The sequence below is a fragment of the Trachemys scripta genome, chromosome 4 (genome assembly GCF_013100865.1).
Source record: "Trachemys scripta elegans isolate TJP31775 chromosome 4, CAS_Tse_1.0, whole genome shotgun sequence".
In the NCBI taxonomy this organism is placed as follows: Eukaryota; Metazoa; Chordata; order Testudines; family Emydidae; genus Trachemys; species Trachemys scripta.
Genome location: NC_048301.1, coordinates 49643177 through 49787355, shown reverse-complemented (window position 1 = coordinate 49787355; position 144179 = coordinate 49643177). Strand labels below are relative to the sequence as shown.

The 144179-nt window shown below is 42.0% G+C and overlaps 2 protein-coding genes across 3 annotated transcripts in view; both read left to right on the top strand.

The window, feature by feature from the left end:
* The first annotated feature begins 80422 nt into the window (after nucleotides 1-80422).
* G2E3 (G2/M-phase specific E3 ubiquitin protein ligase) lies at nucleotides 80423-132492 on the top strand. Of its 2 annotated transcripts, none has more exons than XM_034768731.1 (17): nucleotides 80423-80578; nucleotides 88096-88197; nucleotides 90157-90219; nucleotides 97098-97195; nucleotides 104795-104896; nucleotides 105850-105974; nucleotides 107359-107524; nucleotides 108260-108366; nucleotides 110144-110260; nucleotides 113063-113187; nucleotides 114913-115045; nucleotides 123312-123443; nucleotides 128894-129207; nucleotides 129946-130127; nucleotides 130468-130640; nucleotides 131598-131797; nucleotides 132098-132492. In XM_034768731.1, the coding sequence occupies exons 3-17, from the start codon at nucleotides 90183-90185 to the stop codon at nucleotides 132328-132330; spliced, it is 2244 nt and encodes a 747-aa protein (XP_034624622.1). In that variant the 5' UTR covers nucleotides 80423-80578; nucleotides 88096-88197; nucleotides 90157-90182; the 3' UTR covers nucleotides 132331-132492. The 2 variants fall into 2 exon arrangements, with proteins under 2 accessions (XP_034624622.1, XP_034624621.1); XM_034768730.1 differs by having other exon boundaries at nucleotides 123297-123443.
* A 6412-nt stretch (nucleotides 132493-138904) lies between these two features.
* Nucleotides 138905-144179, top strand: part of SCFD1 (sec1 family domain containing 1) — a 144494-nt gene continuing 139219 nt past the window's right edge. The window contains exons 1-2 of the mRNA XM_034768729.1: nucleotides 138905-139005; nucleotides 142862-142932. Of these exons, the coding sequence (XP_034624620.1) occupies nucleotides 138975-139005; nucleotides 142862-142932 (102 nt within the window). The 5' untranslated portion in view covers nucleotides 138905-138974. The remainder of the gene's footprint in view (nucleotides 139006-142861; nucleotides 142933-144179) is intronic.

The following is a 144179-nucleotide window of genomic DNA, read 5'->3' as shown; positions in this document are numbered from 1 at the left end:
GAGTAAGAAAAGTGTAAGTTTGATAAGAAGGAAACCAAATATTCAAGGTACCTTGTATGGAATGGGGAGATGTAGCTATTTCTAGATAGCACATAAGCAATGAAGAGACCTTGTTGTCCAGATTAGTCATAAATAGATGGTACTTTATATTTTTTATCTGGATATTATAGGTGCTTCACATCTCACATTGCTACCTGGCCATTCCTTTAACACAGGGGTGGAGAACCTATGGCCCGGCTGCTTCATTTCATCCGGCCCGTGGCAAGTCTCTGCACTGCGAGAAGCTCCAAGGATTGGTACTCGCCCCCACAGGACTGGAGCCGCAAGCGCCCAGTTCGAAGCTGGGGTTGGCAGGCCATTAAAAGTCTGGTTGGCTCCACGCAGCTCCTGGAAGCAATCAGCATGTCCCTGCGGCCCCTAGGCAGAGGGGGGATCAGGGAAGCTCTGAGCACTGCCTCTGTCCCCAGCACCGGCTCCGCAGCTCCCATTGGCCGGGAATCACAGCCAATGGGAGCTGCGGGGGTGGCATCTGCAGGCACGGGCAGCGTGCACCGCGCTGAGCCCCCTGGCTTCTCCACCTAGGGGCCAGACATGGCAGCCACTTCTGGAAGCAGCTACCACTTCTAGGTAGGCAGGGAGCCTGCCTTAGCCCCGCTGCACAGCCGACCGGGAGCCACCTGAGTTAAGTGCCATCTGGCCAGAGCCTGCACCCCGAACCTCTGCCTCAGGTCGGAATCACCTCCTGCACACTAACTCCCTCCCAGGCCCCACACCCCCACCCACACTCCAACCCCCTGGCCCAGCCCTGAGCCCCCTCCCGTACCCAAACAACCTCCCAGAGCCCATACCCTCAACCTCCTCCGGCACCCCAAGCCCCTCATCCTCAGCCCTACTCCAGAGCTCACACCCCCCACTGGAGCCCTCATCCCCTCCTCCACCCCAACCCTCTGTCCCAGCCCGGAACCCCCTCCTGCACCCTGAACTCCTCATTTCTGGCCCCACCATGGAGCCTAGTGGAAGCCCCGAGCCTCGCCCTCCAGGCCTGGGTGTGGCCTGTGACTGATTTTTCCTGTAGGTCAGTGGCCCCTGATAGAAAAAAGGTTCTCCACCCCTGTTTTAACATATCTAACCAAATAGAAGGTTCTGAAACAGGTCGACTGGAAGGCATAATGTGACATAACCTTTTCCACAATAAAAGGGATCCTATGCCAGTACCCAGAGCTTAGGTGCATTGACTTGATTCAAGAAATTCTTGTTCTGGACCAATGCTTCAGAAGTTGGTCCAAAACTTTGATGTTGATAAACGTACTGCTAATTATCTGCAAATCAGGTGACAGATGACTAATGGCTATAAAATGCACCTACATTATTTACATATGTATAAACGAAAGACAGAGTTGAAAATAATGTAGCCACATTTCCTGGTAAAAGAGAATACTTTCAATAACAGCAGAACAGAGTCAAAAAGGAATGATAAAGGCTTTCACCATGGGAGGAATTACTTCCTTAGCAGTAGTGAGATCCTTCCTAACATAATTTAAACATACCTAAATAAATGGCCTTATTTAGGAAAACCTTTGGCTATTCTACGGTTTCAGCATCTGTGTACCAGAAAGGAAGTGCCTTATGCATAATGGGTCCACTCTGCACAGCTATTCCCCTAAACTCCAGAGCCTGGCTCCTGAACACTTCTTCCTCTCAAAGCTAGGGATCTATGGTTGGATTCTTGTCACCTTTCTCTATTCCTGAAACTAAGGTATTTACTATAGGGTGTGGTGTATCTTTTCCTCTTGATGAAGAACCCACAGGATCTTGGCCAGGAAATCCACTATCCCCTCCATTCTAGAGTTCTTTGAGAATGGATTTGAGAAATGATTTTAAGTTACTTAGGATCCAAGCCTCTTCCCATCCCTATTCAGTCTCCTGTCACCTCCTGGAACCTAAACCTAGTGTTGAATACCTTCTGCTCAGACCCATTTAAACCCATACTTATGTTACTTTCCTACTGGCAGTTGCCTGGGCTGAGCAGTGGTCACTTCCTCGCTGTAGCATGTAGATGCTCATGTAGATTAACTTTTCTGGGTCACTGCCTTGCATTCAGTCCACATCTTTTCAAAACATTACCATCTGCTGATGAGGTCTTCAGTTGACAGGTCCTCACAGAATCCTTCTTTAACAGCACTGCCCTTTGGGGATAACTCCAAACACCTTATATTGACTAGTCTCCTTCCTCTTTCCTCCCAGTTTTTTCTATCCTGTAATTTCTACATAGCCTAACTTAGTTTCTCCATAGTTACTCCTCCTCTTCTTGGGTATGGTCATTGGTACTTGTTTGTACATACTGGTGACAATCACATCAAGGAAAACCATTTTTTTTCTCTTACCTCACTTATTGTTTTCTATGATGTGACATCACTAGTATGGGCACCCATCCAGGATGCCCCAGTAGGTGATTGGATTCAGGCAAAGTGGCTAGAGTAGTGTAGGCTAACCACACATTTTCTTTAGCTCTGGAATTGCTTAACTGGGAAAGCCTGTCATAAGGTGGAGCAACTGGGAGTTAAAATCCTGCATATGGATTGGCTACACTTGTCTGACAGACAAATGATGAGGACTCACCCATTTATCCATAGTCAAGTTTGTTTATAAACACAGACTTAAAACTTGCTAGTACATACATGAAAGCAAAATAGTAACATTCCTGCCAAGTCTAGAATTCAAGGTTTTGTTTCTTCTGCGACAGATGGAGTTTCCAACTAGTGCAGTGAATGTGTCAATGGGGTTATTACCCATCTGAGGAGAGACAGATAGACAGACTCTGGACACAGGGTTTTTCAAATAAAAGTTTTTCATTTTACTCTTTAAGTGAAAAATGTATTGAACTAAATCATACTAAATGTTACACAGATGACTATGTACAAGTTTTTGGATTTAATTGGTGAAATTTGCCAGTGCTGTCCATCTGCCTCCTCTAGGTTTTTCCTTATAACCTTAGGGAGCTGTCATGCTGATACTTACAAAATGTAATTTTGTCACATCAAAAATGTATCTGGGGCTATGATGAAAAGGTACTGTGAACAAGACCAATGACACTGAGCTACAGCAGGACAGAATAAAGCAGAAGGTTTGATAATGAGAGATTACACTTTCCAGCTATTCTTGAGGACCAGAGGGAGGGAATTATTTGGTTTATGCTGGCAGCAATTTCCCTACGCCATGTGAGATGACATACCTCAAGCTGTTGCAAATGTAGGCAGAGCAGCTACAAGCCATGGCTCTTGGTTGGATCTAGATTCCCTGGGGTATCAAATATATTGAAAAAGGCTCCTAAATAGGGACTGATCACTTAATTTGACTGTTTGAATGAAAGTCCCACATAGTCTTCAATCTCTAACACTTGTTCACAGCTCCCTTGAAGCTTAATAATCACTTCTAATATTTTTTTAAAAAATTAGATTAGCTGTTCATGGTTACAGTTTTATAACTGTAACATATCAAAAGTGTCAAACAGCACTTATGCAGTATTCCCTTTCTTGGATTCCATAAACCAGAACTGCAATAAACAAAGTTTAATGTCTCCCTGATGCATTTAAATTTCCTGAGATATATCAGCTTTCATAAACAGATGTTTTGTTTCCCTCGAGAGATTAATTTCCACCCATCAAAACTTACAGTAGAGAGACCCAAACTTTCCAAATAAATATTTGAACAGAGAAATGTTTGTATTAATAGGTTAGGTTTTTTTTAAAAAATAGCTCTTGATTTATCCTTTTTCTGCCATGAATTAGTGCTTAATTATGATGTTGCTGCACTTTTTCAGCACTACAATACCAGTAGCCTTTTGTCCTTCATGTCACTGCAAGAAAAATCCTTCAAGGATTTCAGTCCTAATGAACACGTAACACCTTTCTATTTATCTCAGTACAAAAACCTCTGTTCTTATGTATATTTAATATCAAACTTTTAAATGACTTTGTTTTACCTCTATATGCTCTGATTGATTATTGCTGCTAGCCTAAAAAATGCATACAAATCACAATGCTGAGAAGTGGTTTGTTTTTCAGATTTCAAATAGTGTAAATTTTATAATAAACTACTTTATAATTAAATATATTGTATTTCAATTTGAATCCAGTAAACCACTCCAAAAGGATAATGGCCTTAGATAAAATTAATGCTTCATTATATGCACCTAAAAATGTAATGCTTTTACAAAATTAATTACATTTAGATGGGTACCTTTGTAGACTACTCCAAGACTGCTCATACACTGGCATGACAATTAATCACCTAACTAGTTGTCATTGTATATTAATTAATTTTTAAAAGATCTAGGATTGCCTAACATTCTGACTATCTTTATGTTATTGCATCTCTTTGTAAACATCAATACATGTTAATGTAACATGTAAGCATGCACAGTTAGTCACTATGGTGAAAACACACATAAAAGATTGTGTCTTCACTGCTATGTATTTTATGTATTACTAAGGTAATGAAGAACAGCATCCAACTTCTCCCCCAGTTTACAGTCCCCTCACATCATTTGGTAAATTCACAAAAAAACAAGTTAGGAATGCTCAATGTTATTCATAGGCAAGTTATTTATATATTTAAGATACTCTGTAGAGAGTCATTGCTTACTATGTTGCTTTTAAGTGTCTGCTGAAGAGACCATAGTTGCAAAAGATTTTACTTCCCTTCAATTTGAAGCCATCCCAGTCACAAATGCATCATATTCTGCTACGGTTCATGAACAAAAGCAAACCCTTCTCTGATCTTACGTCTGAAGCAGATGTATGAAAACTATACAAGACCTAGGGCCATCAAGACTGCTTAATGTGACTGCCTATTCACAGGATGCAGAGCTACAAAGGAGGTGCCACTTTTACATATGCGCTTTTATTAATGTCTTTGCAACTGCAGCACTATACAGCTAAGACACTGCAGATGGAGAGGTAGCTATGGCTCTAGTTTAGATTGCCCAACACTTTACATTATCAAACCGCGTCTTCGGTTGCTTATAAATTTACCAAATTAAATATTAAGGATGAAATTTTCCATGTCAGGTTAAAGTTTTTGTTAAAGTTTAAGCTAAAACATTTCAACCATTTCTGAGAATGAGGTTAGTGGAAAAAAATTTTCCCAGTGTGGAAAAATTCTTACAATTTCTTTTATTGAGAAACTCTAGTGCCTCCATGCTTTGGAAGAGGGATTTAAGATTAGGCAGAGGTAGATGCCCTGGTTTCAGGAATGTGATTTTCACTAGTCCTGTGAAAATCCACCCAAATTTGGCCAGGTTATAAGCCTCTAAATATCACAGCTCACATATGCTAAGTAAAGGCTTGTTAGAGTTTGCTGCATTAAGAAGATTCTGTCTGCACTGAGCATGCTCCATTCCTATACAGCTCCTATACTCTAACCACATGGAGCACGCCCTATCATCACAGAATGATTGAGTATCCTCTAGCCCAGGGCTTTAGAAACTGAGCAGGACTTTTCCTGCAATTGCTTCTCCTGGCAGCCAAAGTGGCAACCGGATCTAAAAGGTGAAAAACTGTCTCTCCCGTGCTCTCAATGCTCCTCTTGCAGATCAGGCGGCATGGAGAAGAAGGAGGCTGTTGTCTGACTCAAATGCAGAAGGTTGAAAAGCAATATGGGTAAAGAGGCAGGAGCTTGGGTAGAAGGAAAATAGGAGCAGGCAGGGGAGTAGGCATAGAAAAGAGTATAACACACTCTTCTCCAGAACCTGGAATTGAACTCAGAACTCACCATTACTCTGCTGTCAGGAAACCCTCTAGTAGCTGGTCAACATAGAGGCTAACAGTCTATTACTTCTACCACTTACCTCTATTAGTTCAAGTACTAGAAGTTTGTGTTGTGGATCTAAAAGTCTGAACCCTGCAATAACCTGAATGGGGGTCAGTATAGTTCACATCATGCAATTATTATTTTTTCAGTTTGCGTTTGAAAAGACCGTTGGAAATTATTTTTTTCTAAAACCACTTAAAATAATGTTAAGGTTGCAAAGTCTAGCACTCAAAAGTTAAGAAAAGCCAAGGCAATCTTAATTCATCCTCATTTTGCATGTGCTTTGTGACAAAGTCTTTAATTGCATGATTGCCAGCTATTTTTTCCACATTGCACAGAATGGGCCATGCTCTGGGAATGAATCAGGGAAGGATAGTGAAGGAGATTGTTGTCTGTAAGACCAGGGCCGATGCAACCATTTAGGCAAACGAGGCGGCCGCCTAGGGCGCCTAGTGGTTGGGGGTGCCTAAAAGCCCGCTCAGGCGAGGAGGTGAAGTGGAGGTGAGCTGGGGCAGGGAGGGCACGGGGAGGGCCACCCACAATAACGGGGAGGGCGCACAGGTGAACCGCTCCCCGACCCAGCTCACCTCCACTCTGCCTCCTCTGCTGAGCACACAGCCCCCCTCTAAGTCTCCTCCAATCGGCGCCTCAAGCCTGCGAGGGGAGGAGAATTAGAGCGGTGCTAGCGTGCTCAGCGGAGGAGGCGGAGCCAAGGTGAGCTAGGGCGGGCTCCCCTAGCAGGGTTAGCTTCCGCGGTGGGGGTCTCCCCAGGCAGAGTTAGCTGCCGCGGGGGAGGGGGGGGCTCCCTGGGCAGGGTTAGCTTCCGTGGAGCTTGGGGGGAGTCTCCCCGGCCAGGGTTAGCTTCCGCGGGGGGCGGTCTCCCCGGGCAGGGTTAGCTTCCGCGGGGGGGGGGTCTCCCCGGGCAGGGTTAGCTGCCGCGGAGGGGGGGTAGCTGCTACGGGGGGGGGGCTCCCCGGGCACGGGGGGGGTGGCGGGCTCCCAGGGTTGGGGGCTGGGTTAGCTGCCATGGGGGGGGGGCGGGATTAGCTGGTGGGGGCCGCAAGGTGGAAGTTTTGCCTAGGGCGTGAAACTTCCTTGCACCAGCCCTGTGTAAGACCCCTGCCTCAGTAGTTATAAAAGTTGAAATGTGGGTAATATTTGAAGTATTGAGGATGGGTGGGCCTAGGTCCGCACAAAACTAAAGGGGGAGGAACCACAGGACCCAAGGATCAATTGAGTATGGGCGTTGGAATGTGTGTAGCAAATGAGGCAGAGACTTGCAGAAGCAGAAAGGAAGGTCTCATGGTAAATGTATTCAGTGCTGCCCTGGAAATTAGATTCTATCCCTGCCTCTGGCTGCCACATGTGATGCTAGGCAAGCACTTAAACAAAGCATTTCACAGGTAGCCACTAACTGTATTCCATGTTTTCTGGGTGCCTAATTTGAGACTTCTGTGGGCAGATTGGCAGAAGTGCTGAGTGCTCACAAATGCAACTGAAGTCACTTGGAGTTGTGCTTGAATATATAAAGTGCTCTGAAAAATCAGGCATTAGGTGTCTCAAATTGAGTACCCAAAATTTAGCAGACTCTTTTGATAATTTTGGCCTTAATTTCTTGCAAGGGCAATCTTAATTCTGATATTTCCTAACTGTTGAACGCTTGATTTTTCAGTCTTAACATTCTTTTAAAATAGTTGCTTTGAGGGGGGTGGATTGTATGCAGCTGTCTGTATGTAGCGACTGAGAATCAAATTCAGCAATGATGTTAGAAGAGGCAATGCTATTGACTCCAACTGCACCAAGACAGTTTATGCCAAGAGTGAATTTAGCCCTGTATTGTTAGAGTTGAATCTGGTAAAAGTTGATTTTTATTCACTGACTGTTATTCTTAGTCTAGTTAAACACAATTTCTGCCTGCATTTTACATCTCCTTTGATAAGCCTGAACAGATGCCATTTCCCCAGCCTCATCTAATGATCTTTCTGTTTTTGCTATTCCCATGTCCACTAAAAATGTGGGATGCTCACCTTCATCATTGCTTTTCTTCGTCATTACCAGTTCCTTGAACAGAGAACCACAATGGAACATACCTGGAAGATTTATCTCATACAGCAGACCTGAAACAGTTCAATTTAAAACTATCATCTAGCTCCCAACCATTCTTCACTTTTCTGTCTGGCCTGCATTTGTAGCCAACTATGATATAAATTAATGCTATTAATTAAAATAACTTCTAGCCTGTTTCCTGGGCATCAAAATGATACTTCTCACCAGGAAATGACAGGATTCAATTCAAGGTTTTAGTCCTCTTTATAATAAAAGTGTGACATCCAGGAGTGCTGGTAAGAGACTAAAAATTATTAACTGATCAAATCATATCAAAGGTTATGCCCCTGTTATATGGTTATACACCCAATACATGGCAGGGATCCAGCCATTAAAAATGCAGATAAAATATAATATCTCCCAAATACAACAACCACAAACTAATATAAAGACAAGGTGGGTGAGGTAATATCTTTTATTGGACCAACTTCTGTTGGTGAGAGAGACAAGCTTTCGAACTTACACAGAGCTCTTCTTCAACTCTGGGAAATGTGATCTGCTAGTAATATGAACATAATCATATTTTGTTGGAATTATTTAAATTCCACTGAGGTGAACTGTGGTCCATTGTCCATCACTAGTTAGGGTGACCATACATCCCATTCTGGCTGGGACAGGCCCCTTTTTAAGCCCTGTCCTGGATGTCCTGACATTTTTGGCAAAACTGGGCATTTGTCCTATTCGTTCTTACCAATTGATCATCAACTGGCAACAGCAAACTGGACAAATGCAGGGTGTGGAAGAATGTTTGCTGGAGAAAGCAGCCCCACATGGCGGGGTTTGGATGAATGGCAACACCAGCTTTGCACAGGGTGTTCCTCGGGCGAACGGCAGCAATGCCAGCCCTGCATGGGGGGCAGGAGGGGAGAGAGGAGGGATAGCCCTGTGTGGTGTCCCATTTTCACTTTGAAAAATATGGTCACCCTATCACTAGTTGTTCTGGAATAATGAAATGAGCAAAAGTGCACTTCAGTTTCTCAATAACACTGCGAGATGTTATGTCTTTCAAGAGCATTATTTCTGTATATGTGGAAAAATACTCCACTGCAATCAGGTAATTATGTCCTCTAAATTTGCATAAATCTGCACCTCATCTTTTCCAAGATCTGTCTGGCAAAGGTGTGTATACGCTATATGGTTCAGCTTTGTCTCTTGTGGTTATTTGCACTGGATTTCTCTTCAGAAGTCCAATATCTCCAAATTCTCCATCGAGTTCTTCCATCTTTCTCACACTGCAGCTGAGAAACTTGTTAGCCTTTGATCCTTTGATCACATGCACTTTATATGCAAAGCTAAAGCTTTTGTCTTTGTAAATTTGTTTCTATGGTGAACTGCCCATGCAGTTCAGAATACCTCCAGGGCTAGTCAAGGCTGTGTCAGGTGATTTCAGTTCTGGAGTGGTTGAAGGTAATTGTAAGTCCCTTCTGAGATGATGGTCACATCTGTTCCTGAGTCAATTTTAAAGTCAATAGTCCTTCCATGAATATTCAGTTTCACTCTCCATGCAGACTCAGTGTCATCACACACGATAGATCCCAGAAACAATGTTTTTTGATTGTAATATCAATCAACTCCCTGACTGCTTTGGTGTGGCAAACAGCTGAAAAATGTCCATATTTTGTCCATTTATTACATATTTCACCTTTAGCTGGATACACATCTTGAGGTATGAAATGTTCCACATCTTGTGTGTTTAGTCAGAAATTCTTTGTAGTTAGCCTGGGATTCCCTCATAGCCTCAGGGCTTTTATGGTAATGACTTTTAGCAATCATGCTGTTTCTGTGTACAGCTTCTAAGTTAGTTTCAGGTTTTTCAAGTTGCTCCTGACTTTTGTTCTGTTGTTGGACTAGATCAGATTGTTTTACTATCTGCATAGCTGTGAGTAAATTTAAGTCTGTTTTTAATTGTAGTTGCTGTGAGAGGTTCTTGTCTGTTAACCCAATAACCAGCCTGTCTTGTATTTTCATGTTTTTCAGTCCTAAAATCACAGTTTTCAGCCAATGCATGCGGAGCTCTTATAAAAGATTAATCATTTTCTCCTTGTTCTTGAATTCTGTGGTGAAAACATGCTCTTTCATAAAACACATTTCTCTGAGGTATAAAGTATGCATCAAACATAGCCATAACACTTTCATAGTAATCTTTGTAACTGTCTTCAGTAAAGGCAAAATATTTAAAGATATGCTCTGCCTGCTTCCCCATAGCATAAATTAAAGAAGATACCTGAATATCTCCAGTTTCCTGGTTGTTTTGTAGCAATGCAAAATCTTACAAAATACTGTTTCTAGCCTGTTTTAAGTTCTCTAGGGCACTGAAGAGGGACATGTTGGTGAGATCAGTCCTGCAACCTTTGCTGCTTTGTTCGCAACCTTTGTTGCTGTTTTCCTTCTGTTTCTGCTCTTCTCTGGCACCAGTTAGGATACCTTTACATCTGACATCATGGCATGTACCTCTTGTACATGGTAGGTTGCAAGGCTACTACTAGCAGGTCAGAGTCTTGTACCAGATATGAACTAGCTGCAAGGCTTTGTTCTCAGAGTGATACACCAGAGCTGTTCATTATAAGACCCTTTAATGCACTGCCAGGAATAGCTGTTGAGAACTTAAGTGAGATATGTTACACATGGCTCCACTTAGGGCTTGTCTATACTTACGCACTGGTTTGGCGGCAGGCAGTCGAACTTCTGGGTTCGATTTATCGCGTCTTGTCTATATCGATAAATCGAACCCAGAAATGCCCCCCGTCGACTCCGGTAATCCTGCTCGGCGTGAGGAGTACGCGGAGTCGACGGGGGAGCCTGCCTGCCGCATCTGGACCGTGGTAAGTTCGAACTAAGGTACGTCAACTTCAGCTATGTTATTCACGTAGCTGAAGTTGCGTACCTTAGTTCGAATTGCGGGGTTAGTGTAGACCAGGCCTTAGTGGCTGAACAGTTTGGCATTCCATTACAAGAGTATCATGCTTAAGAAGCTCATTAGATTTTGGCACGAAAGTTTTTGTCTTTCTGCCAATAAGTCTGTCAATTCTTGATTCTAATAAAGCATTCTGAGACGGGCTGCAACATTCATGTAGAAGAGGGAGGAGCAAGAACAGAGCAGGTAATAAAGACGTCTTTGGAATTAGTTCAGTCCACCTCCACAGATATACAATATAGGATTGTCTGCACGTGCTCCCTGCTGCCTCTGCTCCAACTTTTTCAGGCCGAGCAAAAAGTAGGAGGGTATATTCTGAACCTGGGAGTGTCAAGTGACAGAGGATTCAGAGCTGCAAAGAGGAGGAGATTTCAGCCTGAGGTTATACTACGAGTGTTTCTTAGCTGGTGCGGGGGAGTTGGAAGGAGCCGATAGAGACATGGGAGGTTTTGAAAGGTATTGAGTTTAGGAGGAGGGTTGATTGGGTTGGCAAAATTGAGTGCAGAAAGACTGGAGTTAATTGTAAGAGAATTTGTGGTGTGTGTGGTAGGATATGAGCTAGACTGGAAATGGATAGTGTGGGACTGGGAGATAACAGTGAAAGGGATACAGGGGTAGAGAGATCAAAACTGTTTTCTCCCACCCTGTCTTTTCTATAAAGGTCACAGTTTTTCATTCTGAAATGGGGAGTGGAAGAAAGTGTGTTCCTTTTTCTTCCTACTTCCCCACCAGCCTCCCTTACCCTCACCACACCACTTTCCTGAGACAGCCCTGAACACAACGTCCTAGTTTTTCTTTAAGTATGTAATCAGCCTGCAGGTGGAGAGAAGAAGGGTTCAGATTGTTAACTGCAGCCACATGACTTATTTGGCATCAGTTGCCACTGGACCCACTTTAAACATTTTAACCTGCTGAGCCAACCATATTGTGAGATAATTCCCAGAAGTGATCTTTTCAGCACTAGCCAATCCACCTGTTTCATTATTTTGATATTATTTACAGAAGTAATATTTCAGGCCCTTTTTCATCTCCATAATTTCTGCTCCTTGTTTCACTGGTATCAATCAATCTCAGTGGAAGTTCTTCCAATTTACAATGATGTAACTGATACCAAATTTGACATGTCATATCTTGGGAAAGTACTGATATCAAAGTACACTGACCTACCAGAACACTGCTATTCTTCAGACATCTAGGCAGCCTTATCAGTTTGGCTTATATCTAGTGTAATCAATGGTCCAGGTCATCCCTGAAATCCATATTACATATCCACATTACTGTATTTCTTTCTCTTTCATGTCAGCACCATGCATTCCTTCTTCACAAACCCATCTTTCCCTGTCATGGCAATAGCAATGGCAAGGAGGGCACAGACAGGTTGAAGCATATGTCCCTGGTCTCCCATGGATCCACTCGTGTCTACTAGGTTTCAGGATAGGCCTCACAACTTTTCCATTGGGAGGGAAGCAGCCCTCTCCCTCCTCAGTTGGGCAGAGGAAGAAAGGGGATCCTGACAGATTTCCTCCCCCCAGAGCCACAGCAGGTATAATCTAGCCCACTACTCTTTAAAACAGAAATTTCTCCCACAATGAGTAAGCCATAGGGTTTAGCTCCCTAGAACAGCCTTTGAAGAAAGTGCAGTGTGTTTCAATACAGCAGTGGTTCCCAAACTTGTTCCGCCGCTTGTGCAGGGAAAGCCCCTGGCGGGCTGGGCCGGTTTGTGTACCTGCCATGTCTGCAGGTTCGTCCGATCGCGGCTCCCAGTGGCCACGGTTCGCTACTCCAGGCCAATGAGAGCTGGAAGCGGCAGCCAGCACATCCCTCGGCCCGCACCGCTTCCCACAGCTCCCAGTGGCCGCGGCTCGTCACTCCAGGCCAAGCCCAGGTGATCGGCCGAACCTGTGGACACGGCAGGTACACAAACCAGCCCGGCCCACCAGGGGCTTTCTCTGCACAAGCAGCGGAACAAGTTTGGGAACCACTGCAATACAGTTTGCTTTCACGTAAACAATTTGTTTGTGACTCATACGTTGTCATCAATATGCCTTCTGTATAGGCTGTTGAAAATGCCATTGAGCCTTTATTTGTATTTGAATCACGTTTACCAAATGTTGAGATTTCATATGATAGTGAGGAGATTTGGAGGGCATGGGGAATGCAGACATTTTTTTCCATATGCAGGAAGAAAGAGCTCATCTATGTGCTCGATTACTGTGAAAAGTCAATGTGAAAGGCAAATAACAATTCCTGACAAACCTACCTCCTGTCTCTCTGTTTGCATCCTTCTAAAACATCACCTCTCCTCTCCATCAGGACTGGCACTCAGAGATACCAGATGGCAGCATCAAGATTGTAGCACCCTTTACTGTCCGCCCTTTACTGTCTGGTAAAAGTGTTGACATTTCTGCCTGCAATGAGAATTGAAAACATTTAAAAATATATGAAACATGAACAGTCAGTGTCTAAAATGTTGTTTACACAATTGCTAATGTGCTTCGACTTCAATAGAATGCTTGCTAGTTCTGCAGAACTCACAGCTGTGAACGGGACACCTTCTTCAGTTGTTTCTATTACATGATAAAAATAACCTCACTTTTCTCTCAATAACAATTCTATAGTGAGTTCATGGTAACCGTAAACGACACTGTTGCTACTGTAGTGAGTTTGCTGGCAGGAATTCCTGATCAACAAAGCTCTGAGAATGACATCTCTTGGAATGATCTCTAGGAAGCGCTGCCTCCTCCTCTGGGAGACTTTGTCATATTAGTCAGGATTAGGGTGGGAGTATGCTTCCCAATTTAAGTGGAAGTGAGAGAAAAGTCCAGTTGTTGTAGCAAATCCCTGATAGTCTTCTCCAGTTACTGGGGGCTCAGAACTTCAATGTGTTATTCTCTAGTTGTGCACTGATGTTTCAAAGCTAAGTTGTATACACGCTGCTTCTATCACTTAATGCAGCGCCAGTTTATGAGGACAAGTTTCATGGGAGATTTTTGGAAGCCCTGCCTGGAATACTGGAAACAGAGGCCTGACCCTGCAATGTGCTGAGCTTCTTCTGGAAAGTGTTGAACAACCTTAGCTCCCACTGGAGTTGAGTTGGGATGCTTGCAGGAGGTACTCCATCCCTCATGGCATTGGGCATTAGCCAGTCAAGGGTAAACACGGGTATGGAGTTTACCCACTTCTAATTTGGGGAATATGGAATTTAGTTTAGGTTAGTTTACCACTACATCACTAGCACTAGCTGGCTTGCAGTACAGAACTGATGTTTGTAGGGAGCATGCTAGATGAACTGCTTCTTCCTATGTACCCCCCTGCAGTTGACTCATGAAGCAGCCTCTCTTGTGATGGGTTTTTAAAACGACTTCTTTTATCATCTCAATCGTCATGCTGGGCATTTGTGGAAGTGAAATGAAAAAGGAAAACTTGCCTCCAGGTTTGGAACACTCGAAGTGCAGAAGTGTTTGGATCCAGGGTTTTGTCTCTGGCCCATCTCTAGTGCAAATCTGAAAAGGATTAAAAAAATATAGCAAAATATAAAACAATACACCCCAATAAGAAACATAGAAATTAATGTATATAACATTTAAAATGAATTTCCTAATATAAGAAATTCTCTACATAACATGTAACTTGCTTTAATATCAGCCTAGTAAGCAGTTTAGAGATGGTGGGAACTGTTTTACAGTGCATTTAAATTATGAGGCACAGTTTCTGTAAAAAGTAGTGTGCAACAGTTTTAAGATTTTTGCTTTTAGTATTTCCATTCTAACTATGAACAGAAACAATAATGATCAGAAATATGGTCACTAAAATTCATAGTTCTTAGGCAGAATATATATGGATGCAATTCGGTATTCTATCTCTGAGTGAGGATGATAGTCTCATTAATTAGTGGAAGAGAAATATCTGCATTTAAATTGATGGGGCTTGAGTATACTATTACACTGATATGTAATTCTGCTTTATGCTATTAAAATTGTCCCATTATATCTATTCCCACTTATTCTTTAAACCAGTATTTCATTTTACATTTGATTCTCCATTTTGCTACTCTTTTCTCTGTGAAATGCTTTTCATTGTAAGCAAGCTTTCTATTAAGAAGCTTTCTATTAATAACTAACATGGACCTTTAATCCCCAAAGTGTGGAGCAAGAGCAATTAAAAGGCAGTGGGACAACAAAATGTGAGACATAACATACAAATCCCTGGGATTATGAAATAATATATGCTGCTTAAAGTATTAGAACAGAAGAAGCACAAGTGTCTGAGAAATGAATACTAGTTTCTGCTTGCGTATCCTATTTTATTATGACAGGCCGTATTGTCCCAAGATGGAATATTGAAACAAGAATGAATGAGATAAATAGTGCAGGGGACAGTATATGATTTTTTTTCTAGGAAGTTGAAGCCTACCCATGTCTCGTGTGATTGGCCAACCATTTCATTCTAGAAAAAAAGCTGATTGGAAACAGTTTTCTCCCTCCCTTCCACTCTGATTGGTATCTAATCCAACCAGATACCATTCAGGTTTTTAATAGGTACAGCCTGTTGTTTAGTGCATTTAAAGGAACATGAATCCTATCCCTACCCTTTGTTGGGTTTTTCCCCACTTTATCCCAGTGAGAAACTGCATTTTTCTAATACACCAAAAGAATGAAAATAGTAGAGATTATTTTAAACAAAATATTACATAGATTTATTAAGTGCCTCCAAAATTTACCAGGGGCAATATGCTGTACAATACATTGTCTGATTTACCTCAGAAAAATTGAACACCACAGTATTTTTGGAGGGATCTCCCATTTTTTCTCAACGTCATTAAGAATTTGTGGAGAAAGAGTTGTTTATTAGATAGACCCTGTGGAAAATGAGAATCTGCGTCTTGGATATAGAGAAAAGAATTTAACTTTACCATGAAGAAGTTAATATAATACTTGATACAAAGGGCTGGAGTGAATATGTGGGGCACAAATGGTTTGTGTCAGTGCATGATGTTCCTGGATTTTGTTATTGTTCCTTCATGTTTTAAATGCTCTCATTTCATCATCTGGGCTGAGTGATACCATTAAGGAAACCTATTTTGAAAAAGTTCAGGGATCTGGTCCCTCTTTATTAGTAGTTTGATGACATCTAGTGGTAGTAGGGTATATAGCAAGTTTTACCTCCTAGTGAGCTGTAAAAACATGATCGCCACATTAGAAACAATCTAATCTTAGTTGTGGGGACAAGAAGACTGAAAAAAACAGAATGGTAGGGACTATTCTAAACGGGGGACAACAGCAGTATCTCCTCCCTTTTCACTTGATGCTAACTGAAAAACAGGGGATTTGTAGTAATTCTTTAGAATGTAAAGAAACTGATGTCCATGTACATTATTTCAACATACGACTCCTCTGGTAGTATCCATGGTGGAAGCTGTATTGGAGACCAGGCTCAGGGTTAGATGATACTGTGATAAAAACCCGTGTTTACTCTTCAGTCTCCACGGTTAGTACTATAGCATAATGCAGATAATGAGTCCACGTTTTCCAAGTATAAACAAGGCCATAGGGAGCCATACGTTACCAACTAAGATAGGTAAGAATTGTACAATGTGATAAGGAATGTTAGGTGCTGACAGGACAAAGCAGGAAATATGATGCTGTGGCTGTGTAATACTGAGGGAGTGCTAACCTGTCAGTGCTAGCTTCTCTGTTGCCTTCATTAGAATTTATGCAAGGGAGACTCAGAATCAGGCCCAATGAATGCAATAAAGTAAATTAAAGAAACAAGGCTGTGGGAGTTCTTTTTTCTTCCCTCAAAGAATTAGTGTTGAATAACGGTGCTTTGCTTGAATAGCCCTGTTTTCCACAACACGAACATTTTATTTTTAATAAATATTTATGGGGAGTTGGTGGGGGAGGAGGAGATAATATTTCGTTGATTAAAAAACCCTGTGATTCAATAAATGACATTAAGCTACTGTTTTTTGTGCTTTTCTTTCAATACTATGAATATTTAGTGTGTGTGTGTGCGTGCATATGTGTGTGTGCGAGACAGGTGGCAATGGGGTTGCTATGGCAATTACTTGTCACTAATGATAGGAGGGTAATTACTGCAGCAAATTCCCACATAGCTATTCAGCACACAAGTTAGACTATTTCCCCTGTTATATTCCCTCTGTACTTGCAAGATTATCTTTTTTTTCCCAGCAGACTATTCGCCAGATTCTTATCTCACTTATACTGCTGTAAACACTTGATTCTTAGCTCATTTACACTGGTGTAAATCAGGTGTATCTTTAGTGAACTAAATGGAGTTACACTAATGTAAAACTGATTTAGGTGAGCTCAGAATCAGGCCCTGTGAGAGAAAGGAAAGAAACTGATGGATCAGTGAAAAGTCAGCATAGACTCTATTCATTTATGGCAGTGGTGCTCAAACTTTTCCAGTCCCCCCTCACCTCCCGCTTACCATTAATGGAATCTGTCCACACCGCCCCTCCATTACTGTGCAGCCAAGGCTTCCTCAGCAACGCAGCTTGGGCTGAAGCTACTGAGCCGGTGATTGAACTGAGGATGGGGGAGGAGCTGGGGCTAGAAGCAAAGCTGGTCTGGGGGCAAAGAGGGAATGAGGGCAGAGCTGGTCTGGGGCCAGAGCAGGGGGCAGTGTAGAGCTGCAGCTGGGGGCAGAGTGGGGGTAATAGCAGAGCCGGACCTGGAGGCAGAGCAGGACTGGGGGCTGAACAGAGTTGGAGGTGAAGCTGGTCTGGGAGCAGATCAGGGCTGTGGCGCTCCCTTACCACACATTGTGAAGAGCTGGCCATGGCCCTGCTGCACATGCACACACACATATACGAATGTTCCTCTGCACCCCCCCCAAAGGGTGCATACCCCACACTTTGAAAACCACTGATTTATGTCACAATCCAATCTTTCCCCCTTTTTAAAGCTTTCAGAAAATGAAAAAACAATGTATAGCACATTTCTGAAGTAAGTTCAGTTAAAATTAGTTGTATATTTTCCACCTTCCCTTCCCCTCTGCTCGCTGTCCATCAAGATGTTTGCAGGTGGACAGCAGCTCATCACCTGATGTAAATCAGGAGTGGCTCCATTGCACTTAATCTTTAAATTATTTCCATCTCAAAGTGAACCTATGTTTGAAGCATTTCTAGAAAGAATAAGATACAGCTGCAAGTTTTTGTCTGAAATATATCACTGACTTTTTTGGTTTGCAGTATAAAGATGATTAGTCTAGTGGTCTCAAAAACAGAATATCAGTTTCACTGGGCCAGAGTGGTGCTTGGACTAGAGTTTGTTTCTTAATAGTGTCTTCTTTGCCATATTTTTACCTTTTACTAGTGAAAATAAAATCTGGCTGTCTACGTTTGATTGACTGGGGATAAAGTTATCAAGATGGAGCCTGGCCTTGAAGTCCCTTGTGCGTTCTGATATTCCCAGGTGACAGTGCTGTGTCAATCTGAAAGTATGCACACATACTTTTCTATTTTACCTAGATGAAGCCATGGCCATGGGTTTCATAACTAAGGCATTTCATAACTAAGCTTTCTATGCACAGAGGACTACCTACTGTGCCACTGTTAATAATGATATTTAGTGCTCATATCCATCTATTTCTTTCAGTCTCATTCTTTGAGAAATTTAAGATGTTGTCACTGTGAGATTATTGGTATTAAAGAAAGCAAACATCTATTTAACTAAATTCTTACCTGCCCTTCCACCTCTAAGGTACCAAACTCATTTTGTCCATGTGACATCTCTTATTGTTTATCCAGAGTTTCTTTTTTTAAGTAAGTGTAGAATTATGAAATGTTTATAAATAATTATTTGCTTCAGTGAATGTAATAAAGCTAAAAGGAAAAAAAATTGCAATTAGAATTTGCATAAATTCTTTGACCGTGATTGAAACATCTCAATTCATAACTGAAAGCAGGTCAGTGTTTTGGATAAAAGAAAGCTAAATCAATTTGTCTACTGTTGACCTTTCACATTAAAAAAAAATCATGGTGTAGCAACATGAGTAATTGGGTGTTTAAATAAATTAGAGATGTTCACAGAATTACTTCCCCTTTCTTTGTTTATGCCTCAAGTGCGCCTTTTGGAAATAGGAAGGTTGATTTATAATCTTCTTCAGATGTGTGAATCAGTAAATCTTGTGAGTCATTTGCTCCTCACAGATAGCCCTTAAATTCCCAAGGATTTCATAAGAAGCACTTCCTATTATTCTCACTAAAAAGCTGAAGCCTACTGCCAATTAAAATTCAGTGCACAAGGTGTCCGATAACCCTGATAATCAGTAAAAGCATGTCAGAGAGTGAGATGGTTCCTCCTGAATAAATAGAAATCTCAACAAGTAGTTAACTTTCAGTAGGAAGAGACTCATTACTGGGCTGGCTTGCTGCCTATTTCTGTCTGAAATGCTGATTAAAGAAATAACAACATATAGGACAAAGCTCAGTCCTGGCATAAGCAGTAGGGAAGGTAGTGGGAGATATATCAGCTTACGCCAAGGCTGAACTTGGCTCAGAAAGCTAATTAATAACCTGTTTCATCAATTTCAGTACACAGGAACGTTTAATTTTTCAAAAAAGCAGGGACACTGCTTGTTTTATTGCATCAGCACTTTGACTTCTGGTGAGATGAGTTCACATCCCAAAGGGACTTCAGATCAGCAGGGTAGCTGATTCCAGGGTAAAGAGAAAGAGAAAATGTGCAAACTTGGTGAAGCACACCACAAGCTCCAGCTTGCAAACCGCACAAACAGAGATTGCAGCCTGTCCAGCTCACAGGCTCTCACCTAATACAACATGCTGTAAGTTGTGAAGAAATGTGTTTAAGTATAAATAGTCTCTACTGGCTTCAGGAAGTAAAACTGTTCCCTTAGTTCAGTCAACACATTGCTTGCTGGGGAAGCTGAGAGGCCAATGTCCTAGACTCACCAGTGATTTCTCCCTATAAAATGAAAGTAGGCAATAATTGAGTGTATAATATTGTCTATTAGATGGTACATAAAGGCATGCATTGTATGCACATACTGTAGCTGTATAGAAAACATTCAGATTGAGCCTGCTTTTAGCCGGGTGCCTCATACAGTGGTAATTAAGGAGAACAGTATTTTGATTTGCTACTATTTGCAGTTCTGCAAGAAAAACAGGGTTTAGGCCATCTTGTGCTGTGCATTGTTGCCATGCTTAATCTTCTTATTCACTAGGAACAATTACAAGTAACACCTATGGGGAATTTAATTGCTTGGCTCCTTCTCCTACAGCAACTGTAATTATGGTGCAGTAGTATTTATAAAACAGAAACAAAAACAGGGCGTGGCTCTTTTGACTTTTACTAGGGCTTTAGCCCTGAGAGTCCCACAGTTGAACACCAGGCCTGTATCTCTCATGGCGAGAGGCCAAGCTAAATGAAATATTAAAATTATAGTAAAAACCTTAGCACTTACCTAGCACCTTCCATGTAAGGATGTTGTATGTATTTATCCTCACAACAGCACTGTGAATTAGCATGACATTCCCTATTTTCCAGATGAGGAAACTAAGCCACAGAAATGGGCTAGATCGTTTCCTTTTGGGGAGAAACCCACAGGAAGGCTCGGAGAAACTAATAAAATCTGTGGGCAAAAGAGGTTGAGCTTACAGTTTCCAATCTCAGGCAGAAGGGGCTCTGAAGGGGATAGAATGGGCAAGAGGCATGGTCTTTCAAACCCATGGACCTTGAAAAGATATGGGGAATGGATCCACAGAGGCAGGAGACATCCATATGGATTAGTGTTTGCTGCCATTGTTTGAGTCCCTCTCTGGCTGCAACGTAGCAGCAGTGGAGAGGTGATCTGTGGAAGGTGTGGTTACTGTAAGCAGCATTATGGCCTGCATGGAATTCTGTGGTCCCCTGCTTATATCCCTCCCACAAAGCCCTAAACCTATGAAGTTCTGGTGGAGAAGACTCTGCTTGACCCAGGGGAATGGTAGGATAACATGATAGACCTGCAGGTTGGCCCCTTTTGAGTCCCCAAAAGAGATGTCACATCAGAGTCCGCTTAGCTTAGAGAAGAGGAGAGATGATCCAGCTTTCATTGGCTTGCTCACTGTCACATAGAAAGTCTGAAATAGAACCTAGATCTCCCAACTTTGTTATGCACTTTAACCACATTGCTATTTTTGACAGCTAAATTAAAGCACTGATGGCACACCACAGATACGCATGTCTATGGTGTCTTTGTTGTTATCCCATGCCTCACTTGCAAATTAGCTTTACTTCATTTGTGGGCATTTTGATCTTAGTTATGTTGGGGTAAATTGACTTCAATTATATCCAGCTTTACACCATCGTTACTGAGATCAGAATCTGGGCGCATGGCAGAGTCCCAGAGGAAAACCAGAGCAGCTGTGAGGTGCAGGCAGACCCCAGAGGGAGGAAGAAATGCAACTCTCCCAGTAGATCATGGTAGATAGTGGCAGTGGCCAGGGGCAGTATCTGCAAGGGCAAGAAGAGCATGGAAAAAAGACAGGGAGATGGAGAGGCAAGTTATGGATGCTATCCTGAACCAGAATGCTCTCTGCCAAAATTGGTAGGCCTGCAGTCCTGTACTTTAGGATAGGTCATGTCCTTCAGCCCCTGGACTATAGTGACTACTGGGACCTGCAGCAGCTCCTCCGTATCCCCATAGCAATGCTACCAGCAGCCATTCCCCACTTGAACCAACTGCTGGGCACCAAGAACACTGGGAACCCAGCACTTCTGAGCCCTGCAGTGCCCCTCATAATTTTGAGTCGTGGCACTCAACTTCACAGCCCAGGCAGACAAGAAGAGGCAGAGGGAAGGTGTATAGTCAACCGTGACTTTAAGCTCCCCACACACATACACCCCATGTTCTGTTTGCAGGGGTCCTACTGTTGCACTTTAATTTTTCGTGGGCTAAAACCCACTTGTGGGTTTAGCCCACGAAAGCTTATGCTCAAATAAATTTGTTAGTCTCTAAGGTGCCACAAGTACTCCTCGTTCTTTTTGCTGATACAGACTAACACGGCTACCACTCTGAAACTTTAATTTTTGTTTGCACTGTTGCTTTAATTGGAGGTTTGTTTATATTTGGTTACTTAGTATCTTGTTTAGTTAAATGTTTTTTATAATATAAAAACATTATTTTTCCATTGGTGCAATTAAAACTTTATTTTTGGTTATGTTACTGTTCTTTCATAACGAAAACCATTTACAATCCATCCATTATGAGTCATCATTGCATTTAACTCAGAAAATCCTTTCAATAAAGCTGAAATAATTCATAGGGTTTTACAAAAGTACACAGGGAATGTTCCACTTCCACCACCCATGCACAGCGCCCCCTCTGCTTCCCCATGAGGTAACAGCCACACTTGTTCAGTCATGAGACTCAAAATATGAACAATAGGCATCCCTGACCGTATTTCCCCAGGTGCTAGCGTTTTCTGTGATAAGCCTTGCTGGCTGCTCAAATCGCCAAGCAAGTAGCTGAACCTCAGCCTCCCACCCATTGTTAAGGCTTCTCCCCTTGCTCTCACATATACTGTAAAGAACACAATATGTAATTAGAATGATCAGAACAATTTTTTTCCCTGCTACTTCCTACCTCTTCTGTCAACAGCCCCATTTGCCTTTCAAGGCCAACTGCACACTGGACTACCATTTTGCCACTACTTAGGTAATAGTTAAAATGTTCCTTCTAGCCAATCAGCCTCAGTGTGGCTTCATTAACCAGGACATCCGGGGATAAGCCAGGTCTCCCAGAATAACCAGTCCAACTTCCACACCTTTGATGTCCATGGTGATCCTAGGGGCAAACAGTCCTTTCTCCATTAATCTAAATAGAACCAATCCCCAAGAGATCCTCACATCATGGACTGTTCCAGACCACCCTCCATTTATTTCTGTAAAACTGCCACAGTGGTCAGCCTTTGAAGCAGCCTGGCAGGGTGGAGGGGGCAGATGATAGGTACATGTGTTCCATAAACTGTCCAATGCAGTTTGGAAACCCCATGCATGCAAAGCCATCAACAGTCTCTTGACCATTACCTAGCTTCACAGCCTGGTTAGACAGCAGATCTGCATGAAAACGTCTCCAACAGCTGATCTCCCCACGTCTAATTGGCTGGCTACAGCCCAGTAACATTCTGGGGCATCAGCCTCCAGATGGCAATGGTGACCTGCTTCTCCACAGGGTGTGGGGTACTGCATGTTGGTACGTTGTAACTGGAGCTCTGGGGTCAGTTCTGCACAGATCTCAAAAAAGATAGCCCTCCCCACCTTGAAATTCTCTGACCCCTACTGGTCATGCCTGCTCTGCATAATAATCCTGTCCCAGCAATCCATGCAGGTTTTCTGGGCCCATAAATAGTGCTGAACTGTTCAGCTGATCCAGGAACTAGGCCTCTAGTTCCGACAGTTCAACACTGTCTTTTTTCTCCCCCTTGTCCTGCTGCCGTCATGTCAGAGTGTTCTGCAGCTGCTGGAGGAGTTGCTGCTGCTACCATAGAATATTCTCCTGCTCCCACATCACCTGCTCAGTTCTGAAATGGGTGAAGTCCTATTCTGAAGTCACCCAGCTTTGACACTGTAACACAGCTCAAGCAGCCTCTGTGTATTTGCACTTGTCACCTTAGCATCGCAAAGCATTGCTGGGTCCACGCGAGCTGACAGCAATTTGAAAATGGCATGAGCCAGCCACAAAGGAAGCATGAATTAGAGACAGTGGAAACACGGGATTTTTTTTAAAAATTGAACTAACTGGCTTCCCACAATTCAAAGCCCAAACAGTCCCAGGATGCATGCTGCTTGGCAGTGAAGCAACAAACCATGAGATATACATACACACAGAACACGACTCCTTCTGTTAGCAGCAAGCTGCCACTGTCTGGTCACACAATACGAATTGAAGCAGAAACAGATATTCCATGTGCATGCTATTGGTGCGAGTTGCGTGTTGCAAATTACTTGATGCATACCAAAAACCTTCAGATTAAACCCCTTGTGTTGAAATACCATAATGTGGAAGTTCAAGATTGTGCCATAAAATTTGCTCTTGTTGTAGAAATAAAAAAAAACACTAGGTTGCTTTAGTTCCCTCTTCATTTTCATCAAGATGTTGCAAGCATTTTCATTGCTTCAGTACCTGGAAACCCTTCAAAACAGAACTTGGTGGGGGGGGGTATGAAACTCTCTTCCACATATATGCCCTTCTGACTGCACAAATAAATAAATGTGTGAAAGTGTGGTACAGATGGAAATCAGGGCCAATATTTTACAGAAAAGAGCAGCGTCTTTCCAAAGTGTGCATGAAATATATCAATAATGCTGATATTTTGTGAAGTAACCTTCAATCGCATGGTAGTTGACTCACTATTCACCATAGGTTACCTGTTCACTTTCAAAACCTGTTTTGCTCTCCTTTAAACATTGCTCAACATGACCAAATATGTGAGCCATAGATCACAAAAAGTCAACCCACACCTTCAATTTAATTATACAGTACTAGTAATACACATTTAAGATAACTACTAGCTTTTTTCTCTAAAGCCTATCAAATATCAAATAGTTTAGTCATGCCAGAGGAGGCATAATGCCATAATTGCATCTATGAACCTTTGTAACATTTAGACAATGCGCTGCAAAGGTTAAGATGTATAGTACATATAATTGCAGATCTGCTTCTCTGATTAACCTGAGGAATTTTATATAAGAGAGAAAAGTAACTAAGACAAAATGCATTTTCCTACTATCGTCATCAACTTATTTTGATATTGTCATCAACAAACTTGACAAGATCTTATTGAAAGTCAAGTTTACATTTTTGAGAGTTTTACATTCTTTGTCACTTTTAAAAGAAAACTCTCACCTACGTATTTTTAACCTCTTTCCAATGTTCCTACAGAAAAAGCAATAGAGCCTGATCCAAAGCCTGTTGAAGTTAATGGGAAAGCGCCCACTGACTTGAATGGGTCAGGCCCATATGGCACAAGAGTCAATGATAACATTTTCACAGGGAGAATGTCATTGTTTTCTGAATTAGCTACTCCCTACCACATTGAGTGGTGACAATAGCTAGTTGTCACCGCATTAGCAGCAATCAACCCTAAAGTTTCAACTACCCCTACCCATTGTGCAGCACCTAGAAACTATTAATGCTCCCCTACCTCTTTTTGTTTCTTTTTTAAAAAGGAGAATGCCCTCTGAACAACCTGGAAAACCTAAAAAATAAATGGAGATGGCAAATTCAAGTGATTCTCACTGAGGCCTGGTCTATACCTAAAACTTAGGTCAATTTGGTGTATCTTTGAGAATTTTTCACACCCCCAGAGATGTAGTTAAGCTGACCTAAACCATGGTGTAGACACCGCTAGGTTGCAAGAAGAATTTTTTTATCAGTCTCGTTACTGTCATTCAAGGGGATGGCTTTACCACAGCAACAGAAAATATCCATCTGTCACTGTAGTAAGGCCTATTGTACACAAAAACATTAGGTCGACATAACTCCATCACTCAGAGTGTGAATAATTCACACCTCTGAGCGTCATAGTTAAGACAACCTAAGTCCCCATGTAGATAGCTCTAGGTTGACATAAGAATTCTTCCATCAACCTAACTACCACCGCTCAGGGAGATGGATTTCCTATGCCAATGAGAGAATCCTTCCCATTGGCATAGGTAGTGCCTACACAGAAGCGCTAAAGAGGCGCGGCTGTATCGCTATAGCATTTTAGGTATAGACAAGCCCTAAATGTCTACACTAGTGCACTACATGCAGTACCAAGTCAAATGCCTTACAGAAGTCTATGTAGATTACATCAACACTATTACCTTTATTAACTACATTTGTAATCTCATTTTAAATAAAGTTACTTTGACAGGATCTATTTTCTATCAATCCATGTTGATTAGTATATTACTCTCCTTTAATTTGTTATTAATCAAGTCCCATATCAGCCACTCCAGGATTAATGTCAGACTGACAGGCCTATAATTACCCAGGTCAGCCCATTTATCCTTTATAAATATTGGCACAACATTAGCTTTCTTCTAGGCTTCTAGAACTTCCCCAGTGTTCCAATATTTATTGAAAATCAACATTAACAGTCCAGAGGGTTCCTCAGTCAGGTCTTTTAAACTCTTGGATTCAAGCTATCTGGACCTGCTGATTTAACAATGTATAACTTTAGTAGCTGCTATTTAACATCTTCCTGAGATACTAGTGGAATGGAAAGAGTGTTATCATATTATATCTGAACATCATCTGTTTTTTCCAAATATAAAACAGAACTATTTGTTGAACACTGCTGCCTTTTTTGCAATATTATTGATAATTCTACCATTTCTCATCTAATAATGGGCCAATACCAGTGTTAGGATTCATTTTGTTCCTAATATACTTTTAAAAGTTAACTCTGCTGGCTATGGATTTAGCCTGGTGTACCTTTGCTTCCCTTATCAGTTTTCTACAATTCCTAGCTTCTGATTTGTATTCATTACTATCAACATCCCCTTTCTTCCATTTGTTATATATTTTATTTTTAATGACTGCCTTCACTTCCCCTCTTCACCAGTTCATTTTTTTAACAAATATGGCCTTCTTCCTTGCTTGTGGAATTACGGCTTTTTGGACTTCTAGTAAAGTGTTCTTAAACCATTCCCAATTATCATTCACATTTTTCTGATGACATTCTTCCTCACAGCTGATTTGGTTCGTAATTGTTGTCAGTTTTGTGAAATTGGCCCTTTTGAAGCACCAAAAGTATCCAAGTGGGGAGTTATTCTGGAACAGCTGTAGCATTTTAAATTCTCACCCTATCCTATTCCAAAATAGCTTTTCCATATAGACAAGCCCTTACACCTCCATAGGTATAACTCCATTGACATCTGTGGAGTTGTTCCTGGCCTACACTGATGTGAGAGCAGAACCAGGCCCTTTCTCCTCACCTCACTGCACCTCATAAACTCTACAAGAGAAGTAGAGATGGGCTAGACAATTGCTACTTCACAAATGGAAAGACCTCCCGCCCTGCATTCAGGACTGGCACAGTTAAAATGACTGAGGCTGTGCCCTATGAGCAGATTATTTATAACACAAATAGTAAATCACTTGAGGTAGCCTGATCTAGTAGTTAGAAGAAAGGACTAGGAATCAGGAGATCTGTGTTCTAGCCCTGTCTGGCAATGTCATCTTGAGCAAGTTACTTAACTGCTCGGTGGCATGACTTCCCCATTTGTAAAATGAGGATAATACTTACCCATATTTATAAAGTGCTTTGCCATACTGTGTAGGTACAAAGCAGCAAGGGGGAGAGGGATAGCTCAGTGGTTTGAGCATTGGCCTGCTTAAACCCAGGGTTATGAGTTCAAGCCTTGAGTAGGCCACTTAGGGATCTGGGGCAAAATCTGTACTTGGTCCTGCTAGTAAAAGCAGGGGGCTGGACTCCATGACCTTTCAAGGTCCCTTCCAGTTCTAGAAGATGGGATATCTCCATTATTAATTATTCTCATTACCCTAATTTTAACCACTGCATCCCAACTTGGTTTACTCCAAATCTACATATCTAAACACTGTACAACCTTAGCCTGTATCTTTTATTTTATGACAGTAAACAGTTAGCAGAGGATGGGAGAGAAGAGACTCCAAACAGTGAATCTCAATGCACTTCTAGGCATGCTTTTCATGTGAAATATTTGCAAATGAAACTCTGATGCAGCATTGAATTCCCACGAGAAGTGCTGTTCTCATTATGTCTTCTGTGTGTATACAAGATTCTGCTGTGTTACTTGTATTGCCATTTCCAACAGGGACTTGCGAGAGAAAAAGGATGGAAACTCAGACAGAATTACTAAACTGTAACACAAAGATAATGAACTCTAATGCAACGGCATCAAATTAAAAGGCTGGGGAAGTTGTTAGCCCATGTAAAAATTGGGGGGGAAAGAGCTTTATTCCACACTTTTGAAGCATTCTTCAAAGCACAGAGAGCCTACTAAATGAAGCTGTCCTGTTAATCTGCCTAGAACTTCTCAGTTCAGCTCCAATTACAAAAGAAATCTAGCCTGACATTTTTAAGAGCAATTATTTTTTTATGAAGAGGAAATAACTGAGAACTAGAAAGGCACATTAGAAGCTAGAAGACACACCAATCAGGAAACAGTTTAAGATCCCCATTCAACTCTATTTGTTGTAAAGTTTTCAGACCCTCTGAATGCTCCAAATTTTACAACCAGCCAAGTGGCTGGGAGACAGGATACATATTGCCAAATAAATTTAAATGCAAAACGAAGCCTCTTGTTTCCCAGAGCAAATAGAGGGTGATTATAACACTTTGTAGTCTTGAGGAAAAGTTAGGCTCTGCTGCTTTTATTCATTCTCCTACCAGGGCCCAAGTGTTCCCCTTCTGTGCAAAAACACACAGAGAAGAACAAATCTTTACAAAAACTTAGTGACTCTGAAAAAGACATGGAGTTGGCAAGTTCTCATCTCTGGTCAACAGCACTGCCAGCCTCAAGTATTTAGAAAACATGAGCTGATCCCTCCCCGTGCCCAAATTATAAATTGGCTTTAAAATCATGAGGTTTTTTTTTTTTAATAATACATTTTTGGTTCTTTTTTCTTTCCCTTCTGATTTTTTTAACTTTTAGGGTGCATTCAGGTCATATTTTCTTCACAATCACAGGGGCTAAAAATGAACTTTTAAAAAAAATGAAAGCTGAAATTTTCACATATTCAAATGATTCCAGGAGCTGGGGCTTAAAGAAATGCCCCATATTTCACAAGACGTGATTAAAATCATGATAGCAACACTGGGGTCTATGAATCAGTGTATGTATGGAACAGGCAAAGGCATGGGTAATAGGAGTCAGTGGATACTGATCCCAGTCATGTGACAAGGATATTACTTTTTTGTAACCCTGACTCTTGTTAAGTGACTGGACCAGGAAATAAAGTTCAGGCTCTACTAACATTCCCATGTATCACACCTTTATTTCATGATTTCAATACATAAGAACAGCCATACTGGGTCAGACCAAAGGTCCATCTAGCCCAGTGTCCTGTCTTCCAATAGTGGCCAATGCCAGATGCCCCAGAGGGAATGAACAGAACAGGTAATCATCAAGTGCTCCAGTTCTTCTCACCCGTTCCCAGCTCCTGGCAAACAGAGGCTAGGAACACCATCCCTGCCCATCCGCTAATAGCCATCGATGGGCCTATCCTCCATGAATTTATTTAGTTCTCTTTTGAACCCTGTTATAGTCTTGGCCTTCACAACATCCTCTGGTGAAGAGTTCCACAGGTTGATTGTGAGTTGTGTGAAAAAATACTTCCTTTTGTTCGTTTTAAACCTGCTGCCTATTAAATTCATTTGGTGACCCCTAGTTCTGTGTTATGAGAAGGAATAAATAATACTTCCTTATTTACTTTCTCCACACCAGTCACAATTTTATAGACCTCAATCATATCCCCCTTTAGTCATCTCTTTTCCAAGCTGAAAAGTCCCAGTCTTATTAATCTCTCCTCATACGGAAGCCGTTCCATACCCCCAATAATTTTTGTTGCCTTTTTCTAAACCTTTTCCAATTCCAATGTATCTTTTTTGAGATGGGTCAACCGATCCACACACAGAATTCAAGATGTGGGTGTTCCCTGGGTTTAAATAGAGGCAATATGATATTTTCTGTCTTCTTATCTTTCTTAATGATGGCCAACATTCTATTCACCTTTTTGACTGCCACTGCACATTGAGTGGATGTTTTCAAAGTACTATCCACAATGACTCCAAAATCTCTTTATTGGGTGGTGTAACCATGCCGGACTCACCCTTGCTGCGCCCCCTGCTGGTAGCTTCTGGGAATTAGCTCTCCAGTCGTCTGAGAGCCCTCTGCAGGCTGGTGGCCTGCTTTTCCTGCCCCCGTGTCCCTCCCGGACCCAGTGCCCCTTGCACACCAGGGTACTGACTCCTGGCAGCACACCCCTCAGTCTCTGGGTCTCCCCTACCTGGGAAACCCCCACCCACTATCCCCGCCTCGCCTCAGTCGTAGGCTGCTGCCAGTCACCAACTAGCCTCCACTCCCTGGGGCAGACTGCAGTATAAGCCACTCATCCCAGGCAAGATTGGGTTTGGACCTGCTGCCTCTACCTATAGCGGAACTGCCCCTCTGCAGCCCTAATACCCTCTAGTGGGCCCTTCCTTCAGCCTGCAGCCTGGGGCTCTGCTAGGCTGGAGCTCCCCAGCTCCCTGGCCCTTCCCCAGTACTGCTCCACCCTCGGTACCTTCCTCAGCTCCCAGGCAGCCTGGTCCCTCCCTCTCCAAAGGCTAGAAAGAGAGCATTTTTGCTCCTGGCCCACTGCCCTTCTAAAAGGGCCAGCTGGGTCTGTTTGGGGCATGGCCCCAGCTGCGGCTGCTTCCCAATCAGCCCAGCTTTTCCCCCTGCCCCAGCCCTCTCCAGGGCTGTTTTAAGCCCTTCCAGGCAGGAGCGGGTGACCACCCCGCTACAGGTGGTAACAGCTAATTTAGATCCCATTATTTTATATGTATATTTGGGATTAAGTTTTCCAATGTGCATTACTTTGCATTTATCAACATTGAATTTCATCTGCCATTTTGTTGCCCAGTCACCCAGTTTTGAGAGATCCTTTTGTAGCTCTTCGCAGTCTGCCTGGGATTTAACTATCTTGAGTAGTTTGGTATCATCTGCAAATTTTGCCACCTCACTGTTTACCCCTTTTCCCAGATCATTTATGAATATGTTGAACAGGACTGGTCCCAATACAGACCCCTGGGGAATGCCACTATTTACTGCTCTCCATTCTGAAAACTGACCATTTATTCCTACCTTTTGTTTCCTATCTTTTAACCAGTTACCAATCAATAAGAGGACCTTCCCTGTTATCCAATGACAGCTTACTTGCTTAAGAGCCTTTGGTGAGGGACCTTGTCAAAGGCTTTCTGAAAATCTAGGTACACTATATCCACTGGATTCCCCTTGTCCACATGCTTGTTGACCCCCTCAAAGAATTCCAGTAGTTGTAAAGGCATGATTTCCCTTTACAAAAAACATGTTGACTCTTCCCCAACAAATTATGTTCATCTATGTGTTTGATAATGTTGTTCTTTACTATGGTTTAAACCAGTTTACCCAGTACTGAAGTCAGGCTTGCTGGCCTATAATTGCCAGGATCACCTATGGAGCCCTTTTTAAAAATTGGTGTCACATTAGCTATCCTCCATTCATTTGATGCAGAAGCTGATTTAAATGATGGGTTACAAACTACAGTTTGTAGTTCTGCAATTTCACATTTGAATTCCTTCAAAACTCTTGGGTGAATACCATCTGGTCCTGGTGACTTATTACTGTTTAGTTTATCAATTTGTTCCAACCCCCTCTAAATGACACCTCAATCTGGGACTGTTCCTCAGCTTTGCCACCTAAAAAGAATGGCTCAGGTTTGGGAATCTCCCTCACATCCTTAGCCATGAAGACCAATGCAAAGAATAAATAGAAAACTAAATCTTTGGCAAAAATGAGCCACCTGACTCCCTTGGCTTGGAAAGAAACCTGTCAGAAAATTGAAGAAGATGAAGGTAGTGCTTACAAATTCTCATACAAAAAAGTGGCACTAAACAGAAATCAGATGGGGTAAAATTCTCTGTTACATAAGGTAAGTCCACAAGTATTGGAGAGCTATGATATGTTTGTGTGGGTGTATTAAGGGGACTGCAAACTGCTGGACAAAGTCATTCAGAATATTCAAGAATATTTTAATTCATAAAGGAATAACAATTGTGTAAATTATATTTTCTTTTCCAGTAAACAATATGTTACAGGCCTTTATAATAAAGGAAAGTAATGTGGAACTGAACAGCTAATAGATGTACTCACAAGAGTGAATTATTTATGGTGTAGCTAATAACCTGGTCACAGCTAGGTTAATTTAAAAAATGGACTTGATTTTGCAAAGAACAGTGGTTACTTGCAGGGCTAGTGAAAATTGTGCTTCCCCCAAATGAAAGTGCTAATTAGCAAGCAGTGAAAGAAATAAAATATATCTAAGTAAAAATTGCATATCCAGACATAACGACAGAATATGAGCATAAACAAATGGCAGAGACCAGATTTGTTTCTAATAAATTTGAAGGCAATCACAACACAATGCAAAGATTTCCAGCACAAGGGGTATGATGTCAGGCAGGCAGTAAAAGCAACCATTTTGCAAAAAATGTGTTTCTCTCAGCACAAATTACAAAGGCAGACAAAAGCAAAATAAATTAATGAACATGCAGCTGGAAGACAAAGCTTCAATGATGATGATGATCATGCAGAAACAAAGTTCGTGTTGGAGCTCATAATAAATGTACAAATCAAGATTATACAAGAGATTAGTTTATGACATCAGAAATAAATGAACAAAAAATGAGCTTCAAAACAGATACTGCAGCTGAATGAAGCACAACCATACTCAGCATAAAAAAAAAAGATTAGTGACTACCCAGTGTTAAAATCTATATAATAAGATTCCAGGATTGTCACTCTGTGTGTCACTCTGAAGCCTAGAATGGCTCGTGAGTCTACATGAAATGATGGAAACAGCTACAAGCTTGGCTGAGAGCTCTTTTTGTTCAGAATGTCATCAAGTTCAGTCATCACTAGGGTTTGCGGTCTGTTACCATCCAGTTTAAGTTCTCTGACAATTTTGTTTTTACACACATGACTTTACAAATTACACCCATGTGACAGCACAGACATTCAGCTACTGGCTGAACATTAAGCTTTTTTCATACAGTAAGCACAAAAATTAGTCCATGTAGTAAAGGCATACTGGCATGGCTGTATAACAGGAAATACCATTCAGAGTTTGAAATAATGGGACAGGAAATTTCATGTGTGCTTGTGTTGAAGCGCTATCTACAAACACAGATCATCAAATGGGCTATGATTTGTCTGAAGAACAAGATCAAAAGATATTCTGAACTAACGTCATGAAATATTTATAGCACATGAAAGTCATAATTTATCATATTGATATAATTCCCTATGTTGCCAAAAATAATTGTTTCATGTAAAATCCCATAACCACTGAGAAAGTAAAAGCTGACCTTCAATGAATTCTGACACCATCTGAGTGGGTTAACATTATGGTCACCATAATAAAACCAAAAAAGTTAGAATATTTATAGATCAAAAGATTTGACTAAGACCATCAAATATGAGTGCTACCTTATAAGAACCAGTAGGATGTCATGTTCAAAATACAATAGTATTTTTAGTATTTGGGTACAAGGCAAAAGTTTTGGCAGGTCCAAATCAATAAAGAAAGTGCAAAATTCTTCACCTTACATTTTTCTTTTGATACATATATTTTTAAGCACCTTCCCTTCAGAATTGTCACAGCTCCTGAAATGTACCAAAGCTTCTTGTCTCAGATTGGTGAAGGCAATCTGATGAAACATTATCAACAACATTATCAAAAAAGAGAGACTGCATAATGTTCTGCAGAATGCCAAAGAGAAGAAACTGATATTGAATAAGAAAAAAAATGCCAGATTAGGCTGTATCAGATGTGTTATGTAGGACAAATAATCAGTGATAAAGGAATTTGAATGGACCAAATTAAAATGGAGACAGTCATCCAAGAAGGCCTTAAAGAGATGCATAGATATGTTGACATGTCTAAACAAATTCTTCCTTAATTTGTCACAATTAAATGCTCTACTCAGAATGTTGCTTGTGGTGCACCTCTACCCTGACATAATGCGGTCCTATATAACGTGAATTCGGATATAACGCAGTAAAGCAGCACTCCAGGGGATGGGGCTGCTTTACCTTGTTATATCCGAATTTGTGTTACTGCAAGCAGTTCCTCTGTGCCCGTGTTACTTGCTGTAGCCCTCCCTGGGCCCCCCACCCCAGCTCACCTCCGCTCCGCCAAGCCAAACAGCTGATTGGCACGGCAAACTTGGGAGGGAGGGAGGAGAAGCAGAGCTGCTGTGCGCTTGTGGGAGGAGGCAGAGGCAGAGCGGAGGTGAGCTGGGGCAGGGGGGCCGCAGCAAGTAAGGAGGGGGGTGCAGAGGAACTGCTCCCTGCCCCAGTTCACCTCCGCTCTGCCGCCTCCTCCTCTTCCTCCCACGAGCACGCCATTCAGCTCCACTTCTCCTCCCTCCCAGGCTTGCCACGCCAAACAGCTGATTGGTACGGCAAGCCTGGGAGGGAGGGGGGAGAAACGGAGCTGTGGCGCGCTCGTGGGAGGGGGCGGAAATGGAGGTGAGCTGGGCAGGGAGGCCCGAGGAGGGCCGCAGCAAGTAACGGGGGGCGCGGAGGAACCGTTCCCCTCTCCAGCTCATCTCCGCCTCCTCCCCTGAGCACACCGCCACTGCCGCTCCGCTTCTCCCCCCCTTCCAGGCTTGCCGGGCCAAACAGCTGATTGGCACAGCAAGCCTGGAAGGGAGGGAGAAGCGGAACGGTGGCGGCGCACTCAGGGAGGAGGCAAAGCGGAGGTGAGCTGGGGCGGGGAGCGCTTCCTCTCCTTACCCCGATGTAACGCGGTCTCACCTATAACACAGTGAGATTTTTTGGCTCCCAAGGACCGTGTTATATCGGGGTAGAGGTGTAATATCAAGGAGTGATTGGCAAAAAAAAATATTTTGGAAATTTAAAAAGTTGCCAGAGAAACTCCTATACTGAAATATTTCAAGATTAATGAAGAGCTGTAAAATTCAATTGATGCAAACTCATAGGTAATATGATAGCCCAATGACTGAAGTTTATAAAGATGAAAAAACACAACAGAACAATGCTCAGAATGAAATTTATTCTTTTTTTTTTTTTAATTGTGAGTGGTTCCATGAATGTTTATGGGCAGAAAATCAGTCAAGATAGTGTGACTGGGTTGGGCCAGATAGCTACAGGAGAGTGATAGAAGGCAGATATACTAGCCCCAGATTAAGCAGCTCCCTTTTCCCTGGGTAAGGTAACAGGGCAGTTTCAGAACAATCAGGAACTTGTTGGAACAAATTAAGGCAGACAGGCTAATTAGGACACCTGGAGCCAATTAAGAAGCTCTAGAATCAATTAAGACAGGCAGGCTAATCAGGGCACCTGGTTTAAAAAAGGACCTCACTTCAGTCAGTGAGGGGCGCGTGTGAGGAGCTGGGAGTAAGAGGCGCAAGAAGCTGAGAGTGAGTAGGTGTATTACTGGAGGACTGCAAAGTACACGCGTTACCAGACATCAGGAGGAAGGTCCTGTAGTGAGGGTAAAGAAGGTGTTGGGAGGAGGTCATGGGGAAGTAGCCCAGGGAGTTGCAGCTGTTACAGGAGACACTATAGTCAGCTGCAATCCACAGGGCCCTGGGCTGGAACCCGGAGTAGAGGGCGGGCCCAGGTTCCCCCCATCCCCTCAACTCCCTATTTGATATAAGAGGAGTTGATCTGGACTGTGGGTCCCACAAGAGGGGAAGGTCTCTGGCCTGTCCCCCGACCCATTAGGTGGGCCAGCAGAGACTGCGGGGATTGTTCTCCTCCTTTTCCCAATGCTGGCCAGTGATGAGGTTAGCCGAGTGAGCGGCAAAAGGAGCCAAACTGAGGACTGCCGTGAACCTCTGAGGCGAGCAAATCTGCCAGAAAGCACAGAACCCACCAAGGCAGAGGAGGAACTTTATCACAATAGCTACAGATGATAAACTGTTAAAAGCCGTATTACAAAAACCATTGTGCAGTATACTGCCTACACTTTAGAAAATGATAATGAAATACAGGTTTGGTATGGATTTTTTTATTGTGGCCATGCTTTCAAAATCACCTATAAACACTGCAGCAGAGAGCTTCAGGAAGAGACATTTGGAATAAAGCACAACCATTTCTGAAACAAAAACATAAGATGTTTCAAAAGCGAAACATAAGATGAGTCAACTTTACGAAAGCATAAGAGAGTAATTGTAGATGGGTGGTCAACAGAAAAACCCCAGGCACCTCCAAGCATAAAAACTTGTAGGGATGAAACTGTAGAGAAGAAATTGCTGCTTACGAGGGGATTCTGTTTAAAGGACATTGTAACATTACACCACACAGCATGGAGACAAACACTAAGCATAATCCACAGTGCCAATCTGAGTACTGATCAGTATAAGAATAGAGACCAAAGTGTCCTATTCTGGCCAGGCACAAATGTTGCTATTAAAGATAAGAGGATAGATTCTATCTGGCACCGCACAATTACCCAGCTAGTTAAAAATGATATGGCAGGGAATTAGTACAGAAACAATACAATGGCAAGACTGCCAAACAATTACCCTCATTGCTGTGGGCAGAGAATGTTACATTAAATGGAGAGTGGCTCAGAATTCTCAAAGGCTAGACCATCCACACCCTGGTTATAACTATAAGCACTCCAGAGGCTCAGTCCTGCAGGAGGAACAGAAGACATCTAAACAAAACCAAGGCCAACACACAGCTCTCTTCTCCTGAATGCTACTGACAGTGCTTGTACACTGACAAAATGACAAATGCTCACACAGTCCCTGACAGTGAAAAACATGAGCAGCACCAAATGCAGGATCTGAGCAGCAATCTACCTCAGACCATATTAAAAAGAATTGTTTTGGGGACAAAAATTGGTCATGTTATTTTAAAGTCAATGAGATTCAAAGATTAGCCATTGCAGACAAATGTCTAATAATACACCGAAGAATCCTTTCATCTGTAAGTTTATCTACCCTGACTTCCATTCTAGATGTCTCCTTTTTTGTGCTGATAGTGGGTTTTATTATGTGTTCATTGTTATTGTCAGTTGATAGTATGTTTTGGTTGCCTTTTACTTGGGGGGTGGGGAAGGAAAATGCAACAGTAGCCACAAAGCCAGTGTATACTTATGCCTCCTTTGTAAATGTCACCTGCAATGAAGACTACAAGACAACAAAAAGTGCAGGAATTAATGACTGACTGTCTTAAAAACAATGGATAGGATACAAAAACCAAAATATTCCTAATGTTTTTTATAGCCACCAAATTCAGAACTATCATTTAAAAATCAAACCTAATTTATGCTTTTGGTCAAAAACAAATTAAATTATCTGAAACCAATGAAATCTTAACTTCACTATTGAATTGACTGAATTTAATCAGAAAAATCATTGTCTACAATTTTTATGGGACCAAACTTCCTTAGTGTCAGATTTGGTATCCTTTTTGCCAGTAATTTCTTATCATTGCAAGGCTGTTTCAAGAAAAATATTTATAAAACTCTCTTTTTTGTTCTGCTAACCCTGCAAGCTAAACATGTTCCATTTATTTTTAAATTAAGTGAAAATTAGCCAGGTGTGTTAGATAAGCTTTCTATACACAGGTCTAAATATTGACAAAAGGAGATGTGTCACTGGAAAAATCATCAGTCTAGCAATTATCACGTTAGCATGTTAAGTGGAAAAAAGATGTGAAACTTCCAAATGTGTCAATACAGATTATTTCATTTCCACCAGCTATCAGCTATACTGTGAACATCAGTGCCTTAATGTATGCTCAGCATCAGGTCGGCTCCCGCAAGCAAATACTCTCCTGTGTCACGCAGAGTCACCAGGTCTTGAGTAAAATCATATATGTCTCTTTGCAATTCTGAGCACTGTATCAGGAAGTGATTTCTTTGTAGGCAGATGGAGGATAGCCAGAGAAACCCTCCTCCACTCTCGCACAAGCCTCTAAACTTCCCACTTCCTGGCTCTACACATTCAGTAATTTGTCAGCCACAGAATGTACTTTCCCCTTCTCCGTGTATTTTGCTGTCATTCATGTTATCATTTGTTAATCATAGTTTCATACTTTTTCTCTGTAACTGCACCTTTGTATTGCTTCTGCCAGTCTAAGAATTTTGCATATACAATAGATCTCTGGAATTAAGTGATTTAAACCAAAAATGAGAATATCCTTCATAATTTTCTCTTAAAGATTAAATTTCCTTCATTAGCAAACAGCGGTGCACATGGGGGAGTTGAATGGAGAAGAGGAGACAAGAATATTCACACATACAGGAAAAAACAAGTTCTTTTATTTAAAAATGTAAAATGATTTAATTCAGTCTACACATCCCTCACACACCAGGTTCAACCTTGAAACCCTTCCTCTTGTCAATAATCCTGGTGATTTAGTAGGAGTACGCATGTGAATATGAGTTGCAGGTCAAGCTCTAGATACCTAATTTTGGGGTGGAGCTTAGAGAAAATGTTCGCCACTATGCACCATGAACAGTTCTGAGATAATTGCTTGTAACTTTATTTCTGAGGCCGATGGTTCTTTCTGTTATTGATGTGTGTGATGGGGTGTACAAACCCCACAACGGGCAACAAGGGGCTAAGGGATTATTTTGGGTTCAGCCAGCCCCACCCCACCACAGCTGCAGCAAATGCTCCATCTGCTGGAAGAATTAAAAGACAGGGAATTAGCTCATTTGGGTGGCAGAGCTGGAGGTGAGCTGACCTGCAGCCCACAGCTCCAGCCACGCAGAGCAGAGGGAAGCCTAAAGGTTCTGATGCAGCTGCCCAAAGGAGCCCTCACTGAGGGAAGGGAGGACCCACTCCAGAGACAATCAGAGAGGGAAGTATCCTCCTATCCCCCACCTGTGGACCCTGGACATGGGTAAACACCTCTTACTTATCTTGGTTTGGACTTCCCCAACAAGGGAAAGCCTTGGACTAAGCTGACCTGCAGGGGGGAAAGAGGAAGAGGCCCAGGGAGAACAGCCTTAAGCAGCTTCAGTTGCCAGACCGTTAATAGCCCAAAGTGGGTTGGAGCCTGGTGGAATGGGAAAGCCCAGTCTCCCCTCCCCACAACCTCCTTCGCAGTCAGGGGTTGTGGCCATGACCACTAGGCCATGCTCCTGATTCAGACCCCAAGTGAGACCATTACAATGTGATATAACCCCATTTAAACAAAAAATTGCATCTACTTTCTTAAAGGTGATTTCACTTATGCTATGAGACAAAAGGCACTTTTAGTAACCATCATGCCAATACATCACTGTGATGTGCTATCAACATATATAGTGCTTGAAACAAATCCCTGTAATGTCTATGGAAAGAACCCCTCTGACTTCAACGAGTGTTTGATCATACGCTTAGTGAATGGCCCCTAACCCAAACTAATCACCTTCTTCTGATAGCTTCATTTAGCGACATGATGACTATAACCAGTGTATCCTGGAATGAAAGGTGGATGGCCTCATGGAGTCCACACCTGTTATGCATCACAGGTATCTGGATAGGTATAGAATATATACCTTGCTATCTTCATGTGCTCTTGAAGCAGCATAGCTGAGTTGCCATGCAATATTTGCAAAAAGTTACAATGTAACTTTGTACAACAGCTCTTTCCTGGAGGATGTTAGGAAGGGTCCCCTGCATTTTAGTTGCTCTGGTGATTAATGTGGCAGGGTGTATTAAAATCCCATGAAAGGGGCTAGAATTTAAACAGGCCCAGAGATGAGACTGAAATGAAGACCCCAGAGAGTGTCAACCATTTGTTGAACTTTGTTACCACAGAAGGAGGCTGAACTTGAAGAAGTGACATGGCTGGAGAGCTGGAGCCATAAGAACCAATAAAGGCAAAGAGTCTCCAGGGAGAGAGCCTTGAGGGGTGGGCTGCTCTATACCAGAGCAGGCATGGATGCCCAGAAGGGGTTGAGAACTGAGCCCAGAGACAGAGCTAAAGACGTTAACAAGAGCACTGGGACAGGCCCTGTGGGACCTTTTACCCCAGAAGAGGTTCATTCATCCATTTTAGAATATGTGTGACTTAGCCGGAATGCTGAGCCACTGAAGACCCACCTGATGAGGGCAACGGTCGGTAGGGGTCACCAGGACTACAGAGCTTGTGCAGGTTCACATCCAGTTGACAGGAGGCACTCATCAAAGGTCAGCGTGCCCCATCACAGTTAGGCTCAGAGGTTCCTAATTGGTGCCTTGAGCCATAGAACAAATCCACAAATAGATGCTTGAGACGGTTTCCTTCAAAATAAATCTGCACACACTAAATTTGTAATATGCAGTGGAGTCTTTGAACTGCCCACTTTTAAGAATATTTATAAGAGCATACTAGATTCCTCAATGAAAGAGTTCACAAATAGGTGACTTGCTCTTAACATATCATGCCACAGAAATGCTATATCAAAAACTGTTCATTAGAGAGAAGTGATTGTGGTCTCCAGCCATAGAAAACCAGAAAAGGCAACGTGGACTTGCTTGGAAGTTTTGAAATGAAAAACTAGGGGACTATAATTGCAAGTAATCAGAATAATGTTGTTAAACTTAATCCTGCAAAGGTAAGATTAGAGCTATTTATGTTCAAGTACAAAAAAGGCAACAAGGCTACAGCTTTTGTTACCCTGCTCTTTTGCTGATTACCATTCCAGGAGCCCATTATTTTTTCACACTGTATTTGAATTTCTCTTAACCACAAAGAAAAGAGCTGGCAGCCAGAATTAGTCTTTATTTTCCCTTTCTCTGTATATTTTTAAATATAAGACACCTTCCTATTAATCTGCAGTTGTCCAAGATTTTCTGGAGTCATCAGATTGGGTGTTGGATTAGGCTATCTGTTCTGATTAGAATTAGGGTAATTGTTAATAAAAATTTTCTCATAGCCAATCTAAACTATGTACAATGTATGGAAGGGCTTTTGTACACAATTCTGTATTTGAAGGAAATGTACATTTATTTTTCTAGTTATTACCTCCACGCTTTTTCTATTAGTCTAAATCTACCTAGTATCAAAAAAGACAGAGATACCAACTTGGTAAATATAACAACATATAGGTTATTTAGGACAGATTAAAGATTTTGGGACAGATTATGTTACACAACCTTCCCCCAAAATCATCCATCTGAAGTGGAGTACCAGTGGCCCAGTGAGCCCACATCCCCATTCCACTGGAAGGTGTGCCACTGGCCAGCACAGGGCTGAAACTGGGCAGTCCTGGCACTGATTCAGTGCATCTCCCTGAAATTCTCTGCAAATGAAGCACCCTCACCAGAAATTGTGTCCCTTCCCCCCTGGCTTCCTCCCTGCCAGCTTTATACAGCTGGCTGGCTAATCAGGCCCACAGGTGCCTACGCTCAAGTTATCAGGGCATGGTCTCCCCCGCCAGCCCCAACTAATTCCCCTTAATTGGAGCAGGCTAACACGGACCTGGCCAGGATCTCCTGGATCTTCTGGCCAGCACCCTGTTACAGGAAGGTTAAGGGGTGACTTGATTACAGTCTATAAGTATCGATCTGGGGAACAAAAAATTAACAATGAACTCTTCAATCTAGCAGAGAAAGGTATAATTCAATCCATGGCTGGAAGTTGAAGCTAGATAAATTCAGACTGGAAATAAGACAATTTTTTAACGGTGAGAGTAATTAATTATTGGAACAATTTACCAAGGGTCATGGTGGATTCTCCATCACTGATAATTTGTTATTCTAAAAGATCTGCTCTAGCAATTATTTTGGGGAAGTTCTATGGCCTGTTTTATACTGGAGGTGAGACTAGATGATCACAATGGTCCCTTCTGGCCTTGGAATCTATGAATTTTGCAATGCCTGTGGAAGGGACCGTCTCCTTAGCTTTGTTGATGCCAGAAAAATGAACTTGACTTTTAGTAACAGAGCCATCTAAACTGGCACAAGTCCACACTAGAACTGAAACCATTTTTGTGACCAGTGCATTGTTGCTTTTTCCAGCTGCTCCATCTTGGATGGTACTGAGAATTAATGAGGCAATTTTAGAACCTATCAAGGCACTCTGACAAAGTCCCTTCTCACACCCTCGCGTATCTAAATGAGCAAAGTATAGATATTATGTACTGTCCTAGGGTCTTGAGCATTTTTATGCCTTCTCTCCATTGGGATCACTTGTCATCCTGGCTGCTGCCAAGAGGGAATGCCAGAGGCAGCAGGCATCTACTCCTAAAACAAGAAACGCTAAAAAACTAGATTTGTTCTGTAGAAAAATTTATTCCATGGCAGGGTTACAGCTTAGAATCACCAACCAGCAGGTGTCCTGGTTTTAATATCTGGGATGCTATTCTAAAAATTAACAACAAATTGCCTGAGGATGCTAAGCAGAAGTTCCTTTTGCTGGTAGATGAAGAAAAGTTGGTGGTGAGAACTTCACGTAAGGCTGGTTTGGACATGACTAACTTGGCTGCTAGGATTATGGCCTCTGAGCAGGTGCATGTGGCTACAGTCTTTGGGATCAGGGGTAGCTCCAGGCACCAGCGCAGCAAGCACGTGCCTGTGGTGGCATGCCGCGGGGGCTGGCGTGCCGGTCTCTGTGAGGGTGGCAGTCAGGCAGCCTTCAGCAGCATGCCTGCGGGAGGTCCGCCAGTCCCGCGGCTTTGACAGCAATTCGGCGGCGGGTACGCCGAAGGTGCGGGACCGGCAGATCACCCGCAGAAACGCCACCGAATCCGCGGGACCAGTGGACCACCCACCGAAGGCCGCCTGACTGCCATGCTTGGGGCGGCAAAAAACATAGAGCCACCCCTGTTTGGGATGGCACCAAAAGGTTCAGCAGACAATGCAGGACCTAACATTTGAAGAGTTATCCCTCTTTTCAACTCATGTGGATGATAAAACTTCACTGTTTAAAGGACTCCAAGGCAACTCTGAGGTCATTGGGTATATATACTCCTATCCTGTCCAGGAAGCACTTTTGTCCTCAGCTGTCCCACAGATACTCCACTTTTGTGCGTCACCAAGACTTATTGAGGAAAAAGAGTAGGAGTTATAGACACAGACAGACTCTTGCTTTTGCTTCTTCTTCAGCACCCCCTGGTCCATCAAAGTACCCTAGGGTTACTAAGCAACCATTTTGATAGTTCAGCCAAGGATGCCAGACTAGTCTTCATGATTCCAATTGCTCCTTCCCCTTTGTTCACAAACCATCTATCCCATTTTGTTAGTGCTTTTTCTGAAATTAATTTGGACCGATGGGTCTTACGCACTGTGGAATTGGAACACATCTTTCAGTTTGTTTCTTCCCTTCCTTTCCACCCTCCCTCCCTGTCCCTCTTCAGGGTCCACTCTCACAAGGAACTCCTCCTCCAGGAAGTTTGATCTGTCATCTAGGTTGGAGCCATAGCAGAGGTTCCTCAATGTCAAAGAGCAAATGGGGTTTTATTCCCTTTTTTTTTTTTCTAATCCTGAAAGCAAATGGAGGTTACAGGCTGATTTTAGACCTATGTCAATTCAACAGATATCTATAAAAGATATAGTTTCATATAGTCATGCTGGCTTCTATTATTCCCTCCCTGGATCCTGGAGATTGGTATGCTGCCCTGGGTTTAAAGGATGCCTATTTCCATGTGGCAATTTATCAAGGCCACAGGAAAGTATTTTAGATTATCAATCTCATTACCAGTTCACTGTTCTGCCTGTCAACCTGTCAGCAGCTCTCCAGGTTTTTACAAAATGTATGGCAGTGTTAGCTGCCTTCCTAAGAAAGTTAGGAGTACAAGTCTATTCCTAACTAGACGACTGGCTTCTGAGAGGCTGTTTCAGGGTTCAGGTACTGTCCAGTGTAACTTTTATCCAGTCAACTTTCAAGATATGGGGACTGTTGATGAACTCAGAAAAATCTATTCTCTCATCAGTTCAGATGATACAATTTATAAGAGCAGTACTGGACTCTATCCAAGAAATTTCTTTTTGATCCATTGGGTAAATCTTGAGATCTAAAACAATCACAACTGCACAGAATTGTTTGAGGCTTCTGGGACATATGGCTTCATACACATATGTAGTCCGGTATGCCAGCTTACATCTCAGGGCTCTACAAGTTTGGCTGGCCTCAATATTTTTGACTGAGTCATCACCAACTGAACACTGTGCTCAGAGTGCCCCTTCACATTTTAGACTCTCTAGACTGGAGAACAAACCCTGCCAAACTTTGTGGAGGAGTTCAAGTTGTCTCTCAGCCATTGCTAATGTTAGTAACAGATGCATCTGCCCTGGCTTGGGGGAGTTCATCTGGTTTCCCTTCAGTTGCAAGGGTTATGGTCTGCAAAGGCCCCTAGGTGGCGTGCCAGGTTTTCCATTCCCTTTTCAAGGGAAAATGCCTGTTCACTTTTACAGACAACACAGCGGCAATGTTCTATCTCAACAGACAAGGAGGGGGCCACTCATCCCTGCTCTGACAAGAAGCAATTTGTCTATGGATTTTACCAACTTGATTGATCTCATAGCATAAGAATGGCCATACTGGGCCAAAACAATGGTCCATCTAGTCGCTGCCAGATGTTTCAGAAGGAATTAACAGAACAGGCCAATTACTGAGTGATCCATCCCCTGTCATCCCATCCCAGCTTCTGGCAGTCAGAGTCTTAGGGACATCCAGAGCATGGGGTTCTGGCCTTTCTTATACTGTTTTCTTTAAAGACAAAGTTTACCTGTGTCCTCATACAAACTTTGTCTCAAAAGTGGTATCTAACTTTTGAATCAACCAAGTGATTTACCTACCTTCGTTCTTTCCCAAACCACATTCAAATAGAGAAAAAGAAAGGCTGCACACTCTGGATGTCAGAAGAGTCTTGGTGTTCTACCTAGGCAGGAACAAGCAGTCCTGTCTGTCTTTCCAGCTCTTTGTAGCAATTGCAGACAAGATGAAGGGTCTCCCAGTTTCTTAGAGAATATCATCTTGGATAGCTTTGTGTATTCGCTTGTGTTACAATTTGGCTAATGTCATCCCACCAAGCAGAGTGACAGCACATTCGACAAGATCACAAGCTGCTTCTGCTGCCTTATAGGCTGAAGTTCCCATCCTCAACATTTGTAAGGTGGCAACTTGAACTTCAGTGCATACATTTGCTTCCTAATATGCCATCACTCAGAAAGCTACAGATTTGGGTGAGTTGTCAGTCAGTTCCTTTTCAGACAGTCTCCATTCCCACCACCTGTTTTCATGGCTTGTGAGTCACTAAGAGTGGAATGCACACGTGCAATCACTTGATAAAGAAAAAACAGTTGCTAATCTGTTCTGAAATGTTGTTCTTCAAGATGAGTTGCACATGTCCATCCCATGACCTGACCTCCTACTCTTGTGCATTGGTGTTTTTCTGGCAAGAAGGAACTAAGGAGGGCCAGTAGAGTAACTGGCAGTTGTGTACATTCCACCATTGATTAACTACAGGTTATTTCCTGTCTTCAGTTTCAGTTTCTTTTCCTTAAACTTTGGGAAGTAATTAGAGCAGTCACACTGGGAAATACTATGGACTCCACTTACAATGGGTCCCAATTTTCCAGGCAACCTAAATAAAAAGCTGATTTCCCAAACCAAATCCAGGCTCTGTTATTGAATATACGTTCCAGGAAATATTTCATTGTTTCAAAATGTTTTCCTGATGTCCTCTTTCACCCCATCCCTGCCCTTCAAACTCTCTAGTCCTTCCTTCCTTTGTTTATCTCTTCAGTTCCTAGTTTCTCTTCACTTTCACTTGCTTTTCCTTCCTACTGCTTCTCCAGTGGATTGGTTAAGATGGACAAATTAGAATTTCCCCAGTTATTGGATTCTAAGTATCTTGCACTGTGCTCACTTTAGTTTTCTTCAAGTCATCTTCCCGTCAGAAACAAACCCATCCATCTCTCTCAAGGATCCTGTCCTTGTCATCCTCCTGTACATGTATGATGTAACTTAAATAAAAAGTATTGAAAGTAAAGAAATATACATTGAGACTTCATTAATACACCCCCTGAGGACTGAGTCCAGCTTCATGCTGAGTAGCTTCATCTCCCATTGATTTAAATGAGAGTTCAAGACACTCAGCATCATGCAAGATTTGGCCTCAAGTCATGGAGATTTTAGACAATAATTTCCCCTGTGCTTAAATTTTAAAAGTGGTTGTCATAGCAACTGCCAGACATCGCATATGGTACGTCTGCTACCTCTGAGATAACAGCAACTTCTAACAAATTTACTTCACAATATGTTGTGAACCTATGTACGTTTTACAATTTGCTAGAGTGCCATGCAAGGTAATGTTGTTCCCTGACATTCTCCTCAAGTGAATGCTCATTTTATTACTTTCCCTTTCATAATAGGCAAATATTTTTACCATCCTCTTTGTCTTTTTATTTCCCCTTTTAAAAACTAATAGCTGCACAATGTGAAAGATTACACCGGGGGAAAAGAAAGCTCTGTCATTGGGAAGGAAAGATGTACATGTGTGTCATAGGCTGACACTGGCCTTTTAAGAAGGAAGAGGCCAGTGTACTTTTGACTCATCCGCTGTCTCCTAATAGGGTTTAAGCAATGGCATCTCAATGGGCCATATCAACGAGTCAGGAAAAGGGCCAGGTGAGAGATGTCTGGAAGTAAGAGAAAGGCAGGTGAGAACTTCCACAGACCAGGGAACTGATAGGAGATCCTTGATGGAAGCTGTAGGAGGTTCCTGGAAGTAGGAGAGCAGCAAGAGGAGTTTACCAGGTGACCTCCCCAAACCAAAGAGACACAGCTGGAGAGCTTGAGAATGATGCAGGCAAGATAGCAACAGAGGGAGTTGCCTCCTGACTTCTAGGCCAGAGAGCTGAAGCCAAGATCCAGAGAGGACTGAAGGGAGGAGAACAGCTTACCTGTTGATATATTCATGCTGGAGAGCTGGAGCTAGCAGTATAGTGAGAGGGCCAGAGATAGTGATGTATCCTGTCCTGGTGAGGATGATCTGTGTGCAGAGAGACTGTGGGAATTCCTGCTGGGAAGAGCAGGGTTGCTCTGGAAAAGCTGGGGTGGCTGTCCTGGCAAAAGGAGAGGACCAAAGAAGAGGTTGGCTGTGATGGAAGATGCCAGAGAATAATATGCATTATGTTGATGGACCAGAGGTTGTGATATTTTAAGAACTATATGTAAGCAGAGTCTGAATGAGCAATCTTCTGACATCTAGTAGTGAGCTGTGGAAAAGGACTTCAGGAGCTGATCTCATTTGCATGGGCATACCCACCATGCCTAGGTGTTCAGCATGATGGGATTGCTTGCCTAAATGATCACTTGTGGCTGGTGTTGGATTCCCCAATATCCTTGTTATTGGGGCAGGAGTAATGAAGGGTTGTTCGCCTTGTTGTGTCACTTGAGGGCAGCAGAACTGTACGTGGCAGACTTTGATGGAGGGACTCGCCCTCAACTGAATGGCACTCACTAGGCAGAGTTCCAAAGCCCAATGAGTTGAGAGAGGATGGGGCTAGGTGGGACCTGTTTAAGGGTCCTAGACAACATTTACCCTTCCTCTCTCCACAGTATAATAAAAGAGCTAATTTAGACTCAATTGAGAATCTTATTACATGCTGCAAAGCTGAAATCACTGATACCTAGGTCTAAGTATTAGACCTACTGTAGGACAGTGTCTCTATTACAAGAGACTGCCCAAGGTGCACCAGCAGTGAGGCTCCCTCACTAACAGCTGAAATCACTGAGAGCTGTGCTAAGTGGTGGGCCCTGAAGACATCTTGGTGAGTGGCCAGCTGGGAGGCTGGTGGAGAGGCACGGCTGGTGGAGAGGTGTGGCAAGCGGCTGGCAGGGAGGTCCAGAGCAAAGCCCCGCAGAGAAGCCTGGCAATCGGCTGGTGAGGCAGCAAGCAAGTGCCCGAGCAACAGAGCATGTAAGATGCCTCCTTACCCCCCCTTCCACCCAGGGTGGGAGGTGAACTCTGCAGATGAGCCTCTGAACTCCAGGGCTGCACTGGCCAAGGACAGTGAGTTGGGTGCAGAGAAGGGACAGGCACATTAAAGGGACTTTTGGATGGCTGGACTTAAGAACCTGAGGGGAAAAGGGCACTGCCAAACTTACTTGGGGGTGGGTCTTTTGCTCATGGTTTATGTTTATAAAACCTAGTTGCAGTGTTTTCTCAAATTAATGCTGAGTTACTTCCCTCCTTTTGTTAAAAGTTTTTGCTACATTCAGACTCTGTGCTCACAAGAGGGGACGTATTGCCTCTTAGAGGTGCCCAGTGGGTGGTGTGTAATTGTCCCAGGTCACCGTATAGAGGCTCAAGATGGTTTTGTGTTGTATTGATGAAAAGGAACCCCTCGATACTGAACCCGGCCCTTGTTGCTGCTGGCTCCACTTGGCAGAAGGTTACAATATTAACTGGTTCTGAGAAATGGGCTATGTTTGGGACTCTTGTTATGAATTATTTGAACTATGTTTTAGTAATAAATAGGCCCCCAGGAGGGAATTAGTGAGTCAAGAAAGCTTCCATGGAGTTACTGGGGACTCTGAAAGAGGAGAAAGTGAGACATGTGTGCCTATTCTGTGGAGCCCTGCCCCTTGAGGGCGCGCTCTAGGTAGGGCTGTCTTATGACAATATCAGGGGGTAGCCGTGTTAGTCTGTATCTACAAAAACAACAAGGAGTCTGGTGGCACTTTAAAGACTAACAGATTTATTTGGGCATGAGCTTTCGTGAGTAAAAACCTCACTTCTTCGGATGCATCCGAAGAAGTGAGGTTTTTACTCACGAAAGCTCATGCCCAAATAAATCTGTTAGTCTTTAAAGTGCCACCAGACTCCTTGTTGTTTTTATGACAATATGTTTCTCTAAGCTTCCTTTCTGGTTTTGAGGAAATGTTATCTTTTTTCATAGTCACACTCCAAAAAAAACAGGGGCATGTCTGAAAAAAAGAAGTAAGCTCCCAATCTAATCTTCTTTATAATCTAGTGCTGAACATTCACATATTAGAGTTATGTTTCATTGCATTATCTGCATTCTTTAATTGTCTGAGTCTTATAGTTGACTAAATTCCCTGCAACGTAAGGAAAAAAAGTACTACTTGCTCAGGGCTAGATCGTGCCTGCAGAATCTGTTGTGAATAAGGAACAATGTGCAGTCCTCAAAGAAACAATTCTTTCTCCACTTATCCCTTGCTCCAGGACCATAGTGTTTGGTTCCTGGCCTTTACCAGCAGTAGATTACTACAATCCTCTATGCCCGTTCATCTGTGCTGGCTGGAAAACTGGAGTGGCAACACCAAGGTTCTGCTCAATTCCCCCCTGTGTGGGGGGCAATAATAGGCATACGCTGTTTGCCTATCCCTATGTACCTGCAGCCAAGGACTGGGGATGTCACACATGGCTGTATGCATCTGGGAGGAGGAGGTCCTTTTGCCCCTTTACAGTTGTATAGGCTGAGACATTATGAGGCCTGTAGTTACTAGAATTTCAAATGCTGGTAATCATTCCTGTGCTCTGTAATTCTCTGTCTTGAGTCTATCACTCTGTCAACCTTCTGTATTGCAATGCAGATGTCTTCTGAATAAATTTTAAAAAAATAAAGCACAGAACTAAAAACCAACCAAAACACTCCACTGCGCACACAATTCTATCCCTGGGGCGAGGATGAGAAAGAGATCAACCATGCATGACCGACATTAGTCGCACTGCTTAATGCTCTATTGGAAGGTGCCCATATATTATAGTGATGAGGGCAGTATTAGAACCAGAAATTAATATATTTGAAAAGGAACCTTGCATGGATTTCCTTCCCTCAGAGTTCTCTAGTGTGGCTATTTCTGTGGGAGGGAGTGCTCCTTCTATAACTTTGATTGGATGTGATTGTGGGTGTGGGTGTGGACGTGGGCGGTGGGGGGAACTTTGCTGCTGTATAAGGCTTGAGGGTGCAAGAAGGTTAATGTTTATTTGACCACATACCTAACAACCACTTTTTATTAGTTCATGTTTTTAATCTTTTCTTCCTCACTCTTTGTTTAGTTCTTTAATGCTTGTAAGCCATGAACAAGTTAGGATTTGCTATTTTTTGCTAATACCAGTGGTCCAGGTCATCCCAGGGAGATCCATCCATACAGCCCCTCTTGCCGAGTACTGAAGCAAGTGAGGGCCAGCCACATCTGTAGCATCATTCCCTTTCCCCCAACTTCCTTTCTGCAAACCTACAAAGGTTGTTTGGGATCCACTCAACGACAGGTACAAGATTGGATGGGTAGGTCAGATGCAGGATTGAACAGACAGATGGATTGTCACATTATTCCTGTCCTCCATCTCTATCCTATTGGAATGGTTGGGGTTTCTCATGAGATTTTGCGAGGTGAGATCCAGGGCAGAGATTAGTAATGGGCAACTAATAAAGGCAGCTGATATTGAAATAGTCCCAAGTAAGCTGTTAAATTAATATCACTCTGATGTGAATATTGTGGAGGGGGAAGAATATATTTTACACCTTACAGGAATCATGAGAGGTGTGGAGCCTGGAGTACCCCATCCATAATTTTACATTTATAACTTTAATCCTGAGTCCATGATATGCAACAACAAATGCCTCTTACTGCCACATATGTTGGTTTTGTGCAAGGCCAACCAGTCCTGAAGGTGGCTTTGCCTGGAGCAGAATTGGGACTTTGATCCACTTTAATTTTAATGGGACAAATCTTGAAGTTCTTACTCAGGCAACAATCTAACTGAAGCCCCTGGGAGCTTGTTGCCAGAGTATAGACGTCACCATTTGACTATTCTCCGAGATGAACATGAGTGTAAAAGATCAGGATAGCATGACCAGAGACATACAGACAGCTGTCCATCCTGAGTAAAGTTACTTATGACTAAGGTGTTTTGCCATTGTTAATCTAATTCTCAGTTGTATTCACTTCACAAATAAGATTTGCCTTTTATGAGCCTTTTAGGAGATTGAGTGATTTGGAGGTGCTGAAAGGGAAACATTATGATGTCCTTTGCCACTTCACAGGATGCCTCCTCAGTAGAGGCCAAAATAAATTTAAGCCTCTAATTGGCTTTTTTTCTGGATTGGCCAGCAGGCTGCAGAAACCTGTTTAGGATCCTCCCTTTGTCTTATACCACATGTAATGGGTGCAGGATCAATAAAACGGGGATAATAGTATTTCCCTACCTCACATAGGTATTTATAGAAATGTAGGGCTGGCAGGGATCTCGAGAGGTCATCAAGTTCCGCTGCCTGAGCTGAGGCAGAGCCAAGTAAACCTAGAGCATCCCTGATAGGGGTTTGTCCAACATGCTCTTTAAAACCTCTTCACATTTTATAAGCACACTTTCCACTCCATTCTCCAAATCAGTAATGAAAATATTGAACAGTACCATACCTAGGACTGATCCCTTTGGAATCCCACTAGATAGCCCTCCCAGTTTGACAGTGAACCATTAACTACTCTTTGAGTACTGTCTTTCAACCAGTTGTGCACCCAGCTTATAGTAATTTCACCTAGACCATATTTCTCTATTTTCCTAATAATGAGAATGTCATGTAGGACTGTGTCAAAAGCCCTACTAAAATCAAGATACATCACATCTACTGCTCCCCGCCTCCCCTATCCACTAGTTCAGTAACCTTGGTCAAAGAAGAAACTTAGGTTGATTTGTCATGATTTGTTCTTGACAAATCCATGCTGGCTGTTCCTTAACCCTGTTATCCTCTAGGTGCTTACAAATTGCTTATTTACTCATTTGTTCAGTATCTTTCCAGGTATCAAAGTTAGGCTGACTGGTCTATAGTTCTCTGGATCCTTTTTTCCCCCTTTTTTAAAGCTAGGTACTATGTTTGCCCTTCTCCAGTCCTCTGAGACTTCACTCACCCTGTGAAAATAAATACATTGCATACATTAAAAAATTATGAGGCACTCAGATACTACATTGATGGGGGCCATATAAGTACTTTAAATATCTAAGACATTTAGTTGTAACAATGTCAGTATTATCACTCCTAAAATATGAACTGTGCCCAGAGCCCCATACTAAGTCAGCAAAAAGTAGCACTTTCCCCATTTTCATGCTTATTTGTTTCACGTACATTGTATTGTGCTGGTATGAGGTTGGTCTATTCTCATAATCCTTCAATTTTGGGGTTTGAATTGGTCTCTGAGTATGTGCCCCTCTGCACATAAATGGTCCACAGCCAAAACTCCACATAGTGTAACTTATTTCAAATATAATGTAAATCCATCATGCTTCATCTCAGTAAAAAGATATCAACATGATTACCTTGGAAAATCCAGGGAACCACAAGGCAAATAAACTGAAGCCAATATTTTTCACTAAGAAAAGAAAATATGCAATCACTGAAGGAAAATCAAGAATCTAATGACTTAGAAATATGACACATATAAAAATCTAAAGTCTTAAACAAACAGTTCTGTTTTTCCTGAATTCTTCTAGTTCCTATGCACATCAGTTGCACAACACTAAAACTAGGCATAATATGTTAGAATTAACACAAATACAGCTACATTTACTGTACATAATGTAAAGGTTGTGACAAACTAAATGCTTTTTGCCCTTCTTCACTGGTAGGCGACTGGGTGATTTCTTCACATATGGGATGCTTGGTCAGTTCCTCTAGCACCTCTCGGTTGACAATAGAGGGATGCTTGAGTAGCTCGGTAAAGTGCTGCTCCGATCTTTCAGAGGTGTCTCACTTATCCTTGATTAAAGTAGTGTCACCTGAACTCTTTAGTGGAACTGGTCCTGATTTTGATGGGCCATAAATGGCCTTTAGGGAATCATACAATATCTTTGTGTTTAGTATCAGCATAATGGTCTATTTCTTCTGCGTTTTCCCCCCACCAGTTAGCCTGAAGGACATGAAACCATCTTTGAACTTTGGCTTGCAGGTACTTGAATTTACCCTTCTTTTATGTTGATTGTGTCATTTTGCCTTGGATTAAGAAATATCAAATAGAATTCAGAAGCCATGCCAGGCCTTTTGAAGGCTTTGTCGTAGGATATTCAACTAGCATTCCATCAAGCGGTCAACAAAACTGATGATATATAATGTAGCAGTGATAGCAGCACCCCTTGTTGTTGGCACAAAACATGGTCAGTTTACCTCATGCACATTAAGCAACTTGAAAAATTTCACATGCGCTGTCTCCACTGTATTTTGAAGGTCTACTGGCGAAATGAAGTCTCAAGTGTTAACTGCCTTGAAAGAGCAAAAACAACCAGCATCAAGGCAATGATCATCAAAGCTCAGCTTAAATGGACAGGTCAGTTGTCAGTCTGGGTGATGATAGACTCCCCTGAAAAAAGTTTAATATGGTGATCTGAAACTTGTAAAGTGAAGAAGGGGTAGTCAATGAAAACACTTCAAAGCAGAATCTCACCTTGTGAAGCATAAATATAGATAACTTTGATTGCCAGGGACAGTTCTGAATGGAGAGCAATTATCAATAAAGGTTGTAAATACTTTGAGGAGGATGGACGTGAAAAACCAATTAAAAAGGGGAACCAAACATCATGACAAGTCTTCAGTGGGAGCCTGCACATTCTTATGTAATATCTGTGAAGAGCAAGATCATGAACAGATTGGACTATACAGCTACGTGAAATCACGTGATGATATGACACCATCACTGGATACAATGGACAGCCATACATATCATCATTCACCATGAACAGAGATCTCTTCAATATCTTGGTATGTTTGGACTAATTAAAAAATACAATATCAGTCTTAACTTGGAATTTCATTGCTTTTGTTTGCTTCACTCTAATATTGACACAGGGTAAAGGTGATGATTAGCTTTTCATTAAAAAAAAATAGCTTCTAGCCAGCCTATAGTTCTGAAAAGGTTTGTAAAATCTGCAAGTCATAAATACACTCAAATGTGTATGGGCCTCAAGCAATATTTCAAAATATTTCCTAATACATTTTGTGCATTAACGTACTGTGATACTTTGGAGCACTTTTGCCATGTATTTTTAGTATGTATTGGTGCTCATCAGACCCATTTTATAGAGGATAGATTAAGATTATCCACTTTTTACATGGGGTTCAAACTGAATTGGCTTATTATGATGATCCACAGACCTATTGTAAGTCAATTTTTAAGAATCTGTTTCCCAACTGCAAATGATATGGCCTCATTGAAATTTTTGTCTCAAAGCCTCTTCAAATTTTGCTGATGATCTAAAGAGTTATTTAATAGCTTTACAATATTAGGGGCCACATGAAGAATCTTGGCCATTTAAGTTAGCATAGACCAAGCTTCATATTTTCAAGGACAACTTTTAAATTTTTGGGTTATAGAAATAATGCAACTTTTAAATCGTATGGATTTATAAGTCTGATCATAAATGTATTAAACTCATGTTGAATCTGAATGATGTCTTTATAATATTACAGCTCAGAATAGTACTTACGTATAAATGTGATTGTTAACCACTTATGTAGGATTAATAAAACTCTCCTTGCTTAAACTATAGGGTATACTATAGAATCCAGGCAGGAATACATAGGTGTATTTTAACTGCCTGAGTCCATATTTTCAAGCTATTTAGGTCATGAGATTCTGAATATTTTCTTTGGAAGATGAAGTGAGCACTTTCTGATGAATTAGTTTATGTCTATATCATTTTGAAAGCTCCATTCTGTTTTGTGAATGCCACTTATGGAGTGAACTGCACTGTGGCTTTCATGTTTGTGCTGTAGCTTCCATCTTGAACTGAAAAACCCAGGAGGTTTCAAGAGAATTTCTTATATCTGGGAGAGGGGCCAGCAATGAAAAAGCCACCAACAGTCATCAACCTTGACAGTCAAATGGGTCCATCCTAGGACATGCTGGCTGCAGTCTCAGGGTACCAGTTTTCCCAGCTGGGACTATGGAGGGGACTGGAGTTAAGCAACTGATCACTTTATGGGAGAGTTGAAGTTCCTCAGGGAGGTCATCTGACAAAGGAAGCCAGAACTTTCGTTAAGAGCTGTATCTTCTCAAGCAGGGGATCTCTTACTAACCATTCATTGAGTGACAACAGAAAGACTGAACAGGAGATGTGGGGTGCAGGAGGGTCCTGAAATCCTTAAAGGACACTAACCAAAACCCAAACAGTTCAGAGAGGTGACGACACTAGAGAGAGGGGTTCAATATGTAGGTATCAGTTATTTTTCCATACATTTGTATTTCTCTTGTGCTTTGACTATGAGTAAAGTGTGTTTGCATTAGAAATTCCTTTGCAAAATCTGTGTGTTATTTGCTTTAACTGTCACAAAGTCCCCAAAGTGTTAAACTGTAAACTGGAGTACCCACAACAGTGGTACTCAGGAGAGGGTGTGTGTGATGGGGCAGAGTGGCCCCGCACTGGTACAGCAGGGGTTAACCCTTTTCTCCTAGCAGAGGAAGCCATGCTCCAGAAGCTCTGCTGGGCATGCTCCAACTGGAGATCAGATATAAAAGCCTGCAGATCAGCTCAGTCTGGGCTGACTGCTGGAGGAAAAGGATGCATGCCGCTAGCTCCTGCAGAGGGAGGGCCTGTGAGCCAGGATCCGGGAGGCAGCCAAGCCAAGGCACTACCTGAGACCCCAATGGAGGGCATCACTGGGGAGGAACAGACCAGAGGATCCCCTGCCACAGAGAAACTGGTATTCATGGTAGGAAGTGACCCAGGGGAACTATAGAGATAAACGGCTTTAAAGCTGTATTGATGCTTGGCGTGTTGCGGGCAGATCCCTGCTGAGTGAGTGGCAAGGAAAGCTTGCTGCTACCAGTGCCCTGGGGCAGGGCTCGGTGGAGAGGGTGGGCCCGAGGCCCCCTACACCCTCCCCCCCCAAACAGTGAGGGATCTTATATGGACTCTGACCGCTAGGCTGCGCTACCCTGCTTGAAAGGGGGTTTATATGGACTCTGGCTGCTAGGCTGTGCTACTGCTCCAGACAGGGGGACAGTAGACAGACAGGAAGGCTGAGAGACTATAACAGGCCACCTGCAGAGAGGCGGCCACAAGGACTGTAGAGTGGTGAGGCGCTGACACCCCATCCTACCCCTGCCACAAGGGGGTGCTGTGGTGCCAGGCCCACCACAGTGTGGTTAAGCTAATGGGGAGATTTGGGTGGGTCAGAACTGGTCTTGAGGCCTAGGTTACACAGACCGCAGGAACCCACTTTCCAAAAAGGAACACTAGCATTAGAATCTGTATGCTAGGAGTGTGCCTGAAAGGCCAAACTGAGACAATGTCTGAACATTGGTAAAACCCAGTGGGGTTAAAAATAGAGCTGGGTGACATTTTTCATTTCAAAACTTTTTTTGCTGAAAAATAAAGATTCAGGTCAACTGAAATTTTTTATGAATTCATGTCAAATTCACCAAATTATTTTTGTTTGAGGATAAAACTGAAAGATACACACACACACATGAGTTAAAATGTTTAATTTCAACTTTTTTGAAATGAAACATTGAGTATTTGATCTGAAATGACTTTTCTATTTGAAATTTATTTCAATTTTATTTTTTAAAAAGTAAAATAATGTTTTAAAAAGCTCAAATTAAACATTTCATTTTAGGTCAAATGAAACATTTTGTTCAATCCCAAATGATTTTTTTTTTTTAACTTTTCAGGTCAACATGAGGCAATTTTGGGATGCTGTTTGTTCTGTTATTCTATGGCCAGTATTTTTGTGGAAAAATTGGAAAGAGCCCAACGGAGGGCAACAAAAATGATTAGGGGTCTGGTGCACATGACTTACGAGGAGAGGCTGAGGGAACTGGGATTGTTTAGTCTCCAGAAGAGAAGAATGAGGGGGGATTTGATAGCAGCCTTCAACTACCTGAAGGGGGGGTTCCAAAGAGGATGGAGCTCAGCTGTTCTCAGTGGTGGAAGATGACAGAACAAGGAGCAATGGTCTCAAGTTGCAGTGCGGGAGGTCCAGGTTGGATATTAGGAAACACTATTTCACTAGGAGGGTGGTGAAGCACTGGAATGCGTTACCTAGGGAGGTGGTGGAGTCTCCTTCCTTGGAGGTTTTTAAGGCCCGGCTTGACAAAGCCCTGGCTGGGATGATTTAGCTGGGAATTGGTCCTGCTTTGAGCAGGGGGTTGGACTAGATGACCTCTTGAGGTCCCTTCCAACTCTGATATTCTATGATTCTATGATAAACCGAAAAAATCAGTTTTAATCACACAGCTTTACTCAGAAGCATATGAGATCACGGTTGGGGTCTAACACAGCAGCCTGGTGATTGTCCACAAAGGGGAACTCTGCCAGGGCTGTAACAGATGTAGGGAATATGGAAACCTTGGATAAGCATCAGCAGGTTGTGTTTCCACTGAAGATATGTCTTTAAAAAAGAAGCTGATAGAATAACTCCTCCTTTTAACTGAAGGGCACATCATTTATCCAGAAAATACCTGGGCTACATTTTTTGGGACTGGCATTGCTGTCTCTTGCATCATTTTTTCCCTCACTCCTTTAGATCTGTTTAATTTGAGAGTTATTCTTAGCTAATACAGATGTAAGTGGCACAGATTCAGCACCCGGAACAGGAATGCAAGACTGAAACAGTTGATTTTTTTTTTTTCAGATTTGGCTTATATTCTAACTATGCTGTTTCATGAAACATAAATACCAATAACATTTAAAAAAAAAACTATAGTAAGCTGTTTTAAGGAAGGCATGTTACTACAGAGTATTAATGACTATGTAAACTTTTTTCCTTCTGAATGGATATAAACAGATATGGAACAACCTCATTTTAGCTTTTTTCACATTATAAATTCATTTTTCTCTCTGCAAAATGTCACTCTCTCTCTAGCAGCTTAATCCCAGGAGGTCTGGTAACTGCAATTACTGCATTTAAATATTCCACATATCTGTCAAGACTCAAAAGAATTCTGTGGTGTCAGTTTAAATATAAATATATATATAATTCTAGTTAATAATCATCACTTCAAGTCAGTTTTGAAAACTGTATTACTCACTCAATATCTGTGTTGTGTTGTGTATGGGTGAAGCTTATGTTGCAATTTTATCTATTGATTTATTGGCTAAAAAACTAGCCATACTGATTCTGCCAAACGTAAGTGTCCCTGTACAGAGTTTCTCACAGAGGTAAACTTGTCAATATCATTTTTCTCTAATCAGTCAAGAAAAAAGTGCCAGAAATTGCTTAACTTTCTACTCAGAACTCTAAGTGATGCTGGAATTTTTATATAAATACTCTATTTCAAGCATTTTCTAACAAAACACATTACAAGTTGTTCATTTCTATTTTCTTTCCTTCTAAAGAGACCTTTTATATTTACCAGTGTCCATACAGAATGTTGATACCTTTTTGTTCTTCTTGTGCCTTTTGCTGCAAGTGCTAATTCTGTACATTTTGTAATGACACCTTGTAAACTTCCTGAATGACTATGCAATGAAGATCAAGGATTTTAATGGTCCAGAAACTACAACCACAATTTTGATCCAAGATGGGTCATAAGGTTACTGTATTCACCTTTAAGTTAGATGTGTCTATGTACCTATATTTATTTATCCTACTAAGTAGCCCTTGCAGTGAAGATAAAAGTGTAATTATTTTTACAACAATGGAAGATTCAAGATGCTAGAACTAATATCCTTGTGCCCAGCAACCATAACTAGCACCAATGAATAGCACTTCAAGGCTTTTAATCTCCATGACAACCTTCCTCACATGCTTCCATAAAATACCACTTTGCATGCACACAAACATACTCAGTTATGCACACCTACTATGTGTTCATAAATATCACCTGCACTGCACACCAAAAAACCTGCTATTTAATATCACTGACTTCTTTCTCTTGCAACATCAATCAATCAGGAATCCATCTTAAAAAGGAACTTCATTTGTATTCTTATACCTATGGTTCACTGTAGAATAAATAAATGAAAGATGAACAGATACTAACATTGAAAATTATTTCAACTTTAAATATGGAGAAGGCCACTTCTGTGCATTTTGCTGTGTTAGGCAAACTGAAGAATGTCCACCCCCTTCACAGTCCAGTCCCAAGGAAACAAATGTTTTAGAAAACCTGCATATCTATAAGTTGGCACAAACATAGTGACCTAAAGTTTTGTTGATTTGTGCCTGAATTCTGTCTAGGATCAGGAGAAATAACTGCCTTCAAGGCCGAAAACCACTTAATTGGCCACAAAGTAGATAAACCTACCTATTCAAACATATTCCATCGCAAAGGGGAAATAGTTTTGGGCGTTGTGTACAAAACACTGAGTAGATTTTGTCAGCTAGGATCTAATTACATATTGATGTGAATATGGACAACACCAAGTATTGGAAAAGTCATGTGACTAGCTGCTTAAGAATGATTCTAAAATAAAGGTTCACTTAAAGCTAGGTTTAGCAGATCTAGGAAATGGGGCTTCACAGGATCTGCCTATGCAGAACTCATTGCAGCCTAAGGGCCTTAACGGACATTAGTCACCATTTGGCCAGCTGATGCCCAGTAATGCTACAGTCATGCAATTTCTAATTTATGTTGGTAAGATCCAGTTGGCCAGTACCAGAACCCATGTACTATGAGGTTCATCAGCCATGAAATCTGCCCTTGCACCAAAAATTTATTCCAGAAACTATATTTAAAAGAAAAATTCTAGCTCTTCTGGTTGTGCAGAAAACTTTCCAAGTTTGAACTGAAAGCAACCAATGTAGTGTTGTCTGCCTTACTCTGCAGACAGCCTTAAACAGTTGCTCTGAGATGTGTTAATTTCCCCCATTCATCTCATATGGGATGTTAACCCCTAAAAGTGGCAATATTAATGTTAATATTACCTTTCACTGATGATCATGTTAGCATAAGTGGCCAGGCAATGAACTTTTCTGTAATGCAAAACAATCTCTTACACTTTCCCAGGTATCAAAAGCCCCACATCCCTAAAATCTCCAATCTTACTCTCCACCCTCCACTCCATCTACACTACAGCGATGTGTTTTAAATACAAAATTCTGCAGCACATTGAAATGTAAAATAAGTTGAACTTGCTTAATTACATTCTAAAAAGGAATGTTGTATTCTTCTATTGTTCATTTTCAGACTTCATTCAATGAAAGCACAGATTTCACTGCATTGTTGCTAAGATTTCCTCTCACAGCCTATTCCTCATCTTATTATTTCTCCTCGTGGAGTAATTCCTTTATAGGTTCATATTGGACCAGAAACTCTTACATATTTAAATAAGCTTTTTATGCCTTGCCCATATCTCCATATCACTTTCCATTCCAGGGTGATCGCCAGTTCTGCATCTTTCTCAACTGCTCCCAAGGGCTCTTCCCTTTCAACCATTACTAGAAACCCCTCAGAATCATCTTGTGGAGGCCATATGATCAGAGTGCCTTGCCAGCAGAGTTCATCTATGGGGATTTCTGGCTCTATCCTTCCCTTTCACTCCACAAGTTGTTTTGGCTATATGTTATAGGACAAAATGGGGCACATCTTAAGTGTCTCCGGGGCTCCAATGAATAAGGAGACAGACTCTTGACTGAAGAAGAGGAGATGTTCCAGACTGCAAGTCCTCTGGAAACCAGAGAAGTCATTGTGATTTGGATCTCAAGGGGGGTATGTAGTGGAGAGGAAAAAACCGAGCTCATACCATGTGCATGTGTCTCAGAAGCTGAGAGGATGTAACAGCTGGTAGCAGTTGCCTGAAATATTCCACACTATAAACAGGTGTTGATTCTGCTGCAAAAGGGTTAAGTGGGTTTTGCTGACACTGTGAGACAAATGACCCATGATCTCATCATGATCCAAGGGAGATGGGAATGGCTTTCTGAGGGAGAGAAGATCTCGGGTGTGGGCTGTGCAGTTCTAAAGAAGAAACCCTAATAGCAGCTAAGCCTGCAGAAAAGAGGTAAGCTATTCTTTGTTATGTTACTATTTTTTCTTTATTAATTAAGAAGATGGTGAGTTTGGATTTCGTCTGTGCAATGGGGTGTCCACCCAGCACAAGCCCTGAAGAGGTTAAGCGGCTAGGTGGGCCAATTAACCACCTAGGCTGCACCTGAAGGAGGAGCCAGAGGGAAAGGGCTAATTAGAGATGCAGCTCAGCTGGCCATGAACAGGAGGGGCCTGTATAAAGCCCACAATCTGAGAGTAGACGAGAGCTTCAGAGAGGGAAACTGCAGTCACTATTTGGGTGAGAGAAGGTAAGGTAGGAAGTAGCCCAGGGATCCAGCAGTAAAATTCTGGACTGTTCAGACCTTGATTGCTTGTTGTAAGGTTCCTGGGCTAGAACCCAGTGTAGAGGGTGGGCCGAGGTTCCCCTCCCAGCCACTGGGCAGTGGCGCCATTATGTGGTAGTGGATCCTGAGAGATTTTGATGCCCCAGAAGGGGAGGATTATAGTGAGAAGAGCCACTGTGACAACCTGGTGTACGGACCCATTTGTACAGCAGGTTGACAAAGGTGCCTGTTTGCATGTGGTTGTTTTTGTGATAAGGTATTTATCCACTTTATTGATAAAAGCTTATTTCACATAGGCTGTAGCAGAGCCATCAGATGGTAACAACTTTTTGTCACAGCCGGTACTGGGAAGTGATATAATAATAGGCTTTATGTGGCATTACCAGATCCCTTGATTTGTCAAGAACCTGTACAAGTGTCACATTTTGGGGTGCAACCCAGACCAGTGAAAGGTTGTGTCACTGCCTGCCCTGTACTCCTGGGTGCCTTAAATGCTCTGCTGCTGTGGCTCACAGCAGCTGGGACACCAACAACCAGCAGACAAGCATGCAGTTCCCTGAGTGTCTGTGTACTGTGCATCCCTGGTTCAGTGCTCGACCCCAGCAACCTTTCTGCAACACAATATCCCATCCTAGTCTCCACTAGCCTTGGTAACTTGCAGGGTAACTCCAGCATACCTCCTGACCTACATTTCCCCAGAACCATCTGTCCTGAAATATCCAACCCACTCCTGGAACTCTCAGAGAATTAATAAGGTTTGTTGTTCCTTTAAAGAGACCAAAGCACAGCTTACTGCTTTAACTGGAAGTAATAATCACTTCAATACAAACACAGCACTGGGTTAGTTTACATTAAAAGTAAAACAAGTTTATTAACAAAGGACCATGGATTCAGTCATACTAAACAGAAGGAATTTAAAGTAAAATGGGTTACAAACAAACTAACATAAAAATATGCTTTCTAGTGGCTAAGACCTAACTTAACACGCTACAACCTTGGTTGGAGGGAGATTTCTTACCAATCTTTTTCTTTCTGGCTATGGGTGACCTTTTTCTCGGTCAGGGCCTTCCATGGAAGTACAAGGTGATGGTTTCCTTTCTCTTCCTAGGTGAAAGATCTTAGCCTAAGAAGCTTTCTCACATATATTCAGTTCCCAGAGACTTCAACCTCCTTGGTTGAAGGGTCCAACTTCCTCTGCTTGCAAAAACTCTGGCCTCTGGTGTCTGTCTAGTGATAGATGTGAAATGACTTCTTCTCCTTCCTTATGTCTTCTAAAACTTACTGTTTTTTTTCCCCAGACATAGGGTTACCATTCGTCCGGATTCCCCCGGACATGTCCGACTTTTTGAGCTAAAAATAGCATCCGGGGGGAATTTGTAAATGTCCGTACTTCCTCCTTCCCCCCCATGCAAAGCGCGCGTGGCTAACAGGGCAGCCGGCCGGATGGTGCCACTTACATGGGGCTCCGACAGCCAGAGAGAGCCCCTCCTCTGCTTCCCCTGCAGCAGAGACCACTCCCTCCCTCCCTGCATTTGCAGATCGCCTCCGGCAGTCTGGAGCTCCTCCCCCGCTCCTCCTCCACTGCTGCCCAGCGTGCCGGGATGAACGGCTCAGGCCGTTCCTGAGCAAGCTCACAGAGACATTAGGCGAAGGCCAACAACAAGGGGGCCAGGAGGTCAGAAGGGGCAGGGAGGTTTTGGAGGGGGCAGTCAAGAGATGGGGGGGGTCAGGAGTTGGGGGGACTTTCGGGGGGAGGGGTGGATAAGGTTTTGGGCAGTCAGGGTACAGGTAGGGAGTAGGGTCCTGGGGGGCAGTTAGGGTGGGGGGGATCTTAGGAGGGGGCAGTTAGGGGACAAGGAACGGGGGGGAGTTCTGGGGGCAGGGCTGTCAGGGGGCAGGAGTGGGGAGAGGGATCAGAGCAGTCAGGGGACAGGGAGCAGAGGGGTTTAGATGGGTCAGGAGTTCTGGGGGGGGCTGTCAGGGGGTGGGGAGTGGTTGGATGGGGCGTGGGAGTCCCAGGGGTCTGTCTGGGGGTGGGGGTGTGGATAAGGGTTGGAGCAGTCAGGGTACAGGTAGAGGGTAGAGTCCTAGGGGGCCAGTTAGGATGGGGGGAGGGTCTTAGGAGGGGGCAGTCAGGGGACAAGAGGCAGGCAGGCTTAGGTAGGGGGTGGAGTCCTGGGGGGCAGTTAGGGGCAGGGGTCCCAGGAGGGGGCAGTCAGGGAACAAGGAGTGGGGGGGAGGGTTGGGGGTTTTGAGGGGGGTGGGAAGTGGGAGGGGCAGGAGTGGGGCTAGGGTAGGATGGGGGCGGGGCTAAGGCGGGGCTCCTCCCGTCCTCTTTTTTGCTTGCTGAAATATGGTAACCCTACCAGATGCAGGATGGCCTCATGCTGTTCTTCCCTTCCTGTGGATTCCCCATTTCCCCGCTGGTGCATATGTTTTTAGTCACGCCGTATTTAATTTTGCTGGAGACAAGTAAATAGCTTCCCACCTGTCTGGGAGAGAGCCTGTTTATCAACTCCCCTTAACCTTTAGGCACCTACTCTAAAGCATAATATAAGTGAGTATTCATAATTTCTCATATATTGTTAATGCATATATTACTTGATACTTTTATAATATAGTAATATTGTATACAATCAGTTGATTCAATTGCTTATCGTTTTGAGGTTCAGACCCCTTGTCTTTATAGCCCAGATAAGGTTTCTCTCTCTTGCTGGGTTGTAGATGCCATGCTGTCTTCTCCCCTGCTTGCTAGTTTTGTTTATCTTGTATGCAAATAGCCCTTCATTGTCTGACCAGGCAGAGACAGACAAGCAAATACACATTCCTTTGTCTAGGGCAGACTGTGCTTATGTTGCTTGCTAAACACGTTTTAAGAACATAATTCTAGCACATATATAAAATTCTTTGTACACATCCCATACATCAAGCAAGAATATTAATGATCGGTAATTTATTAATCTTCCAGTGATATTTTACGTGACACCTTTTAGATACAAATTATGACAACAATGTGTTAGGAATAGTAAGTATGTCAGGCCTGACAATAGCTGCTAACATAGAGTAGGGGTCTGCCAATGGACCTGTGTCACAACAAGGAATTAGTTCAAAGATTTGATTATTATGCTGTCTTCCAGTTTATCCATAAGAATAAGTATCTTTAAGTGTACCAGTGCTTCACTTTAAGAATCTTTATATGGCTACCTTATTAATGTTTGCATTGTGCAACTAGCCCTCAATCAGAGATCGTTTTTATAGAATCCCTGCTGGCACTTACAGGACCATCAATTAATTAATCAAAGAATTTCCTACTGCTTTTTATTGCCTTATTATATTCCTGTAAAAAAATTACATACTGTACCTCATCAGATATGCATGCTTTCTTTTTTCAGAGTATTGCCTCTGAAGAACAAAAAGTTTTAGGTAAGGAAAGATAAAGCTTGAAGCTATAGTTTTTTAAACTATATATAATTACTTTCAATGGAAAAAAATCATAATGAGAATAGCTTTATTGTCATATTTGTACTAGTGGGTGTGAGGAGTGATTTAACTTACAGGTACTGATTATGTAATTGTATTGATACAGGGCACACAGCCTACCCTGCCTACTGAATCATCTCGACTGACAAGAGGAGGTGTGAAAACTCTGCCTGCTTCTATTCTGCCACATATTCCAAGCTTTACAAAGGAGAGAGCTTTTTTCACAGGTGGGGATTATTGAGCCATTAAAGCTCTTGATCACAGCTATGAATGCATAAAGAGGACATGTCAATTCCATGTGGTATAACTTAGAAATTAATTGGGTGGTGAAACCAAGCAGCCCATATGATGACTGTCTCATCAGATAGTCAGCCTATATTGTGTATCAGAGCCTACCTGTGGTTTAAAAATAAAGTTGTAAACATTACAAAATTGTGCTGACATACAAGTTACTGATTCTGAAATGTTCCACTTTGTTCATGTTTTACCTCTTTAGGATAGAATTGTTGCATAAACCCATCTATTTATTTAGATGTGAAGAGACACCACAAACTATTATGGTCTTAGCTACATCAGTGTGTATTAAAGTAATTAGACTGTGTATTTTTAAACGTAAGGCCCTGCAGCAATAGTTAATTAAAAGAACATGAATTTAGAGTCTGCAGAATAATTGTGCCTAGGACAATACTTGACCAAACATAATTAGCTGAATTTAGATAAATTCTCAATGTGGCTTTCAGCAACCTGAATAGAAAAATCATACACTTCACTGGGTATAAATAGGTTTGAAATGAACATTTGGAATGTATGAGAATATTTTGCAAGAATAATATACCCAGGATTTTAGACTATGTAATAAAGTGTAGGCTCTTTGACTCAAGAAAAATCTGTTTTTCTATTCTGCTTTTATTTGCTGATTTTTGGTTAAATTTCTTTCAGCAGATATAAAAGATGAAGGAAAGCAAAAAGAATGAGATTTAAATAAAGGAAAAGCATTATATTCAGTATTTTCAGTTCTTTACTAGGGATAATTAAAGATAAATGTTACGGTATTGTATTTGTTCAAATAGCAATACAAAAACACATTTCTGTCATGTTCACTAATAGACTTTCAAGCTGTATTTTCCTCAATTTTATCTTATTTTCCTGGTACTATTTAAGCTATTAATTGCTCCAAAGAGTGCTTTTTTTTTTAATCTTAAATAAGACAAATCCCAAAATTACATTTTATTTAATTTACAGCAAGAGTAATGTTAAGAGTTCTGCTATTTTAAAATAAATGAATAGTTAAGACTGCAGTATAAAATAAAGTTCTAAAAGCATTAAGCAGTTGGCCTGGAAACAGAAACATTAAGAATGACTGGATTTTATTCTTCTTCTTAAAGAGAAGATGAAATAATAGCATGATGAAGAGCTAATTAAGAAAAATTCAGTGTTGCTAATAGATTTGTCCACTAGTGGTGATATTTGCAACGTGGTGAAAGAGTTTCCTTTTCAAATGGTGCAGTTTCACTCATTTTGCCAGAACTGAAGTGGTTTTCTCCTGCAAACTCTAAGCCAACCTAAATCTGAGCTAATAGGGGGAGTGTATAAAGGGAGCTCCTTCCTCTCCTCTACCGCTCATGCACAAAAGGAAACCATAATATATCTGCAGCATATTGAGTCTCAGACTCCAACCACTGTGACAAGGGTTCAGCAGCTACATCCCAGATACATGCTGCTGAGCCAGGTCTGATAGCAGAGGGCCAGGGAACACTCTCCATGAAGAGGACACAGGTCAGGATACACATCACATTGGGTGATGGTTTTTGACAGCAATAAGCTTTTTTGTATTTTTTTTATACCCATTATTACTTCAGACAAAGTCCTAGGAGAACAAGCTGGCTTCTCTTCTGATTAGTGCATCATCAACAAAACTAAGTTTCAGATGCAAAATCTTCTATTAATCATGATGCCCTAGCTGAAAATGATGCATCCTGACTTTAAGATCTCAGATGAAGTTTGTGGGACTTGACAGCATCTTTTTACTTCTATACTGACCACATTACTATCTCAAAGTTATTGGCAATCATGGAGCCCCATAATAACAAGTTGCTTTTCAGACCAGTATATAACACCACTTTAAAATGTATGATTGTGGCTATATTTTTATTTTCATGTTTCACATTGTAATGCCCTCATGGAAAAATCCTTCAGAATTTAATAAGGATGAAAGCAATAGGATGCTATTGAAATTACTCTTCTAAAAATGTCAACTTCCTATTTTTAAAAATAATGAATTTAGATAAAATAATTGTCTATTCACTATAGAAGTAAATGGAGGCTTATATTCCAGATATAAAATTTAATAGGTGTGTTTACAAATTCTGTAGACATGATGGACTTTCTCTGCCCTGTGCTGATTGGGTGTTTGCTCTAACCTTCCACCTACCCATCCCTCACAGTCTCTCTACCTCATCTTCAATCCACACCTGCCCTGCCCCTCTTACCTAAATCTATCCTGCCCTGTCCTCCTCACCTTCCTGTCTTTCAGTGTCCTTTCTCCCTTCAATTTTCTTTCCATTTAGCTTATCCCTTTCTAACTACCTGCCTCCCTCCCACCGTCACAATAGAAATAACATGCCCTTTGCTTCCACCATATTGTTAACTCTGCTTGTGTAATAATATTCTTTCCCCCACTCTGGGATTTGTCTTGTATATGTAGGCTGCAAGCTCTTTGGGGCAGGGATTATACAAAACACAGAGTAGCTGACAGTGACTAGCACAATGGGGCCCCACTCTTGGTTGGTTCTTAGGCATTATTGTATTAAATATGTTTAATAGTTTCTATTAAATTGTGTAATTTTCATGAGGGAAAAAGTTTAATAAAATTGTAAAAAAAATCAAAAGAATAGATGATGGGATCATACAAGTGATAGGTGATTTATTTAAATTATCACATTCCACTTAACGACTGCAACAGTGATCATAATCATTTTGCAATTCTGTATAACTGTATCTACCTAGAATAATTTAGAAAATCATTAGCTCCATCTAGTGGTAACTATGTATAATTTTCACTTACTTCATGAGCTCTATTCAAGGCTTTGGTTCTAATTTGTTACATTTGAGGAAACAATAATGGATAACAGCAATTAACTGGAGTGATATATGAACAGCTGTTTTATACCTTTTGATAGCATGAAAAATACGGTGAATTTTAACTGTTAGATTTTAATTTGCTATAGAACACATCTCAAAGAACTGAATTGATCAGAGAGCTGGTAATAAGGAGATGGAGGCTTTCTCCTCGGGCCGGGGTCATTGGTTCAAATCCAGACTAGTATGGTATAACTGAAACGCCTTAACATAACGTGTGAAATGAAATGGTGGCTCTAGTTCATTTCCTAGTAGCTAAGTTTACATCACAAAAACCACCCTCACATCTGTCACAAATACCAACAATGGTTGACAGTCTCAAAAGATAACACAAACACTTAGTGGACCAGAGAACGTGAACTACCTATCCACTTATTTCTAGGATAGGATTGAGTCAAAGTGGCAGAGCAGTAGTGAGACACTTGCACTCCCACTGCCCAGGCCCCAACTATCCTGTAAAAAAGAGAGGATTCGTAGCCCTGGAAACTCAAGTCTCTCACCTTTCTCAAGCATTAAATCCATATACAACTATTTTGAGCTATATCCAGGTTTATGCGGACATGATAACTTGAGGATGCCTCCTGTTCATGAAGTATTATACTGACATGGAATTATCTCAGTCAATTGTCTGTGCAGGGGCTGTACAAGCACTGACGGGTGAATGAGCAGGTTTTCCCAAGGAAGGAAGAAAACAAGGGAGAGAAACCAAAACAATAGGAATGAGGCAAAATAAAGACCAGAACTATTTTTAATAATGTGGAGTTTGGGGTTTTTTTAACAATGTTTTTAATAACTTTCAATAGTCTGATAGCCCATTTTTGTTAGTGATTTCCTATAAATAGTGAACAGGAAAGGTGAGAAGATGGAGAGGAGAGTAACTTAGGGATGACACAAAAAGTACCCAGTACTCTCTTCCTTGACCTCTGAGAGGAAGGAGTAAACTCTCTGAAGCACTAGTCGTTACACCTCTGCAAGACCCTAGAGTCATGTCAGTAATACCCTATGATCAGCAGTATGAAAAGCCGCTCTTAGTTATAATAGAGTTGGCATGAACACCTTACCTTGGTCCACAGCTAGAAGGAGATGAGTCATCACTAGCTGAAATCAGGCTGATCGGGATCATAACATCTGTGGGATCCAAGCCCCAGCTTGATTTGGCTCATCACCACTTTATAATTTATTATATTGTATTAGCACCGAAGAGCCCCAACTCCATTGTATTAGATGCTGAACAAAAAGTCTGTCTCAAAGAACTCTCAATCTTCTGTTACCTAACCTAAAAACTGGAGGTTTGAGACAGGTTGGTAATTGGACAGATTGTTACTGTCCAGAGATGTGTTTTGAGCAAGGACCAACCTACAGCCTGTTTGCCAATCTGAAGGAAGATGTTGGCAGTCCAAATCAGTGAGCTCATTTTCTCTTTCCTGGTTTTAATCAGCTGTGAAGGACACAGAACTATCTCATAAACTTTGCAGATCTAATAGCCTAGATGAACAAAACTATCCTTGCTTTTACCACAGTAAAGAATGTATAAATTCACTGGTATAAAATTACTGGACTAGAAGAAAGTCTTCTGCCACTAGCATTCTGTCTTCCTCCCATACCACTTTATTTGTTGAGATCATCTCTTCCAGGGTGGTCTGTGAGAACAATGTGAGGGAGAAGGCATCTAAGTGCCACTATTATCAATGGCTGTGGATGGATCCCAGCTTGTTAAATGTTCCACTAGACCACTGAGAGAGTAACTTAATAGCTGAGTAGGAAATGCCCTCAAAGTATTCTGGAATTCCACAGAGTCCCTCTGTCTCTGAGGGAGGACCACAGAAACAGTGAGAAGTCCTGTAGTCTAAAAGAGGATTAATTATTGCAGATCTATAAAGTTACATATCCAGTCTAGAAACCCACTTGTATTGTATTCTGCATTTTGAGAGGAGAAAGTATTTCAGCTATACATCTTCTCTGACCACTGTCATCACTAATACGTAGGTCAGCTTACCATTTATTTTTAATGTGCATTACTATAGACCTATGAAATTCAGAACCTAAGACAGGAGAGATTTTCATTGCAACAAGTAATGCTGATAGTGTTGTAAGAAACAGTGTTTTATTTAGCACACTAAAAAGGCCAGCATTACAGGCTGAAGCTTTGCTGTTTGTCTTCAAGCCACTACCAAGAGCAAGCCCTTAGGTATTCCTGATCCTATAATCTCACAATGACATATACCTCTCCTGAAATCTGATCCTCATTCTCCAGTTCCACTAACATCACAGAGATCATAGAATGAAAAACTTTGGGGAAAATGCCTAAACTATATAAGAGCCATTTTGATATGTAGCATTTTTGAGACTTGTTATAAAATAAGTCTTTGTCTACACTAACACTTTTGTCGGTATAATTTATGTTGCTCAGGGGTGTGAAAACACCCCTCTGAGCAACATAAGTTACACTGACAGAAGCACTGCTGTGGATTGTTACATAGCTCATTGGGGGTGGTTTAAATATGTTGACAGGAGAGCTCTCTCCAGTTGGCATAGACCAGCTATGCAGAAGATCTTACAGTGGTGCAGCTGCATTGGTATAGCTATGCTGCTGTAAGGTCTCTAGTGTAGACATGGCCTATATCTTAAAATACAAAGTTTTTATTGGTAAGTATTTGAATGTTTGACAAGGATGAATGCTATATTCCCTCATCAGTGATCCAAAAGAATGTATTTGAGAACCAAAATAAAAATCTCCTGCTATTTTTAATCCTTGTCTATTCAATTTTTGGTGGTTAGGTAATTTGTAATGTGCAGGAGATGTGGGTGACTATGAATTGGGTTTGTGAGCTTCTGATCTAAATCTTTGCAATTATATAATTTGTCTCCAACATTTAATGATATTACATCTCAGCCATCGTATTTACTCATGTTTATTTCATGCCCCCATTATAATGAAAAAAGAAATGGAAAATTAGACAGTGAAATACTTGCTTTAATGTTTATATAACCAACACACCTCCTGGGTGTGGTGGAGAGAGCACGAGAGAGCTAGCTAGTTAGCTCTACAGTCTTAGCTAAGAGCCAGTAGACTTTTAGCTCATGCAGTAGAGACTCATTCATTTAGCTTCCCAGATTGGATCCTGCCTACCAAGGACCGGGGTCTGTCAGCGTTACATTAACAGCTAAGCTTATGCTTACAATATAATAGTCATTAATAGATTTAAGCTGCAGTCTGGGCATTTGAGAGATGGAAATTTAACCCCATGTGGCTGCTTCAGCAGCAATAAGTATTTTATGTTAAGATCTGGCTCTTTACATTTCCAGCAAAATATTATAGCAAAGACCAAAATTTCTTTCTCTGTAGATACGAAAGGGATCATCAGTAGCATATAAAGAAAATTTAGAATCATACTCGTTTATCTTTGAAATTCTTTCAAGTCATGTAAAAAAAGAGATGACCAGGGAAGGCATTAACCAATCTATTATCTTCTATACAAGGCTTATTACTAATTGGGATAATCAGGATTTAGTAACATTAATTTTATAACTGGAGAAGACAGAGAATTTGATTGTTTTTGAGAGAGAGAGAGTTCTGCTGCATCTGAAACATAGAGAAGGCCATTGATAATACATTAATAGATTTTATGTATTTCTTGCTGAACCATAATCCTACTAAATTCTTCACATGTTCTATGTTTCAAGCATGTGATGGAATACACCCCTGCATTCACTCCCTATGCACTATTGTAATAATCTTTGTACAAGTTATGTCTTGTAAGGTAGCCTTTGAAAACTCATACTTTGCTGGTCAGTATTGTCCAGATAAAATGTGTGGCAACATTGTACGAGAAATTAGAAGAGTCCCCTGTATGATGTTATTAACACACATTCCAAACCCCGGACCTCTGCCCAAGCAGACGTCAGAAAATAGGTCAGTCCAAAACAAAGAAATGTTTGTTTGCCTTAATTAGCATTTAAGTAGTAAGTCATAAAGCCTGAAAGGAAAACAAAGGAAGTTCGAACAGGTGACAAAAACCAGCAGTGAATATCCTTCCACTTAAATTCTGTCTCCTGGTTCTCAGCTGAACATGTTTTTCTAGAGGGGGACTGAGCTATAAAAAAGAGGGACAAACACCATAAAGGACCCCCCTCTTGCTCTCTCTGCCCACCTAATTCTCCACACCTGAGAAGACAACAGGAAACAGCCATAAGACTCTGGGGGAGGAGTCCTGACCTGAAAGTTTGGTCAGTAACCTTGCTGGAAACAGGTGGTGAGAAACTTTGTTTGAATCTAATATTATTTGTTAAGTTAGTCACTAGTAACTGTTTTATCTTTATTTTTCTTGTAACCATTTCTAACTTTTATGCCTCATTACTTATACTCACTTAAAATTTCTCTCTTTGTAATTAATCAACTGGTTTCATTGTTTTATCTAATCCAAATTGAACTGTCTGGGTAACTCTATTTAAGATAATAAATTGATACATTATTTCCTTAAAGGAATAACAGACGTAAAATATTTGTATTACCCAGGAGAGGGCTGGGTAGTATAGAATATACATTCCCGGGAAAAATCTGGGACTGGGAGTGTGTTGGGGTTACCCTGCAGTATAAGCAAGGCTGGAGAGAGACATGGTATAAATGGCAAGTGGCGGTTACACAAAATTCAGGGTGTAGCTTGCATGCTGGAAAGCTGTTTGTGAGTGGCGCAGGTGGGATCTACTTCAGTAAGGCACCCCTGGTTACATAATCAGGGTGACAGCCCCCCACTGGTCCGAACCGTACCCCGGTATGTCACAAAGAAGTTCTCCGTCAAGTGATTGTGAACATATACATTCCACTGTAGATGTATCTATGCCCAGTGCACTCAAGTCAGAGTTTTGCAAGCAATACGACTAGGTCCCTATTATCCTTGTGTGTGGAGCTGAGGACATAAAATAGGCTTGACTGCCATCCATGGTTAGAGCTGGAGCTCCTCAATGCTCTTCAGCTTCAGTTTTGCTATATTAGAAACAGATTTTCTCCTTTCTGTATAGTTATTGTTCACTTTAGTATAATTAGTTAATAGCTGGGGGAGAAGGGGGTTGGTGGAGTGGGAGGGGGTGGCCGTGCAGCAATCCCATGGATTTAAACAATGTGCCACATGCAGAGCTGTTATCCCTATAACTGATAGGCACAAAAGTTGCCTAATTTTCTTAGGGAAGGGACATCCCTATCCTATCTATACCTTGTTTCCCATCAGGATGATGAACCAAAGTTCATCTTCTCAAAAACACAATGTCTACTTCTCCAGAGCCTGACCCTGACCATGAGAGAGTGGAAGGTTCCTCCACAGGGAGTACCCCTCTGTGGCATGGCTCTGAAGCTGGTTTTGAGTGAGAAACACAGATCATCTTCCTCTCCTGCTGTCTCCTTGAGGTGTTCATGCACTCCTCATACCACAAAAAGGTGCTAAAAGAGTTCTCAGACCAGTCAAGGTCTGGTTGTCAGCTTCTTAAAAGAAGCTATCAAAGAGTTATTCAACTGAAATGAGAAAGTTTCTTATAAACTCACCAACTCACCTTAAGAAACAGTGTTAAGACAGGCAAATTAATATTAAGAATCTTAAATTCAAATTAAATCACACATTTCTCTCTGTTATTTTATGTTTTGTCTCCAGGAGTATAGAATCTAAATAATCTGGTGTTTAACAGGAGAAACTGTAAATACCTTAAATTATAGTAGCATTTCCATATCCCATTAAAATTATTGCAAAAATAATTTTAATATAATCCCTTGGCAGTACTTTTACAAACATGATCTCACGAATGATGTTGTAAATCTTGGTAACAACATCATGTTGCAGAAGTATGTCTGAATTGGAAAGTTGCTTCTTCTTGATGAGGCGTTGTGGCTTCTTTGCTGTCTTCTTTGCTTGCTTGGATGAGATGAACAGGATCAGCTGAGTTATAAGAGTAGCTATCTCAATTCAGAGATATTTATACTCTTCTCTTTCCATAGACTCACTGAAGGTGGAAGACACCCTTCTTTCAGGAGTGTGGCAGGATCCAAATATCAGACAATGTCATCTTTTCATTGGCTGAACACCTTTATCTGATGGTCTTGGTAGAATCTTCAGCTCATGAACATGCAATCTGCTAATGCATATGCAGCAGGGTTATAAATCTTCAATGTTAAGGTTATTTGCTCTTTGTCTCTGTAGCAAGAAATTCTCAGAATATTTTTAGAGTTTTAATTCTTTTATTCAGTTCATTTTCTGAGATATTCCTTTAATTCTAAGATTTAATTGAAGTTGAAATTCTCTTTTCTTGTCTTCTCTTCCTAACAACCCTTGGAGAGGTGGTTCTTTTTTTTTCTAAGTTTGGTAAGGGAGTTGCTTAAGCATTGCCGGATAACTAAATATTTCCCAAATTAATATAAATATTTTTATACTCCAATGGCTTCTTGTATTATCAACCAGTTATCCAAAGTAATTTGATTCCACATTGCTTGATAAAACATCTTACTTCTCACATAATAATGGTAACACAAAACTCACATAATAATGGTAACACAAAATTATCATATTAGATGTTTGCATGTCGATACAAAACATTTGCTAATGAACATCACAAAAGAATCATGTTAAGGGTTTAAGGAGGAAACAAAGGTTTTCACCTTTAAGGGAAAAGGTGGGGCCACAAGTAACCAAAACTATTCCCCATTATACGTGTTTTCCTTGAAGTTGAATGAATTAAGACATTAGAGTGCTTATAAAAAATCATTTTAATAAGAAAACTTCCAGAATTCTTTATGTAGATTTAAAACTAAGGTTTTACTCTTTTGTGGAAGAAGGGGGAGAAGAAGTGATGAGAGGCTCTTGACTTAGCTTTTGTGAAGTTCATAAACCAGGTACTACACATCAGTTCTCTTTCAGATCATAGAAGAAGAATATCTTCACATTCCTTAACTAACAGTTCACAAGATTTCAACCTACAGTAGCTTCACCTACAGTTTGCAGTTAGACCCCTACCAAACACTATATACAAAATAAAAACTAACATTTAAATATCTTTCCAATGTAACACAAAATAAATTCTAGAGACTAGTAAAACAAAATAGAAATTATACAGGGGCATTCCAGAGTCCGCACAATCAGACTTCGAAGTGATAAGCACAAATTTATAACTTAGTATTACTCTTGAAGCTTTTCATGGTCTGTCATTTACAGGAAGAAAGCAGAGATTTCCTAGGAATATCTTTAATTAGACCGAATATTTTATTTAATAAAATAAGCAACCAGAAACATAAATGTGAGCAAGTGTTCTCCATGTATCATATGTATGAAAGTAACTGTAGATATCTCCTAAAATTCAGTAAAGGCAAAAGGAATTCTATGATAACCTGAAATTATAAAAATAATATTTTATTGCTAACCACTTTTGCATCAATATTGTGATTTATTTCCCACAGCTCCAACTGTATACAGGTATCTACTGGAACCAACTGGCTTGCATTTAATGGAGCTACTGATCAATCTGAAAATCCATGATGTTCAAATGTACCAGTAAAGAAGCACCATTAAAATCTAGGAACAAAGGAGGAAGAAATGAAAAGCAATTTAGCCTGTGCCCTGTTTGAAAGACCTAGGAATGTGGCAGAGTGGTGCTGCATTCATATAAACACCTTATACTTGTGACCCACATGAGAACATAGTAACGCAAACGTTCAGACAACATCTGAGCTCCTCTTGGTGAAACCACATGGTCACACAGTAGGAGAAATATCATTCCCAAGCACTGCTGCTCACGTATCTACTTATTATCTGAACAACCCTGTAACAAGAGACCTGAAACTGCTATTTTGTGAGGAAATTCCCACTGCCAAGAGGTGGTGTGTTTGAATTTAGAAGTCACCCAGCACAGTCAGGAGAAATTTTAGATCAAAAAACTCAAAGATGTAAGAGATAATGGAAGAGAACTAGAAAAAATTATGTATGTGATAATCAGCAAGCAGATATTTTTCAAAGGGTTGTGTAGAAAGTTAGAAACTGAAAATTAGTGGTAAATATAATGGAAGGGTGAGCTGACCTAACTTTCTACCTTTCCTCTTAAAAGTTAAATCAAGATTACAGGCCTGATTCACTATTGCCCTACCTTGTAGTCATTTGCACCAGTGCAAAGTGGATGTAATACACTACTATTATGAGTCCAGAAAAACCTAGTTTGAGCCAATGTAAAGCAGTATGGTATACGGTTTGGAGTTTTTTTTGCAGCAAGCCATGCATAGTGTGTAGAGAGGAGATGATTATTAGTCACAATTTTTAATATAAATACACCTCTATATAACGCTGTCCTCAGGAGCCAAAAAATCTTACCACGTTATAGATGAAACTATGTTATATCAAACTTGCTTTGATCCACCGGAGCACACAGCCCTGCCCCCCCGTAGCGCTGCTTTACCATGTTATATCCGAATTCGTGTTATATCGGGTCACGTTATATCAGGGTAGAGGTGTATAACCAAAGGTGAAATTGTCTGAATTTATCTCACAAAACTACCAAGGCTCTGCTTTAAATAAGTGGAACACACTGTGTCATGTTCCCCGGTAGTAGCTTGTTTATACAGTGGATAAGATTGTACTAATGCTACTAGCTAAGAGTCAGGGTAAAAGTCTCTGCTACTGTAAACTGATGTAGTTCCACAGACTTCAATTTACAAAAGCAGAGAATTTGACCCCTTCTCTTTTAGCTCAAGGAGTAGACACCTGTGCTTTTGGTGCTGAAAGTTCTAATTTCAGCCTCCGCTGACAACTCTTCATGGGGTTCATTGCAATGTCTATCAAGCCTTAGGTTGGGATCCTAACCTGTCTTGTTGGGGCTTTTATTTCCCTCTGGGTCCTACTTACTAGCACCCAAAGGTAGCACCACCTTCTTCCTCAGAATTAACTATGACCATTCTAGCTGCACAAGTTTGACATTTTGTAGTAGAAATGGGCCACCTCAATAGAATTTTGATATTGCAAATGCTGCTGCAATCCCCTAGCACATCTACAAACACACAGAAGTCTCTGCCAATGGTGTATAGGCCTTCACACCACTTTTGGGAATGCACTGGCTCTGAACAAGCGTAACTAACTTGTCATTCTCCACTGTGTCAACCTGCAATTGTAGCAGTGCCACTGTACACAGCCAGCACTAGTACAGCAGAGGCAACAGAACAATTACTCCTTACGCTGGAATCCCATGATACTCTTGCCCTTTCATTGGCAGTTTTGACCGCTCAATGAACTAATTATGTCACCTGTCAAGCTGTTTGGATACAGGTCTGAGAGATGCTAAGGTAATGGGGTATACAAACCCCACAGGTTTAACAGGGGTTAAAAGACAATACTGGGCCCAGATAACCCCACCCCTCCAGAGCTGCCGAGCATGCTCCAACTGCAGAAGTGGGTTAGAAAGAGCTCAGAAGCCCAGGCAAAGAGGGTTGGACAGGCTGCAGGAGAGAGGATTTTTTCTCCAGGAAGTCAGATGAAGGGCTGAGCTTGAGGGGGGACCACAAGGTGGATAAGGCCCTCAGACAATGCCTTTGCCACTAACTTCCCCTTTGAGAACCAGCATGTCTTTCAGGGCTCTTTGCCATAGGACTCTTTGTGTTAAATGAGTGACTGTTTGAACTATAGGGACCATGCCCCAAATTAAAGGGACAGATAGGTAGGAAGTAGCCCAGGGCAACGGACTTATTCTTGCTGCAGGGAGGACCCTACTGGTTCTGCTTCCCCCAGGGCCCTGGTCTGGAAGCAGTGGAGAGAGTGGGCCTGAGTCCCTCTATGCACCCCCTTACGGGCTGAGGCCCAGATGTGAGTGGACAGCAGAAGATCCACAGCTGAGGATCAATAATAGGCACCTCTACCACCTGCTAGAGAGACAAGAGGATGAAAGTTGTGCGCACTAACCACTAGGCTGCTCAGCCCTCTGAGCACCCTATGTCATGGAATCGTAGATATATTATGCAGAAAGAGTCTGCAAGATTTAGATGTAACCTGGATATAAGTACCTAGACAGAGGTCTGAGTCAAAGTTAATGCACAAGTAACAGAGCCGAGTGACTGGTAGGGTGGTGGTGTTGTCCACAGTGATAAAGAAAGGAGGTAGCAAGAGGGGGGCGGGGGGAGACAGAGACCTAATGGGAGCTAGGCCCCTAAATACCTTTAAAAATCTAGCCATAAGAGCTTTGTTTTAGCCTTAAATGGATTTTAAACAGGTTAACTGATAGATCTCAACATTTAATTATTAATGAAGAATCCTCCTCAAATGTGGTTCTTTCTAATGGAGCCCAACAAGGAATTCATTCTTGGTCCAATACTAATCAATATCCTTACTAATGATCTTGAAGAAAATATAAAATAATTGCTAGTAAAGTTTGAATATGACACAAAGATTGAAGTACTAAATAATGATAAGGACAGGTCAGTTATACAGAGTGATCTGGATCACTTGGTAAACGGATTGTGGTCAAACAACATGCATTTTAACACAGCCAAATGAAAGTCATAAGTCTAGGAACAAAGAATGTATATTTACAGGGTGGGGCACTGTATCCTGGAAAACAGTGACTCTTGACAAGAATTTAGGATTCACAATGGGTAACCGAATCAGCTCCTAGTGTGATGCTGTGGTTAAGAAAACTAATATGACCCATATAGATAGATAAAAACAGGGAATAGCTGAGGAAGGAAGTGGTATTACCAGGGGCGGCTCATCAGCCCAGGCAAGTGAAGCACAGCCTTAATAAGAATTTCCAAAGCTACAAAATACATTTTGCATATTCTTTTTTATTTAATTAATAAACATATAGATTTTCAGCGACAAAACAAAGCAAAAATCAACAGAAAATTAAACAAAACTGAAATTTAAAAATATTTAATAAATTAATGGAAACAACAGACTCAATATCCTTTCCTCCTCAAGCTCATGCTAAAATGCTTGGCACAATAGCATCTCCAAGCCCCGTATAGCTGGTAACAACTCAGGATGAGGCGGATGATTTTCTACCTGATCAACAATGTCAGGATATGTAACAGGGCACATCCCTTGCCCAACACATACAGATCCTTGAGAAGGGCAAAACCACTCATTGAAACAAAACAAGAATGTGAACAGCTACCTCATCTATAGAGAGATATTACCTCATCGACTATGTCTTGCTAATATCCTGGGACTGACCGTTACAACTACACTGCACACAACTGATAGATATGTACATCAGGGAAGATGGACATTCTGCAGAGTCCAAAGCACTGTGCTACTGGTATACCAATGTACAGACTGTGTTGATCACAACTGCTGGGCAGGGGCACAAGCATGATGGAGACCTCCATGACTTGAGCCTCCAGCACCTGGGAGCTATAGGGTTCCCATGTCACCCCTGGCGACTGGGTACTGCGGGGCTGAGCTCCCAGCCACAGAGGGCAGCAGGGGTGCCCAGCAGCTCCCAGATGCGAAGGGAGATAGGGGTGCCTCAGAGCTCTTAGGCAGTAGGAAGACCCCAAGCTCCCAGCCACCATGCATGGCGGGGCCCTTGTGAGCTCCTGGCCACCGCGGCGGTGCTCTGCAGTTCCCAGCTACCACGGGAGCCCCAAAGGGCCATCCCTAGCCATTTGGGTGCCCTACACAGCCCTCCTGCAGGGGGGCTGTGTGGGGCCCCAGGCCTCCCCCCCGGGTCTGGGAGGCAGGAGCGGTGGGGGGGGCACTTTTGGGGGCCCCACAGGCCCAGAGGATTAGCAGCCCGCTCCGCTTCCCTCGCCCCGGCCCCAGCCATGTCACTCGGGGGAGGGGGTTTGGGAGAAGGGATACCCCACTCACTGGCAGTGGCAGGAAGTGGGGCAGCCTGCTCTATTCCGCCATCTCCCAGCGGCGGCGCTCCGCTTCCTGCCGCGGGTGAGAGCCTTGTGCGGTCCTTTCCCCAACTTGAGCGACACGGCTGCGGCCGGGGCAAGGGAAGCGGAGCAGGCTGCAGCCGCGTCGCTCCGCTTCCAGCTGCCGGTGAGTGCGGGGAGCGATCCTTTCCCTGCACTCACCGGCAGCAGGAAGCGAAGCACCGCAGCTGGGAGCTGGCAGAGTAGAGCGGTCTGGGGCAGAGTAGAGCGGTCTGGGGCCGAGTTGCTCCGCTTCCGGCCACTGCCGGTGAGTGCAGGGTCGCTGGGGGAAGAGGTGGAATGGGGGCGGGCCAGGGGCGGAGCAGGGGGAAAGGGTAAGAGGCAGGGCAGAGGAAGTTGTCTGGGGCCTCGTATCCCCTTAGGGATGGCCCTGCCCCTTGCGGGGGGGGGGGGGGGGGGGGGGGGGGGGGGGGGCCGGGTGCCCCGGGGGGGGGGGCCCGGCCGGGGGGGGGGGGGGGGGGGGCTGGCCGAGGGATAGGTCTGGTTGCCGGGGCTGGTGCTGCTGCGTATGGTGCCCTACACAGCTGCGTATGCCTAAGGACGGCCCTGAGCTCCAGAGCACGGAGCCGCCGTGGAGTGCCCCGGAGCAGGGAGCCACCGCGGGTGTCCGGGGTTCCATGGAGCTCTGAGCCACCATGGACGGCGGGGGGAGAGAGACCCTGAATCTCTGAGCCAGGCCCCCCCTGGGTGGTGTGGGGAGCCTGCAGCTCCCCATTTTGTCATGCATATTTTTAGTAAAAGTCAGTGATAGGTCACGGGCAATAAGGAAAAATTCACAGAAGCACGTGACCTGTCTGTGACTTTTACTAAAAATATGCGTGACAAAAACTTAGCTTTACTGGTGATGGATGTGAGCACTGCAGTTTGCACAAGTGCAGTCCCATCAGTACCAGTTGGGGCTGTGCACTTATCCAAGGAGAAGCTGTGGTACAGGACGCTCCGGAGCTCATTTCACCCTGCTTCTACTGGGATTCCATGCGTCCGGCTCTGCCCCCGGGGATGACACGATGACACGCCCACGCCCCACCCAGCACGCCCCGCCCCGCCCCCCCCCGGCAGGCTCCTCAGAAGCTGCCTAGGAGGAGCGCGCATCACAGTGATCAGCTGCTAGGCGGAAGCAGACGAACGCCGATCAACAGCCGAGCGCAAATTGCCAGGTTTGGGGCGGGCTTTGGCGCCTCGCTTCCGGGACGCCAGCGGATGTTGGGGTTTGAATCGGGTGTCGGTTATGACACTGCTGAGCCTTCGGCGTGAGGCTCGGAGCCGGGGATGCTGCTTGCGGAGCTGCCGTGTGAGTAACGGATCCTTCCCCCCGGGCTGCGTGTCCCGCAGGCTGGTGCCAACGAGATCAGCGTTCCCGCCGGGCCCGGGCCCCACTTCACGCCGGGGTCCCCCCGCCTTCCGACTGTATCCCCGGGGCGCGCTTCTCTGACCCTATCCCGGAGCGGGCGCTCCCTCGGGGGCCCCCTTTTTCCGACTCTATCCCCGGGGTGGGGGGCAGCTCCTTCCGGGACCCCCCTTCCTCCGATTTTATCGGGGGGGCGGCCTTGCCCCCGACACCTTCCCTCCCCCCTTTTCCGACCCTATTCCCGGGGGGGTGTTGCCCCATTGACCTCGTGTCCTCTGACCTATGGCACTGCCACCCATACACTGATACAGATCACGATCTCCCTCATCCCACGGGCTGGGAAGATGGTTTAATATGCAGAGTAGGATCCCAGCCCCCTCTCCTGTCTCAGGGAGGGAACAGGGAACACGGGGCAGAAGAGACAACAAAATCCCCATCCCCAGAAGTCCAACATCCTCCTCCCCAGAGGCAGAGCAAAGCCCCTCAGAGAGAGAGCTTATAAACGCGTAATGCATCCGCAGTGGAAGTAATTCCCCCTTTTCCCTATGTAAGCTAACTGAAGCATCTTTGAGAGGATTGAATCTTGCATGGAAGATGCTATATGGAATAAAGGCTGTATTTTATGTTAAACTTTTAAAAGATGCTCTTTAGTTTCAGCATCTTGGGGTCTGTTAGATTGGACTGAATGATGTCAGAGGAGCTGTTGTTAATCTTCAAAATGCTCCATGGACATTTCTGCTGAAGTCTGAGTATCATTTGCTGAACAAATAACCCAGTGGCTTTCTTTCAGGACCTACCATTATGTTGTCACACACTACAATGTGAACCTAAGACTCTTTCATATTTAAATTAAGGGGGCACAATGTGAACTGCAATAGCATCTGTGAAAGCCCCAAATAGCACTTTGTTGTTTGAACTGCATGGAAAGCATGTACCTCAAAGCATCTTCCCTTTGTTCGTTTATTGACATTTCTTTTATTTTTAAAATCATAAAGACTTCAGAAATTAAAGAACAAACTTTGTCAATTTAAAAAAGATCAATTTAGCCTTATTTTGAATGTGTTTTTCCCCAAGAGTATGATCATTTACAGTAGCTTTCTTGAGCAGAAGCTGCTTTTAATGCAAATGTGATGTCACTTCAGTAATACCGCTGTGTGAATAGCAGGGGTCAGATGCGGAGGGGAGTGGCTCGTGGGGCACAAAGTGGCAGTACTCTTCCAGTCTCGTCTCAGAAACTAAGCTCTACCCATTTAAATTGCCAACATGAGATGCCACTCGCAATAGGCTGTGCAAATATTCAAAATAAGGTTATATGGTGCTTGAATGTGCCAGTGGGCTAAACGAGGGTCCCTGGGCTTGGCTCCTTCTTGATTCAGGCTATGTCTACACTACACAGCTTTTAGCGACATGGCTGTGTTGCTAAAGTCGTGCAGTGTACTTGTTGTTTGTTGGCTCTCCTGCCAAGTCTACGCCAGGGGTTCTCAACCTTTTTCTTTCTGAGGCCCCCCACAACATGCTATAAAAACTCCAGGGCCCAGTGGGGAGGAGGGACTCTGGGCTGGTGGGAGGTCCCTGGGGCATAGATGTAGTTTGACTTCTTCGGTTTTGGGTGGGCAGGGGCCAGCGGGGCTTGAGCCAGCTCCGCACGGTGGGGTCTGGGGAGGGAGCGCCACCTCCACTCCGTGACCCACCTCAGCAGGCCATCCAGTCCGGGGGGGATAGGGGGCGCAACCAAAATGATAACTCAAAGGGGGAGGGGCTCAGCTCAAAAAGTTTAAAAACTGCTCAGGGAAAGGGGTAGCTGTGTTCAGGCAGGGGAGTAACTCAGGGTGCAGGGAGGAGGGTCACAGCTGTGTGCCCAGAGGGCTCCCCTGTGGTCCCTATTTCCCGAGGGTTCTGCCAGCCACAAAGCTGGGTCCCCCGCCCAGGCGGCTCTTACCTGCTGCGTGAGCAAATGGGGCTGGGAGCTGAGGAGCAGTTTCAAACCCCTGCAGCAGCAGGAAACAAGGAAACGTTGCGGCTGCCTGCTCCATGGCACCAGCCAGAGCAGCAGCTGTCCGGCACTGCCTGGTTCTGGATTCTCGCCTCTGATTTTGCCAGGGAGGGGGGGAGAGAAGGAGGGGTGTGTGTGTAGCTGCCCCGGGACTGCCCTGATCTTGCACTGTAGGTTTGGGGGTGGGGGGGTGCAACACCCTTATGTCCCCTCATCTCTGCCCATGGGCTTAGGGTTTCTGCCCCACGGGGCGCACCGGGGCTCCTGGCTTCAGCCCCACTACTCCCGGCTTCAGCCCTGCTGGGGAGGGAGGGCACCAGGGATCAGGCTCTGGGTTTTAGCCGTGGGGCCCCACAGCCCCCCTGAGAGAGTTCTCGGACCCTCTGAGAACCGCTGATCTACACTACAGAGTTAGGTCGACATAAGCTGCCTTGCAATAACCTAACTCTAAGCATCTACACTAAAATGTTGTTCCCGCCGATGTAAGTCGCCCGCTATACTGACTTAACTCCACCTGTGCAAGAGTTATAATGTTTAGGTTGACATAGTTAGGGTGACACAGTACTTCTGTCAAATTTAGTGGCCTCCAGGAGGCGTCCACAATCCCCACTCTAGTCACAATTTTGAACTCAGCTGCTGGGCGGCCAAGTACACATGCACACGTCCCTCCACTTTTAAAGCCCTGTGAATTTTTGAAATTCCAATTCCTGTTCGCTCTGCCTGGAGAGCTTAGCAACCGCCTCCAGGCTGCAAACGCGCTCCTGCCTGAAGTACATAGGATGTGGATTCTCCTGGGTCTGTGGGGAGAAGAGGCTGTGCAGGCACAGCTTCATTTCAGCTGAAGAAACGTCGATATCTATGAGCAGATTGCTTGGGGCATGGGCTACAAGAGGGTCCCTCAGCGATGCTGTGAGAAAGCCAAGGAACTGCGACAGGCGTACCAGAAGGCAAGGGAGTCTAACAGTTGCACTGGTGCAGAGCCACTTTTACAGAGAGCTGCATGCCATCCTCGGCGGAGACCCTACCACCACCCCAAAGGCCTGGGGGATACTTTGAGGGAGTTGGAGTCACAGGCCCCCGGAGTGAACAGTGAGGAGGAGGAGTATGGGAAACAGGCCATCCGGGGATCCAGTGACGCAGTTGAGCCAGTCCCTGCAGTCCAGCATAGGCAAGCCTGATGCAGGGGAAGGAACCTCTGGTAAGTATGCAGTTTGCTTTGATATTGCAGGAACACACCTATTCATTTACTCTTTTTTAATCATGCTCTAAGAGATAGCAACTCTACCTCTATTGGTTATTTCACTATCTGCTTCTCATTTCGCTGTACAGTTAGGCAGAGGGGGCCGTGCAGTTTGTTTATGTGCACTGGGATGTCCTGTGAATCCTACATAGAAATCTCAAGGAAACTGCTTGGAGGTAGTCTGCCATCCCCTGCTAAAGGTTTCTAGGGAGGGCTGCCTTATTTCTTCCACTGCGGCAGGACACTTTCCAACACCACTCAGGAATTAATTCAGCAGGCACCATTGCAGCACACAGACTAGAAGCATAGGGACCCTGGTCTGCAGCCGGACACATGCAGGAACTATTCCCTTTCAGCTTCTGTTACCCTCAGGAGTGAGATATCCGCTAAAATCCTCACTGCCTGTGGAAAATTATGCAAATGTTCAGTTGCCCAATCTGCATATACTTATACCCCAGAGCTAGCCCCCCACTCCCATTGTCCCAACTCGACCCCAAGCCATACTCACCATGGCTGGGACTGCTGTTGTGCTCTATGAATCCCAAGGAGAAGTAAGAATGTAGTGCTTGTAACTTGTGTGGATCAAGGGGAGTAAGTTCAGTATACCAAGTTTCCATTTATCTTGTGAATATAGTCAATGCACAGAGGTTCTATTATATCTTTTGCAGCTTGAAATGTGGCCTTGAAGGGCTCTCCATCCACACCAGCAGAGCTTCTCAGCCAGATAAGAAGAAGGAAAAGGACGCGTGATGATGTGTTTCAAGAGATCCTGCAAGTCTCTGTTGCTTTGCCTATCAAGCACAGGGCTTAAAGGATCACCCTCGCAGACAGACTGGACGGGGATAAAGCGGAGAGGAGAAAAGCACAGGAAAAGGAGAGATGTGCAGCAGGAGAAGCTAGCGCTTCTCAAGCAGCAAACAGACATGCTGGTGACTCTTGGTGACTCTTGTTGACCTTCAGGTTCCACAGACCTGTGCTTGCTTCTCTCTGCAGCCCATGGACAACTGCATTCCCACATCTCTCTACACCCTCCCCTCCCCAAATTCCACGTGGCATCTGGGGCTGCTGCAGGATCCCTACCGCTCCACCCTTGGGGCAGTGGCGGATTAATAATTTTGCCGCCCCTAGGCCGGGAAATAATTGCCGCCCTGGCCCCGCCACGACTCCGCCCCCTTACACTCCCATTCCAACCCCCTCCCCAAAGTCCCTGCACCCGGCCCTGGCTCTTCCCCCAGCGTGTGGCATTCCCCCGCCTCCCCCTCCCTCCCTGCCCGCCCCACAAAACAGCTGTTTCGCGGCGCAAACCCTGGGAGGGGAGAGAAACGGGATGCCGCGGCGCGCTTGCAGAAGAGGCGGAGGTGAGCTGGAGCAGGGGGGCGGAGCGTGGAGGGGAGCTTCTGCCCCTGAAAATTTGCCGGCCTAGGCCTTGTCGGCCTAGGCCTTAATACGGCGCTGCCTTGGAGAAAGTACAGACAATCACAGCCGTGCATATGCTGATGTGTGAGAGACACGATTGGTGTATGTGTTTGTGAAATGAAAATGGCTGTTCTTTCCCCTTCAAAGGTTTTTTTCCCTGTATTTATAAAGTTTCATTCAGTTATATGTCTGTATGGGTTTGGAATAAAAGTCTATTTGTGGAAATTTAATTCATCTTTATTCACAACATATGCTGGCTGGGGCTGACAGTCATAAATAATACAACATTGCAAATGCCTCTATTGATATTACTACATACACAGCACTCATTATAAGGTTCATACTGGGGTGCAAAAAACCAAAGCCAGGCAGAGCACACTACAGCAATGCACATATTGCACTATTAAAATGGTCTTTCAAAGCCTCCCTGAGCCATATAGCTCCATGTTGAGCTCTTCTTATAGCCCTAGTATCTGGCTGCTCAGAATCAGCAGACAGCTTTTCCACCGCCATCCCAGCAGAAACTTTTCCCCTTAGCTTCACAGGTATTATGAAGCACACAGCAGGCAGCTATAACCATTGGGATATTTTGTTTTTACTGAGGTCTAATCTCATAAGTAGAGAGCACCACCTGCCTTTCAGATGGCCAAAGGCACATTAAAATGTCATTCTGCGCCTGTGGAGCCTGTAGTTGATACGCTCCTTGCCGCTGTTGAGGGGGCTGGTGTATGGCTTCATGAGCCGTGGGAGTAATGGGGTAGACTGGGTCTCCCAGGATCAGTATTGGCATTTCAACATCCTCAATGGTAATCCTCTGGTCTGGAAAGCCCCTGCTTGCAGCCTTCTGTAGAGGCCTGTGTTCTTAAGGATGTGTGCATCATGCACCCTCCCTGACCATCCCACCCTGATGTCGATAAAATGCCCCCGGTGATCCACCAGAGCTTGCAATACCATAGAAGAGTAGCCCTTTCTGTTGATGTACTCTGTGGCAAGATGGTCTAGTGCCAAAATAGGGATGTGTGTGCCATCTGTTGCCCCACCGCAGTTCAGGAACCCCACTGCTGCAAAACCATCCACTATGTCCTGCACATTACCTAGATTCATAGTCCTTCGTAGCAGGATGCAATTAATGGCCTTGCACACTTGCAACATAGCAGCCTTTATGGCGAATTTCCCAACTCGAAATTGATTCCCGACTGATTGATAGCAATCTGATGTTGCAAGCTTCCACACAGTGATTACCACTGGCTTCTCCACTGTCAGGCTGCTTTCATTTTGGTGTCGCTGTACCAGAGGATTGGGGTGAGCTCTGCACACGCTTCAGGAATGTGGCATTGCACATCCAAAGGTTCTGAGCAACTGTTTATCATCCCATACCAGCATAACGATTCGATCCCACCAGTCAGTGCTTGTTTCTCCCAGAACTGATGCTCCTCCATCTGCAGCTGCTCTGTGAATGCCAACAATAACCTTGAATTGTTTCTATGTCTCACAGCAAGCTAGCCTCCAAGGAATTGTCATGTTGCCTGCAGCTCCGTGTGTGGGATCAGGCGCGTTGTATGCTCAGTAGTGCAGAGCTGTTCAGGATCCATGCTTTTCACAGAGATGGCTGACATGTGGGTTTGCTTTTGAAAAGAGGCCAAAACATGGGATGCAGATAAAATTATGAGATGGAGAAAACAGCATCATGGGATGTTGAAATCATGTTCCCAGTCACCCCTGTGCAACTTGTTTGCTTCCATGAGGCATTGGAAACCTTTCCCAAAACATCCTGCATTAGATGATGGCGAGTTGCACGGTGTGATAACTACCCACAGTGGACTGCTCTCTGCATCAGTGCAAGAGCTGCTAGTGAGGACACACACTGCTGACACAAGTGTAGTGTGGCCATGCAAAAGCGACTTAATAACTGTGACAGATGTACATTGATGTAACTTCTGTCGACTTAATTTTGTAATGTGGACTTGCCCTTTATTTTGAAACTGATAGCTTAGATTCTGGAGAGCAATGTAGTAGGATTAGTGAGTATAAGTATGGGCTGTTTGTGAGGTTTGGTATATAGTAATTGTAAGTAGGTATGACACTTTGTAGCACAGTACAGTACTTTGTAGCACAGTAGCACAAAAACAAGTTAAATCACTTATTACATATTAACTTGTCTAGCATTTCCTTAGGTTTAATTGTTTTCCCCCCAAGTAAACAGTCCTCTAGGAAGTAGACTCCAAATGCAAGGTATTGTAAACCAATTTCATTTTTAAAACAATTTTTGTTTCTGTATTAAAGATACTACAGTCCTTAGGAGCCATCTTACGTATTGCCTGCAAGTTCCCATTTCTTATAGACTTCAGCTGTTGATTAAATGTGGGAAATATTTGATTTCAAAATTAGTGGCAGACTTGAGGAAACAATAATTCAGGCAAAATAGTTGACTACTGTCTCACTTTTGTACCCAGTGGGCAATGATTTAGGCTCCAATCATGCAACTAGATCCACGCAGGAAAACCTTTGCATTTGTATGGAACCCCCACTGGAGTTGGGGGCTTTGTGAACAGGCAAGGTTTTGATCTCACAGATCCTTAATTTGTGAATTAAAAACTCCAGGGCACGCTGCACTGAGATAAGAGAGCAACCCACTGCTTTTAGTAGCACTTTCTCCTCTTTCCCAACCCAAAAGAGAGAATGAAATGTTAGGTTCTGACATTTGTGCTTCTCATTGCCAACCAAACCTAAGCTCCCTCTATCTATCAGGATTTTTCACTATTTCATTAAGCCATAGGGTACTGACATCTGGGATCCTCTTTACTTGTACAGATGGTCCCTCAGTTCGAGCGCCCTTGAAGATTGAAGACCTTGAGGGTGCCAGTGGCCATTGCTGAGTGAGAAAAAACATCTTTCAAGGGAAGTTCCAAAGAGGTAAGATACTGTTTTAAACTCTGTTCTTGACTCCTTCACCAAAGAAGGGTGGGAAAAATAACTTCTTTGTTATTTTTGTTATCAGATTCAGTTAAATTGTCACTTGATGCCATTTCTGCCAATCTTGATTAGTTGATTTGTTTGGCAGCATACAGGCATAATAAATGTGATATACAGTATGTAGATATATAACCTGAAGTTAAAATTGTCCAAAGGTATTAAAATAAAATGAGATTGAATAAAAAGGTTAACACATTAAATTGTATAACTAGTGATTTCAGATTATTTCAAGCACAAGCTTTCACTTCTATAGATATTCCTGCACCAGCAGATGGATTATATGACCTGATAGGCCTCTTCTATGTTTTACTTCTGATTCCTAGAAATGTTACAGTTTTCTTCCCATGTGCATTGCCAGCAGCTCCTTGAAGAGTGGCTATAGTTTTCAGCTTTGTTGCATGTTTCTTGTTCAGTCAACCAGCGTTTCCCAGATTTTTGGAAGTTTAGCCCTTAGTAAGGAAAATGAAGTCAACTGCCTTTAGCCCTATTGCGGTGTAAAATGTGAATAGGTCTATCCAAAATAATCGGTCACTCTCTGTAGATCTTCATAATGTGATATTCCTTAACTTTGTCATGTGTTTTGACCATTTAAATGATTGGGATAGTTCATACCTTAAATCTAATCCACACTGTCTGCAACTTCAGGGAGACACCACTGCATCAGTTATACTTGGATCAAGTTTTCTTCGTAAGCATAATAGTTAAAAGTTCTGGAAAACAATTAAGGCCTATCCATACCCTCCTTTCCTCCACAGCTGCTACTTTGCATCCTACATTTTGGGAAATGCTGTAGTAAATATTAACAAAATGGATCAGATTTCTTCCTGGTGTAACTCCACTAAAGTCCAGTGAATTGCATCAGGGAAGAGTGTGGTCCAGTGTGTTGTGTGGTATTTTTTGCAGAAACTGAAATCTTGTCAGTTGATTTTAATTGAGAACAAATTTGCATTTAAATAAATGCATAATTGACTAATTTGATAGGCAAACTGCAAGGTCTTTGCCAGTGTGTTTGCAAAAGTATCTTTTGGAAAAGGAAATAAAACTTGTTTATGGTTTGGTTCCCAAATGCTGGGGAAGTCAGAGGCAAATTGCCTTAACGAAAGGCTTATTGTTAGGACCCTACCAAATTTCATAAATTTCCCGGTCATAGCATTTTAAAAATCTTGAATTTCATGGTTTCAGATATTTAAATCTTAAATTTCATGGTTTTGTAACAAAGCATGAATATGTATTTGAAAACAGCAAAATATAAACTTGTAAAGCTCATGACGAACCCCCTGCTCCTCCCAAAAGAGTGACAACCCCCCACTGGCGCTGGGTTCAGAGCTGGGTGCTCAGCCAGCAGCCACCACTCTTCGGCCACCCAGCTCTGAAGGCAGTGCCGCTGCCATCAGCAGCACAGAAGTAAGGGTGGTAGTACCATACCATGTCACCCTTACTTCTGTGCTGCTTCTGGTGGTGCTGTCTTCAGAGCTGGGTGCCCGGCCAGCAGCCGCTGCTCTCTGGTTGCCCAGCTCTGAAGGCAGCACAGAAGTAAGGTTGGCCTACCGCAACCCCCCTACAATAACCTTATGACTCCCTTTTGGGTCGGGATCCCCAGTTTGAGAAACGCTGTATAGAGTAAAAAATACACAAAAGATCAGATTTCAAAGGGAGATCAGATTTCACCTTTTCAACCTTTATCCTTTTCAACTTTTACCTTTCAGAGTGAAAGATGAATTTTAATTTGTTAGGACTTTGAGACCATCTTGGAAGCATTAAAAGGAAAAATTTAGAAGTAGGTGATTTAGTCTCTCAACTTCTTGAGTTTAAAAGAAAATTGGATTAAATACAGTAAAATGCAGTGTACCATCCTCAACACACTGAATACTTTTGACCTCTTGTTTTTAATTTCCATAGTGAACAGCTAGAAGAAAGGTACTAGAATGAATGAAAATACCCTCTGCCGCTTCCAAAGCCCAGGTAAGTAAGGCTAATTAAATGATATAGCACAGTGGCTCTCAGCCTTTCCAGACTACCGTACCCATTTCAGTGGTCTGATTTGTCTTGCTTACCCCCAAGTTTCACCTCACTTAAAAACTACTTGCTTACAAAATCAAACATAAAAATATAAAAGTGTCACAGCTCACTATTACTGAAAAATTTCTTACTTTCTCATTTTTACCATGTAATTATAAAATAAATCAATTGGAATAGAAATATTGTATTTACATTTCAGTGTATAGTATATAGAGCAGTCTAAACAAGGCATTGTCTGTATGAAATTTTGGTTTGTACTGACATTGCTAGTGCTTTTTATGTAGCCTATTGCAAAACTAGGCAAACATCTAGATGAGTTGATGTACTCCTTGGAAGACCTCTGCGTACCCCCCAGGGGTACACATATCCCTGGTTGAGAACCACTGATTCTAACTTACTGTATTTAAATGTTTACAGAACTTGTAGATGCTGCAATTAGGGTGACCAGATAACAAGTGTAAAAAATCGGGACGGGGTGGGGGGTAATAGGTGCCTATATAAGAAAAAGCCTCCAAAATCGGGAGTGTCCCTATAAAATTGGGACATCTGATCACCCTAGCTGCAATACAAAGGCAATTATAATGTAGGATTTCAATTTAAATTCAACAGGATGACTCCAGCATGTTGCTTGGTAATGCAATGGTTTAAAAGAATGGCTGAAATTTCAATAGTAAAATTGTGTGTTGAAAAATGATTCCCTTCAGGGTGAGTTCAGGATGGCATGATATTCTTGATGACTTATTTCCCTAATTTTGATAAAGGCTTCCCATAATTATGTTTATGCTTAAAACGTATTTTGATCGTTTTGCAAATAAATGCTTTTAAAAAAATCCCTTTTTTTTTTTAACTGCTGGGTTAAATTTAGCTGTGTGTGAGATGTATCTATTAAGTTGAGACTTCACTTTTCAGAAAATAGAAGAGTTTAAAATAGCACTGTTTCCTTTATTTGTTGTGACTGTTTACCATTAGCATTAAATGAATATGGTTCCTTTAGATTAATGGAAGTATCAGTAAATTTAAGAAAAACTTTAATTTATTTCTACTGCAGGTCAGAATTAAGATATTTGAAATGAATTTAAGATGTTTGTTTCTAGCTTTGTTAGTTTTCTGAATTTCTTGGTAACCTTAATAGTTTGTTTTTGTGTTTTAAATTTGTTAAATGCAAGGTGTTCTTGAATTTGCTAATGGATCTGTTTTGAAACACTATTGTACATTGTATGAGCATTTTAAATATGTGACTTAATGCAGACAATGGAACGCCTTACACTGAATCGTGTACTGCCGAATGATTGCCACACATACATATGAAAAAGCAATGGACTAAAAAGTAGTAACACAGTTCTTCAAGTTACTGCATATGTGGATCCCATTTCTGGTGTCCATGTGCCCCATCACATGTGAAAATGTTTTATACTCTACCATTGCCAATAGGGGTCACACATATGCTCTTTGTGGCCTTGTGTCCCCTTCCCTCAGGGCTTAAAGGGTTCAGCAACCACCACGAAGTTCCTTCTTACCATGAGGCAAAGTCAGAATAACATAGTGTCCCTTTGTAGTCATCTTGTTACTTAATCATTTGTTCATACTTAGTAGCTAATGTACTTGTTACTGTTTCAAGTAGCATGTTCTCAGTAGGTCTTAAAAAAAAAAAAAAAAAAAAAAAAAAAAAAGGCATTCACTTATGGCAGAGCCCAGGCTTCAAGCCATGTCCTCCTGTGGGGAGATCTCAACAGATGCCTTTACTGTCTTGGTGAGGAATCTGTCATGGCTAAGTGTGCAGTTTGCAGCTCTTTCAAGAAGTGCGCACACAAAGAGTGGTAGTCCAAACTGAAGCTTTATCTTAGGGAAAGGTCCATGAAAGTTATGTCTGACTCAGCACAGACCTGATACAGAGGCTTCTGTTTTCCCAGCTCATCTCTCCAAGGCTTTTGTCACCAGAAACTTGACACCTAATTCAGGAGCAATTAAAAAAGATTCAGGTCCATCGGAGCAGTCAGAGACAGTTGCTGTCCAAGGACTGAGTGACCCTGACTCTGTTTCCTGGACCAAGACCTCTCTTTGCTGCTGGGAGTGCAGAGTTCGTCAAAGGATGTGTGCTAAGAGTGCTGCCGTGCTGCACCACTGCACAGAGCTGATACAGAAACCTTCCTCTACTTCTTCAGTTAAAAGATCTCAAGGGAAGGAGCTCAAAGGGTCATATGACTTCCTTCTCATCAGCACTGGCTTCAGCAGCACTGTCAGAGTGCCCAGGACAGTCTTCTGCAATGCTTTCCTTGTCAGCACTGGCAGCTTTGATCGAAGTCTGCTGTGCACCAGTGGTTTTAGCTGCAAAGGAAGCTTCATAGCAGAGAGGCATCTATAGCATCCTCCTTGCAGGGACCTTTTACAACTAAATTTGCAGCTCCAAAAGCTTCTTATGTGTCTTCATTAGACCCTACGGTCACTCCAGTACCTGAGTCACCAATCCTGGCGGTTTCCCTGATCTCAATACTGGATGGAGCCCCTCCTCAAAAAGAAACCTAGGGTGCATCTAATTAAAATATCTTTGAACCAACATGTCATTACAATCAAGGATTTAACACCCGCCCAAATCCTTCAGTCTCCTGTCATGGCTTCTGATTCCTCTATAGACTCTAGCAGGAGTCCTCCACCAAAGAGGAAGTCAGACGGACGGAAAGAAAAGTTTAGGGAGGCATATGAACAAGAGCCTCCTAATTAACCTAAAGATGCCTGTTAGTTTGACCTCAATTGTATGCAAGGTCTTGGAACAAATTTTGAAAGAGAAAATAATTAAGGACATAGAAGCAAACGGTAATTGGAATAAAATACAACATGGTTTTACAAAAGGTAGATCGTGCCAGATCTTTGAGAAGATAACTGATTATTATTATTGTTTTTTAGACAAAGGAAACGCAGTACATCTAATCTGCCTGGATTTCAATAAGGCTATTGATACAGTTACACATGGGAAATTATTAGTTAAATTGTAAAAGATGGGGATTAATATGAGAATTGAAAGGTGGATAAGAAACTTGTTAAGGGGAGACTACAATGGGTCATACTGAGAGGTGAACTGTCAGGCTGGAGGGAGGTTACTAGTGGAGTTTCTCTGGCCCCAAGACCATCCCTATCTTATTTAACATTTTTAATAATGACCGTGGCACAAAAAGTTGGAGTGTGCTAATAAAATTTGTGGATGACACAAAGTTGGGAGGTATTGTCAATACAGAGGAGGACCGGAATATCATGCAAGAAGATCTGGAGGTCCTTGAAAACTGAGTAATAGAAGTGGGATGAATTTAACAGTGCAAAGTGCAAGGTCACGCACTTAAGGACTAACAACAAGAATTTTTGCTACAAGCTAGGGACTTACAGTTGGAACTGACAGAGGAGGAGAAATACCTGGGTGTTTTGGTTGATCACAGAATGACGGTGAGCCGCTAGTATGATGCAGCTGTGAGAGAGGCTAATGCAGTCCTAGGATGCATCAGACGAGGTATTTCCAGGAAAGACACGGAAGTGTTAGTACCATTATATAAAGCACTGGGCGAGACCTCATATGGAATACTTTTTGCAATCCTGTTGTCCCATGTTTAAGAAAGATGAATTCAGACTGGAACAGGTGCAGAGAAGGGATACTAAGATGATCTGAGCAATGGAAAACCTACCTTATGAGAGGAGACTCAAAGAGCTCGGTTTGTTTAGCCTAACCAAAAGAAGCCTGACAGGAGATATGACTGCTTTCTCTAAATATATCAGAGGGATAAATACCAGGGAGGGAGAGGAGTTATTTAAGTTAAGCGCCAATGTGGACACAAGGACAAATGGATATAAACTGGCCATCAACAATTTTAGGCTTGAAATTAGGTGAAGGTTTCTAACCATTAGAGGAGTGGAGTTCTAAAACTGCCTTCCAAGGGGAGAAGAGTGGGCAAAAAACCTAACTGCCTTCAAGACTGAGCTTGATAAGTTTATGGAGAGGATGGTATGATGGGACTCCCTACAAGCATGTAGCCATTCGGCAGCTACTAGCAGCAAATATCTCCAATGCCTGTAATTGGGACACTAGATGGGGAGGGCTGAGTTACTACAGAGAATTCTTTCCCAGGTGTCTGGCTGGTGGGTCTTGACCATATGCTCAGGGTCCAACTGATCACTATATTTGGGGTCAGGAAGGAATTTTCTCCCAGGTCAGATTGCCAGAGACCCTGGGGGGCAGCGGGGTTTGCCTTCCTCTGCAGCATGGGGCACAGGTCACTCTTTGTAACTTGAAGTCTTTAAATCATGATTTGAGGACTTGAGTAACTCAGCCAGACATAGTGGGTCTATTACAGGAGTGGATGGGTAAGGTTTTGTGCCCTGCAATGTACAGGAGGTCTGACTAAGTTATCATGATGTTCCCTTCTGACCTTGAAGTCTATGATTCTGTGAGATGCTAATTCTCACTATGCCCCTTGGTTCCCTCCGAAAGGGACACAATGTCCCTTTCCCAGATGGCCATATTGGTTCTCATGGCCTCGATATCGTCCATTTCAGGAACAATATTCCCACAATAGACAGGATCTAATTGTGAATCACCTGCTGCAAACTCTTATAAGTCTGATCACTCTTCGAGTTCAAGATACAGAGGAATAACAAATTTTAAGTGATGATGAAATACCAGTCCATCAGGACAATCCGTCTGATGCTATATTTGGTGGTTCTTCCTTACCTGATGGAACCATGTCACAGGCTACACCTCTTTCAGCTGATGATTTTAAAACTTTTCAGGAATTATTGAAGCATATGGCAAAAACACTAGAAGTTCCTTTGGAGTTCAGGAAAAAGCATATATAAACCCTTTGATATTCTACAGCCAGCATCCCAGAGCAGGGTTGCGTTACCTATTAATGAAGGAATATTGGATCTGGCAGAAGACCTCTGGGCTCCATGTCCAAGTTCTGTTCCAATAATAATTACCTCTTAGTCCCAGGTGCTTTAAATATATCTCTTCAGTCAAAGTCTATTTGGCAGTGAATCCGCATTTCATCCTCCAGAAGAGGGAGGTGCAATTTCATCAGTCAGTGAATAGATTTATGAAATTTTTTCCCCACATTTTTCCTCCTGTGAGAAAGATTGCTCCAGCATGGAACTTCAAATTTAATGCTTTCTTCACTTGTGGCCCACTCGCACTTGACCTCCTTGAACCGCTATCAAATTGTCCAATTCATCTACAGACAGTGAAGTAGCATTCCTGGTAGGAATTACATCAGCATGTAGAATAAGCAAATTACAATCCCTAACGATAAATCCTCTATACAGTTTTTTACATGGATAGAGTAACTATGAGACCACATCAATCTTTTATTCCTAAAGTACTCAAATTTTCATATCAATCGATGCAGTCGTTTTTCAGCTTTTTTTCCAAAACCTCATTCTTCACCTGCAAAATTACATACATTAGATGTGAGGTCACCATTATATTACCTAGGTAGCACTAGATCTTTTGGTAAAATGCCAAGACTTTTTTCTTTGTTTATGATAATAAATCAAAAGGCATGGCTAGAATAGGTATGGATTATATTAGAACTGCTTATAATATTAATAAGAGTCCTCCATCAAACATGGAAACTCACTCCACCAGAGTGCAAACAACCTGAATAGCATGCTGAAGTTGGGTTCCAATATCAGAAATTTGTAGAGCAATTATCTGGTCTTCAGCTCATACGCTTACAAAACATTAAGTCACAGTTTCAAGATCTGATGCCCATTTTGGAAGAGCTATTTTGCAGTCTCTTTACAGATAACTTCTAGCTTCCACCTCTTTAAAGAACAGTTACTTATCTAGTAACTGGGGTTCTTTGAGATGTTTTTCACATGTAGATTCCATGACCCGCCCTCCATACCGGCAGCTCAAAGTCTTACAAATGAGGATTCTGGGTGATGAAAGCAACAGAGGGTCCTGTGGCACCTTTGAGACTAACAGAAGTATTGGGAGCATAAGCTTTCGTGGGTAAGAACCTCACTTCTTCAGATGCAAGCTGGGTGATGAAGGAACTGAGTGGCAGTTGGGGTTGCTGTGCCCATTATGCCCTCAGGGCATGTGTGACCCCTATTGGACACTGCTAGTGAAAATGCTCTGAACTCCTTTGCTGGGGCACATGGACACCATAAGTGGGATCTACATGTGCAGAACATCTCCAAGAACCACAGTTACTAACAGGTAAGTAATGATTCTTTCCATTGATCTTATTATGTTATTGAGATCATCAATATCATTATATTTCTACAAAAAAAGTTGGGTACAATGTGTTTATATTCAGATATCAATTGCTCTACACATTTATAATGTACAACTCACCATAGTGTTTAGGCACTCAACTGACACAATATTAAAGATACCACCTTAGCTGGCCTTTAAAACAGGGCATTTCAATTGATGGCGTGTGGCTTGCTGGTAGGTTCCAAGAGGCGCCTGTTGGGTGAGCAAAATCCCTTGTTCACTAGGATCTAGCAGGAGCCAGGGAAGAAGCAACTTGCAATCTCTCTTCTCTTGCTCTTTCTGCTCTGCACTTCAAAGCCTACCCAGGAAAAAAGAAGGAAGGCTAGGGGAGCACCTACAAAAAGTGGAGAGAAACAACAGCCACTTAAAGTAAGAGGAGTGTGGTAAACAAACACAACATTGAATTCCATCTGGTGAATACCAGATGGGTGATACTGGCTTTACTACACTTATCCAGTAGCCTAGCTCATACTTAATTTATTTAAGGGTTAGAACCAGCATTTTCTGTTAACAGACCATTTCCATTAAGTGTTTCTAAACAGTGTTTCAATATTTTTAGCCTGTGTCCTCTGTCAACGAACTGATGACTGTCCCGAAAAATATGGAGAAAAGAGAACTTACAAGGAATACAATCTCGCTGTTCATTACTACTGCTTGGTAAGTATTTCATATTGATCCTGAACTGAATTCTAGGAACTTACCAATTTTTCTGATGAGAATTGGTAAACTAAACAGCAGAGAACCTGCAACTCTTTGTCTGCAAAATTCCAAAATCTCTCTTCTAATTTCCAAATTATTTTCTTTTGGGGAGATTAATTGAGCCTTTTCAGTTATTTTAAAGATACAGCAGCAGAAAGAAAACACACCATAATAGGTTAAAAGAACAGGAGTACTTGTGGCACCTTAGAGACTAACCAATTTATTTGCCACAAGTACTCCTGTTCTTTTTGTGGATAGACTAACACGGCTGCTACTCTGAAACCATAATAGGTTGTTACTCACTGTTGAATAGTCACATTAGCAATTAGCACATTCCCAAATCATAAAAACTTGATGACGTTTTCAAAAATTGGTGGTAATGGATCCATGTTATCCCATCTAAGTCTTCATTTAAATTAATTTTGATTTAGTTTCATAATTTTAGGATCTAAGAACTCAAGCCTTCATTAAAATATTTCTCCTACCCCTTTCAGTATAATTCTGTTTTTAGCAGCATACATGTAATTCTTTGTTTGCTATGTGTTGTTCCTCACTTTGCATGATCTGGCTTCATTATAGCGCTAGCAGCAGTTTTCAAACTGTGGGTCGGGACCCCATTGTAATGGAGTCGCCAGGGCTGGCATTAGTTGATAGAAGGGGTTGGGTTTTGAACCTTGAACCAAGATATCCTGTTTCTAAAATAAATGTAATAGTCATTGAAGTTAAATAATGTTAAACAAAAACCAAAATTTTAAACAGTCCCCCTAAAATTCCTTTTGCTCTTTCTTATGGTATTATTGTTTTACTAGATCTTTAATTGTCATCAGCTTTCCTGGGCAGACAAGACCTGAAGATCCAACATAAAAATCTGGGGGGGAATAAACTACTAAATGTACACACACTTGTGTGCGTGCACATGGTTGCAGACTGCTATTACATCTTATGAAGATAGAAAAAGGTGCAAGCCCATCGTTTTTCTTTGTAGATTACTTTTAAGGTATTGGGATAGATTCTGGCTCTCACCAACGCCCCTATACACTGCTTTGGCCATGTAAGGAGGCCACAGTAGGCTATGGGAGAATTTCCTGATGCAGAATCAGCATAGGGCTGATATAAGAGTCCCTATGCAGTCCTCCTTCGCAGATCCCTGTGTGGAGAGTGGGAAGGGGCATGCTTGTAGCACTAAGTGCTTCAGAGATTCTGGGCTGCAAAGCAAGTTGGCTAAGGCCACTGTAAGTTAGAGCTTCTTTACTGCAGGACATTGGCCATTCACCTTCTTTGTCTGGGGAGTACCTTCAGTTCTGTGTGCCTTTGAAGAAACAACATAAAACATAGCTTATTGTTGTTTCATAGTGAATTATCCACATGAGTCGTGTTAGTGTAGTGGTGGGCAACCTCAGGGCTGCATGGGGTCCATCAGGATAATCTGATTGCAAGCCGCAAGACGTTTTGCTGATGTTGACCGTCCACAGGCACAGCCCCCTGCTGCTCCTAGTGGCTGCGATTTGCAGGGACATGTTGGCCGCCACTTCCCGCAGCTTCCATTGTCCAGGAACAGCGAACCGTGGCCACTGGGAGCTGCGGGGGGCCGTGACTGCAGACGGTCAACGTCCGTAAAATGTCTCACGGCCCAGAAGCAGATTGCCCACCACTGTGTTAGTGTCTTTAAACCAGTTATGGTTTTTACTTAAGTCCTGTGGATGCAATAAGAGCTATAGGCTTCTTAAGAAACAAAAAGGACACAAGGTGCAGTTATTTCCTTGAAATTTTTTTCTATTATGACAGTTTCAGATATTTCATTAAAATCTGTCTTTAAGATTCTTACAAGTAACTATCACATTTGTGTTCCTGTTGTTTTTTTTCTCAACATATATCATTGTACACTACTGTGTTCTCATTTCCCACTTGTCGAACAAGAGTTCCAAGTTATTCTGATGAATTTTTGCTGTTTATTTTATTATGCAGACAATACTCTTCTAATTTCTTTAATGAACTTCCAGTTTGGTAATGTATTTCAGCAAGGCTTTTTACACAAATAAAATATCTTGAATACTTAGCTTGTTCACTCAATATGTAGCAGTATCAAAGGGCCATCAGATTATTTTGGCATGATCTGTTTCTAAAATCCTTGTTGGCATTACTCAATAGACTTATAGAAATGTAGGCCTGGAAGAGACCTCGAGAGGTCATCTAGTCCAGTCCCCTACACTGAATTAGGACGAAGTAAACCTAGACCACCATTCCAGACAGGCATTTGTCCAACTTGTTCTTAAACAGCTCCAGTGGTGGGGAGTCCACAAACTCCCTTCATATTCCAGTACTTAATTATCTTTATAGTTAGAAAGTTGTTCCTACTATCTAACCTAAATCTCCCTTGCTGCAGATTAAGCCCATTGCTTGCCCTACCTTCAGAAGACATGGAGAACAATTGATCACTGTCCTCTTTATAATAGCCCTTAACATATTTGAAGACTATCAGGTTCTCCCCGAAATCTTCTCTCAAGACTAAACTTGTCAAGTTAGTTTAACCTTTCCTGATGATAAAAGGTTTGGAAAACCTGACCAATTTTTGTTGCTCTCCTCTGGACTTTCTCCAATTTGTCCACATCTTTCTTAAAGTGTGGCGCCCAAAACTGGGCACAGTACGCCAGCTGAGGTCTCACCAGTGCCGAATAGAGCAGAACAATTGCCTCCTGTGTCTTATATATAACTCTCTTGTTAATACACTTAGAATATTAGCCTTTTTGACAACTACGTCGTTATTGACTCATTCATTTTGTGATCCACTGTAATCCTTGAATCCTTTTCAGCAGTACTACTCCCCATTTTGTAGTTGTGCAATCGATTTTTTTTTAAATGTCTAAGGGTAGTACTTTGCACTTGTCTCTATTGAATTTCATCTTGTTGATTTCAGACCAATTCTTCAATTGGTCAAGGTCATTTTGAATTCAAAAATGGAAAAAAAATTAATAAAATCATACATATATCATACCTACTGCTTCCCTCTGTCCACTAGGCCAATAACACTCTCAAAGAAGGAAATTAGGTTTGTTTGGCATGCTCTGTTCTTGACAAATCCATGCTAGCTATTCATTTTAACCCTATTATCCTCTAGGTGCTTACCTATTTATTGTTTAATAATTTGTTCCAATATCTTTCCAGGTATCGAAGTTAGGCTGTAATTGGTCTAGAATTTCCCAGGTTCTCTTTGTTCACATTTTTAAAGATTGGTACTATGATTGCTTTTCTCAAGTCCTCTGGCACCTCACCCATCCTCCATGAGTTCTCCAAGATAATTGCTAATAGTTCCAAGATTGTTTCAGCTAGTTCCTTAAGTACCTAGGGTGCATTTCATCATGGCCAGCCAACTTGGCTACATCTAACTTCTCTAAATATTCTTTAACCTTTTCTTTTCCTATTCTGGCTTGTGTTCTGTGTTCCTTCCTCCGTGTTGTTAATATTAATTGGGTTAAGTATCTGGTCACCATTAACCTTTTTAATGAAGACTAATGCCCATTTTGCATCAAACACCTCCGCCTTCTTGATGTCATCTGTTGTTAGCTCTCCCTCCCTGCTAAGTATGAACCTACACTACTTCTTCGAGTAGTGTCCCTGTGTGTGCTCCACTTAAGTGTGTCTGCATCCCTGTGCCTAGGATCAGAGATTTTTGGTAGCAGTGCCTGTTTGGGCCGCACATGTGCTCTCCCCGTCATGCTCCACATTCGGGGGCTATAAAGCGCTGTGTGGCCAAACCGCCCTCAATTCCTTCTCAGCCACGCTTGGCCTGAGACGGAGTCCCTAACAGAGCCTTTTCGTAGTGAGTTTCTTAGTGCTTTTTGTTCTGGTACCAGAACCTCCTCCCCCGGACAGTGGTTTCCATCAGCATCAACATCAGCTGCTCCACACTCCCTATGAAGAGGAAATCAACAGATTCCTCACAAAAAGTTGCCAAGAAGCGGGCTTCAACTTCGCTTATCAAAGAGCCAGCTAAAAGACAAAGATCTCTGGTGAGATTGGTGGCTTGGTCACCAACTGGCATAAGGATATGCCAGGATCCTAGGTCCTCTTGTACCATTGCCGCTGGTAAGTCCAAGGACCCCAATAGAGCAGGACTGGACAAAAGGGCACTGTCAAGCGATAGTGGCAAGGAAAAATCCAGATCCTCAAAGATGGTACCTACTGAATCACTTAGACTCGCGGTACCAAGCACATCGGCACTGATAAGACTTATGGCGCCACCTGCTGGACACTCAGTGGAGCACAGAACAACCTCAGCACTGACAACCTCTTCCACTGCAGCGGCACTGGTGCAAATGCCTTCCACAGTACTGATGATGATGGTGCCAGTACTGCAGGAATTTAGACTTCCAAAAGACCACACTGGTTTTTGATACATCTGAATCTAAACTTTTGCTTACCAATACCACCACAGTATGCACCTCATCCCCGGAGGTGCATACCATATCTATCCGTCACCCTCCAGGACCGCACTTCCCTTCTCTAGTGATGATGATGATGAGGAGGAAGAGATTTATTCTCTTGCACCATATAGCCCCCCATCACATCAGGGAGCTGCATAAATCAACCCTTATGCTCAGGCAAGATACCATGAAGCCAGAGGTGACCCAAAAGCTTGGTATTGACACCCATGGATTCTCCCACCCATGCCTTTTTCCCCCCACAATGTCCTTATTGGGACCCAGGGGCTGCATACCGGCAACAATTTTCCAGACCCTCCAGAGAGAGAATGAGACACTCCCCATCATCCTCAATAGCTAGGCCACATGAGCCTGAAGGAGAGTCTTTAAAGGAACAGGAAGAGAGACTGGATAAGGAAACCACGCCTGCAAGCAATATCTCTTTGTCTTCATGTGATGAAGCAGTCATGCCTCTCCCCCACCAATGACAGCAGATGATAACAGGAAATTCCAGGAACTGTTCAGGAGGATAGCAGATTCTCTTAAGTTCCATTAGAGGAAATGAGAGAATCACAACATTGATATCCTGCAAACTTCAACATCAGCAAAAATCGCTCTTCCTATCAATGAGGCACTATTAGACCCAGCTAAAACTGTCTGGCAGACTCCGGCCACAATACCCTCCTCCTGTAAAAGGGCAGACAAGAAGTATTATGTACCCTTGAAGGACATGGACTTTTTATGTTCGCACCCTACACCAAATTCATTGGTTGTCAATGCTGTGAACAAACGTGGAAAACAGCACCACACTAAGATGACACCATATGACAAAGATTGGAAGAGATTAGATCTATTTGAACGAAAAGCATATTCATCAACAACTCTGCAATTTAGAATTGCCAACTATGAAGTGCTTATGTCAAAATATAATCACACACATTACTCCAAATTGAGTGAATTTATTGAGTATATTCTGGAAGATAAAAAGAAACAACTTCAAGTAATCATGGTGGAGGGTCAGCTACTGGTGCGGACTGCATTACAAGCTTCCTTAGATGCAGCTGACACAGCTGTTCTTTTGATAGCGACAGCAGTGGTCATGCAAAGGGCATCGTGGCTACATCTTTCCAGATTCCTGAAAGAGGTGCAGGCCACAGTGGAGGATCTCTGATTTGAAGAGTACGAATTATTTGCCGATGAATCCCTCCAATCCCTAAAAGATTCGAGAGCAACATTAAGATCATTTGGTACTTATACACCGATACAAAAGAGAAGACCCGGTAGATACCACGCTATAGAAAGATCTTTCATTTGTCCACATGAGCTACTTATCTACAAGCACTGTAAAAAATGACAGCTGGACAAGCTCAGCAGGAAATTCTCACAAGAATATGAGTGGGAGCTAGATACCATGGTCCTACACAAGCATAGATCTTTCTGCCACGGCCAGGAACAGCAAGTGCCCACAATTCTGCTCAAGAGCGGGACTGGATCATCAATTTCTTGGGGATGCCTTTCTTCCTTCTATATGCCTTTCCTCTTTCCCATTAATACCGAAAGTAATACACAAAATAAAAGAAGAAAAGGCCAGGATCATTTTGATAGCCCCAACTTGGGCCCAGACAGACATGGTTCCCTTACCTTTTATGAATGACGGTGTGGCCACCAATCACTCTTCATCCCTTTCCACACTTCCTGTGTCAGGATGCAGGCCAGATTTTCCACCCAAATTTAGAAGTTCTCTATGTGAAAGCGTGGCTCCTTGATGGTTCCAAGATGACGAATTATTTGTTCTGAAGCTGTGAAAAAGATACTGTTAAATAGCAGAAAACCCACCATACGTTATACTTACCTTCAGAAATGAAAGAGATTCTGAATCTGGTGTGACAATATACACATCACAGCTATATTTTGTCCCTTGCTGTTGGTGCTGGACTATATCCTAGGACTAAAAATATCAAGGCTATCATCAAGTTCACGGAGGGAACATCTCGTGACAATTTTGGCCTTAAGATCAACAGGTGTTCACGCATCAAGCAACAAAAAGTTTTCTTAGAGGTATTTGGAACCTCTACCCGTAAATTTGAGATGCTACACACCTTGGGACCTTAACTTAGTTCTAAGATGCCTCACTGGTCCCCCACTTGAGCCCATGGTGACTTGCTCACTCATACATCTCTCTATGAAGACTGCCTTTCTTATGGCCATCACATCCGCCCAAAGAGTGATGGAAATAGGAGTTCTCATGGCATACCTCCCCACATTACAGTTTTCTTCAAAGATAAAGTTACTTTGAGACCACACCCAAAGTTTGTACCTAAAATACCTTCATCCTTCCACTTGAATCAGCCTATTCATCTTCCATCGTTCTTCCCCAAACCGCACAGGAATAAAAGGAAGGCAATGTTCCACACACTAGACATTAGGAGCCTAGTATCTAGAAAGGACCAAACCTTTCAGAAAGTCACCTAGACTATTCCTTTCAATTGTGCTCATCCATATCTAAACAAAGACTCTCAAAGGTTCCCATGACCCTACTATAATTTTCCATTGCCTCTCCTCTTCCCCCAACCCCACCCCCCAATATGTAGCCCTCTATTAAGGCCACCTTTTTAATATACCTACCTGTGGGCTTTAGTCACCTGCACTCTTTGAACCTAGTTTAAAGCCCTGCTCATTAGCTTGGTGAGTCGGTGTGTGAAAATGCTCTTCTTGTTTAGGTGGAAGTTAGACTAGTCAATTGCTAAAGATCTTTTTTTTTAAGTGACTAGGATAAGATTGCTTTTTTCATTCTGGGCACAGTCATGTGTTCTAAAACTTTCCTACATTAGTGTTACTTGTTCTGCAAGGTCCTCAGCCACTGTCTCCTAGACCCTAGAATATATTTAGTTTGGTCCTAGGAATTAGTCAAATAGATTCCTGCAGTTCCTTAGCAGCAGTATGCTGGGAGGAATGGGGGAAAGACTATTATGCCTCTGCAATGAAAGAATATCACTGTCTGATTTAACAAAATGTTTAAATCTATTAGGGTTTTCTATATTGATACCAACAGATGCTTATAGTCCAGTCCTAGATATTAAAGTTGATTAAAATAGCTTAGTGTCTTGGAATTTCTTACTAATTTTAACTGTATTTATAGTTGATGTCAAGTGGAATTTGGCAGAGGGGTGAAGAAGATGAAGGAGTTTATGGGTTTTTAATCAAAGACATTAGGAAAGAAGTAAACAGAGCTGCAAAATTGGTAAGAATCAAGCTCCAGTATTATCACTGTTAATATTTGTTTCATCATTTTTGCACTTTAAACTCAGTAACAAATCTGGTCTGTAATGAATCTTTAGATTTTTTTTTTTTTAATTAAAGAATTATTTTTCTTTACAAATTTGAAATATTGACCATTGCATTTTTCAGTACTTACTGTGCTGTGTGTCATATTTGATTCATTTTATGGGCAAGTATATCCTACTTTCAAGTGTCTGAATTCTTATTTTTAAATGATTGTGTATATTGGCAAGTGTGTGTGTGTGTGTGTGTGTATGTGTATATATATATATATATATATATATATATATGTGTGTGTCTATATATATAGACAATGGAACTTGGCTGATATTTGTTACAGAAGAGAGAAGAGACAGTGATTGAGACCCAATGAGGAAAATTTCATTTTCAGTTCTCCAACAGATTAGGTGTCAACTTAATCAGAGTCTTTGGGACAAAACACAAAGGACTGATAAAACAGATGGTGGGGTAGATCCTTACATTTCCAGGATGAAACAAAAACATTAACGTTTTTGACAAGTCTAACTCGAATAGCTGAGCAGGAACCAGTTAAGAGAGCAGGTTGTCTAAAATATCCAGATTGCCTCTATGGCATCTGTTGAGCCCCAAACTGTTTGTATATTTTTGTGGATAGAATTAACCTATTTTAACAATGGATACACCAACCTTGGATACCATGATTAAAATACGGAATGCCAACTGATTTGTCAGAGTTTAAGTCTTTGAAAAGTACATAACAGAAGTAAATTAGTAATGCTACAATTCTAGCTAGAATATCCTCTGGAACAGTTCAGTATAGCATCATTTCCTTTTCTATGCTCCTTATGTCAGATTTCTTTTGTTAATATTATAATTCCAGCAATTTTAATTGGACTTAAGTTTTAATAGACTTTCATTTCTAAAACTTTCTCTTAGAAATGTAATATCTGTAAGAAAAAAGGTGCTTCGATTGGATGTGTAGCACCCAAATGCAAACGAAGTTATCATTTCCCTTGTGGGGTTCAAAGGGAATGCATTTTCCAATTCATGGAACAGTTTGGGTAAGTGTTTTATTGTCAGGTATAATTACACTCCTTACAGAATGAGAGGTGCTCCTTTTTGAAATACACTCGCTCTTCTTTTTCCTACAAGAAGGGGATGTGGGCATTATAAATGGCCTCCTAATTATCTATATAAGAGAAGAAAGAAACCTACCATTTTTCTTACAGTTTAGAGAATCATATTTTGAGGTGCATAGTCTTCTGGTTAAATTTTCCTCACTTTTTCCACTTGGGCCAGAGAGGATGAAATGCTCCTGTCTGAACCAAGAAGCGGGGAATGGATCATCTGATAGCCATGCCTTTTCTACAGCATACATATGATACTTGTGAAATAGTTTTTCAGTATTTTTAGGATCCAACTAAATGTTAACTCTTAATGTTAGCACACATTTTAATGTTCTACATAAAATTGTGAAGTTGGACGTCAGCTTAAGTATCAGTTTTAAACTCTGAAAAGTAATTGTAATAATGATTCCATTTTTGTTGTTTGACTCCAGATCAAATTTGCTCAATTTACAAATGAAAACTATTCTTTTTCTAACTGCTAGTCCTTCAAATTCAGCCTGAGACCTGAAAGTCAAGCTGAATTATCCTTCAATGCATCATCACAAAAAAAACAACAACAACCCAACAACAAAAAGCTCCCACTGCTTGGTTGCACTGGAACTACATCTACTGTTCAGTTGTATCCAGGCTCCTGCTGATAGTGTGTGAGCATAAAAAGAACACAGTTGATTCTTCATATCCCAGGTTGAGTTTGCAGGGCTGGCAACTGGGGGATGAAGAATAATTTAACTTGTAAACTGAATACATTTTATATGGAACCAATGAGCTATAATAAATATAAATCCAAAGATTATTTTTAGAGTAGAACCACACTTTAAATTACTTATATTTTCTCAATCTAACACATGCTTTTTCAAACTCTCAATTAAATCTTAGTTTCTTTGTCTGTTGTGTGGGCTTTGTGGAATTATTGAGAGATTTTAAAAATTAAAATCTGATAATAACAAAGTAATGTATTGTTATTTTAATTAGGTGACACTTTTTTTTTTTTTAAGGACCAGAAATGCTTCGCTGGACCAATACAAAACCTTTGGCGTTTTTAGTAATCTTTTTGAACAACTGATCGGGAATCAGAGAATCCATTTTCTTGCTATTTTATATTAATTTGTTTGTGAATCTTTTTGCATATTGAATATATGCTTTTTTAACCTGTTCTAAAAATGATTTATTTCTAAACTACATGTGTGAAAAATTAAAATAATTGAAGTCTGCAGTTATGATACAGGATATAATGTTACTCTCTTTAGTATTAATAACAATAGCTTGATTGTTTTTGAAGTTTAGTGTCATTAAGCAGAGCTTTAATTTTATATTTAAGGTCATATTGTTGGGAGCACCGGCCGGTTCAGAAACTTCCATCTGATGAATCTAGAGGCTCTTCACAGTGTACAATATGCTTGGAATTTGTTGAGCACTTTCCAATGTACAATATACTGAAAAGTCCTTGCTGTAAAAATGCTTGGTTTCATAGAGACTGCTTGCAGGTAAGACAACCTTTTATTCTGTGATGCTCACAACATTTTGTTTTCTACTTAGAATTATAGAACAAATTAATGTTTACATTCTTATTTTAATATTCAATAAATGTAATAAAGCAACATCAAAAATATAAGACTATAACTAACTTCATCCAGGGAGTCTGTTGATTACAGGCCTGGGAAAAAACTAACTAGTTTGTCCATGTTATCAGACTACTAAAATAGAACAGCAACTTTAAAATACACTCTTAGGGACTGCAAGATTGGGAAGATTACTTTTTAAAGATGTTCTTTGAGATCGTCACACTTCAGCTTGTCTTCAGGAAGCTTCTATTTATAGCCCATATCATAAAAAGATGATGTGGCCTTAGTTACTTCTGTTCCTTCATTTTCATGGCTAGACATGGGTATAGGAACCTCTTCAGATGCAGAGTGAATGGTGGTGGGGGAAGGGAGAGGAGAGGTCATTGAAAGGAAAGCTCATGCTCTCCTCCTGGAGATGATCTTACAAGCCCAGCCCCTGGATCAGACATTTCCCTGATGAAAAGATAGAAAGGCACCTTTAGCTTCAAAGTGGGATACATTTAAGATGATCCTTGCACTGAAGAAGTCAGTGCCAGAACAGAATCCATAAATGTAATGCCCAATCTTCAGGTACCATGACCTTATTGAGTACAAAAGGATGGAAACAGAGTAAATGTGAACAGCTCAATTAATTTTCTTTTCTGTTTTCTGATGCAGTATCAAGCTCTGAGTGCTGGGGTATTTTTCTTTAGGTGCACAGTGTGCAATAATAAAGACAAATTTCAGAATGAAATGTTGAGAATGGGAATACACATTCCAGAAAAGTAAGTAACTAACAATAATTTCACAAATAATCCATATTGTATATACAACTCTAACTAAGTAGGATAACAAAGCCAAAACCATGTACTTATTTATGCAGTATAATTAAAATTTGAATTATCTTTGGGATTTCTTGGGTTTCTACTGGCAATGAGAGCAGTTTATTTTTGTCTTAGGTGCAATTTGCTTCTTTTCAGATCACTCCTTAGATTTGCAGAGTACTAAATTAAGAGAGGCTGCAAATGTAGTGTAGGATAGAGATATATTACTACTAATCTAAATTTTAGAGATACATCTCTACCCCGATATAATGCGACCCGATATAACACGAATTGAGATATAACGCAGTAAAGCAGCGCTCCGGGGATGCAGGGCTACGCACTCCGGTGGATCAAAGCAAGTTCGATATAACGCGGTTTCACCTATAACGGTAAGATTTTTTGTCTCCCGAGGACAGCGTTATATCGAGGTAGAGGTGTAATATTCAATATAGATAAATGCAAGGTGTTATTAGAATTTTTAAAAATTCTAGTATTTTTAAATATGGGCAGTTCATTTTTAAATATGGCAAGAATATTTTTTAAAATATGGGCAGTTCAGTTTAATATGGGAAAGCAGGTGCATTTCCCAGTGACTGCTCTCTCATCCTCTCCACACTGTATTTTCTTCACTTTCTTGGTCCGGCCAACCTGTGCTATCACTCCCTTTGTACAGTAGAACCTCAGAGGTCTGAACACCAGAGTTACGAACTGACCAGTCAACCATACACCACATTTGTAACTGGAAGTACACAACCAGGCAGCAGCCGAGATTAAAAAAAAAACAACCCAAACAAACCAAATACAGTACAGTACTGTGTTAAACATGAACTACTAAAAAAAAAAAAAGGGAGGGGGGGTTAAAAAATGATTTGACTAGGTAAGGAAACCATTTCTATGCTTGTTTCTTTTAAATTAAGATGGTTAAAATCAGCATTTTCTTCTGCATAGTAAAGTTTCACAGCTGTTTTAAGTCAATATTCAGTTGTAAACTTTTGAAAGAACAACTATAGTGTTTTGTTCAGAGTTATGAACAACCTCCATTCATGAATTGCTCATAACTCTGAGCTTCTACTGTAGTCAAGGCCTAGCTGTCTCCATTTCTCTCTCTAGGACCTGCTGAGGACTCTCTTCTTCATCCTTTTTTTTTTTTTTTTTTTTCTTTCCTCCCTTCCTCCTTTAATTCAACCCTTAAGAGTACTACTACAAATATTGTCAGTTCTACTCCTAGAATTGAGAAAAAGTATTTGTAATGCTTAAGGATGATTTCCTTGGGTATATGGATTAATCTATTTTATTTTGTACTGCTGCTCGTTGCTGTAGTATCTAAATTCCTTCCACATAAACCCAGAAAGGAAAATATAGACATTGGGAACAAAAGGTTCTAACTTTAAGGTTGATAAGATGTTGGAATAATCTGTCAAGAAAACATTCCCAGATATTTTCTCTAGAGTTGTCAAACTATATAAAACACTTATGGATTTAGTTCAGAGGTCAATCTTGAATAAAAATGGACTGTTAATCCATAGGTCCTTTCTCTCCTGTCATCTTATTGTTATTACACTGCTAAATGGTTGCATTATCTCAAATTATGCCATTACTATCAATCATATTTATATGCTTTGGGAGCTCCAATTTTAATTTTAATGTGTGGCAAAGGAAAATAAGGTTATTTCCGTACATAAAGCTAAAATTATAGCACTATAAAATGTTTTTTAATCCATGTTTGCAATATTTACAGAGATGCATCCTGGGAACTTGAGGAGAATGCATATCAAGATCTTCTGCAGCGTTACCAACACTGTGACGCTAGAAGATGTCTGTGCAGGAATGGGAGAGACTATAATAAACCTGATAGGTATTAATATACACACACAGATTTTGAAGACCGATATGTTGAACATAATGTGATGGGTATGGTATGTTATAGGAATCTGTCACAGGTAGAATGTTGAAGAGTCTTTTAAAAAGTAAATAATGAAAGCTAAGACATTTTCAAATAACTTATCGCAAGCTGGACATATTTATCTTATCAATACTTTACAACATGCATCTTATTTTAAAAAGTGATTGACCAGGAAGACTTAGTGTACCCAGAATATAAAAGCCAAGAGAGTTAGACAACAGGATTTATCTTCCATATTCTACCCCTTCTCCAACACAAATAAAGCAGCAAAAGAGGTAATACCATCATCAGCATCCTTTAAAAATCAAAGAAACGTAGCAAACTATTAAGACAAATTATTTTATATTAATGCTTAGCTGCTAAAATATCAAGTGTATTAGAATATCTAACATAGGTATTTTTGAAAGTAGCTGTTGGGATTTTTATTAAATAGGGGGAACCTATGCTTCTTACTGTCCTTTGACTCCTTCCTCTCACTTTACAAGTATGCTCTGAACTTTCCCAAAACCTTACTTTGATCTCATTTTTTTTCCTTCCCTGCACCTCTAAACTTATTGAATAGCCATTTTCGATGGCTGTTATGAATCCTTCTCCAATTTCCAAACAAGCTTCAATCCTCTCCAGTCTACTGAAACCAATGACAATAAGATCTCTAATGACCTCTTCCAGCTCAGATCTCAGGCCCTTCATTTTGTCCATCCTTCTAGACCTGCCTGCTGTTTTCAGAACTGTTGATCATCTTCCTTCTTGACATCTTTTCCTCCACTGGATTTGCAAAATACTCTCCTCTCCTAGTTCTCTTTCTACCCCTGACCATTTTTTCAATATCTATTTCCATGGGTTTTCCTTCTCCTTTCCCCCTGGATATCCCCAGGAATCCTTCCTCTTCTTTCTTCTCTTTGCTTTACACTTTTTCTTTACACTTTACACTTTTATCTTCTCTTTGATGTCTCATCTTCAGTTCTAACTAAACATCCCTAAAATTGAACTCCATATCTTCCCTCCCAAGTCCTCTCCAATTCACCTTGTCTCCATCATTGTCAACAATATCCAAGCTTCTTGTCATCACCTTCAAATTCCTGCACTGGTTTTCATCACCAACCGCATCCCTTCTGCTTTGCCTTATTTTGTCTCCTTGTTGGCTTTTTTCATAAACGTCTCCGTGTTCTCTTTCACAGTTCCCATCAGTATGGAACTTTCTGACCTCATCAACAAGGCCCCTATCCTACCCACATTTAAGTCCCTCTTGAAAGCAATTTCTGTTGTACTGCCTATCAGAAATCTAGCTGGCTTAAATTGACAAGATTATAAAGTTGTGGCCAAACACCATGATGGCCCATTCTAATTATGTGTACTCTGCCTCCTAATTGTCTTAGTTGGTGAATTCCATTGAGCAGGGATCATGCCTTTTTGCTTTTTGTCTGGAAAGCATCTAGCACATTGTTGGCACTACTGCAAACACATACATAATATAAAGATCTAGGCAAATACTTTAAAAAAATGTTTAAATGTCTCTTACAGAACAGGCCCAACTTTTGGAAAGTGGTGAGGTAATCAGATACTGTATCAGACAAAATACAATTTGGAAAAAACAGCCAGGGGACTTTGAAAAAGCTGGGCTGTGGATCCCACAAAGTAGTGAAAGGGAAAGTAACTGGCTGTGCAAATTGATTGGCTTAAAAAAGGATACACTAACTGCTCCATAGCCTCTTTAAAACTGGATATTCTGCAAAGCTGACTAGGATTCTAATCACTGCATCCCGATGTAGGTCTGGCTATGCTACCCAGTTAGGTCGACGTAAGCTAGGTCTGCCTTACATCAGCCTAATTATGTCAGTGTCTACACTAGAGCCTTGTCCCGCCAATGTAAGTGCCCTACTACTCTGATACAATAACTCCACCTCCACGAGTGAAATAGGGCTTATGACGGTGTAGTTAGGGCGACACATCTGTGTAGATATTGTGTTACTTACATCGGCTGTGTTGCTTATGTTAGCTGTGAAATTGACAAGAAAGCCAGGCAGCTAGAGCCCAAGTGCCCCCCACTTCCGGAGAGCTGCGGACAACTGGATCCCACCCCCCGGTTGAGAGCCGGAGTAAGAAGCCTGGGCAGCTGGACCCCGCTCCTGGCAGGGAATTGGGAAGCGATAAGCCCTGGGAGGCTCCCTCCCAACTCCGCACCTGGGAATGTTGGCTGTCTTGTCAATTTACAAGGCTTCCTGGCGTGGGGTGGGGGCCAAGAAACCGGGCAGCTGGACCTCGCTTCCCGGGGCGAGAAGCACTGGGCGGCTCTGTCCTCCTGCCCCCCAGTGGGGAACACGGAGACAAGAAGCCCTGCGCGGCTTCCCCTGTTCCCAGCAGCTAACGAGGAGTCGGAGGGGGAGCGCAGCCCACCGGGATTCTGTGGGGCAGCTGGGCTCCTGGCAGGGAGGGAGCTGCCAGCGGAGCTGAGAGACTGGGCTCACAGCTCCCCACACTGCCCCTCTTAGGTCAGTGGAAGTGCTCCTGTGATGGCTGTAAGACGACCTAATATAGGTTAACTTGAATTTTTAGTGTGAATTGGGAGTGCCCTCTCTTTGAAAGAGGATACTGTGCATCCCAAGGGGCTAACTATATATCATTTAACTAGAGTTTGGTAAATAATAAGGGATTTGTGGCTAGGTAGATGGATTGGATTTACTGCCTAACAGCCTTTGGTTTTTTTCTTCTGTTGTTCCTCTGTTAATTCTAAGTATAGTGTGTTTTTTCTTTTAGTAAATGGGAAATCAAATGCTGTCAGTGTTGTGGTTCCCGTGGAACGCATTTGGCCTGTTCCCCAATACAGCCATGGGAGGAAAACTGGGAATGTATAGAATGCAGAAGTATCTTCACTAAGTCAGGTAATATTATGAAATGATGGGACATAGTTTGACATTTGTTTTTTCTAGGGCTGTCAAGCAAATAAAAAAATTTAATCGTGATTAATCGCACTGTTAAACAATAATAGAATACCATTTATTTAAATATTTGTGGATGTTTTCTACATTTTCAAATACATTGATTTCAATTACAACACAGAATACAAAGTGTACAGTGCTCACTTTATATTATTTTTTATTACAAATATTTGCACTGTAAAAAACAAAAGAAATAGTATATTTCAATTCACCTAATACAAGTACTGTAGTGCAATCTCTTTATCATGAAAGTTGAACATACAAATGTGGAATTATGTACAAAAAATAACTGCATTCAAAAAGAAAACAATGTAAAACTTTAGAACCTACAAGTCCACTCAGTCCTACTTCAGCCAGTCGCTCAAACAAACAAGTTTGGTTACAATGCTGCCCCCGTCTTGTTTACAACGTCACCTGAAAATGAGAACAGGCATTCGTATGGTACTGTTGTAGCCGGCGTTGCAAGGTATTTACATGCCAGATATGCTAAACATTCATATGCTCCTTCATGCTTCAACCACAATCCAAAGCCGAGCGGACTGACGCATATTCATTTTTTATCATCTGAGTCAGATGCCACCAGCAGAAGGTTGATTTTCTTTTTTGGTGGTTTGGTTTCTGTAGTTTCCGCACTGGAGTGTTGCTCTTTTAAGACATCTGAAAGCATGCTCCACACCTTATCCCTCTCAGATTTTGGAAGGCACTTCAGATGCTTAAACCTTGGGTCAAGTGCTGTATCGATCCTTAGAAATCTCACATTGGTACCTTCTTTGTGTTTTGTCAGATCTGCTGCAAAAATGTTCTTAAAACTAACCTGTGCTGGGTCATCATCCGAGACTCCTATAACGTGAAATATATGGCATAATGTGGGTAAAACAGAACAGGAGACATATAGTTCTCCCCCAAGGAGTTCAGTCACAAATTTAATTAATGCGTTATTTTTTTAATGAGCATTATCAGCATGGAAGCATGTCCTCTGGAATGGTGGCCGAAGCAAGAAGGCATATGAATGTTTAGCATATCTGGCACGTAAATACCTTGCAACACCAACTACAGAAGTGCCATGCAAACGGCTGTTCTTGCTTTCAGGTGACATTGTAAATAAGAAGCAGTCAGCAGTATCTCTTGTAAATGTAAACAAACTTGTTTGTCTTAGCAATTGGCTGAACAAGAAGTAGGACTGAATGGACTTGTAGGCTCTAAAGTTTTACATTGTTTTGTTTTTGAGTGCAATTATGTAGAAAAAAACCCTCCTCATTTATAAATTACACTTTCACGATAAAGAGATTGCACTACAGTACTTGTATGAGGTGAATTGAAAAATACTATTTCTTTTATCATTTTTACTGTGCAAATATTTGTAATAAAATATAATAATATAAAGTGAGCACTGTACACTTTGTATTTTCTGTGTTGTAATAAAAATCAATATATTTGAAAATATAGAAAAAATCCAAAAATATTTAATAAATTTCAATTGATATTCTATTGTTTAACAGGCGATTAATCGCGATTAATTTTTTTAATCATATTTAATTTTTTTAAGTTAATTGCATGAGTTAACTGTGATTAATCAACAGCCCTAGTTTTTTTTTTTTAATGTTTGTTTTGGTTTAACTTGACACCAGTATATTTTTTCAGAAGAATAATAAGGATTTAATTGTACAGGGAATTATCAAAATCAGAAAAAACGCTCGTTGGCTACCTCAGAAAAAATAGATGTTACTGGTCGTTTGTTGGAAGAGCCCTCTCCCAAGTGCCCCAGACAGTCACCAGGATCCCAGCACGGCTTTCTTCTCAGGTGTGTAATTTTGACCGGGGAGGAAACAACTGCTTGAAAAAATACAGAAGAAATTATGATATGAAATGGAAGAAAATATTTGTTTTATGAAATTTAGAATAAGAGAACACACACTTATTTTCATCCTGCAGCAAATACTTTGTTTATTGAATTGCAGAACTAGGCATCCAGGCATCCATATTTATGGGTGAAGTAGTCACTTGTGGTACATGTTTCATGAGTTGTCCATAAACTTCTAGTATTAACTCATTAACCAGAGACGGCTATGCAAACCAGTCTATCGAATTAATAATCCTTCAGTTGAGCACTAAATTATGTCCCCTTACAAAAGCAATATTAAAAGAAACTTGAATATTTAAAGTTAGGACATTTTTAGCTTATCTGTATTTCACATTAATTTTAATAATGCAGTGGAAAATTAGCTCTTATAATGTGTCCAGAATTTCTTTTCTCTAGTAATAAAGTATATATTAATTTAATTTATAAGGGCTTGCAGTTCAAAAATATGAGTCTGCTTGTATTACTCTTGTATTTATAAACTGCTTTAATTTACTTTTGAGGCAATTCCTAGAATTTCTTGCCTGCAGTATCTTGTGATACTTTGTCTGTTTGTCATCTGAACAATTAATGAAAGCATTTATAAATATCAGAAAGATGGGCTGAAGGACTAATTATTTTTCTTTGAGTATGTGTCCGTGTGGCTCCCACTGTAGGTGCATATGTACCTTGTGCGCAAGATCAGATTCTTTTGAACAGCAGTGTCCGTCAGGGTCACCTATGTGTCCTGTGCTGCCTCCTGCTCTCATTCCATGGTATAAAGGGCAAAGCGGCCATAACTCTCCCCCAGTTTCCTCTTACCGCCCATTATAATGAGATGGATCCTAGGAAGTGTCCAACCCACTGCTTTCTTGAGAGCTTCAAAACCTGTGTATATTCCTCTCACTTACTATAGCTCTGCATTAATTGCCAGGCCATGTTTGCAAAATATAACTTCCTTACTTGGGGGAGAGTCACCTCTTCCTCTCCAAAATTCCACAGGAAAATAGGGAAGAACCAAAGGAGATCATAAGAGGGCCAAGGGGTAGCCAGAACAGCTCTATAAGCAGTCATCTGACATGGCCACAAGGGCAATGGCCATGGCCATTGTCATGAAGAGGTCTTTGTGGCTGTTAGCATTAGGCTTCCGACAAGTGTTGCATGCCACCATGGAGGACCCTTTGACATGATGGCGCTTTTTAGCAATAGATGAAACACTCCATTAACTGAAAGACTCACAGGCCACACTATGATCCTTTTGGATATGTACACCAGCTCCTTACCAAAAGCTGCACAACTGATGGCAGAGGATGCTGTTTTACACCCACAGCACCTGCTGAGGAAAAGACCTCAATACTCTAGAGAGTCCCATCGTTGTCATCTGCCATTGTTCATCTAGTACCATTTACAGCAGGAGTCGGCAACCTATGGCACGCGTGCCGATTTTTAATGGCATGCTGCTGCCCGCCAGGGTCCCGCTCAGCCCACTGCCGAACCCCAGCAGCCGGCTGATTCGGATACCAGCAGGCAGCAGGTATCTGCCATTAAAAATCCTGCTTGACCCAGCCCGCTCTTCTCTGCCCCCCGCCTACCGCTTTCTCTGGCGGGGTAGGGGGCAGAAGCAAGCTTGGTCCTGCCGGCTGCTGCTGTATGGCAGGCTCCACCAGCAGCCAAGCTTCCCCCTTCCCCCCACCTCTTCCCCCAGCGTGCTGTATTGAACCCCGCCTCCTCTCCCTCCCTGCCGCCGATGGCCCATGCAAGGGAGGGGAGAAGAGCAGCCCCAGCGCCCTTGCTGCTCAGACCGGTAAGGAGGCGGAGAAGAGGCACGGGGAAGGAGGGTAGGAGCGGGGTGTATCCCTCCAGCCCCCTGCTGTGAGCCGCTCAGGGGGCAGGGGGCTGGAGCACTTTCCTGATCTCAGCCCAGCCCTCTGTCCTGACCCCTGCACCCCCCTTGCACCTCAATCCCCTTCATCCCCCCCCATGACCCCATCCCTGATTCCTGCACCCTCCACACATACCCAGCCCCCTCACACCCCATGCCCTGACTCCTGCACCCTCTCACACGCCCTCAGCCCTCTGCCCTGACCCCTTCACCCTCCACACATACCCAGCCCCCCCCCCCCCCCTGCCCCGACTTTTGCACCCCCCAAATCCCCACCCCCCAGCCTGAGCACCAGGTTGGCAGCGGGCTGAGCGGGGCCGGCAGCCGGGACCCCAGACTGGCTGCGGGCTGAGCGGGGCTGGCAGCCGGGACCCTGGCTGGCATGAGCCAGCAGACGGAACTGCAGACCGGCAGCGGGCTGAGTCGCTCAGCCCGCTGATGGTCTGGGGTCCCAGCCCCCGGCCCCGCTCATCCCACTGCCAGTCTGGGGTTCTAGCTGCCGCCCCTTGCCAGCTGGGGTCCCAGCCGCTGGCCCTGCTCAGCCTGCTGCCAACCCGGGGTTCTGGCTGCCGGCCCCTTGCCAGCCGGGGTTCCGGCCGCAGGCCCCGCTCAGCCTGCTGCCGGCCTAGGTGAACAGAACCCCAGGTTGGCAGCGGGCTGAGCAGGTCGGCAGCTTAAGATCAGCATTTTAATTTAATTTTAAATGAAGCTTCTTAAACATTTTGTAAACCTTGTTTACTTTACATACAACAGTAGTTTAGTTATATTATATATAGACTTATAGAGAGAGACCTTCTAAAAAACGTTAAAATGTATTACCGGCACGCGAAACCTTAAATTAGAGTGAATAAATGAAGACTTGGCACACCACTTCTGAAAGGTTGCCGACCCCTGATTTACAGAGTCAGTATGTTTGATGGGAGTGTCAGGAGCCACATCAGAGCTGGTGAAAAGCCTGTCTCTGTTTTTGGATCATTTTGCCCCTTTCCACCAGGCGTGGTTACTATCACAACAGACAAGTGGGTGTTGAGTGTCATCTCCCACAGTTGCTTTGTTCATTTCCATACCCAAACTACTTCCCCATTCCTCTTCAGGGACCCTTCTCCTGAAAGCCCATTACAAAAAGAAGTGGTCTTGTTGTTTTGTGTAGGAGGCATAGAGGAGATACCTCAAGAGGACAGAGGAGAGATGTCAGCTCCCAATATTTCTTTATCCCAAAAAAGAAAGGGAGAAGTGGGGTATCTTTATCCTATCTTAGACCTGAAGAGACTGAACTAATACTTATGCCATCTGAAAATCAGGGCAGTAGGTAAATATACCTAGACCAGTGGTTCTCAAACTGTGGGTCGGGACCCCACAGTGGGTCACACCCAGGGCGAGCATTAGACTTGTTGGGGCTTGGGGCTGAAGTCTGAGCTCCACCCCCCACCCCGGGGCGACAGGGCTCGGGTTGCAGTCCCCTCTCCCCCCCGTGTCCTAACTTCCCTTTAAGCTGTGCAGCTGTCTATTAAGCGCTGGGAAGGCGCTCAGGGCTGTGACAGGGAGAGATGCCTCGTCCCTAGCTCCAGACCCAACCCAGCCCAACCACGGACTCGCTGCAGCTGGGGGAAAGGTGCCTGGGCCCCAGCCCAGCCCACTGCCGAACCTGCCGCAGCCAGGTGACAGGTACCCTTCCCCCAGCCCTGATCCAGCCCAGCGCCAAACCTGCCAGGGGACAGGCACCTCTCCCCCATCCCAAACCCAGCCCGGCCTGGACCTGCTGCAGTTGGGAGAGGCGCCTCTCCCACCCCCAGCCCAGGTGCTGTGGCAGGGAGACAGTGCTGGGGATGGGGAGTCCTCTCTCCCCACCATAGCCCTGGGAAGCCCCACTGCACTCCAAACCCCTCATCCCCAGCCCCACCCCAGAGCCCTCACCTCCTCCGTACCCCAACCCTCTGCCCCAGCCCGGGGCCCCTCATCCCCAGCCCTAGCCCAGAGCCCACACTCCCAGCTGGAGACGTCACCCCACACGCCAACCCTCTGCCCCAGCCCTGAACCCCCTCCCACACTCCAAACCCCTCGGCCCCTCCCCGCCACATGAATTTTTTTATGTGCACCAATATGGAGGTGATGTGTCACACATCACCTCCATATTGGTGCACATAACAAAATTCATTCTGCACATGGATGGGAAATATTAGAGGGAACACTGACTGGGTCATGTAGTAACTTTTTTGTCAGAAGGGGGTCATGGTGCCTCTAAGTTTGAGAAGTCCTGACCTAGACCATCCCTAACAGGTGTTTGTCTAACCTTGTCTTAAAACTCTCCAATGACACGGATACCATAGCATCCCTTGGAAGCCTATTCCAGTGCTGAACTATCCTTATAGTTAGCAAATTTTTCCTAAATCTCCCTCCCTGCCGCTTAAGTCCATTACTTCTTGTCTTTCCTTCAGTGGACATGGAAAACAATTGACAATTCTGAAGACTGTTATCCTGTCCTCCCTCAGTCTTCTTTTTGCAAGACTAAACATACCTCGTTTTTTTAACCTTTCCGGATAAGTCAGGGATTCTAAATCTTTTAGCATTTTTTGTTGTTCCCCTCTGGAGTCTCTCCAGTTTGTCTGTATCTTGCTTAAAGATACTTAAATATTTCCTTTGTTTAATAAATCAGTTAGTTTTAAATGCAAGATATGTTTTGATAAACTTTTTTCTTCTGTATCCAGCACATTTAAGGCAATTTTATTTTTTGTGTTTAATTAAATTTGAATTTCCATCCAAATAGAATTTGACACAAATTACGAGTAAATTAATAATTTAGTACATAAGAAATGCATCATTCACCATTTTCTAACATAATAAAAATGTAAAAATTAAGAACCTAAATAAATAAAAAATATAAGAATCCAAATAAAGTTAAATTAAACTATATACGAAAATATAGATACATTATATCCTCCTGGTTTGCAGAAAGAAGTACCAGATTTAGTGCAAAGATTATATTTAGTTGAAAATAACATGTTTTAATGGTTACCAAGCTTTCTTTGGGAAAATAATTGAAAAGTACAAATGTAAAACATAATTTAAATGAATAATTTAAATTAAGATTTCCTGCTTGCTGATTTAAATCACGATTTAAAATGGTGATTTAATTTGCTTTGATTTAAATCAATCCTACATGTGGGAGGCCCACCTGGATCACCTACAAATGCAAGGGACCAAGTCCCCAGAATATGTTACTTCACATAAATGTCCTGGAATTCAGAGCCATCAGGCTAGCCTGTATGGGATCCCTACCTGTCATCTGAAAAGCCGCAGTCTAGTTTTTGACAGGCATGTCCATGGTGCACTCAGTAACCGAGCAGAGAGGCCATTAAACTCTGGAAAAGGTATCACCAGCTCAGGTAACTTTGGAACTTCACCTCCCTAGAATCAGCAGCAACCTAGCAGACTACTTGAGCAGACAATCCAAGACCAGTCACGAGTAATCACTGCAGAGGTCCATCATAGAGCCGATATTTCATCGATGGGCAAGGGTGTCTGTGTGATAGATCTGTTTGCAACCAAAGACAGTGCTAAGTATCAGGACTTCTGTTCCAGAGGGGGCATGAGCTTAGGATCGCTACCAGATGCCTTCTTAATTCCACTGCAAAATGGCCTCCTGTATGCTTTCCTGCTTATTCCCCTGATCCCCAAAGTCAGATGAGAGACAGCATGTCATCCTCATAGTTTCTGCTTGCTATTTAGGCAGTTTAGGGTGATGGACTTGCTGCCGATGTCCATTCAGCTGCTTGTTCAACTCCAAACTGCTCAGACCTGATTTCCACAGCACCACAGTCAGATACCCTATCCAGACGCAACATCCCTGCATCTCGCAATCTAGATGTTAGCTGGTTGAGTGCCATGGACAAGGACTGATACAGAACTGGAAGATATTCACCGGACAGATTTATTCATTAAAATGGAAGTGTATCTCCATATGGGTGGCCCAAAATAACCTGGACCCTACACAGGCTTCGGTACCAAAGACCCTTGACTACTTGCTGCATCTGAAACATTTGACCTTTCATTCAGCTCCATTAAGGTCCACCTTACAGTGATCTCAGTGTGCCATCCTCCCGTCCTGTTTATGCTCCATCATCTCCCACCTAATGGTATCAGAGTTTCTCAGTGGTCTGTTACATACTTACCCACCGGTCAGAGAAACTGCTCCTGCCTGGGACCTCAACATTGTCCTCTTGAGGGCCTCCCTTTGAGCACCTTTGAGAATACGTCATCTCACTCTGAAGACTGTTTTCTAGTTGCTCTTACTAGTATGAAAATGAGCGAGCTCCAAGTATTTATGGCTGACCATCCTTCCCTTCATAACATTTCATAGGACAAAGTGGTGGTGAAACCTTACTCCAAGTGCATCCCAAGGTGGTTTCAGATTTCCATCTGTACCAACCTATTATCAAAGCCCAACACTACATCAGGGGGAATTTTTCCTATGCAGGGTATCTCCGGAGCTTAACTTTACTCATTGACAGAACCAAACTGTTTAGGCCATCTCCCTGGTTGTTTCTGGCTGTAACCAACCATTCCAAAGGCCAGGCCATCTCATCACAAAGAGTATCTAGGTGGATAACACAATGTATCTTGCTGTGTTACCAGTTGGGTGATGTACCTCTTCCACTGAACAAGAATGCTCACTGCATCAGAACTCAAGCGTCATTCTCTGCCAACTTCAGAAATGAACCAGTTTTTGAGATCCACAAGGCACCCATTACGTTTTGTGAAGCAGTGTGCACTGGACTTAGCTGTCAGGGCAGATGCCATGTTTATTAGAACAGTACTACAATTTGTTTGACTGATGCAGCTGATACTTCTCATCCCACCATCCAGAGGGGTTCTGCTTGCCAGATACCTACCGTGGGATCCACACTGACATATACACGAAGAAGGGAGAATGGTTACTTACCCTACAGTAATTATGGGGGGTTTTTTTAGATGTTGTCGTTGGTGTGGCCTCTCACAACCTGCACTCTGTCCCCAGTTTATGAGCCACACCTAATGTGGCTTTGAATCATGAGGAAACTGAGGGAGGATTACAGTTGCTCTGCCTTTATGCCCTAGCAAGTCCAGGAGCATGATAAGGCACAGGGTGCATGCACTGCCCAAAGAAACACCACCATTTTAAAGAATCTGATACGGCACACATGAGGTGCATGTGCACCTACAGTGGGACCCACACTAATATCTCAAAGCACCCGAGTTACTGTAAGATAAGTAACTGTTATTTATCATGGGTGTAGTAACACACCTACTGTAGTTAAGGTTAAGATACATTTTTGAAGGCTGCCATGGGACTGCTGCCCTCATTCCATATGTACTAATCAGCTGGCATTCCTTCCCTTGGTTTCTGCAGTATGTAGCAGGAGATGGCAGTGCAATTTATCACCTATGAACTGCATACTCTGGAAAGTTGAAGTTTCAGTGCTAGGGGTCTCAAAAGCCAGAAAACTTTACTTTTTTTATTTGATTTTATTTTTATTTTGAGGGTACATGCAAGTTTAACTGTTCCTCTGGGGCATATAAGAGATTAAATAACTGATGACTGTTGTGCACAGAAATTGTACATGCAGCATTCCACTTTCTTTCCTAGTTCTTGAGTGCTTAATTTTGCAACCTTAACATTGCTTTAATTTTTTTTGCATGTAAATATAGGAATTTTGCCATCTTTGGAGCTAAACAAAACCAGATTATGAGTAACTCTAGAAGACTTAACTGGAATTTACAACATTACTTAGTAATTAAAAGGCGAGATAAAAATTGCAGCAAGTTTTTTCAGTAGTGTGTATTGAGCTGGTGCCAACTAATACCAGCACTGGATCATACAATGCAGTCTACCTATGGGAGTAACATAACATAACATCAGTACTTAATGGTTCTCAAGGATTCTCAAATTTCAGTTTGTCCTATATGGGATATAACACTGTAGAAAACCATAGAACCACTATGCACTGAAAAAATGAAGGTTACAATATTTCCAGAGACAGAATTTATTCCATTTTCTAGTGCTGAACGGTGGTGGTAATGTCAACATTTCTAGGGTTCAGCAACTATTCGATTATGTAAAAGAGAGGTGGGTCTGAGGAATGCAAGGTAAATTATTGATGACAAAATTTACTTCAGTGTCTTCTAGTTGTTGGGGCAATCATTTATATGTTGAAAATTGTGTATAGAAACAAAGTGATTCTATGGCTTTATAGTAACATAGGGTTCTTTAAATCACACTTGTGGTAAACAGATGTACTGTTACTTTCAAATGAATGTTTACATAAAGTTCAGAATGAGAAATTAATTTTGTAATAGCTTTTCCCTTTCCAGGTCACCAAAGATGATGTACAAGGAGTCAAGCTGTTCTGGCACATTATTAGACCTTCCAGCATCTAATAAGATGGTTATGTCCATATCCCCACTGATCAATTCTTCATCAAGGAATCTATCAGTAAAGAGAATGTAAGTTAATATTTCTTTCATATTGAACAAGGCTCTCTAGATCAGGGGTAGTCAATTCTTTTTCTTATCAAGGCCCAAATTTCTTTGTCAAGGTCCATACTCCAGAGAAACGTGTTTCACCCTGCAATAACTATCATAATAAGTAAAGAAAAAGTGTTATTGTTCTATCCAAAAGCATCTGGCGGCCCAGGTCTGCTCTAGATTGTATAAAATGAAATGCATTTCCTCTAGGATATATACACTGAAAGTGCAAAATAGAATGCTTAACCTAAGAACTTGCTGAAAATCCTGATTTATGAAATTCTTCTTCGAGTGCTTGCTCATGTTGATTCCATTCTAGGTGTGTGCATGCCCACATGCACAGTTGTCGCAGACTTTTGCCTTAGTAGTATCCATAGGGCTGGTTGTGGCCCCCTCTGAAATGCCACACTTATGCTGCAATATATAAGGCGCCGCTGGCCCTACGCTCTCTCAGTTTCTTTTTACTGCCCGTGACGGTTGGTTGGAGCGCCTGGTCTTGCTTAGCAAGAGCATTAGCGGTTCTTCACTGTTCAGGTTGTTCTCCTTTGTTATTTAGTCAGTGATTAGTTAGCTGTTAAGTGTTTTAGTAGTTAGAGCCCAGGCTGGGACTTTGTCCTGGAGCGGGGCATACCCCAGGCTTCAAGACATGTTCTGAGTGCAGCCGGCCGATGCCCATCAGCAACCCGCACGAGAGTTGTCTGAAGTGCCTGGGGGAGTCCCATAGAAAAGACAAGTGCCGGATCTGCAAAATCTTTCATCCCTGAACTCAAAAAGAGTGGGACATTCGATTAAGGGCCTTTGTCATGGAGGCTGCTTTGCACCCAGCATCGGAGCCCTCGCACTCGGACTCCACGCCTGGTACTTCGGCATTGGCACACAGTGCACCACCAGCACCAGCTTCCGCCTGGCACCAAAGAAGCGGTCTAAGTCGTCTGGTCCGCAGGCACCGCGCAAGGGAACATCGGGAAGAGGACCTGAGTTAGGTGTCCTGCCTGCAACAGAGGATCTCGGGGGTATCGCTGTGGTCAGACCCCCTAGCCCAACCAGGGGTCCTGGCCCATTGCAGGGCCATCTGCGCCCGAGGTGGGCCCAGCGGCCAAAGAACAGTTAGGCCGACCAGCACTGCAGATGTCTGGCCATATGGCGGATGCCACCAAGAGACCAGCTCAGATGTCCAAGCTGGTGATGGAACCACCCCTAAAGGCAGTGGAATGCCCCCCAGACTGCAGGCGTCGTTCCCCTTCGCCACAGCCAAGGACCCCAGTACCGCAACCCCGGTTTCTGGCCAGGAGGCCCAGATCTCCGACACCATAGTCTCCGCCTATGGGATGCAGAAAATCAGAGTTGCAACGCTGATCCCCGTATTCTCGGTACCGACAATCCTCCCATCAGAGATCACCTCACAAATCTCCTTCACATCGGTCCCCTCCAATACGAGACCGTTCGTGGTCATGGCACCGGTTGCTGGAGCCCTGCTACCATTCTTCGGGCAGGCACCAGCTCTTGCCTTCCCAGTACTGGTCGCTGACCAGTCAGTCAACAGATTCAGGTTTCCACAGCCCCACCCTGGTCATCAGAAGGGCAGTAGTCCTGTTGGAGGGACAGTTCAGCCCTTCCCCTATATGGAGCAAATCATCTCTCAGCCTCGGGAACCAGCCAAGGTGCCTGCGACACCAGCTTGGGATCAAGGACAATGGCCCACCCAGTGGCAGTACTGGAATCCACAGAGGGGTGTCTATTATGCCGGCACCATATTCCCATCGCTTCTCCCAGGCTGCGCTCCTTGGGTCTACATACTCTTCCGCAGGCCAGAAAGCCATTCCGCCTCCACCATCATCGAGGTCTTGGGGTACCTTTCAATCCTGGTCCCACAAAAAGAAGGACAAAGACATGTTTTAAGCGATGCCATCAGTCGTTGTCTCGTCCACCTGCCCAGCCTGGTCCTTCCAGGGACCAAGGCAGCCAAAAGCAGTCATTTTGAGGGTGTGCCCAAGGACGACGCCCCAGTCACTGTACCAGATCTGTTTCCCATCTTCCTCAACCCCTTCCGCCCTTTCCAGTCACCTCGGACCAATCAGTGCTTGACACTGTCTTGTCAGGCTATACCCTGCAGTCTGTAGCCGACCAACTCTTCCAACCCCCTTCCCCGTCCCTCTTCAGGGACCTTTCTCATGAGTAACTCCTCATTCAGGAGGTTGAAAACCTTGTGCCTAGGGGCAGTGGAAGAGGTTCCGCAAGGCATGGAAGGGAGAGTATTTCACTCCCGCTACTTCCTCATTCTGAAGGCAAAAGGGGGCCTCGGACCTATTCTAGACCTGCGTCACCTCAAAACGTCTCTCAAAAAGTTCAAGTTTCGTATGAAGAAGAACAGGAGTACTTGTGGCACCTTAGAGACTAACAAATTTCGTATGGTTTCCCTGGTCTCCATCATCTCATCCCTGGATCTAGGACACTGGTACGCCGCCCTCAATTTAAGGGACACATACTTCCATATTCCTGGGGCACCGGTGTTTCCTCCATTTCACCTTAGGCCAGCACAATTTCCAGTTCATGGCAGTGCCCTTTGGTCTCTTGTCGGCTCCGAGAGTGTTCACCAAGTGTATAGCACCAGTAGCCGCTTACCTGCGACGTCTGGGGGTCCAAATCTACCCGTACATCAACGACTGGTTGATAAGGGGCCAGTCCTCGGATCAGGTGCAGAGGCATCTCGCTATGGTCTGTACCACCTGCTGCGACCTGGACCCAATAATAAACAATAAAAAGTCAACCCTCACTCCAGTGCAACGCACACGGTTCATTGGGGCGGTACTCAACTCCACTCAGGCCAGAGCCTTCCTCCCCGAGATTCGGTACTGAGCCATGGTGGACCTCATCTCGTCTCTGCATGCCCCGCTGTTCACCACCACCCACATGTGCCTGCCCTGCTGGGTCATATGACGGCATGCATTTACATGGTTCGGCATGCGCAACTCCTCCTCAGGCCTCGACAGGCGTGGCTGGCGTAGGTCTATGTACCCAATCGGCACAGTATGGACCGGGTGCTCAGGATTCCAGATAGTGTGCTGTCGTCCTTTACTTGGTGGCAAGATCTCATGTCGGTGCTGGAGGGAGTCCCATTCGCAGGCCCGGTCTTGTTAGTGACGCTCATCTCCGACACTTTGGACCTGGGTTGAGGAGCCCATCTGGGCGATCTCAGTGCTCAGGACCAGTGGTCCATTCTCAATCGGGCCCTTCACACTGACGTCTGGGAACTCAGGGCGGTTTGCCTAGCCTGCCAAGCTTTTTGAATTCACATATAAGGCTGGGCTGTTCAGGTCCTAGCGGACAACAACACAGCCACAATCTTCTATATTAACAGGTCATCTGCCCTCTGCCAGGAAGTGCTCCGGCTCTGGGATTTCTGTCTGCAGCATGACATCCGTCTTGTGGCTGGTCACCTCCCAGGGGCCATGAACGGTTGGGTGCTCCACCTTAGCAGGGCATTCTCATCTTGCCACAAGTGGTCCCTTCACCCGGAGGTGGTCAGCTCGGTCTTCCACAGGTGGGGAACTCCCCAGGTGGACCTATTCGTGTCCAGGCAGAACAGACAATGCCATGTCTTCTGCTCATTCCAGGGCAAGGACAGGATCACTGTCGGACACCTTCCTCATCACATGATCAGGGGCTCTGATGTACACCTTCCCTCCAGTGCCGTTGCTGCCAATGGTCCTCATGAAGATCAAGCAGGACAGGGCAGAGGTCATCCTCATAGTGCCGGCATGGCCATGCCAACACTGGTTCACCCTACTGGACCTTTTGGTGGTTATCCCGTTCCGGATGCTGCTCAGGGTGGACCTGTTGTCCCAGAACCACGGCAGTCTCCTGCCCCTGAACTTAGTGACACTTCATCTAACTGCTTGGCTGCTGCGTGGCTAAACGTGCAAGAATGGCAGTGCCCGTCTGAGGTCCAGCAACTCCTGTTGGGCAGTAGAAAGCCCTCCAGCGGGGCCACCTATCTGGCCAAATGGAAGCGATTCACATGCTGGATGGCGAATAAGGGGGTCTGTCCTGAGCGAGCCCCGTTGCAGCTCATTCTAGACTACCTGCACCTCAGGCTCCAGGGCTTGTTGCTCTCATCCGTCAAAGTCCATCTAGTGGCCATCTTGGCCTTCCACCCACTGCTCGAAGGCAGGTCAGTTTTCTCTCAGGATATCATGGCCAGATTCTGTCTGATATCCTGATATCTCAGGCTATCACGGCTGATATTTGACACTTTTAAAAGAGTGAATGTTAACTTAGTTATAAATTTGTCTTGATCAGACTCTCAAATTACAAGCTTTTCAAATGTTTTCATATACTTTGTCACTTATTTGAACATTGCTCAAACAATATAGTGGTAGTTTGGCTCAGGAGAGAATTTTACGACAAGAAGTAATAAATACAGTGAAGCTAAGGCAGTTTATTAATTCTAATGGAACTTGATTGTAACTTTGTAACTAATTTTTTGTTACTTTAAAATACATGGTTTCAACAGTGTTACATCTGAAATAATTTATTAGTATATCTCAGAAATCATTGAAATTGAGTTCTTTTTAAGTTAGAGACTTTACATCAGACTAAGTATATGGTTTTTAAGTGTTTATCTTTATTAGCTTCCAGAATGTTCATGTAACTCCATCAGGGCAGTATGTTCCCATGTACTTGTTACAGTCTGTGGTCCTTTATAGGGTTGCCACTTATCCAGGTTTTCCCCAGGATCATCCCTTTTTTGAGATCACTATCTTGAGAAATTTCTAAGGGTGCTCAGTACACCTGGCCCGCTGTCCAGTTTTATGGGCTCAGGATCATCCCAGATGTCCCCCCTTTTTTTCTTTTTGTACCGCAGAGGGGGCAACACAAGCTTTTAAGATTAAGGAGTTGTAGTCTCCAGGCAGGGCATGTGATGGCAAGGGGTCGGTCAGTCAGTCAGTCAAGCATCATGTGACTACTTGCTGGAGAGTATATAAAGGAAAGTTCTTGGCTTATTCTCAGGAGAACAAGAGTTGAGGAAATACCCTGAGATAAGTCCTAGGGGATTGCCAGGAAGGACTACCAAGAGGGAAGTATGTACCCTTTTGGTGAGAAGTGGAACAAGCCTCCATTACCCAGTGTCTTGTGTTATTTTGAGACTCTTGTATCTTGTGATAATTAATAAAACCAGCCCTGAGAAAAGAGACATGGCACTCACTTGAAAGCTTGGGCTTTATTTTGACTAGTCCAGCTGGTGAGTCTGCCCATTGGCTTGCCGTAACTGATAGGAACTTGCTAAAATTTCAGTATCCATAGATGGATGACAGAAGGATAGACTTTCTGATTCAGAAAAACTGATCTACGATTTCTTATACTGTAATTGTCAATAACTGTATATCCTGTGTTTCATTTAAAAAAATGTGCTCATTTCTGTCTTCTAGGCAACTAAGAATACAAAAAAGAGAAGCTTCTAATATATTGAGGGAATTAAAGTTACAGGTTAATAATACAAAAACTACAAGACTGAACATCAACAGAGACAATATCTGGAGTAGTGCCTTAAAAGGATTCAGAGGGCGAAACTTCAATCCTGCAAACACTGTGGAAGTGAAGTTCACAAATTGTAAGGGTAGAGTAGAGACAGATGCTTTCCATGGATCAAAACATGAGTTTTTCCGATTATTAATGCTTCATCTTCAGAACTCATCACTATTTGAGGGCTCTTACTCAAAGAACTTATCTCTTGATTCTCAAGGTAAATACAGCATAAATTTTATGGTAAAACAGTTCTGTCAAAAGTAATTTTCAGTATAATAGACATCTGAAAAAAACCCAAAACTGTTAATTCTGATAACAAGATAAAATGACCATGAGCCCCACAAAATTGAAGTAGATGTGTACCAAACTAATCTTTTCTTTTCCTATTTTTAAAATGTGAGCTTTGGGGTAAGAATTGTGCAATGAATAAGTTGTCTAAGTTTTTTACTGCTTATTTGGTGTGATTGGAATACTTGATAGTAATATTACTATATGGATGTAGACTTACAATCAATTTTGGAACTCTTGATCTCTGGATCTAAAGAAATTGAAACAGAAAACACTCAGTTTACCTTTTCTCAGAAAGGGTACCTTTTCTTCTTTTCACTTTCCCTTCCCTATATTTCTTCTTATCGCTCCCCTCCACTCCACTGTATTTATTACTTCTCCAGAGCTGCTTGAAGTGCTATTTCCATGCCTCAGAACTGAGCACTGTGTAAGGTAGAGAGCAGGAGAGCTCCGCTGTGATTGTGATGGGCTTGGCTTGGCTTGAGGGGCGGAAGGACGGGGCAGTGAGCAAGTTGCTCCTTCACTTGGTCATAACCATGAATTTTTGTCACTGTTATTGTCTCAGCCTTAAGAGTTTGTCTTGTATGCGTATTAAGATGAGAGAGTAGTGATAACTGTGGCAGATCATAGTTCATTATTAATTCAAATATACTTTCTTTATTTACAGCTATAAAAGAGAATTTATACTATGAAGCTGGCAAAATGATTGCAGTTTCTTTGGTTCATGGTGGTGTACCTCCCAGTTTCTTTTCCAAAACTCTGTTTAACTGTCTTGTTTATGGATCAGAGAATGTGAAACCAACAGTGGAAGATGTTGCAGATTTTGATGTAGCACAAACAATAAAAATGGTAAATAAAGTGCCCCACCCACTGGTGTTCTCTTGCTTTGGAGCCTTGAGATGCTAGATTTGAGATTAGACTTTGGGGTAGGCATGTTTTTGGCAAGTATTAAGGAATAGTATATGATTGATCAAATTCAATATATGAGTGTTGTCCTTTTGACATAATCTGCATCCTGTTGACAATACATATGCCTCAGCCAAAGGTGTTCAGATACTAAGATGATGGGGGTCATGGAAGTACTTGCTAGGAAGAGATTACTGATTCCAGACTTCTAAATTTTAAATTTATTGATGGAACATATATGAAGCAAACAAATACCTAGTAAATGTTTTATTTCCTACTGTAGATAAAATCATCAAGAACTCTGGCCAGCTTAAAATCTACAATAAGTGACTGCTATGAATATCTTACTATTGCTGGATGTTTAAGACCTATGACAACTCTATGTGATAAGGATACGTTGGTGAACGACTTACTGATCTATCATGTAATTAAGCGAGTTCATTCACCTTTTGAAAGGTTTGTTTGGTTGTGAAAGTTTAAAGTATTCATTTTTACTTATTAAACTATTGAGAAGCATTGAAATTGCTTACAACTAGTGGAATAAGGTACTACTCAGTGTGGGAGAAGCTATAGTAATTGTGCATGCAAATTTTGTACATGGTTGCATGTACATTTTTGGGCATGGAATCATGTACACTGAATTCTAAAATTCAGGTCTTGTACTGCATTATACATTTTTCTGAAGTTGTTTTGAATAGCCAAATACAGTTAAAATTATGTTGGATTCCTTCCCACCCATTTCCCCTCCCTTTAAGTGTACTTTAGATTTTAATGTAACTATCACATTTAGTTAAAACTAAAGTTTAAAACATATAATCTGTCAGCATATAGTAGAGAATTCAGATCTGTAAACCTGCCAGTCATTATAAACTTCTAATTCCTGTTTAGTATCTACAAAGAAGCCAAGAGAAACCACTGTGGAGGAAATCAAGGAAGTTCAATATTTAAGAATTTTATGCTTTAGTCCTAAAAGGACAAAACCCCCAAATTATAAATTTTCTACAATTATTTTTTATAAAATGTAAGATTAACAGATGTCTCCTCAATTTTTGAAAAAAAAAAAATAAAATACGATTTTTAAAAACAAACATTCCCAGGCAGTCAAGGAACCTGAAAATGGCAGATTTCATTGTGTTTTTTATAGTGCAAGCCAAGAGAGATGCAAAAAAAACCTCTACTTGTAACTGGATTATCAAAACTGTTACATTTTTAACAATCTAAACTGGTGTTGGTAACATAGGTAAGCAAAATAAAATTTTAAATGAACACTGTAAATGTAAATAGGCAGGAATCTCATAATTATAGAAAACTTATATGTACCAGCCTTTGTAAAACAAAAGGTATTGTGAAACATTTTATAGCAAAATTAGTTCTTTGGTGACTTTCTAATGCCACCCTTTTTTATGATTCCAGCTTTAGGCAAGGTTTGAAAACTCTTGGTGTATTGGAAAAAATACAGATGCACCCTGATGCATTCTCTAGCATGTTGTGTCACAAACCCGAGAGACTTTCAGCAAGAATTCTTGGTGATCTCTTTACAATCCACTGTTTATCAGATGTAAACAAAGTCAAAGGTGTTGATTTCTGGATGGGTTATTTACAAGATGTGGAAGGTAAGTGAACTCTTTTTCCTCATTACTTAGTTCAGTTAGCCAAAGGAGTGGGTTTTTTGGTTCAATCCTTCCTCTGCATCACCACCTTAGATTTCCCTCAATTAACCCAAAGTTTTTTCTTTGCATCTTATTGAAAACTTTTTCTAATTTAGTTTTGTTTCTAATTGCAAGTATACTTGGGTTATTGATATGCAAAATGCTGATTCCTTGTTAATCAGTGTTCTTCCCCGAAATGCCTATGTTGGGATAACTTATGAGTAACTGAGAATGACTGTATAACATTAAACTTGTTTCTTTTAGGTGGTGAGTCTGCAGCAACACTGGAAGACATTCTGGTCTTTGCAACTGGTACCAGTTCTATCCCACCCATTGGTTTTGAGACTGACCCCTCAGTTAAATTTCTGCGTATAAAATACCCGGTTGGAAACAGACAACTTAACTGCTTAGAACTTCCAATAACAAAGACATATGAGCAGTTTAAAAACAAAATGGACTTTGCCATCAGCAGCGCACTAAGACTAGAAGTAGAATAAATTTTTTTTGTTACTAAAGTCGATGTCGCAAATTCAGTTTTTCTGTTTGTGGGATGTTCCTTCTTGTGAGCTGCTATTACATTTCTGAGCATTGATACCCTCTTTTCCCATCTCAGTTTTCCCCCACTGGTTTACAAAAATTGCTTTTGTTGTTTGTCCATAATATTGAAAATTATACTACAAGATATAGAAATTAAAATTGATATAAAGACATTTTCAGGCTAAAATTGGGTATGTAATATTTTTAATATCTCTTGAATCATATTCTTGTTGAAGTCAGATTTTGCCCTTGACTTCAAGGGGAACTGACAGCATAACACTTTAAAACTGCCAATTTTGCTATAGATAAATATGCAAGTTTATAAGTATTTTCAGCACACTGTGCCCTATCAGTAGGTATAGGTAATGCTCTACACATGGAGGTAACATGATTTATCAAAGTCAAAGCAGGCACATTTTTAGGGTGGTCAACTCTAGCTTTTTATAATGTCTTTGAAACAGGCTATTACATTGTGTCCTTGGAAAAATCAACCACAGTTCAGAACTAAATTTGCTTTCACTCTAAATTTCTTGATTCTTCGGGATTTAAATCAAATCTTTGTCATTTGCACATGGATTTTTATATATCAGTGTTACACTATAAATTGTTATACAGAGTCAAAGGATTAAATAAAATTCAGAAGTAAAAGATCTGAAAGTGTGACTCTAATAAGTGTTTTAAAATCTAAACACGAAATTGTTAGCCTTACAGCTATTTCTACAGTTTATTCCCACTATGCTAGTTAGAACAAGATGTTCACATTTTACTTAAACTGAATTCAGAGTAATTTTGATAATAGCTTGCACCATAATTTCTTATTATCATTTATCCTGATCCTTGTTCCAAAATTCTGTTGCAGTCAAGGTCCAGCACTTCCTTTTTATGCCCTTATGCTAAACACCATTTCTTTCTCAATTGTTATTGCCTTTTGAACAGCATCAGCTACAGTTGGTACATTTAACAAACTTAATATTTGCAATTCTACAGTAATTATGTACCATTTGCAGTGGCCATGGATATCTGGATCAATTAATGTTTAGTTTTTATTGAGATGCACTGTAGCTCATTCATAATTAAGGTAGTACAGGAAACATTTTGATGTTATTAATTTTAAAGATTTTTTTTTTTAATTAAGAGGGGGATGGAGATGAGTTACTTGATGATGTATCTATACAGAAATCTCCTGTTGGAGAGAAATAAGATTGTATACTTTGTTAGTTGATTTTTTTTACACTTTTGATATTTCTCTTAAAAGCTGTTTTGTTAGTATTCAGTTGTAGATTGAGCTTATTCTTATTCAATTGCTCTTTGTTACTTAACTAGATTAATAGGAAAAAATCACAGCTATCTACTCTATATCTCAAACAAAGGCCATCTTATTTATAATTCCACATGGATTCTTAACTATTCAGATTCCTTGAAAGATTAAAAAAATAAAATATTAGCCACTTAGAAGCAAGTTTACTAATAGATTACAGGCAAGATTCACCACTTTGTGTTTAAAGGCAAACAAAATAAAACCCAATCCCCCTACATCCTCCTCCCTTCCTCCCCCTCGTCCCCCCAAAAAAATCCTGAACAAATACTCATATAGTCCAAAGGAACTCTTTGTGGGAAAGAAAATCCTGTTAGTGATGCAATGGATGGATAGATTTTAAAGAAATCTCAGCTAATGCAGTTTTTTCAAACTGACTGGAGATTTTTTTTTTTTCTTTTTCTTTTTTTTTTTTTTTTTAATGATTAGTTGCATGCTTTCTCTATTTTCAGCTACTAAACTGCATTCAGATGTATAAAAATGTATAATACTTTGTAACTCTTTAGTTCATGTACACTATTGTAGCTGCCACTGGAATGTTCTGCAAGTATGAATGGAATTTGAGGTGGTCCATGAGATACTCTGTTAAAATTTGGCACATTATGAAAAACTTTGAGAATTCTCAGATTCAAGCTCAGATTGTCTTATTTAAACATTTAAGATAGCTGAAAAGTATTTTAATGACTGGTACAATTTATCTGTTAAGCCATAAAAAACTTTTCTCTGGATTTTTGCAAGTACTACAGTGCTTTTTTCAAGCATTTCTCCCTGAATTGTCTTTTTCCATTGTTCAAACTACAAACCATATCTGTCAGGAAATGTCTGGAGAGTGTGTAGTTTTTAATTTTACATCTCAGAATCTCTGAAAATGTCTGAAGTATAGACATTTATTTGTATTTTTCCACGCCATTATTTCTTTAACTACTTTGAAAGTAGTCTCCCTTTCTTCAACATTTAAAACGCATAATGAAGTAGGTCAGGATCTTACTCTGGTTGTGGGCCAAAAGGCTGTTAGACTCTCTTTTTGAAACAAAACTGATTGTATCTCCGAGTTCCACTGACTAGTTATTAGAAAATGTTATTCCATTTGTTCTGCTATTGTACACACAACATTCTTGATTTTAATTCTCATGTTTTCTCAAGAAATTGTTCCATGTGTTCTTTCTGTCCATTATTCTGAGGATCTCAGCTCTGGAGATACTTTTTATACTATTGCTTGACTTCAGAAATGTCTACTACCATTATAATGAAGGCCTATGTGCTCTGGCAAGTCTTACCTAACTTTCATGGCAAAGGTTTCTGTTTTCTGTGGTGCTCCACTGCTCAGAATTCTGCAGCAGACTCATATACTTACGTTGAACTAAATAAAAAAATTAATGCAGCAGCTAGTGCAACATTCTTTGTTAATTGTTGCTTAATTTGAGGTTTCACTTATTTTGTGGTGTGCTGCATATTTTTTTGACTAGAAGCATGTAACTTGTGGATGTAATGTGGGGGAGAGCTGGTGGTTTTGGCAAAAGAACAACTGTTGGGTTGTAGGCACTTCAGAAGGCACAGGAAGAGTAAAATCAATGTTGACTTTTAAATGTTAGATTTTGGAGTTGACCTCAAATTGAGATGAATGGAAACAGTACACGTCTGACCTTTTTGGGTGCTATTGTTTCAAGTTTTCTGCTGATTTAAGACAACAGTTAATTTGTTTATTTCTGGGGAATGTTTAGAAGACTATCTTGACAACTAAAAAAACAAGACATTTTCATTATGGTTTAAATTTAGATTCTGCTGCACAATTGTGTGGAAAAAGGTGGAATCTTTAGAGAATTCTACAACTTTAGAATACTCAGGGCCCTGAATATAGCTTTGAAAGATTTAACTTTAGTTTTGAAAGTCTCATAGTGGTTTGTGTTCTCATTCCTGGACTATGACTTTGCAAAGTTGGTAAAGAATATCTCCTTTCTTGTAGTGTGTGTTTTTCTTCAGTTAGGCATTCTAAACTAAATTAATCCTTGCTGCAACTCCAGTATCGTCCTGAAATTAAAACAGAGATTAATTTGGCCCTTACTGCTTATTTCTCACATCTGTCATGGACATAACATTCTTACATTGTTTGTCATTTTCAATGTCATTCCTCCTCATATTCTCAAAATATAAGTAGCTTTACTATATTTAGAAATAAGTTATCTTGCTGAAGCACAAAACTTTCATTAGAAAGTTGAGGTGTAGAAATAGTGAGCAACTTATGTTACTATGTCAATCAACTGCTAGAATTAAATTTTTAATTTATATAACACACCATTAAAATTGAATATGCTCAGGTAATTTTGCCATTTTACAAAAAATAAATATACAATTGAAGCAAAACTAGGAGTTAGGAAAGTTGCTTATTTCAATCTCCAGTATTAACAAGAGTGTTATCTGTTAAACATACAATACAATGGCTTCTTACTACACGATTTGTATAATAAACATACCTTTGATAAGATTCGTGATTAAGGTCAGAAGAGATCATGGTCATCTAATCTCACCTTCATACACAGGCCATAGAACCTTACCCAGTAACTTCTGTGTCAAGCTCATAACTTCTGTTTGAGGTCTGCCATATTTTATAAACAATTTATTATTTGTTTTTCATGGGAACTTTATTACAAATAATCTTATATTTTAAAAATCTAGTATTAATCTTGTAGTCTTGAAGTTTGTGAATCTACATTTTTAAAACTAGGAATAGTCAAAGTCAAATAAGATGGCTGAGAGGAAGTCTTGCCAAAAAAATCTGTCTGGTGTCTTTTTTTTTTTTTTTTTTTATTATTATTATTAGGTGTTATTAGCTAAATATATTCAGTGAGAAGTAACCAACCTTATGTTCTACTTCAGGCTCTACAGCATTAAGTGTAATGCAAATCTTTAACAAACTAGGTTTACAGTTCTTCATTAAATAGCTTCCTTGCACTAGGGTATACATACACAGAGTTTAGTATTTAAAGAGGAGTGTTTAAAATATGCACAGCAGAAAATGGAAAATTGTCATTAATCCAACTCCTTTAATTCTGTGGCTTATACTTTTTTTTTAAAGTGCCAATTGATATAAACTAGTATTTTTTCCTCAAATAGGGAAGCAATAAATTAAATAAACTCCTGAAGCTGCAAAATATATTTTATTTTAGAGTAGTTTTGTTTCACTTTATCAGCTATATAGGATTTAAAATTGTGGTATTATGTTATTGGTTTATCATAAGGGAGTTACCAATTCCATAAAAGCAAAATGGGAATCAAAGACTAGTTTATGAAAAGTAGCATGTTATATATTTTGGTTTGCTAAAAGAAAATGAATAGAATATCTGAATTGTGGAAGTATTAATGTTCTCTGGTAAAAAGTGCAGCATTTAGCATTTTATGTAACAAAGCGAATGTTTAGAAAAACTAACATCCGTTATGTATAATAATATGCATTATGGAACTTGCAGTTTTGTAAATATTTTGGCTTTGGTTTTTGCCATAGCTGTGGGGTACAATGCCTGAAATCTGTTGCAGCTTCAAGTAACATACTTAACAGCTATAATATGTCAGTGTTGCTCCATGAAGTAAATACATTAATTGTGGGAGACAACTGTCATGTGTATAAAATGTTTGAAGTGCAATAAAGTAACTAATGATTCAGTTAGTAAGCAGTTGTATTAAATGTGTATTTTCTTCAAAAGCAGTTGAACTTCATTTTTTCATTTGGAAAATGTCTTGGTTGTGGCATTTATGTAGCATCCATCACATAATAAGTACCATACTAATAGGCACAGCGTGGAATTTCTGAAAGTGCCTTAGGCCTAGATGTTCAAAGGTATTTAGGCACCTAACTCCCATTGATCATAAGTCCCATTAACTTGCAGTCCTTAAGTCCCGTAGGCTTTTTAATATCCACCCGCATTCCCTGGCCTGACCGGGCTATCTTCCTTTGTTATGTCCCTGCTCCATTCAGACTCGCTTTCTCCCCATTTCGTCCAGCATGCCATTGATTTTAAATATTCAGTGAACATAAGAATGGCCCTACTGGGTCAGACTAAAGGTCCATTTAGCATAGTATACTATCTTCCGACAGTGGTCAATGCCAGGTGCCTCAGAGGGAATGAACAGAAGTGGTAATCACCAAGTGATACCATCCCTGCCCATCCTGGCTAATAGCCATTGAATACATTTAATTTCATGAATACACTCTAATTAAAAATAAAAATTAAATACTGTTTAATTAGTAGTTCAAAAGCAAAGGTGACAAACCATTCAAGCAATGCATCACCTTGGAGGTATCCTTGCTCATCTGACTTAATTTGCATAAAAATAGGTTTAAAAGAACCATGTATTTGAGTGTTTGAAGCTTTCTTTGTTAGGTGTCAGTTGTGTCCACTGCTAATAGCGTTTTTATAACTGCTCATAAAGTATGTCAGCCCAATTAGACATAGACTTAAGCAACTGTCCAATGGACTGACAAGCCATTGCTTAACCAAGGTGATATTCTAATAAATATGAAGCAGAATTGTACTTTGTGCATTTGGAGATACCGGGATGACTTAGGGCAGCTAAAGAAGTCTTGCAGACTGCTTTCCTAATACAGCTAGGTTAACAACTAATTTCACAGTAGCTATGGGTGAAATATAAAATGTTAAAAGAGCATTCTGGTTGAAGAATCCAAGATAGGAAGTGGCTGAATTTAAGATGTGTTCACATCATCGCGTTCCTTTCGTCCATGGTGTGTCTTATCCTCTGTGTACACGACCATAGGCTATGTTCCCCTATACACGCTACTATTACCCCCTAATTTTACTGCTTCCCTGTAACCAGGATGGAGCATTGGACCCTGGAATTGGTCATTTCTATTCATGGCTTTCACACCGGTTCCTACACAATCCGTCTTTATTCAACAGGCGCAGGCTCTCCGCTCTATGCTAAGGGCAGGTGCGGTTTCTTTTCATTAGAAAAGGGGGCTCCAGGCTAAGAGCCAGGACGGCTTAGAGCGGGGCAGCTCTCTGCGTTAAGAAGGTGAAATAAACAAATCCCCTGTAGTGAAATGAACAGAGCCGCTCCCCGCGCACGCAAGCTGTACGTCGGCACCGCCAAGCTCCTCACCCGGCTCAGCTCCTCATCGCCCCCAGACAAAGGCTCAGGGGCGTGGCCAGGCGGTGAGGGCGGGGCCAGGCGGAGGGTCCTGAAGCTCCGCCCCCTGTCGACCTGCCTCCGAGTGCGGGGACGCGCCACGTCGCCCGGCTGGTGCGTACGCGGAGGTGGGCGGGGCTGGCCGGGAAGATGGCGGCCGGTATCCGGGAGAAGCAGACGGGTGAGGCGCTCTCCCTTCTAGACTCTGCCGGGCACCAGGAGGTTCGGCGCAGGGCTGTAGCCGTTCCCGTCCGGCGGCGCAAGCAGGGGACTTGCGGCTCCCGGCCGGCCGGTAGCTGTGGCTGTAGGGAGGCGTGTAGCGGCCGGCAGCTGTGGCCGTGGCTGGGGGAGCGGGGGATTCTCACACTCCTCCCGTGGGGAAAGGGGTGGCAGCGCAGGGCTTGCCACAAGCGGGGCCCGCCCCCAGGTCTGGGCATTAATTGTTTGTAGGTGGGGCTGTGAAGCCTGGCGCCCCCCGGGGGGCCGCTGCCGTGTCAGCTGTGTAACGCTGGCTTCGGGGGGCTCTCGCCTGACCTCGCCCAGGGGCCCCAGCCGCCGCCCCTCTGCTGTCCGCCACCTCCTCAGTTCCTGTTACCCCAACGGAGCTCGGCCTGCCCTGATCCGCTGTCCCAAGAGTGGCCCCAACTCTGCCGCGGATTGGAGCTCACCTAGGTGGTACTGTGAGTTCCCAGCGAGTATGGTGGCTGGAAATGGTTAAGAGTGTGCTTTCCTGGACCGTTAATGTGACAGAAGATGACTATACTGCAGAGACTTTTCTGAGATGTAAATACAATCAAAATTGCAGAGAGCCAAGGGCACCAAAATCGCCAGGCTTTGGCCTTGCTGTTGCAGACTAAGTAGACTAATGAATGGGTGAGATGGCACAAATTATGGGAAAGAAGGTGGTTGGTAGGTTACGTTTGCTGTCTTCTGGAAACAGTTTCTCTTTGTTGTGACTATATGTGACCAGAGCAGACAAAATATGGTTTGATGTCAGAAGAACACACTTTTCTTACATGAATTTGCTGTTAGGATTAAACAAAAGACATAAGAGGCATATGAGTCCTGGAGAGTCAAAGAGGTAGAAAACATGAGTCTTAAAATTAGGATGAACATTAGAGGGAACTACTATTGATAATAGGGCTAATTAATCAACCTTTTTCTTAAACATTATTGTCTCTGTGATGTGCACTTCTACACTTTACCCTTGTGCATTTTCCTTTTTTCCGGTCTTAATTCATCAACAAGACTTTTTAGTCAATTTTCATTCTGTAACTTCTCAAAACTGAGCAGCAGTAATAATACTGAAGTTTCAATCATTTGTTGTTATTTAACCATACATATAAATGGGGGAAAATTGAATGAGTAATCCAGGTTTGTAGAGCCTTGTGCCATCTGTTGGAAGGTACTGTTAGAATGGGAAGCATGTTGCATCATAATCCTGTTTATTTCTTTTCCTTGCTGGTGATTTCACCAAAACCTTGGTTCATCTTCTGGTCATCTCTTATCTTGACAATTGCAGTAGTTGCTTTTCAGGTATCCTGGACTCACATTGGTGCCCTGTGAGTTTATTCAACACATTGTTTCTAAAATCATCGTCCTTGTTTTCTGTGCTAACCATCTCAACCTACTTACTGTAGCCTATACAGGAATTCAAGATCTCCTTCAGTCCTTGTTATTCCCTTTCTGTGCCTTAATCTCTTCTCCTATTTTATCCCTTCAACCAGTACCTACTCTAGTGCAGTTTGCTATTCTTTAATTTCCTTAAACTACAAGCAATTCCATCCTTCGATGCTGCTTTATTTAGTTGTCATCCTTGATCCTTTCTGCTGTACAACCACCTCCTCCTTCTCCTGCATTTCTCCTCATTACTCATTTATTTCAATCAGTGTCACTAAACTCCACATTTTCTTCTGCTCTGGACACGATCCATGAATCCTCATTAATTTATTGTAAAAATCCAGAGCAACTAAAAAGATACATCAGAGTACAGAGTACACTTTATGAACTTTGATGTAATCTTCATCTCCCAGTACCCCTGCCTACTGTTTGATATTTCTCAGTGTGGTCAGTCTTAATTTAGATTGTAGACTCCTCAGAGAAGTTACCTGTAACTTATTAATAGGGCCCTACTAAATTCAGGGTCCATTCTGGTCAATATCACGGCTATTGGATTTGAAAATTAGTCAATTTCATGTTTTCAGATTTTTGCAGCCATAGGAGGTTCCCGGAGGTGAGTCTTATCGCCCTCGTGCTGCTGGGAGCACCCTAGCTGGGGTCTTCTAGCTGGTAGTCCTGGCCAGGCTGGGGAGGGACAGGACTTATTCTTTCCCTGCATGACCACTCTCGGGGGGAGATCAGACCCACCTACGGGTACCTCCCCCGGCTGCAGGGCACTCCTCGCAGTACAGGGGAGACCAGATCCACATCCGGCAACCTGTGGCTGCAGGAAGCTCCGGGGCTGCTTAGGTAGTAATATTTATTTTTGTATTTATTTTTCTGTCCACATTTTTGTGGGGCTCCAGCAGAAATGGTAAAAAGAGTGCCTCTGCTCACAATCTTCAGCATTCTTTTGGTATTGTCAGATTTATTTTAGTATACCCTTGTTGGAATGACACATCACATATTAAAATTTGATTTGTTGCTTGAGTCAGAAATTAAGCATTTTTCAATACATAAACGTATTTTAATTCTAAACTTCAGTAATTTATGAATATCTTCTTTTCTTTCGCTATCCAATCTTCCATCTTCTAAAATCCATTCACAGTATTTAACTTGCTCACCACCTGTAGAGTGAATTCCAGACTGCATGCTGTGTGAAATATTTCCTTTTTATTAGTTCTAAATTTACCTGCCATAACTTAACAATTACTACTTTTTCTTTAAAGGTGCATACATTCCAGTTGATATGGCAACTTCCACCTTTTCATGTTCTCTGTATATATAAATATCTTCTTTCTGTGTGTTCCATTCTATGCATCTAATGAAGTGGGCTGTAGCCCATGAAAGCTTATGCTCAAATAAATTTGTTAGTCTCTAAGGTGCCAAGTACTGCTGTTCTTTTTGCACATTCCAGTGTGCTCCCACTTTTCAATATGGCAGTGCCCACCATCTGTTTGTGAATTACTGTAGTCTGCCTTGATTATCTTAAGAAACTTTTTGGCCCTTAAGTTTGGTGTTCTTCCTGCTATATGAAATGCTAGAAAGGTAACTTTCCTTGTTAAAAGATGGAAACTTGCTAAGAGATTGGGGAAGCCATAGCTCTAATGGACAGAGCTGAGCTGAGTTGTGTGAACCATTCTGGCAGCTGCTCTAATTAACAAAATTCTCATGAGGCTACAATTTGTCCCAGTGATAGGAAGAAGAGATTCTGTCTTCAGGTTTAAAAACTCTTTTTTCATTCTGTCAGCAGTAGTTAGTTGAACTTCATAAATTCATGTTGAGATCTATTGTTCTTGGCTTAACTCAAAGATTATATGGCTGGTGATGGGATACTTGATGGGGAAGTCTCTGAGTTACGTAATACAGAGAATTCTTTCCCAGGTGTCTGGCTGGTGGGTCTTGCCCACATGCTCAGGTTCTAACTGATTGCTATATTTGGGGTCGGGAAGGAAATTTCCCTCAGGTCAGATTGGCAGAGACCCTGGGTTTTTTTTGCCTTCCTCTGCAGCATGGGGTATGGGTCACTTCCAGGTTTAAATTAGTGTAAATGGTGGATTCTTTGTAAGTGGAAGTCTTTAAATCATGATTTGAGGACTTCAGTAACTCAGCCAGGAGTGGGTGGGTGAGGTTCTGTGGCCTGTAATGTGCATGAGGTCATAATAGATGATCATGATGGTCCCTTCTGACCTTAAAGTCTATGGAAAAAAGGAATAAAAATTGTTGTCTTGCTTTGGACCTTTGGCAAAAACCAATACTGAACTAAATTACAAAAGCATCTTTTGTGCTTGGAAACATATTTGGTCTCAAAGGTTATCAAGGAAAAAAGTAAAACTAACATAGTAGTAATTGGATGTTTTTATTGCACTGTTTTTCAGTGGCCTTGAAGCGTATGTTGAATTTTAATCTTCCCCCTATTAAAAACAGCACAGGAGAACCTGTATGGAAGGTAAGAGAAACTACTTGACTTATTCTAAAAGGCATCCTTATAGCATGTCCAAAAGTTTAGATGATCAGATTTTAATCAATTGGAGGTAAAAATCTGGCAACTGTTAGGTAAACATCAGACCAAGTGTTTATGGTATATTATAGTAGTAACCTGCATTTTCTGACAATTTGTCAGGCTTTGAGAAAATTAACGTTTTATAGGCACTTTATCTTTCCATTGGGCTGACGCTTTTTTAATTATTAAAATAGTTTAATTTCTTTACATTTGAAAACAAACCATAGTATTGGGGCAAAAGAGTAGAATTTGGAGTGAGGTTGTAACAAATAATTGAAAGTGTATACGTTTCCTTTTTAAAAGTTTTTGTTTTAATCTAGACACTTGGTTGCACATAGTTTGATTACTCTCACCAATTATCTTCTGAAAATTTGTAATGAAAAAGTCACCTTTTTCAGGCCAAGTTTCCAGTGACATACATACAACCTGATTATGATGTTATGTATTTAGCCATTGTGCACAGGAAAAACTGAACAACTGTAACAGACTGTGTAATTATCTTTAAACAATGCTTAGCCTTTTCTCCTTTGTGTGGTCAATAGTGTTTGTGCTGTTCTTGTACTTAAATTCTTTTACTCTATAAGGGTTTTTATCCTATGTATTACTCATATAGAAAATTGCACATTCTGGTTGATGGAAAAGATAAATGTTTAAAAGTACAACATCTTAAAGAAGCAATGCCTAACTGAAGTTCTAGGAAAACCTATTATATATTTTAAGTGAGAACCTGAGAAGAAACTAAGTGGAAGAAACTTAGGACCTATTGGGGTCCAGTGACAGAGACTCATTTGTGACATGTGGACAAGCACTGGCAAAAATTCAGAATGAAATAGGAATTCAAAGGAAGAAACTGAATTTTTAAAGTAGTAAGTCTAGGGCAAGTGGAGCCCAAGATTCCTTCATTACTGTTTTTTCAGTATGGCATTCTGGAATAATTTTAATTCCCCCAAAATGATATTTTCCTTCTCTTCTTCACTCAGTTCTGTACCATCAGTTTTCTCTTTTTCAGATCAGAGGAGTTGACCTTTTTGTGATACTTTTGCACTTCACAATAATTACTTTTCTGGAGGTAGAGCTTCTTGTTTGACTGACATGAAGCACTGATTCTGGCAAGATTTCTCCATCCTTCTTTTTTGCTCATTTGTTCTTTTTCTGCTTTATTGTCTCTTAGTAAACAGTAATGATAGGAAGAA

Excerpts from the sequence above, each read along its gene's own strand:
- G2E3 (XM_034768730.1), top strand. The coding sequence starts at position 90,183 with ATGAATGAAAATACCCTCTGCCGCTTCCAAAGCCCAG. Across the intron at positions 110,261-113,062 it reads GACTATAATAAACCTGATAG|TAAATGGGAAATCAAATGCT; the intron begins GTATTAATATAC and ends TTTTTCTTTTAG. Across the intron at positions 131,798-132,097 it reads TTATTTACAAGATGTGGAAG|GTGGTGAGTCTGCAGCAACA; the intron begins GTAAGTGAACTC and ends TGTTTCTTTTAG.